A 105371-nucleotide genomic window follows, 5' to 3' on the forward strand; every position below is an offset into this window, starting at 1 on the left:
AGGAGGGTAAGTTAGTCTGCACATTTGCAAGTTTTTTTCCTACCAGTTCACGGATATAAGCAGGTATTAGACAAGCTGGTAGTTCCTGGCAGTCAGTTAATCAGGTATTTGGAGTCGACCACAAAGCAATTAGGTCCAACTTGCATATTCTAGGCCACAGCCTGCTATGAACATAAAAGTCTAATATTTGCACTGGTGCCCTTGAAGCAGGTACTGTTTGTATTCACTCCTTCTTAACCTTTTTACAAAAAAACAATCCTTTTTGCTAGAGTTCTCCCTAATGTGTCAGCATTCCATATGCTAATAGAACGTATTTCAGGTACTTGCCACATGTACTTGCATAACATTTCATAGGTTCTAAACTACTTAAACAGGACCTACTCCTTTTCTGTTTCATTTTTGGTTTATGCCATAACTGCTTCACAATTGCAGCATAATTTGTGAGTGTGTAATGCAGCACCAATGTCAAGGTTTTTTTATTTTGTGCACATGATAGTATAATAAGAATCTGCCAGGTGTTCCGTCAGATGTACGCAACATGATTCTAAAGATATTTTTGTGAGCCCTCTTGGGTAACCTTGGATGAGCAAGATTGCTTTCATTTTATATTGCATTCATGAAAATCAATAGATTGCAGCAGTCTGGTTATATATTTTTAATATAGCCTTCAGTATTGATCAATTCACTCGAAAGGATACAGTCGTTTACTTCTGTAGTCTAAAATCTACATCTCCAGAAATTAGTAAGAGTTGTGTCAATGTGCATCGTTAGTTGTGCATGTCTTAAATGTTCTAAACAGTCCATTGCTGTTGTGAGCAAAACCAATGGAAAGAGCTGGAAGATCTTAAGGTATGAGCTCCTGTAATCGCAACATCTGCCGCAACAGTTGTGTACATTCACTGTATAAATACAGATACACAGCTTGTTCTTAGCTACATGACAGAATTTAGGCATCCCGGAAGTGCCATTCATTTCAGTAGAGGCAGAACCATACACACAAAGGCCATGTGCTGATCAACTGCCTTTGTTAAAATGAGTGTTAATTCATTTCATCCCTTTTAGGGAAGTACTTTGTATAGAGGGATCAGAAAATGCTTTAAAATCGCATTTAATGGAGAGCTGGCCCAAGACATCTGGGCACCTGAGGCAAACCGCAAAATGGTGCCCCCGCCCCCCGCCTGCCAGGAAGAAGAGTGAGTGAAGATCTGGAATAGAGATCTACATTGGGATCTGCTGTCGTGTGGATTCTGCCTGAGGCAGCCTCACCTTGCCCTGTATATGAGCAGTACCCTGTTTCATATGGGGGAGTCTGCCTTGTATGGCTTATATGCACTGCTTCTGATCACTTATACCTTTGTGACTGAGCTTGTAACCAAAGGTTCATGCCTCAAAAATAAGACACTGGATGCAATGGTCTCTTTAGTACGCATTACGTATTTTAATTTGCTTGTTTTGAACATGCTGTGGTTCAATAACAAGCATTTTCCAGAACGAAACCATTCAAGTTACATTTCAGAAGAATTTTGAATATATGTGCTATTTGGAAGGGGGGAGGTAAGTAAGATTGTGCCACTTTATTAGGCAACTGTCAAAATAGGATTTCTACACTGCAACAGCCTTGGTATAAATGAAAGATTGTAGCAGTTAGGCAGAGTGTAGGAAAATAGCTTCTTGCTGCAATCCATGGTACTTAAGGTAAGTAAGTTTCATCCAATTTTGACATCTTAAATGTGCTATTCCTGCTTTGTTTACATAAACCTGTCTCAAATGCCAAATGGAAGCAAAGCAACACGACTGTATAAAGTTTTTGTCATAGCGCAAGGACCATCAATACTTGAAAACCAGCAAATGTGGGGATTAGATTCTCCCTCATGGGAAAGATAAAAAGGCAGAAATATTACCACTCTTCCCTTCTTTGGTCTAACATCTATTTTACTCTATCCCTGTAGCTGTTCAGATCAAGTTCTCTCAAATGCTAGAGACGATTAAATGCAGCCTTAGTGGTTCTGGTACTTGCTGCCTATATATTTGATAGGAAAATAATCTTCAGTTCTGTAGAGTTCTGGCAGGCTGTAAGTGTGCTGCGTAGCTGTGGCATGTTTCTGAAAAAGAAGAAAGACATTAGTTTTCCCTCAGCTGGATGCCAAATAATTAGATTTTAATTAAATTGCTCCTAACTAACATTAAATCAAATTTAAATGTATATTGTACATAATACCTAAGTGGAAGTGGTCTTCTGAGCATCAAAAATAAATTTGGGAATTCTGAATATTTCCAATTGCTGCAACAAACTAATGGTAAAAATTGTTTTAAAATGCGCCCCCCCCCCAAGCTCTAGTCCTGTTAGCAGCATGAGATCCAAACGAAAGTTGATATAAGTCTAAGCTTGAGTTGCCTGCAGATTTTACTGGTCATGGGAAGAACCAATTTTGTGACGAATTCCCTCTTGAACTTTTGTTAAATTACTGAAAATCAAGTAATCTTATGTTTGATTTGGTGCAGAAGAAGATGGCACCTATCCTGCACCTCAAATCTTGCTGCCTTTGCTTTGTATCAGCCCTACCTCTTAATCTGCGGATGTATCAAGTTATGTTGTACCATTGGAAGCTTTTCTTTTGTAAATGTATCACACTCAATAGATTTAAGCTCTCGGGCCTTTGTTCCAATTCTGTGCTAGCATTTAAACAGTAAATTAACACTGAAATCTTTCTGTGAGTGAAAGACCTTTCTGGCTTTTAGGCAAGTAACTGGGGGGAAGTGATTGCTAGAGGTGGGTGCAAGAAGAGTTTGTATTAGCTTGGCAAACATGGGTTTTTCGGATTCTAATGCCCCCACCAGCAGATTGGAAGCAGAATGAAATATTCCTCTTAATTCCCCCCCCCCCACACAAAAAAAAACCATACCCAAACTGGACCATGTGAGGCCTGGACTGACTGCTGGCAGGAAGATGCAGGTCAATGTATCCTTGTTTCAGTCTGGCCCTTTGGAATTAATAACTTTCTGAACTTGGCCTGTGGGGCATCGGCATCCTTATTCACAGTACCAAGCTTCATCAGGCTAATATAACCTAATGTTGTTTCCCCCCAAAATGTGGCTAGTCGGATACCCAGCTCACAAGCAGGGCATGAAGGCAATAGCCTTCCCCAGTGTCCCCAGCACTATCTGCCTCTGAAGGAGGAAAAACAAAACAACAAGTTTCTGTTCTGTTCTGTTGTATAATAACTCAAAACTCTTCTGCTTTCATTTACATATAAAACTGAAAAGATGGGTAAGTGTTTAGAAGGGGGCTGGTTCTGGATTGACAGGATGGGGGGTTTCCTAATTCTTGTGCACTGCTCAAATGGCAAAGGTGAGTCTGAAAGCACATTTTTAGGCATGTTTACCTGGAAATAAGTCAAACTGTGTTTTGCTGGGCTTTCTAGTAATTAGATTCAGGGTTGCAGCTTTCAGACTTTGTGAAACTTCAGTCCAAGAAAGAAGCTTAACAAGATACTTGAGGACAAGAGAACTGAGGCACCAGGTAGTGAAATCTGCTATACTGCCAGCTGTCAGTGAAAGCCTATTAGGAGGGTCTTCTATTCTTAATCTCCTCCTCCAGAAACTGGGCAGGGGGAAAGGAATGACTAGTCAACAGGCCTTTTGTATCTTTACTGTCTCCTCTTCAACTTTTAGTTACTGATGGCTTCCTCTACAAGAACCCTTAGCATTTCCCCCCATACACATATTTTAAAAATGCAATTCATTCTGAATTTCACTTCCCATCACCCTAGGTCGGTGGAGACTACCACAAATCCTAGACCTGTATAATAAAAAAATCACATTTTTTTTATCATGAAGAAAAAAATAAATGTCATTTAGCCATGCAGAAACACTCTCCTAACAACAGCCAGAGGTCCATAATGATTACACATCTCAGTGGAATTTAAGGCATTTGATTCAGCTATAAAGTTGGAACAGGTTGATATCAAACTTTACCCTCCCACCGTAGTAAGGAAATTGTAGCTGTGGCAAGGTAGGCAACTGCTTGAATAACCTTCCCTAACCTTACAAGGGAAACCGTTAACGGCCTTTTCTCCAGTGGTTCCAGAGTGGGACAGTTTTAACTTCTGGAGAAGTATCTCCATTGCAGCAAAGTGACACCAAGGACCTCACCTAAGTGCCCAGCCCAGCAGGTAGCATTATTTCATTTGTGCATCAGAGAGAGACAGACCCTTTCTGGCAGAGACACCGGCTATGTTTGGTTGCACCTGCAAAGCCTGAGTGCGTTCCTGAATTCAGATGACCGCCTTCTCCTGGTATAGTTAGTTTCTCGTGCTTGGCAAGAAACCTTCAACGCGGAGCAGGAAGGCAAGTAGCAGGCACCCGAGCCAAAAAGGCTGGTGAGCACTGCAGTTCCTTTGCAGCTCTTTGCTGATCTCCAGCTTTTGCATCCGTGGCGAGGCAAAGGTGCTCCGTCACGGCAACCTGCCTTTCACATTGCATGGCTGCACTTCCCATCATTGCACAGAGCCTCCCTGTGGGCAAAAAGCACTGAAATGCTGCAGAGGAGATTTAACTGATACAGTAGTGGCACATCTCCGTCACAGAGTTTGAGAGCCAACACCCCCACCCTGGCTCATCAGCCTCAAAATGGCATCGCGCCACAGCTCAGTGGAGGCTGTTGCACATCAGCACTGAAAACCAGCATCTAGTGGCTTCCTCCTGACGTTTTCTCTTGGTGACTCAGAGTCAGCAAGCGCACGGGAGGATTGCTGGTCTCGGCTTTTTCCCTTCCATCAGCCCTCCTTCCCACTGAGGTGCTGGATCAAAAATGTAGAAAGAGCACCTCTGCAGTACTGAGGCTTAATTAAATGCGATAAAGAACGCCAGCGCACTTCCCCTTCCCCTCTGGAGGCCCAAGTTTGGAGTGTGACCTGTGTCTGCACCCAAAGGGCAGCAGCTCAGATCAGAACAACATGGAAAGGGACAGGTAGCCCTGTGTAGCTTCTGAAGTGAAGAAAATGGAGATGAGCAGCAGCTCCTAGGCTCCCTCCTCTTCAAAGCAAGATGGCCATTCTCTCTGAAAAGCAGCAGTACTGCTACTCAGGAGCTGAGCCATAGGTTGGAATAAGTTTGTTTTCTTTATAATGCTATTTTTGTGTTCAAACAACTAAAAAGATTGGGCACTATCCCCCTTATTGCCTAAAGATCACATCGTTCTTTTCATTAAACCATTAAGGTTACCAGTTAACCATGGTTTCATTCTGCTGGTCCAGCTTCCCTATTCTTTTAGCAAGTCGAAGGGAATGGATGCATTTTGTTACCTATCCATCTTAAAGCAGCACTGGCCTACAGGTGACTCCTCTCTCTGTTGCTGGCATTTCATCAGCGCAGCCAATGGTCAGGGATGGATGATAGGAATTGTGGTCCAACATCTAGAGGGCCACTTGTTCCCACCCTCATGTAAGGTAAGGGAACTGGTAGAATGAGTGCTAAAAGGCTTTTCTGGGCCCAGGACACTGTACATGGATTGCATTTTCTGCATTCACAAATGACACAGATTTGCGTATTATTTGCCATATGCAAATTTGCGCCCTCTTCTGCTGGTGGAGCTGGGCCACACAGAAGGAATTGCTTTGGTAGACACAATATTGACAGGTGAATCCCCATAATTTGATTTCCATACCAGAAAAGGTTTCCTTTGCCTAATTTGTGCTTGCCACGTTGCTGCTAAAGGCACAGGAGCCCTGCTTTCCACCCTAAAACATGCAAAGAACAAGTAAAGAGAAAAAGCAACAAACTATTTGGGCAAACTGGTAATACATTTTTTTTTAAATAGCTGTGTATATGTGTAATATAGCATCCACAGGCAAAAAAGATGATGAGACACCAGAAATAAAAACACAACGCCAGGTAAATTAGTAGCCCCCCCCCGCCCGATTGCTACATTCCACTAGTGATACTGTACAGCAGAGCACAACTAAAAACCAGCTTGTCAACCTTGAGAAACAACAGTCTGAGCAAACGCAGTTTCACATTCTCAACTTTCTACCATGAACCAGCCACCAACTCTCATAACAGGAGGAAGCGTACAATGGCTGCAATTCTAGCCCCGCTTAACTGGGAGGAAGCTCCACTAGCTTCAACAGGATTTACTTCTGAGTAGAACTCTACACTCTGTATCACAGGCATCTAATTTTAGTCCTTTTAACCAGACAGATGCTTCTTTGTACTAGGGAGTGTTTTTTTAAGCTCCATGACTTCAAGCAAACCTAATCTGACCTGGTTATTGTGTGTTTACTAAGATGCACAAGTCCCACTTGTATTCAACTGAGCTTATTCCCAGGTTGGTGTGCACAGGAGACTGATTCCTAAGAGGAGTCACCTTAGGCCAGTCACTGGTGTTGGGAGACCAAGGAAAGCAAAACACTCTCCTTTTTAGCTTTTACTATTTGCCCTTTACTGGTAAAATAGGAAGGAAAAGCACATCTGATCACATCTTTCCTAATACCTTGCTAAAAAAATAAAAGCTATTCCTACTTTTCCAGTGTTCTGCCCCAGTGGCAAAGCCATAGGATTTTAAAAATGTTAGATTAATTTTTTTGTTAGGATTATTAATATTATATGCCTTTCTTAACAGCATAACTTTAGAACTATATTTAAGTTCTGCTTTGTAGTAATACTGAACCCTTTTGCCCCTTACAAGAAAGCCAAGACCGCAATCCTGTACCCACTTATCTGGGAGTAAGTCCTGCTAAAGGGCAAAGGAAGATGAGGGGAAATAGTAGATCTTTAAACTGCAGATATTTCAAAGGGAAGAAAATGAGCCAGAACCAGGAAATAAAAAATTGTACTTGATGGGGAAACAGCGGCTCTTTAATATCCCAGGCATTCCAACCACCTGGTGTCCAAGCGTCCATTAGCTAAAGACAATGAAAGGTGGGAGCAGCGAGCCTAACTCATCTCACACAAATCACTCAGAAGTTTGCCTGCACACTTTTCTTTGAATCTTCCCCTAAGCCTAGTGACTTCACCTTTTTAATAATAACATGAAAGCTTGCAGTCCAGGCCCCCTGCTAGTCCAGCACACCATTGTCCTCTTACCTGCCTCTCAGCAGCCATGAGGGGCAGAATTCACACTTTTACCACCAGGCATTTTCGGGGGAGAGGGAGAGAGGTACTTCTGCCTGAGATGCCAATGTTGCTGATAGCCAGCAGTCAATATTACACTATATGGGCCATTGTAAAAGCCATTCCTTGTATTATTATTATTATTATTATTAATTATTATTATTATTACTTCATAGAATTGTAGAGTTGGAAGGGACCCAAGGGGCATCTAGTCCAACCCCCTGCAATGCAGGAATCTCAGCTAAAGCTTCCATGACAGATTTATTTATAGAATAAATGAGACCCCCGGGTATAGGGCAGCATATAAATTGAATTAATAATAATAATAATAATTAATAATAATAATAAACCACCATCCCATAAATTACTATCCAAGTGTGTATAATCGAGGGTTACCTCTGCAATGCACTCCGTTGATACTGTTCAAGCAGTGGTGGGTCAGTATATATTATGCACACATTCTGGAACTGTCAACTAGGAATCCACTGTCTTCCAAGCTTGCCTACTGAAATCCTTGCCTGTTGAAATCCTTCATACCTTCTGCTATGAGACAATTTGCTTGGGACATATCAATGAAATTGTTATCTACGGGCTAAGAAGTTCAGTAAGGAAAGGCATGAGAGTGCTATTCTTGAAGACCACTCCAAAGAGAGACGCTGAGTCTTAATTAGTATTTTTTCTAAAGATACTCAGATAGGAAAGTAGTTTGTTAAACAGTACCATTGGGCAATTCAGACAGATGGGATTTTTTTATGTTGGTGTGCCAGCCATGGTGTTACCCAACTGTCTTAGGACCCCTAGACTTCTGGTGCCAGGCTAAATTAAGGCAAATAAAAGAATCATTCGCCCACAAATACTCATGTTCTCGAAGTCTGAAACATTTTCTAGGAGCCTATACACTACTTAATAGCTTTCACTTTCCATTTTGTTCATCTCTACTCCCAAACACTGCTTCTTGAGAAGCTAAGAAAACTGAGAAACGAAGATAAAATACCTACGCTGTATTCAATCACAGTGAACTGGTGCTCACTCGCTAAGACTAACAAGGGAACTGTATTTTCAAAGTTACATCCATACTGAGGTCCAAGCAGCTGGAAAGATTAGTTCCTATTTCTCCTGGGGTTCACAGTCTAATAGCTGCTCAACAGAAGCAAAGAATAAAACATACATGGGGCACCTTGGCAGAGGCAGGTCTGTTAACAGCACAAAGTGACAGCAAGCAGTGCTGGGCCAATTGTTAAAAAAAGGTGAGAGGCCACATCACAGAAGATCTGCACAAAATCAGCAGCTTTTGCTGTCCACATAACCACCATTCTAGGATTAGACAAGATTATCTGCTTCACCATATAACTCTCCTCATACTTCTGTTTTAAGACCAAAGCTCAATCAAGAAGAACAATTCCACACTTTCAATATCACAATCTGTGTTTGTGGGGCAAGTGGCTTTTTAAAACAAAAAACACCTTAATACAAAAGGAATGCATACCCAACATCTATTTCTATGTTTAGAGGGTCAGACTCCTAGCACTTTTGCGTTGGATTTCCTCTGAGTCGACAGTAGTTTGTAAGAAACACCAAAGAAGTGGGGAGAGGGGGATTCTCACAGCATCTGTCTCTGTGTCTTCATTAGTCACCGGCTTCAAAAAGGGAAAATGTGTTAATATTGAGTTAATTTTCCTTTATCAGCTGGTTTGGAAGCCTGTTGTCAGACAGAAAGGTGGGATATCAATATTTTAAATAAGGTGGCGCTAGGGACGCGGGTGGCGCTAGGGACGCGGGTGGCGCTGTGGGCTAAAGCCTCAGTGCCTAGGGCTTGCCGATCGAAAGGTCGGCAGTTCGAATCCCCGCGGCGGGGTGCGCTCCTGCTGTTCGGTCCCAGCGCCTGCCAACCTAGCAGTTCGAAAGCACCCCTGGGGGCAAGTAGATAAATAGGGACCGCTTACTAGCGGGAAGGTAAACGGCGTTTCCGTGTGCGGCTCTGGCTCGCCAGATGCAGCTTGTCACGCTGGCCACGTGACCCGGAAGTGTCTTCGGACAGCGCTGGCCCTTGGCCTCTTTGAGTGAGATGGGCGCACAACCCTAGAGTCTGTCAAGACTGGCCCGTACGGGCAGGGGTACCTTTACCTTTAACCTTGGGATTCCCAACCCTACGTGGCAGTACATTTATAGGAAAGCATCAGCAGATGGGAGATGCTTCATCTGACTTCTGCTCACGGCTAATTCTCTACAAAGGTGTCTTCCTCCCACAGCTGTTTTCAGACACACACACACACACACACCACCATTCCCTTCTCCCTTAAGTTAGGCCCAAAGAACTCAAGGGAGAGGAACTTGCAGAGAAAACATGGGCAGGCAGAGAGAAAGTTTCAATACTCTGGCCCCACATGATCTCAGAAAATGCAGGTCTGGAATCAGGCATCTGCCAAAGTAACATGTAGCTTGGTCCTTGACTAGGCATTGTTAAAATTCCTTCCTACGTTTCCAGATTCTGAAGGGCCTGTGTAACCATTGCCCATGAACTGCATTCTACAAAGAACCTCAGTGTAGGTGGAGTCAGAGACTAATGGCACAAACAGCTCGGGAGTTGGCAAACTGCCAAGAAGAGGCCTTCTGAGTACTTAGCAAAGTGAAATGCAGATTTACTTCAGCACATATAAAAAGTAGTGGCACAGATAGGCAGAAAGTGGGTGCCATGGAAGAGAATTTTGGTGCCGTGCTAAAGCCCAATGCACTGGACACAAGCTGTAACCTGAGCCCTTTCTGCCATGCAAAATCAGGAGAAACTTGTGCTTGGAGAAAAATCAACAGGTTATGAGCATCTCCATCACTCAGTAAATTTGGATATATAACCAACCACCCAACACTTTAATAGTATATAGTATTAAGGATGACAGTAAGGGTAGGCTAAACGAGTCATCCTGAATAAGCATAATGTCTTTATGAACAGTAAACAATGATATGTTCTTTAAATTATATCAATGACCCTTTTCTACTTGGAATATGAGTTTAGAAGATATAGTTTGGGATTTTAAATTCTTAAGGGTCACACCTTCCTTACGAGGCTTGAGCAGGGGGAGGAAATGGAAAAGAAAGGGTTTCCCCCCCAATAATCACAATAAATCCTCCTCCACCCATAGCAGAGAGAAAAGAAGTGGGGGGCTTCATATCTGTATTGGAGGTAGAGAATGTGAAATAGCGGCATAGAGATTGGCTGCATGGGCAGGAGACAGGTGCCATGGAAAACACCAGCCACCGCCTGACTACACAGAACTGAGCTCATCTCCATAGCAATTATGGAGCCTTCATTAAGACTTCATCTCACATAGTTCTAGACTTTGGAGGGCTGGACATTTACTCTGAAACCATAAAGGCACCAGTTGCTAGATTCTATACTTGAAATCACAAAACATATATATATAATACACACAGCCCTAAACCTGAAATTTGGAATCAATCTGGCAGTCCTTACGACATTAGGGTCCTCTGCTCAGCTCAAGATCCCTGGCTTTTCCTCTTTTCAGCCACGAACTTAGCTAAGCTTTCCTATATGACGTTGCCAGAAGCGACATGTCTATAAATGAGGGCCTCTGCTTGTTTTCTATCTGCTGTTTGTGATCAACTTGACAGTCTGTATCTGCTGGCACTCTGGGCTTCGTGCAAGGGCATTTTGCTCTAGTTTCTAACACAGACTGTGCAACGGCTGCCTCCGAACACGACACACTTGTGCTGAAAGAAAGAAGAAAAGAAAACGCGGAGGTCCAAATCAAAAAGCGCTTTAACATGCTCCATCTGCTGCATGGTCCCCCAAGTGGAGGGCTATTCTTATACCCACTGCTGCTGCGTCTGTGGTATCCACAATGGCAGACAGCTGCAGAGCTGCAGTTTCCCAGCTGATGCCAGAGGTAGTCAATTAATGAAAAGTCTCAATTAACAGCACCAGGAGGCAGGCCACTATTCTCCACATTTCCACACAAGAGGGGAAACGGAGTTCAGGGAGGCTACTATCCCCGCTCCAGTTATAGATAAGAGATTAATGCATGACCCAGAATCTGGAGTCAGATGCTGGAAAAATGCTAACTTCAAATGAAAAACAAACAAACCATGCGCTACGCCACTATGAAAAGGAGCCACTTGTGCAAACAGACTCTGCTTCTTGAACCCAAAAGGGAGGGGGGTAATACAAAAAGGTCAGTGTGTGGCCTCAAAACCATCCTGATTCCCAAGAAAGGCAGAAAACCCTGAAATAATGGAGAACTTTGCGAATTAAAGGGTTAAACAGCTGCAGCCCATACCCCAGGGGTCCATATAACTTTTTTTTGGGGGGGAGGTGATATTGGTGCACAGATCCTGGGTAGAAAAAAGCCCATTCAACATGGCAATAGCATAGCCAGCTAAGAGGGAATAAAAATAGTCTTGTGTATGACTATGTGAAAACTCTCTCTCTCTCTCTCACCATAGAACTGGCACTGCAGCATGGATGGGGGATGGGCAGCCAGAAAGAGAAGCTGCAGTAATCATGGCGACTCCTGCAGGCTGAGCTCTGCTAGGTAAACTACAGTGAAGCACTGTGTAATAGCAACCGCTGGCCACAGCAACTGCAAAGAGAAAGAGCTAGAATTTTCCCGGCAGGCCAGGAACACTTCGCTCCTACTGGCCAGGAGAGAACACACACAAGCACACAAAATGCACACACCTTTCTTGTCGAATTAGAGGCAACAGAAGCCTCGGTGTTCTGCAGGTTAAGTGGAGTTGCACGAGGGCAAAGAAGTAAAGGCGGCTTAACACTCAACCAGAGCAGAATGCGCAGCAAAGCTGCCGTGGCGGAGATGGGATCTTTGGATATTCAACTGCTTCTGTTAGCAGGAATGTTCATCTACCAACAACCCTTCTGAAATAGCCTATTAGCGCCCGATTATTTGAAATGAGCTACTTAAGAGCGACTAGTGCAAAAGCTTAGATTGCAGTGCAGTAAGGAATGGCCTGTAATCCATGCAGGAAAATGTAATGATACATGCGAACGTACGTGCGAAAGTTTTTAGACTTTCATAGTTTGCTAAAAAACAACTGTAGTTTATTCTGACCAATCTATGTTGTTGATATTGTAATAGGAATTTTATGGTCATAGATATATGGCAATGTTCATAACCGCACCTACATAGATCAGCACAGGAAGGCCAGCCTGGAACCATTTTGATTCCTAAACTGATTTCAAGGTCAAAATGGAAAAGCCTCCCCATTGTCTTTTCCTTCACAAATCCTGTCTTAAGGGTATGTCTGTGTTTGAATAAGGGCGTGAGCCTTATCATTACAAAAGACTGGCCAGCCTCCTCACACAATCCAATCAAGTAACCTGCCAGACAGGAAATAAACAAGCGACAAAAGAAAAACAACATGCAAATGCTCTGTTTTAGACCGCCTTTTCTGTGATGTATCTGAGGGGTGGTCTTAGGTTACACCCCTTCTGTGATGTATGTATAATGTTTCTGGGGGTGGTCTTGATCTAGAGGATGGGAATTTCAAAAGTCTTTCAAAAGCACAGCATTTTTGTGGGTCCTCCTCCTTTCCTGCATGTGAGGGGAGCACCCTGTTGCAACAGATCAATAAAGATCAAGCTTACTAGCTGCTTTGCTTCTCAATATTCTCTGGTTGGCCTCTGTTATTTTCTCCTACCAATAGGGAACCTATGTAAGGACTTTATATGGGCTCTTGGATACCCCATAAGGGAAAAGGGCATGTTTTTATTTACAACAGAGTTTCCATTTATATTCTGTCCTTTATCAAAAGATCTCAGGGCGGTGTACAACATTAAAAACATACAAGTTGTGCCATTTGTTTGGAAATACATAATGACAACAGTCAGCTGGTAAAGAGAACGTAAAGGGATTTTACTCTGGCGCGTCCAAACCCAGAGTTGAAAAGTGGTGGTGGGAAGTCTCTTCCCTCCCCCTTAAATCTGATCTTCCTTTGATCTTAATGTCTCCCAAAGCCTTCTTTTCCGCCCTCTTTAAGCCTGAGCAAATGGAATTTTGCCATCAACTTTGGTCCAGGAGGCAGATCCTTTTAGGGATCTGGTCCATGGAGCCAAGAAGGTTCCCTACTCCTTCCCTACATGATCCCACCTATTCACCTTGGCTAGGGAGAGCCATTCAAGATAAGCCTGCTTCAAGAAAACGGGTGGATAAATAGTACAGAAATATAAATTCTACACTTTTCTAACCCATACCAAGGTTGAAGTAACTGATAATTAACTTAAAGAAGGAGTCTGATAACTAAATACAGACATACCTTATCTCCTGAACACCTTGGTACTCAGACGTTTTGGCTTCCGAATGCCACAAATCCGGAAGTGAGTGTTTCAGTTTGTGAATGTTCTTTGGAACCCGAACATCTGACGGGGCTTCCGCAGCTTCCGATTGGCTGCAGGAGCTTCCTGCAGCCAATCAGAAGCCGCACTTTGTTTTCCAAACGTTTCGGAAGTCGAACGGACTTCTGGGGATTCCATTCAACTTCCAAGGCACAACTGTATAAAGGTAAAGGTACCCCTGCCCGTGTGGGCCAGTCGTGTCCAACTCTGGGGTTGCGCTTAAGAGGCCGGGGGCCAGCGCTGTCCGAAGACACTTCCGGGTCAACACATAATTATATTGCCTTTCTTCAAAAAGCAACAGCATACGCCCACCTCCCTTGTCTGACTTGTCTTTCAGACTGTAAGTTTCTTGAGGGCAGGCACCTGTCTCTTTTCCCCAAAAGATGCTCTGCGTTGATGGAATGGTACATATCATAGGCTTTGGGAACAATCCTATGGCAAGATTTGCTGGAATGAGCAGACTGGGATGCAGAGGATCTCCATCAGCATCAAGTCCTTGACCCTGGCTCAGCCAAAGATATATGAGCTTAATTTGCTAATCAGGACTCAGCCATCTAAGTTGAAGCTGGCTGAGCCAAGGCCAGTGTAAGTCCCCAAAGGGGGCCATTCGGGGGTGTGGCAGGCGCAGGACCAGAGAGTGGTGACTTAGGCTGCATCTCAAGCCTGCCCAGCTCAGCCATGTGACTTGGAAACCCAAAGTAGAAGACTATTTTGAAGACTCATTTGCTTTCCTTCTGCTGGGCCTGTGCCCTGCTATGGAACAGAGTTTGGGTCTGCCGTACTTTACTTTGCCTTAACTTACCCCAGCTTGCCTTTCACTAGTTGCTTGTGCATAGGATTGCTCCCCTAACCATTATTTAATTCTCAAGGAAGAAAATATGACAATCCTAAAAAGAGGTTTACATGACACACATGCCATCACGTTTATGCTGTGTTAAGTTGCACCACTGTGGTGTTATGCTGGTCACAACAAATGTGGTTTGCACATTTTCTCAATGGTAAGAAAATCAAAGAAGAGAATAAGGTTATCGACATAATCTACATATAGATATTTCTTTTAATTTATTGGTGTAGGGGGAGTATGTTTTTTGTGACTAATGTAACACTCAAGTAAAGTAAGTTTTACTCTCCCAAGTTCAGCTGATTATGCTCCTAACATAAAAAAAATCTTGTCATATTCACCACATGAGAAAGCAAAACTGTCAATACAATAAAGGGTCATTAACCTGTTCTCTATTTCATTGGAGAGATATTTAACTGAACTTTAGGAGGAGGGAACAGAGAAATTCAGAGTCATCTTGCATGTTGTGCTTCTGGTTGCTTTGCTCATGTGTAAAATGCCATTTTGAAAAAACTGTTTGCCAGATAATGAAACTTTGGAAAATTATATTGAACAAGTTAACTATATATGAAAATGAAAGATGAGTCTGTAGGTTGACATTTTCATAAAATTACCCATTCAACTATGAACAATTACTTTTTTCAGAAGGACGTATTTGTATGGTAGGCCACTGCCTGCCTGCTCTTCTAGATAATGACTAGCATGTGTTTCATATATCAACCCTCTGTTTTGCCAAAGGTTTGCCTCAGTTTAAGTATGAATATAAGAGAAACGCACCCTTTTCAAACTAGGGGCTAGGCTTCTGTTTCTACTTCTTCTTGAATAAAAACTAGCTAGAATAAGGAGCAAAGATCAAAGAAGCCCATATTTCCAAATCCCTGATATCTGAAAAGTTTGTGATGGGACCATCCATAAAATATTTCCAAAATATGACTGTCATCAGCCTGGTCAATAACAATGTACACTATTCTGTGCCTTCATGTTTAGACCTTGTCAGTTGAACATATCAAAAATAATAAAGCACATCATCAGATACAAGGCCGTGTTATGATAATAGTATTTAATCTGCATTTGCTAAGAGCCCAATCACTGCAAGATTTATGACAGCTTAGGGTACAGGAAGCCATGCACAGCTGCTCTCTATTTTTTATTGTGTTTTGGAATGCTGTGAATATTTGCAATTTCGGGGTGAACAACAAAACTGCACATCCACTTTCCCCAAATGGCAGCAGGTATTACAAATATTACCAGATCTGTAAAAAAAGAAAGAAAAAAAATAAAAGAGGCAGCTTCATCGTGCAATCTGTTGTGCATTTTTGTCAACCGCACCTGCAGTGCTAACAATGATAAAGATCTGTATTAAATTACGGTGCTGTGTTTTTGAATGGGCAACATGACAAGCATATGTGATGCACATTAATGGTTGAAATCTACTTTGTGAAAACGGCATAGCCACTTTTGTGGACAAGTGTCACAATCGCGTGATGCCATTGTGACACGAAAGCAGAAAAGGCTGTGGAAATAAAAGGAACAGGTTTTGCACACCCTTATTAATTTTCATCTCCTTATTAAATGTGGGTAATTTACACTGTGGACAAATGAATGCGTTGAGAGGAGGGGGAGGAGCTGGTTTCAAAACTTCACACTCCTCTGTTATTCCTCAAGGACTCATTGATCGCCGAACCTCAGCACATATCAAATATTTCAAGTGGAACAAATTCATTAACTTGTAAACACTACTTAACTAGCTGCAAGTCCATGACAGAAGCCTACATCATTGTTAAAATCAGCGTCTAGGGGCAAGGATTGCGTTTTGTGTGTTAATACTTGCCATCTGCTCATGTTGCATTTTCACCACAGGAAAAAAAAAATTGGAATGGCAAGAGAGTGCTTCTAGCTTATGTGGAGCTACTGTTTGTATAGATGTACAAAGTTGAATGAAGCAAAGCAGACAAACCCACACCACAGAAAGGAAAAAAAGAGAACCTGAGCAAAGTTGAGTGGCTTTTCAAGGTATTGCTTGCGCCTTACAACCACCACACTGGGAAATCCTTTGGAGGGAGAGACAGAGAAAGGGGGGGAAAGTGCCTGTGCATATTTGATACTCCAGACAGCAAGAAATTTGCCTCAGGGAAAAGCTCTGTGGAGAGAGTTGGGGGAGGTGCGGTGTGCTGAGAGTGGAGCGAAAATGCCTTGTGTTGGGAGGCAGGCGAGAGATCAGCCAAACGTTATGACTCCTATAGGCCACAGTGAAGAACAGCACCTTTGCTGCAACCACCATTACATCACAGCCAGAGAGCTGCTAGCAGCCTACAGAAAATGGCCATAATCCTACCCAGCCAAAAGCAGATGCAGCAGCACACACCCCACCTCTCGCCATGCCGCTGGAGACTTACATAAGTGCTTCTGCTCACCGGAAATCATTATTTCCTTGAAAGCAGTTGCCCTTTCAAAACGTCCATCGAAGGCCTAGGTTTTATTCATTTTTAAGCAGAAGACTGGCCTGTTGCTACTGAAAGCCTGAGCCTTGGTTTAGCCAGACCTTAATGAGTTACACTCTTCCTGCTCCCCTTGCAGAACGCTGGTTTTAAGACTGCGCAAGGGATTCCATGCGGCATGAGTCGGCTGATCTCATGATATAAAGTCCTTCAGCAAAATGCAGAACTAACAATATGGATTCTAATACTATAGCTATCCAAAGAGGCACGAAACAAGGATGCCCACTGTCTCCCTTCTTATTTATCCTGGCTCTGGAACCCTTAGCAATCCGCATCCGAGCAGCCACAGACATCAAGGGAGTGGAAATAAAAGGCAGAACCTATAAATTAGGGCTCTTTGCAGATGACCTAATGGTCACAACACCAGACCCCATAAGCACAGCAACCTCCCTAATCAGAGAACTCAACACATTTGCAATGGTGTCGGGCCTACAGGTAAATTTTACAAAGTCAGAAGCTATGTGCTTCAACACCCCTCCTCACACCCAAAAAGAACTCACGAAGGTCACCAAAATAAAACTTTGCCACACCAAGTTCAGATACCTAGGGGTACAAATAACCAGAAACCTCAATAAATTGTACCTCCACAACTACAAGCCCCTGTGGCGACAAATTAACAAAGACCTAACGAGATGGAATAAAATGAATTTCACTCTCTCAGACAAAATAGCTATGATCAAAATGATCACACTCCCAAAACTAACCTACCTATTCCAAGCCCTCCCAATCTGGATCCCCTCAACCCAACTTTGCAGTTGGCAGAGAAAACTACACTCTTTCATCTTCTCACATAAAAAACCAAGAATAAGCCCCAAATACCTGCACCTCCCCACCTCAGAAGGAGGTTGGGGAATCCCCAACATAGAAGCATATTACAATGCCAACCAAATACGCCATATAATCCCATATATACTAGAAGATGAGACAAAACAATGGGTACACCTAGAGAGGGACACAATTGAAAATACCTGCACCACAACATACCCACTCCTCCCAAACAAACTAAAGAAAATTCCCACAACACTTAACAGGTACACACAGACTATGCTCAGAACATGGAAAACACAAATAGGCAAACTATCCCCAACCCCATCCCCATTAACCCCCCTGGTGTACCACCCATTATTCCACCATGCAGCACAAAACCTCCAGATAAAAACCTGGCAAACCAAAGGCTTATATCGCCTAATAGACTTTTATAAAAATAACAAACCTTTGTCAACACAAGAAATACAAGACAAACTAGAAGACACCCAAATGCCCTGGTTAACACAACACCAACTACATGCCCTCTTAAACAACCCAACAGTAAAATCAGCAGCAACTAGGCCCCTGACAACCTTCGAAAACCTCCTCCTGACAACAAAGGGAAACGGTAAAGGGACGGTATCCGCAATATACAAAATACTACTCCAAAACCCCACAAATCCCCTAGATGCAATCAAAAAACAATGGGAGAATGACATAGGCTATGAGATTAACCCCACTCAATGGACCAGAATGTGGTCTAACCCCCCCTTTAAATCCATATCAACGAAAAGAAAAGAACTCACACTGAAACTCACCTACAGGTGGTACCTAACACCAAGGAAACTAGCGCTAATACACCCAGGAACCTCACCAAAATGCTGGAGAGGGTGCACCTCCACAGGCACATACCTCCACATGTGGTGGGAGTGTCCCAAAATCCAACTATTCTGGACAACAGCCATACAAGAAATATGTAAAATAACTAAGCAAGTAATAGACATCACCCCAGAATTGGCCCTACTAAACATCTTCCAAGACAACAATGCCCATTTACACCACAAAGAACTCATAACCCACCTACTCTCAGCAGCCAGAAGCATCATAGCCAGACACTGGAGAGACCTGTCAGGAGTAAGTATGGACCAATGGTACCAAATAGTATGGGAAACAGCCCTACTAGAAAAATTAACTAATAAACTGAAACTGACACGGGGACAAACAGAAGAAGACGCCTTCACCCCGGTATGGCTCCCCTTTATCACATACACAGCCCAACAGGACAATGACAATAACCCACCAACAGCTTACAAATCAATATGGCTAACCTGATCCAAAACACCCACCCACCTCACTCACACACGAAAACAAAGATCACCACAGTCAATCACAAGCAAACAATCACACCCTAGGCCAACCCCAACCTCTCTCACCACGAAAGGAACACAAGTGAACAACAAAAACAACGCTGACCCCAAACTCTACATACATTAAACAAAATAGAAACACCGCCACCCGACCCCATCCCCATCCATCTTCCCTCTCTCCAGCCCCTTTCTTTTTTCTTTTTTTCTTTTTAATCTTTTCTTCTCCCCCTAATGCCTCAACAAATGAAATGGATTTGTAAAAATGTTACATGGAAAAACAACGAGGCATTACACTTACTTCTGTAAAACAAGAAAATCCTTAATAAATAAATAAATAAATAAATTTCATTCACTAAAAAAACAAAAAAAAAAAAAACAAAAAAACCCCAGGGAAACGGACCTTTGGAGAAGAACACAAAACTAACATGCAGCTTTATCAACAAATTGGTTTCCTTGGGGCTTTTTTGCTACCAAACAGGTCCATAAGAATGTGTTGCTGTTTTCAGAGTTTGGGTAATAGCAGTTTTTGATTATGAATTAAGGAACATGCTGCCATTTTGTAGGTGTTCAAAAGGACCGCAGAAATATTTACATTCTGGGGTGTTAAAACCAAAGCAAGTACATCTCTGTTAGGTGTGTTAAGTTTGAGAACGTTCTCATGTTTCATCTAGTTTTTTTTAATTCATCACTTACATCTCTTCTGTACACCGCAATCTCATTTCTCCATTCAGCAAAGTATCCTTGCTTATCATTATGAAAGGCAAGGGTGCTAGACAGAAGTCTTGAAAGAAAAAAAACGAGATTGAAAATAACCCTTCTTCCCAGGAAGATAAGTTTCATAACTCTGCTCATAAATTTCTCAAGGTATTGACTATTAAAATACTTTAAACAACTGATAGAATAAAGGTTGTTTTTAAAAAAAAAAATATGAAACCTTCTGAATGGAAAACTCGGCCATGTAAACATGATTTTATTCAATACATAGCCATTTGTTCACCACTAGCCAGACTAAAGTATAACATTTTCATAGAAAACCATGGGACACAGAAATACAAACTTTGCCCTCACCAAAAGTAGTGTTATGATTCACAATATGTACAAATTTCATTAAAACCCCCAGCAAGATTAAATTCACAATTCTTCACCAGCAACAGGCAACAAATATTGTTATGTGAGATTTTAAAGAAATAGCCTCCCAAAGTGAGTTTCTCGTATCAATATGTTCCTCAAAGATAAAAGCCACGCCACCTTTTTTCTGATTTAAAATGGAAGCCATTGGCTTAAATCTTAAGATAAGCTAATTTAAGGAAGCCCAAAGAAAGGAAGTCTCCTGTCTCCTCTTCCCCTCTGCAACTACTCACTACCCCCAAAATACCTATCCATAGGGTTAGGGGTTGGTGAGATGGAGCATGGGAACCTTTCCTGTCAACTTCCTGAAGTTAAGTAATCCTGGGATCCAAACTAATAAGTAATTATCACCTCAAAGGAGCCCCCCCCCATCCTTTACGGAAAGATAATAGCTCAGTGCTAAAGCACAGAAGGTTCAAGGGCTGGGAAAGAACTCTCTCTAAAATTGTGGTGATGTGCTGTCAGCTGGTATAGATGATACAGTGGTACCTTGGAAGTCGAACAGAATCCATTCCGGAAGTCCGCTCAACTTCCAAAACGATCGGAAACCAAGGCGTGGCTTCCGATTGGCAGAAGGAAGCTCCTGTAGCCAATCGGAAGCCACGGAAGCCATTCAGGTTCCAAAGAACGTTTGCAAACCGGAACACTCACTTCCTGTTTTGTGGCATTCAGGAGCCAAAACGTTCAACTCGCAAGGCGTTCGGGATCCAAGGTACGACTGTACTGAGCTTTGGTCTCTCAATGTAAGGCAATTTTCACACTAGTATTTCTACATGGTCATACACAGCCTCCTCTGAAAGCGGTAATCCTGCTGCATTTCTGTATTGGGTGTGATTGCATACTCTAATTTCAATGCTGCAATAGGGGAAAAAATTACCTCCTCCACCCCCACCCCCCCGGTGAGGGTGTGTTAGAAATGTTCTGAGGCCAAAGCATAGGTGCAACATGCACCCTACTCCAAGGTTGATATTTTGGGCTCACCAGAGCCTTTGTTTAATTTAGTCTCATGGTGCACTACGTAGCAGTTCTCTAATGGCAGCAAACCGTTTTGGAATGACAGCTATAAATTGCTAATCAGAACTTTATTCCATCCCAAGTCTCATCAACAACAGCATGACTTTCAGAATAGGGTTGCTATTCTCGGCTTGAGAGTGAGAGGGAGGGGAAAGAGGATTAGAGTAAAATAGTGATAGTAAGCAAAATGAATGAAGGGAAAGAAATCAGCCAAAGTGTAACTGTCCAAGAATGATATTTCTATGCCCTTACTACCACATTAAGCTTTCTAGAAGCAGAACAGGGCAATCTGAATCAGCATGCCCTCTTTCATATTTAGCTTCCTGCTTCTTTGTCAAAATCCTGAAAATCCGAAGGGGGAAGCAGAGGAGAGGAAACCGATTTAGTAGTTTTTCCATTACTTCAGTCACCCTTAGTAGTAACAGATTCCAGATGTTTATAATCCTAAACAGGGACAGCTGATATATCGGAGATGTGGGGGTGCAGCAAGCCCCACCCAGACTGCCAATAAGCCGCACAACACGAAATACATAATAAAACAAAAACAAAGAAATAACCCCCCTCCCACAAACACATTTAAAAGGCCAAAGAATATTAATCAACCAAGGGCCTGGTTAAAGAGAAATATTTTTGTCCGGCGTCTAAAGATGCATAGTGAAGGCACCAGGCAAGCCTCTCTGAAGAAAGCATTTCACAAATGGAGGGGCCACTGCAGAAAAGGCCCGTTCTTGTGTTGCCACCCTGTGGACCTCTGATGGAGGAGGCACACAAAGAAGGGCTCAGATGATGATATAAAATATATAAAATATATAAAAGGATGTCACATAGAGGAGGGAGAAAGGTTGTTTTCTGCTGCTCCAGAGAAGCGGACACAGAGCAATGGATCCAAACTACAAGAAAGAAGATTCCACCTAAACATTAGGAAGAACTTCCTGACAGTAAGAGCTGTTCGACAGTGGAATTTGCTGCCAAGGAGTGTGGTGGAGTCTCCTTCTCTGGAGGTCTTTAAGCAGAGGCTTGACAACCATATGTCAGGAGTGCTCTGATGGTGTTTCCTGCTTGGCAGGGGGTTGGACTCGATGGCCCTTGTGGTCTCTTCCAACTCTGTGATTCTATGATTCTATGATCGCAGGGTCTGGATTGGTTCACATGGGAAGAGGCGTTCATGGGGGTATTGTGGTTATGAGCTTGTAAATTAACTTGTAAAGGAAGAACAGTACAATTAATTTAGTTAGAGTCCCTGTGCTAAAGAACTGTTGTTATCCAGTGCTTTACATCCCTAGATCTTAAATATATCGGTCTTAAACCCAGCTCTAATTTGATACGATGTGTGTGAAACTAGTAGTAGCAGCAGCAGCAGAGAGAGGCACATCCATCAAGTTCAATGAGGCCCAAATGACTATTTCAAGGCAGACACACATTAGATGTGTGCAAATGGAAGCAACCACCAAGAAAATAAAAGGAAACTTACATTTAGTCACCCTGATCTAATAAGGTTCAAATAGGCTGCAGTCTATGTGTGATATCCAAAGTCTTAAATAGTCCCATTAATAGCACTGGACTTGAATTCAACAGGCCTGTTCCCTAACAATCAAAATTCAAAAGGATCCTTGCATTTGGCACTGAGAGCCACACTGCAAGTGTTTCATGAGATCAGCAGAAAATTGGCAAAGTTGAGCTTCCATGCAGTTAGCACAAAATTTTCAAAAAAGTTACAGCTACCCAACAGCAGTCAAGGTGAAATATACTCGGAGTCGAGAGTGGATTTCATGCTCTTTATTCAAGCTCATAGTGGTGAGGAGGAATGGAAGTTCCCCCAGAATGTCTGCTTTATATACATCATTTACACAATGGGCCCCACGTGATTGGCTAATTCCAGGATTCTCCTGTAGGACAATCAGGTTGCGGATTCACTTCCACCTGGAGCTGGATTGGGTGGCTCCTGTGGACCAATCAGGCTGCTGCATTCTGGACCCTATTGTTCTAGGACCAATCAGACTGCTGCATTCTGAATCCTATTGTTCTAGGACCAATCAGACTGCTGCCTTTTGGATCCTATTCAACTCAGTACATATTGCCCTCCTATTCAACTCAGTACAAAACACACTGCAAATGTGGAGCAGGATGTAAAACTTGTAAATATGATGTGTCCCATATACACTTTAACTTTTACAAAGTTCCTACTCCACGTTACTTTCTCCCAATTATTTAAGTATTTCTTGCAGTGTCCCAAAAGCTACTTGAAACTGAGTTGAGGGGATGGAAATGCAGTTCTGCAGTTCCTTTGTGCTTCTTTCTGCTGTATCATCTTTGCCCTTTGCTGCCCTTGGTATTTAGAGTTCGGAAGGAGATGGGGGAGGTGTGTTTCCCCTACGTCTTTAAAAACAGACCCCTCAACAAAGCCTTCTCATTCTATCACTCTTCCCGTTCTTCTTCTGAATGGCATCACTTGAAAATTATACATCTATTTACAGGATTTAGTAACACATTAGGCTGGGTTTGTCTTTGCCCAAGTGTAAATGTTAGGTTCCAAGTTAAATTTAATGTAAATCGCCATGCCCTCCCAGGGCATTACCTAACATTACAGGCAATCTTTCCTAAAGAATATACTGATGGAATTCACATACTGGAAAACAACCATCAATATTTAAATTACGTCAAAGGCTTTCCAGTCATTGGTGTCTTGAATTTTCTCTCTAATCTCTCTCTCTCTCAAAAACAAACAAGAACAAATATTTGAAAACATCATGAGCATCCGTAGATAGAACAGCAAATTTACTATATGAGTTTGCCATTATCAATCTGTCTTGTGAACCAGAATTTGAGATGTGGGATGTTCCCCCCCCCCCATAGTTATACACGCTTTCAGAACTTGTTCTAAACTTTGAAAAACGAAGTGCCTAACATTTCAAAAAAGCAACAGAGTTCTATTTCCAGCAAGGCGGCGGCGACTGCATTGGAGAAGTGTTGCGAAAATACCTTTCTAAAAAGTGGTAGGTGTCCAAAAAAACATGACTAATCTGACCTAACCTAAAGTGGTAACACCACTCAGCCGCAGCACTGAGGAAATGGCATAGGAGGGGTCTAACCAGAGGCATGCATGGAGTTGAGTTGGGGGAGGGCGAGACAGGAAGGCAGCAATCAACTCCCCAGACCAGACTGTGAGAGGCAGGGCTAAAGTGAAATCCTAGCTAGAAGCAGAGCTGTGCAATCCATGCAGATGTGCTCCAATACACTCTGGGAGGGAATTTTAGTATTTACTATAGCGCACCACAAACGCAAAAGCTGTGCCACTGCCCTTTCCAAATGAATCACTTAAATGATTTTCAGGAGATGTATCACTTTAAGATGTGTCTGGGGTGGAGGTTTCTGGAGTTCCTCTTCGTACATATTAGCTTTCATTATGGGTGCAAGTTTCCAGCCAAAATTGGAAAATACAAAGTAATGGACAGCTAAGGGGTGTCATTATGGCTCAAAACTATGGCTCATTTAGCCACAAATTACGATTCCAACAACGTACCAGACCATACTATAAACTCCTAGAAGTAATTCTTTATTGTTATTAACACAACTCTTTGAGCACTCATGTGATTCACAGGTCTCTCATACGCTTTTGCTAGTTCTGCTGGGTGGGTCATGAAACTTGATCTATAATGCCACTGGCATGATCCTTAGCAGGCTCACTTTTTATTAAGTCTAACCATTTCCTGTTACAGCATTCACAGGTAAAACATCTTGTACCAATGAGTTCCGCAGATTAACTGTCTTTTGCATTAAAAAGTAAATTCATTTTAAATAGAGGCTTAAGCAGTCACGTTTTAAGAAGTGGTTACACCCCACCCTCACCCCAAATAACACTATCCCACCGTTGAGTGATTCTTAGTTAACGTTTCTTTAAAGAAAAATAAAACAAAACCATATTAAATTCACAAACTTCTCCCGTCTTTTGCCACAAGTCTATTCAGAAGATTTTTGAAAATTAGAAACCCCCTTGCTAGATCAGACCATATCTAACTAGAGCAGGCTTCCTCAAACTTGGCCCTCCAGAAGTTTTGAGACTACAATTCCCATCATCCCTGACCACTGGTCCTGCTAGCTAGGGATCATGGGAGTTGTAGGCCAAAAACATCTGGAGGGCCGAGTTTAAGGAAGGCTGAACTAGAGTTTAGCATCTTGTCTCCCAGAGACCTGCCAGAGGCCTTAGGACCACAAGCAGGACAAACAGCCTCTGATACTGCTGAACCCTTGCAACCAGTAACTCATACGTATACTGCCTCTGAACCTGTAGCTAGCATACAAGCATTATGATGTGTCTTATCCCCTTTCAAAGCCATCAAAGCTAGTGGTCACCACTGTAACTTGCACAGTGAATGCCATGGTTTACTTACGTGCCATTTTAAAAACTACATTTTTTTCCTTGTTTCACTAGATGGCCCCAAATTCTAGAAGAAATGATGGGAAGAAAAAGCCCACCTTTCCCCATACATAATTTGAAATCCCTCTTGAATTGACAGAAACCTCTCCTCCACCCCCACCCCCCGCCTATAAAACAAACCAAAATAGCGGTGGTGGGACTGACTTGAGATCCGTATATAATTTGGAACTGAGAAAGAAAAACGGAATTGGAGATCTAGCCTCAGAGCATAAAATGTTGACTAGCAGACAAACGGGGTGAGGGAGGGGTGGGGAAGCTAAGTAGCAGGGAATATCTTTAATGATAATGTAAACATTGTTGGCTCTGCGCTGATTTATTTCATCGAGGGCAATCGGTGCCAGAACACGACAATCCTTGCTACTGTTGTTCTAGTTAAAGTAGAACAGTAGCTTCTCCTGTATCAGCAACGAATCCATTCGTGTGACAAGGAACAGGCAACCAAATGCCAGACATTTAACTACAGCTCTGCCCCCTATGTGAATTCCACTCACACACACAACCACGTTTATGTGGGACGCTGTGAAATAAATAAATAAATTGCCCTTCCCTTACTCGGGACTGCTGTTTGAGCAAGGGAAGGTGGCCTTCGACTGATCAGTGGCGCTCCCTGCCTCTGCACGATCCTGGCCAGCTGCTGCACTCACAGCCTGCCCTCAGGCAGGCGGGCAAGCTGTGCAGCAGCCCTGAGCAATTTCCAGGATGAGTCTCTCTCTCTCTCTCTCTCTCTCTCTCTCTCTCTCTCTCTCTCTCCCCACCCACCCCCCTTCCCGCATGGCCTCCCTATTAAGTGGGGTGCTCCCCAATTTATGTGATTTCACAACCAGGCCCAGATCAAGAATGTAATGCCCTTCCTTTGTAAATTTGCCTTGTGCATGGCTGGAACATATGCAGACACTTAAGTCAATAGTGCTGCAGAAAACACTGTCATGCTGCAGTCCCAGCAGAAGGAGCAGCTACAAAGGGACACAGGAAAAGGCAGGAGACTCCCAACCACTTTCCTCTGGAACGAGTTATGCTTCCCTGTTGTAGCTCATAGATATCGATGCAGCGCGGGCCAAGCCTGACAGTGCAATTCATAAGGCACTCTCCCAGGTGGAAACATGAATGCAGGGTTGTGCTCTACCAAATCTACTGGGAGGCACAATAAATGCTAAGATAAAGTTACAATATTCACATAAAATATGTTTTATTATACTGACCTGATATCAAATTCATATGGAATGCTGCAATGCTCTTGACACCATTTATTTTTTAACTTTGAACCATTTACTTAGGAAACAAATGTACATCCCTGTAATAATAATAATAATATTTATACCCCGCCCATCTGGGTTTCCCCAGCCACTCTGGTTCCAGCAGAATATTAAAATACAATGATTCATCCCGTCTTAAAAGCTTCCCCAAATAGGGCTGCCATCAGATGTCTTCTAAAAGTCCAATAGTTGTTTATTTCTTTGACATCTGCTGGGAGGGCATTCCACAGGGAGGACGCCACTACGGAGAAGGCCCTCTGCCTGGTTCCCTGTAACTTTGCTTCTCGCAGTGAGGGAACCGCCAGAAGGCCCTCAGCGCTGGATCTCACATGTCCAGGCAGAACGATGAGGTTGGAAATGCTCCTTCAGGTATACTGGGCCGAGGCCGTTTAGGGCTTTAAAGGTCAGCACCAACATTTGGAATTGTACCTGGAAACGTACTGGGAGCCAATGTAGGTCTTTCAGGACCGGTGTTATGTGGTCTTGGCGGCCACTCCCAGTCACCAGTCTAGCTGCCGCATTCTGGATTAGTTGTAGTTTCCGAGTCACCTTCAAAGGTAGCCCCACGTAGAGCGCATTGCAGTAGTCCAAGCGGGAGATAACCAGAGCATGCACCACTCTGGCAAGACAGTCCATGGGCAGGTAGGGTCTCAGCCTGAGTACCAGATGGAGCTGGGAGACAGCTGCCCTGGACACAGAATTGACCTGCCTCCATGGACATCTGCGAGTCCAAAATAAAGAAAGCACATGCATTGTTTGATACCATATTGCAGAGATTCAGCACCAAAGAAACTGGACTGTCTTGATGTACAGTGCATCCCCACATAACAGTCTCCATCCACCAAAAAGTTATGAGGATTGGAACATTAGGTCACAAAGTCCACCTCAGTTCTTTCCTTTCAGGGATCTGAAGATCTAAATTACCCTATACTGGGGAAGAAGGACAAGCCAATGTTGTACCGATGTAGCACAAAACTGACATGGAGAAGTTCTCAAATTTCACTCTGGTGAGTTATTCCAAAGAAAAATGTGATCCAATCCAAGACTGAGTAGAGTTTCTTCTGCTTTCCACAATAGGTCAAATAGGCCAATGGAAAAGAAAAGTAGCAATATATTTGGGGGTTTATAGCATAGTGGCAGCTAGGGATGGGTGGATCTATCATTTTCGGTTAATTTTTCAATCTTAAATTGAATTCTCTATATTTCCGCATCACCCTGCATTTTTAATAACAGTCCTCATAAAAATTCATCAACATTTTAGTGCGAATTTCTCCTGATATATACATTTGCTTGCAATTTTGCCCAATATATGCATTTTTGCAAAGCAATTTCCCCTAAAATAATGCATTTTTGTGTTATTTTCAGTAATATGGAAATTAGTAGATGCATTTTTGTACTCATTACTTGGCAAGAGAAGGTTCGGAGAAGCTGCAAAATTAGAAGTGCAAATTTCAAAGAATGGCCTGTGTTTTGGTAAATGCAAATTAAGGTAAATTAATCTTAAATGCATGCTGAATCCAGTTTCTCCCCCATCCCTAGAGGCAGCTCGGCTGGTATTGCACCAAATTAGGATCTTTGAAATCTGATCGTAACATTCCTTTCTAGTGATTTCATTATGGTTCAGTCTTTGGCAGCTGAAAACATGCATTTTTATCATCTGGAGTTGGGCAGCCAGTGGTCTCATAGGATCTTGGTTTCAGAACTGTCTAGTAGTGTAGTTTTAATCAGTTCTCTCCAGTTCTCCTGAGTAAAAATGATGTCCTTCTGTCAGCCAGCGTGATCTCAAAAGCAACAGAACTATCTGTGGGGTTTTTTAAAGTGTTTCGTTATGCAGGATAATGCCCTTGCCAAAAAGACAAAGCAAAGTCCATGCATTGCACATCAGATGGATAAACAGCATATCAGATGGCTGAATCTGTATTGAAGTTTTTGAGCATTTAAAAAATGTGAACGCTGGAGCAAGACATGCACACTTCTGCACCACCCCCTTCAGCCAGTACAAGTGGATTCTCTCTCCAATATTAGGGAAGCCAGGGCAACTTCCGGTCCAGAGTTCCTGAAGAATGCTAAAAGTGGGGGGGGGGGGGGTAGCAGAGACAACAGTATACAATGCTGATGTGCTGCTCTTCATAAACAGAGAAAGAATGCTAGAAAAGTATTGCAGTTGTGCATATTGCCTCAAGGCTCTTTAAGGCCAGAATACAGCACACATAGAGAGTTTAGCTGCAACTAGCTGCTATTCCATAACACATGGAGGGGAAAAAAGCCTCACTCCAGAAAACTACAAAAAGGCTTCAAGAAGAAATGAAACTGGATGTAAAGCACTGAACACACGTCTGTTCTAACACATATGGAACAAAAGTCTACATTCTATTTTCTGATCTAGATGATCCCAAAGCTGCAGACCTGCACCAATGGGTAACAACCACTCCATCAATTTCTGGCTTATTTAAGCTCTACTCTCACCCGCAGGGCACAATAATTTCCACAAGCATCCTCTCTGACTTGTCTAGATTTTATTTCAGTCTGTTCTACTTAATCCTTCTGACCAGCTTTAAAACACATGGGTGAAGGACGGAAAAAGCAGCTCCAGATATGTAATAGAGATTAATCAGAATATTGATGACAGCCAATGGCAAATCTCAGGAAGATCTCTCCCAGGAGTTTAACTTACACATTTAAAAGCACTGGTGAAAGAACTAAACCTTGTGGAACACCATGCACCAAGTTCCATTGGGTTGAACCTGTGTCTCCAAATATATAGTTTAATTGGACAATAAAAATACCAGAGACCAACCCCCAACACCCAGACCAGAAAGGACAACCTGCCCTTTAGAATAGCATGGTCCTCTGTAGAAAAGCTGCTGAGAGGTCCAGTAAGATCAGCAGAAAAGTATTCCTCCTGTAGATATCCAGGAGCAGATAATTCACCAGGGCAATCTATGTATTCTCTACCCCAAAATGAGGTCTGATACCAGACTAAATAGTGCATCTTTCCTCAATTATTTTCAAACACATCTGAAGTCGCTCTACTACCAACTGCTCAAACAACTTCTTTAAAGACTGGGCACAGGCCTATAACTGGCTAGATCGTATTTTTAAAGAAACTGGTTTGCTTTTTTAAAGGAAGGCCAAGTCACTTTTACAAGAGAGATAGTCTTACCCTTCTTCAAAGGGGCATCTAGAATACATGATGATAATTTGCCAGTCCTGGCTGCCCAACTACTCAGTAAGTTGCAGTGGGAACCTTGGGCCCTCAAGATGTTGCTAGATTCCAACACCTATCAGCCTCAAGTCAGCAAGGTCAGTGGTCAGGGTGATGGATGTTCAACATCGGGAGAGCCACAGATTCATTCTTCCTGCTGAGCAAGTAACTGTTGTCTTCCATTTTCTGATTATTTCCTTTCAGTGAACACCAGAGCCTATGAAACACCAAGTGAGTGAAAAATCTGAATATTTACAGGAGAGGAGGCTACCTCTCTGTAGTTCCCAGCCACGCACCTCCAGTTGCCACCTCTCCAGAGCAGTTTAAATGAGAAGAGGAAGAGAAGGAAACTTAGGTCTCCCATTTGCTATCCTAGGAAACTGCAACTTACTGTTGGCTTCCTCCTTGTCCTACACAACTGCAATGGGGCAGACGTTGGGAGGGGGGGGAATCACGGGAACTGAGATATGGGTCTGGAAGGTAGCTAGCAGCAGGGCCACACAAATATGAGGTATTCCAACCCTAAAATGTTACCTGAAGTAGCATGCCAGTTACAGCTTTCAGTGAGAGTCAGCCATGATCAAGATGACTCAGAGATATCTCTTATGTATTCAACAGCAGAAGTTCTTAAAAGCTCCTCTGTAGATTGCACACAAGGACCCCTAACCCTTACTTCTCTTTCCTGGAGGTTTCCAGCATTGCTCAATATTGCTTCTGTTAGCCTCCTGTTTTTCATGCACACCAGAGGCAGCTTCTCTGACACTTTTCCAGTGACCCGATAAGAGACATCAACAAGCTTCTGTTGGCAAGTAGCCAGATCTTTGAGAGTGTCCTATGTGCAGTGACAGCAGCAGTGAGACAGCAAAAGGGGCATGGGCTCAGGTGATGCATACCTGCATTAATCAGCTACAGGGCTGCCACTTTTTAATCTAGAAAATTATGGACAGGCTAATTACATCAACTAAGGCAAAAATGGGAGTACATGCAACCACATGTAAGCAAGTGGTGGTTTTTTTTTATTATTAGCCTAAGCACAACTTCAAACTAAGGTTGGGGTTTTTTTTGGCATACAATGTTTGTGTAATTCAAAAACCTTCATATGCTGCCTTAAGAAGCCCTTCCTCCCAAGACACAAAGATATTTTTCAAACTGATGACACCAGGGATTTTGTTCAGACAGACAGTTCTTCCTTCACTGAAATATGGATAACAAGCATCTACTTATGGACAGAGCTCCAAAATATGAATAACTTAACATGGCCATAGGGCTACCAAATATCTGCAGTATACTGTAGTATTAGAGTGTCCAACCATATAGGACAGGTTGGGAACCTGAAGGCCAGGGGCCAAATGAGGCCGTCCAGGCCCTTCTATCTGGTTCTTGGGGCCTGTAGGGGGCCCTCCACTCATGAGGGAATGCAACCTTTGGGCTGGAAGAATGACAGCTCTGGTTCTGATCCACTCTTAGCCATAAGTCTTCAGACCAGTCACTATTTTTCTGTCTTGCCTACCTCCCAGGGACGTTGTGTGGGTAAAATGGGCAGTGAGATAACATTCCATTTAACCTGGGAGAATTAAGAGGATGGGCTTTAGGGAGCTGAGACTGCAAATTATTGTATGTGTGAAAACCAAAACTCAGCAGAATACAAACAAAAATTATCACTGAGTGCTTTGCTTTGTCTACTTTATTAACATTTATATTCAGCTGTTGAATAAGCTTCCAAAATAGTGTAAAAGCCATACCTGATTACATACCTGCATGGTTGATCTCTCACTGAAAAGATTAGCTAGTGAAATAATGAAGAGAAAAGGGCGGAAACATTGCACAAATAGAAAGGAACAATGTCCTACATATATGGGGGAGTGATCTTCCTCTAAATGTCAAATGCATTTAGCAATAATTCAAAAGCAAATCAAAAGCAATAATTTCCAACATAGGTGGAGCCAGTTGCAAAATACTATTGCATCTAGTGCTCTGGTGGACTGGGATAATAATAATAATAATAATAATAAATTTTATTTATATCCCGCCCTCCCCAGCCGAAGCCGGGCTCAGGGCGGCTAACAACAGTAAAACAGCACAAACAACACTTTAAAATCATTCATTATAAAATTAATTAATTCAAGCCACTGGCAACCATTGGGCCAGAGCGCTGCGAAGATTGCCAGTGGAGGGAGTCAGGCTGTGCCCTGGCCAAAGGCCTGGTGGAACAGTTCTGTCTTGCAGGCCCTGCGGGATAAATATTTTTCTTCTGTGAGCAATCAGAAAGATTAAACTGTTGTGCTGTCTTACACTGTTTTGCATGAACATATGTGGATGCTCCAAAGTCAACCTTAAATCTAGTTCCTTAAATGTTCCAATGGCTTCAACAAAACATTTTACTCATTCAGTTCCAATTCAATGCAACAGCTAGGTAAGTTTTAAAACTAACTTTCAAAGTCAACTGAACTAGGATTTCTGACCTAGCTGTTACAGCCCAGATGACCTTGTCTGTCTCTAATGTGGTTTAGCTAGTATGATATTGTGAACAAGAAACCTAATCTATCTCAAAGGATCTATCTCAAAGGACAGAAAAAGCAGAAAATATTGCACACTGCTTTGAATTCTTTAGCGGAAGGATAAAATAAAAATGCAACATTTAAATGTCGGACTTGCTTCTAATCCCACAAGTGACAGTAAACCTAAGGCACACAGACACCATACATGAACGTGGTGAGATTCATGAGTGGTAACTTTGCACAAGTTCACACATGAAAGTTCATCATTCGCTGATCAGGTGTTATCATCCAATCTGATGCTCCTGCCACCACACCTACATTGAGCTGATCTCCACTACTATCCCTCTCAGTAGTAGCAGCTATAGATTTTCCATTTGCATGGCTGCCCTATGTAAGCAAAACTCTTAGCCTAGTATGCAAAAATGGCATTCTTTCTGCATTTCCAGAGTTGGGTGCTGTACCGAAAATATGTTATGCAGCTGTATGAATGTGCCCTGAACAACATAACTTCAACTAGAAGCCCATTGTAAGTATCACTGCAGTAGCAATGTTTTTCATTAACTGATCTCTGTGTTGGCACTTCAGAAAATTATACAACAAAACAACACCATCACAAACTGGCTTATAAGTACTGTATAAACCACATTTACTAGAATAATAGCTAGAACAGACTTATAACCATTCAAACAACAAACATACTAAGGTGCCATGTGCAAGACAAAGCCTGGAAATACTGTAAACATGGAGGGGATAAATGTACAACTCTATCTTAACAAGTTACATGTACAGTAAACATTATAGACTGAATTAATGAACTGTTCAACAAGCAGCGTAAGTCCAATCACGGAACGGCAACCCCGTGCCGCCACAACGGCAAGGGTAGCACACTGGGGAATATGAAAAAGTTTTTCAGAGCTGTTTCTCAAAGATTGAACTGGATGAGATGTTCTTCAATGGGACTTGAGTTGGAAACACAAAGCTGTGTACATGGATCAATCACGGGAAGGCAAATCAAAGCCACCACCCTGGTGAGAATAACGCAAGTAGGCAAAAGGAGACGTGTTCTCCGGATATATTACAGGTTTCGCTACATGCTTCATCAGTTCGAAAAGCTGCATGATGCAAAATAACACTCCAATTACAATGTGTGGTAAGCCATAAAAATTAGAAAATATCAGTCTCATGCTGTACCTTACCCAATCATACAAAATGGTTTGCTCAGGATAAAGAAGGTATTCACAGGCACAGCTAGTGTTCAGACTCATAACAAGCAGTTAAATACAATACAGGTGTATAGAATCAATCATCACATGATTACATGGTTAAAGGTGCAGCATCACTTTTCTGTTACAACCAAACAACAGTATACATATTAACTCATACACAGCATCCTAGATCAAATTCAGTATTCAAACACTTTGGATATAAGGTTCCTGATTGAAATATTAATTTATACTCCTTTTGTAACAAGACTCTTTGAATATGTACAGTTCTAAAAGGTAGTTTTTTAAAGGTCCACAAGATAAAAAAACCTACTCAGATCATTCTCTGTATGGGCTGCTTGCTGGAAATGCTGGACTAATGCGGCGTCTAAACATATGTTACGTATTTTGGACCTATGCTCAGAAATTCTGGTCTTGCAACAGTCCACAAATTGTTCAACTAAAAACTGTGTATACTGCATCCGCTGCGCTTGTGGGCTGTTATATGTAGGCAGTACCATTCGTGCAATTAGGACCAGATTTGCCTTCCTATGTACACGGCTTTGCGTTTCCAACTCAAGACCCATTGAAGAACATCTCATCCAGTTCAATCTTTGAAAACAGCTCTGAAAAACTTTTTCATATTCTCCATTGTGGCGGCACGGGATTGCCGTTCCGTGATTGGACTACTTGTTGAACGGTTCATTTATTCAGTCTGTATAATGTTTATTGCACATGTAACTTGTTAAGATAGAGTTGTACATTTATCCCCTCCATGTTTATAGTATCTCCAGGCTTTGTCTTGCACATGGCACCTTAGTATGTTTGTTGTTTGAATGGTTATAAGTCTATCTCTATTCTAGCTATTATTCTAGTAAATTTGGTTTATACTTATAAGCCAGTTTGTGGTGTTGTTGTTTTGTTATATTATTATCACTGTCACCACATTTCATATTTTGTGTATATACTTCAGAAAATTAAACAGGATTGTAAAGAAGACATATTGCTTTAAAGTTCAAGGTGAAAATAACCCTCAAAAAGTTCACCTTTCTACAACTCTTTCAAATGTATTGGTAGGAAATAAAGGTAAAGGTACCCCTGCCCATACGGGCCAGTCGTGTCCGACTCTAGGGTTATGCGCCCATCTCACTTAAGAGGCCGGGGGCCAGCGCTGTCCGGAGACAATTCCAGGTCACGTGGCCAGCGTGACGAAGCTGCTCTGGCGAGCCAGCACCAGCGCAGCACACAGAAACGCCGTTACCTTCCCGCTATAAAGCGGAACCTATTTATCTACTTGCACTTAGGGGTGCTTTCGAACTGCTAGGTGGGCAGGAGCTGGGACCGAAAGATGGGAGCTCACCCTGTCGCGGGGATTCGAACCGCCGACCATGCGATCGGCAAGCCCTAGGCGCTGCGGTTTTACCCACAGCGCCACCTGTGTCCAATTTGTAGGAAATACATTATATTTTAAACTATAAGAGATCTGTCCACAATTCTATTCTGTTTAAAGAAGATGGCAGAGCTTTTAAGAGCATGGCAAAATGAGTCATTAGCAAGGAACAGAACAAAACCACATTCACCTGCAAACAACCTGAATATGAAGTCATCTCACCACAGAGATGACCTGGCAACAGCTTACTGTGCTCTAACAAAATCCAGGATAGACTGCTGCAATGAATTATACATGCGGCTATCTCTGAAAAGTGTTTGTACTGTCAACAAATTTGGCAGCCAACCTTTTAACCAGCACTGGCTGCTACGAAAACGTTACTCCACTGGTTAAAGATTTGTCAATGGCTTCTGTGCTGTTTCTGAACTCAAGTAAAAGAAATGGTGGCAATAATTATAGTGCTAAACAGCTTGAACCACAGTACGTAAAGACCATCTAATGCCACAAGAACCTGATTTGACTAATTATGTCAGCTTCTGGGGACCCTTCTCTTCAGAAATTAGGGAGTTGACTATTAGAGAGATGGCCTTTTATGAAACTCTACATGCTTGCTACACGCCTTCATTGCTCTCTTTTGGGAGCCAGGGAGTAGTCTGTCCTATTCTCCCGTACTTTTAGGAGTTCTTTTTTTTTTACTGCTCTTCTGATCTAATGGATTTATTAAAATTTATAAATTTTGTTTCATTTCTATTAGGTTTTATCTTCATAAGGGCTTTCTTTAGATGAAAGGTGGGATAAAAAATTGTAAATAGATAGATAATAGTTTCTTGGGTTGCCTTTGCGATGCCTGCACACAACTTGGCATGGAAAGAGACTAATTGGTGATTAAGAAATGGAGGTGTGTAAGGTACATAACTCAAGATTACTTGGGTAAGTGATATGAGCCATTCTTTTGTGGTCGAAATAGAGGTTGTATCCCAATGTCTCAGGTTCACAAACTGCTGCGGACTTGAATTCTAGCAGTGGTATGATGGACCGAATAATCATTTTGTTGGCACTTAAGATGTAAGTGGGTGGTGCATTTGAGGCCACAAATTGCAATTCTAAACAAGGCTCCATGTCTCTAAAAGTGATTCTCCACCCACTGCCAAAAAGCATCAATTCCAGGGAAGAAAGAAGCACATAGCAACATTCCACAACACCCTGTTAGCAGTTAATAATTTCATTGTTTTATTCCACTGTATGCAAACCACTCTGGGAGCCCTTTTTTGGCTGAAGACTGGGGTAAAATGCTCTAAATAAATAAATAAATAAATAATAATAATAATAAATTTTATTTATACCCCGCCCTCCCCAGCCAAAGCCGGGCTCAGGGCGGCTAACAACAATAAAAACAATCCAACATTCTAAAAACTTTTCACCATAAAATCAATCAAAACAAATTGATGGCAACCAGCAAGCAAGACCCTGTGCAGATTGCCAGAGGAGGGGGTCAGGCTGCGCCCTGACCGAAGGCCTGGTGGAACAGCTCTGTCTTACAGGCCCTGCGGAAAGATGTCAAGTCCCGCAGGGCCCTAGTCTCTTGTAACACCAGATGAATGGGATAACTGTAAGGAGGTTATTTCAACAGGCATCCCCCCTCCTCCAATGCATCACAGAACTTTGACACTTACTTTTTTAAATGAAGGTGTAGCTACTGAGCCAAACAGCTTCTGCACAGTGTAGGGAAAGATGGCATGAGCCTTCTCTGCCTCGAGGACTTGTTCTTCTAGGAAAGAGACATGGTGTCCTGCCATTTTCACAAATGCCTAGACATGCCGGAAGAGAATAATAATAATAATAATAATAATAATAATAATAATAATAATAATAATTTATTTATACCCCGCCCATCTGGCTGGGTTTCACCAGCCACTCTGGGCAGCTTCCAACAAAATATTAAAATACAATGGTCTGTTAAACATTAAAAGCTTCCCTAAACAGAAATAAAGCTAAACAGTCTCTTTTTTTAACTTGGTTTTAGTGCTGCCCCAGTTGTATATCCCAGCTTCAAGAACATCTCTCCAGGGTCCCTGCTTCCTCCAATAACTCAGAGTAGTTTTGTTGTGAGCAACGGTCATGCTAAATCAATGCACGACATGTGAAAAGAAGAGGGCTGTACCAATTCTCCTCCTAGTCCAAGCAAAGTTACTATGTATACAACAGAAAATAATATTTAGAATTTATTGGACTCCACTACATCTGTACATAAAAGGATTGTCGAAAACAGCATTTTCTTGGAGATGTAATAAGGATAATGCTCCTTTAAAATACATGTTTTTACAATGTCCTATACTTACTAGGTTTTGGGAGAAAGTAGTGGATTTTGTAAACAGGAGTGTATGAAAAAAACTAAAATCTTCAGAGGATAATATTCTTTTGAACTACATACCTACTATATGGAATTTGACAACTGGACATCAATAAAAATAAAAATATCTTACAGCATATCTAAAAGCATAATAAAAACATCAAGCATTAAAAACCTCCTGATTCTCCTTGACATCTGATGGAAGGGCATTTCACAGTGAGGGTGCCACTACCGAGAAGGCCCTCTGTCTGGCTCCAAGTAACTTCGCTTCTCACAGTGAGGGAACCAGCAGAAGACCCTTGGAGGAGGACCTCAGTGTCCGGGCTGAGCAATTAATGAATTCATCAATAAATTCCCTGTGCCCTTACTATGGCCAAAAGACTGATATTGCTGCACTAGAAAGATAAATGTGCAGATCCATTTATTCAAAGGACTGAAGACCTGACTACACTTGCCACCTATGAGTGGATTGCTTACAGATGTAGACTTTTGCATGGGCACTTTCAAATGCTTTAATTAACTATGCAATTCTAATAGAATATAATAAGAAATGCAAATAGGTTCCTTCAACTATCATACACATCAATAATGTTAACTTTCCAAACGCAATTGTGCTAGGAAGAATTTCATCAGTGCACACAGAGGTTGGGTTTGAAATTTAAGAATTTACAGTCCTGATAACACAAAGACTTCTGAGTCACTGAAAGTGATATTAAACAATGCCATATGTATATTGCCATGTTTTGCTGCAGAAGCAGACTTCCTCACAGCCTTTACAAGAATGTGGCTTGTTAAAAAGAGAACATAATTCTGTTAAGTCACACAACCTTCCCTCACATAAACATTCGGCATTCACAACACACATGCACTGTGGAAGAGAGAAGCAGGCAGATTTGCTACCTAATAGAGTAAAAGAAGATGTATGAATGTTTGTGTGTATGCAATACCTTATCTGTATTCATTTATATTCACACACACAATCCTCATAATGCATATAAGCACACATTCCCATCTCTCAACAAAACCATTCACATGCAACTACAGTGGTACCTCGGGTTAAGTACTTAATTCATTCCGGAGGTCTGTTCTTAACCTGAAGCTGTTCTTAACCTGAAGCACCAGTTTAGCTAATGGGGCCTCCTCCTGCTGCTGTGCCGCCAGAGCACGATTACTGTTCTCATCCTGAAGCAAAGTTCTTAACCCAAGGTACTATTTCTGGGTTAGCGGAGTCTGTAACCTGAAGCGTATGTAGCCTGAAGCGTATGTAACACAAGGTACCACTGTATCACATACATAGAACATTCACATTTTCAGTCTATCAGTTGACTTCAGGATTGGTTCAGCAGAGAAGGCATCAGGTAGCACAAATTAACTGTACACTCCTCGAAGTGCCCTTAGGCCCTGTATGTAAATTCTAACAGTTCTGAGTAGTTAGAATATTTATAAATGTCCCATGGATGAATCAATGGCCTAAGTGGTCTCATTTCAATCTACTGAACCCAGAGTTATTGTAGCCAATAGCTATGAAGATTTCAAAGACTGCAGATTGTATTTACCTGAGTTTTTATTACCTGGTTTGTTTGTTTTTTTGGGGGGAGAGGCTGACAAAAGCATTATATTACTGCAACTCTGCATGTTCTAGGCTTTAGTTTGATGCTTCACTGACCTCTTCACAGCATTCAAAAAACATGCAACAAGAATTAAAAGCTTCATCGTATCAGTCCTGCAGAGAGCTGAATAATGTTTTCATGCTTCTAGGCATTAGCACCAGATTTCTAGGCTCACTTTTAAATCTTCAACACAAACGGAGAAAAGAACTTTCACATGCATATTCTTTGGGACAATTACTTGATGTGATAACAAACCTCTAGCTTATCCACTTTGGTATAGATGCTGTTCATTTCTATCACCTTGGCTTTAATTAGTGGAATCGCCTCGTCCAAGAGTTGGGATGTATTGCTTCTAATCTGTATAGACAAAGGGAAAAAAATCTGTATCAGAAAGCACTAACAATAAATACCAGACATATTTCACTCACTATTTAGAAACTGAAGTACTATTACCGTGTTTTATTTATTATATCAGTACTGTGTGCTTCCTTAAGGAAGTTAGCTTATATGTATATATCTCCTTATGGCCTCCCATTCAGTCCACAGCTACATATCCTCAATGATGCTACAGTAATCAAGTGCTCCATTATGAATTGAGAACCATGAAAATATTCTCCAGATGTTGCTGCACTACATCTCCTGTTACTTGATGAGAGTACAACAACGTTGAGAGGACCACTGGCTCCCTACCTTTGCTTTTGAATCTGGGCACATGCATTTGCAACAAAAAAACACATGTTTTCACACAACAATATAGCTATTTGGCTTTCCGTTCACCCTTGTAGGAGAATGAATGCCATGTGTATCAAGTGACCATTGGGCATTCTCTAACTGACAATTAGTTGCCTTCAAAGCTATCCAGTGAAGACTCTGAATAATGTTAAGATAACATATTCTTTACTATAGCACTGCGGAACCTGAAGCGCTCCAGATGTTGTCAGACTCCAGCTTCCATCCGTTCCACCTAGCATGGCCAATGGTCAGGGACAGTGGGCGTTGTAGTTATGCAACATCTGGAAGGCCTCCCATTTCCCACCCTGCTTTACACCAACAAAAAGATGAAGCAGACAAAGGTGGTATCATCACCATTTGACATCCCTTTGAACCAGGTCTTTGATGTCCAAACATTTACAAAAGCAACAGAGCACTTCACGGACTAAACAAAGTTATGATGGCATAAAACATGGATAGGCAAACTAAGGCCCAGGGGCCGGATCCGGCCCAATCACCTTCTAAATCCGGCCCACAGACAGTCCAGGAATCAGTGTGTTTTTACATGAGTAGACTGTGCCCTTTTATTTAAAATGCATCTCTGGGTTATTTGTGGGGCCTGGCTGGTGTTTTTACATGAGTAGAATGTGTGCTTTTATTGAAAATGCACCTCTGGGTTATTTGTGGGGCATAGGAATTAGTTCATTCCCCCCCCCCCGCCAAAAAAAAATATAGTCCAGCCCCCCACAAGGTCTGAGGGACAGCGGACTGGCCCCCTGCTGAAAAAGTTTGCTGACCCCTGGCATAAACTCTAATCCATGAAATCTTATGCTATAATAAAAATGTTAGTATTTGAGGTGCTTCAGAACTCTGTTGTTTTTGCAGCAGCAAACAAGCATGGCTAACTCTCTGGAAATATTTAAAAATCATTGGTTCAAGGACAAGGAAACGGAGCAGAGGTTAGAAACTGACCCTTAATTTACCAAAGATAAGCAAGCGAAGGTTGCTTGTTAATGTTGAAAGAAGCAGCCTCAAAAGGCCTTTTGCAAAGCCAACGTAAGTACATTGAAAAGAAACAAAGTTTGAAATGTAGACAAAACAAGGAGATATTAATCTACAGAAGAACACTAAAGGTAAGCCCTATAAGGTTAAAACAGGCATCTTCCTCCAGATGCAGAAATATATAAAAATCAAAGAATGATAGAATTATACTGTTGGAAGGGACCAAGAGGATCATCTAGTTAACCCCCTGCAATGCAAAAATCTGTTCCTCAAGAAATAGAACACCTTTTTGTCAGAGATTAGCAGGTTGAATTAAGAACCATACCAACAAAGAAACCAACATAGAAATACAGTGGTGCCCCGCAAGACGAATGCCTCGCAAGACGGAAAACCCGCTAGACGAAAGGGTTTTCCATTTTGGAGGTGCTTCGCAGAACGAATTTCCTATGGGCTTGCTTCACAAGACGAAAATGTCTTGCGAGTTGCTGCGATTTTTTTTCGCTCCCCACCCCCTTTTTCTAAGGCACTAAGCTGCTAATAGCCTTTTAGCAGCTAATCCGCTAATCCCTTAAGCCTTTAATAGCCGCTAATAGCCACTAAACCGCTAATAGCGCTAATCCGCTAATGGGCTTGCTTCGCAAGACGAAAAAACCGCTAGACGAAGAGACTCACGGAACGGATTCTTTTCGTCTTGTGAGGCACCACTGTATGCAGCAAGCCCTTATTTACTCCTCACCCTTGCACCCCATTTGCTAAAAAAGAAATTCCATTCTATCCTCTCCTCTTAGATAAAGGGAGGGTGTTGTGAACTCTGATGGGATCTTTTCTTCCCTCCTCTCCTCCCTTCCCCCATGGCAGGTTCTTGAAAAATAACATAATCCTTTTTCCATGGGAGTAGCCAAAACAAACATGCGATGGTCACCTCCAGGCTTGACTACTGTAATTCACTCTACGTGGGGCTGCCCTTGAAGCTGTCCCAGAAACTCCAGCGGGTGCAGAATGCAGCAGCGAGGCTCCTCACGGGGTCTCTACCATGGGAGCATATTCACCCAGTGCTTTTCCAGCTGCACTGGCTCCTGGTGGAGTACAGGGTCAGATTTAAGGTGCTGGTTTTGACTTTTAAAGCTTTTCACGGCCTAGGACCCTCGTACCTGCGGGACCGCCTCTCCCGGTATGCCCCACGGAGGACCTTAAGGTCCATATATAGCAACACCCTAGAGGTCCCGAGCCCTAAGGAAATTAGATTAGCCTCAACCAGAGCCAGGGCCTTCTCAACACTGGCTCCGGCCTGGTGGAATGCTCTGTCTCTTGAGACCAGAGCTCTGCGGGATCTGATCTCTTTCCGCAGGGCCTGTAAGACAGAGTTGTTCCACCTGGCCTTTGGCTCAGAATCAGTTTGATTCCCTCCCCCTTTTTCTTTTTCCTTTTTCCTCCTATGATGAGATTCCTCCCTAATTGTTTTAATGTTGTATCTTTTAAATTGTATTTTAATCAACTTGTTTTTATTATTGGTTGTTAGCCGCCCTGAGCCCAGTCTTGGCTGGGGAGGGCGGGGGTATAAATATATTATTATTATTATTATTATTATTATTATTATTATTATTATTATTAAACTGAGCAAGGTAGGTCCTCCTAACTATCCCAACTGGTATTGGGTGAGTGGGTGAGAAGAGAGAGCAGAGGGTTCTGTGTTTATCAGGGAAACAACCAGCATGAAGAAGTTGCCACTGCTACATGAGGGAGAATGTCTTTGATTTTTTTTATAAAGAGGAGGCGATCTTTGACTTCAAAATACTTTTAGAAAAAACATCCCTTGATATTTTTGTTTCTTCTTGCCCACATTATTTTTGTCCCACTGATCTGACACAGGATGAGAGAAGGCAGTAAAGTCTTTGTGTGTGCTGGTGTATGTGTGTCTGCCTGTGTTGAGACAGAATGACGGTTCTATTTTCCCTTTCCTCTTTTGTGTCTACACATTTTCCGCAGTGAGCCTCAAGCTTGCACACACTGCCCTTCCCAGCCAGCATGGCTGCAACAATTACTCTGGACATTTTCACTTCTGTTTTAGACCAACCAGTTTGCTGTGATATTCACACTCAGGCAAACCGTAGTACAGTGGAACCTCGGGTTATGTACCGTCCTCCTTACGAATGCTTCAGGTAACGAGCTCCGCTAACCCAGAGGTAGATGTCCCTAGTTGCAAACTTTGCCCCGGGATGCAAGCGGAAGTCGCGCACCAGAGATGCAGCAGCGGGAGGCCCCATTAGCAAAAGCACGTCTCATGTTAAGAAGGGTTTCGGCTTAAGAATGGACCTCCGGAACAGATTAGTAAGTTCGTAACCACTGTAGTCTTAATTATGGTTGGTGGAAACAAGTCAACTTCAAAAACACAGGAACGGCTCACATGTAACACTAAACCAGCCTTCACAGATCCAGCGGCCTCCTGACGTTTTGGTCTACAACTCCCAGTTGGTGAACCCTATGCTGAACCATCAGGAGTGAACAAAAAAAAAACCAAAGCGAAGATGTAGAGATCCCAAAACATGACTGATGGATGCCAAGATGGACTTAGGTATAAAACAGCCCAGTGTGCCATTCTACCTCTAAACCCTTCTGCTTTGTAGTTTAAACAAAATAAGTCTCACCAGGTTTACTATGTTCAGCAAATCTAGCGTCCCTGGGCTAGAAATCATTACATCAGTAGGCTGTTTTTTAAAACCCTCAAAACATGAGACTTTGCTGATTAGTTCTGTTTCACAAACCCTGCTGATCAAGGCTCTCACATCTACAAATACATGAATTTGATAAAAATGTATGGCCGTGTAAAGAAAATCTGATGTCATACATGTCTAATGTGATGGATCTCATTTTATATATTTATAGAACCAGCACTCTCAGTTCAGCCACATCTTTGCCCAAAGATTGTTTGAAGTTAGGATTCTCATAAATCATAGGAACCAACAAATTTATGCAAATATATAAAGAATCATTGAGCCCAACAACTGTAACAACTAAGCATACCCAGAGAAGCAGGATACTGAAAGCAGTGAAACAAATTAATGTAGAATGTTTTATTGACTCACTAATTAAAACGATGCATCCATTTCTTCATGACAACAAACAGAAGACTATAAATTCCTTGGTTTGTTTTTATGTGCAAAAATTGGAATGAATCTGAAAGATGACATGAAATTTTATTGGATACTATTTCATACACTGCTGAAAGGAAGCTGCCACTACAGGTATTTAGCACTGCCAAGCACAAATTCAGCAGACTAAGCATAATGCTTTGATGCTGCCAGATCAGGTCAATAATTTGTATACAGCCTAATTATTCATACTTCAGATTCTCTAAAAATATTTTCATGGGTAGAGCAAAGATGAAGCAAGCAAACACCCCCATTGAAGAAAGGGATTTGGGGGTGGGTGTCTCGAGGGAGCACTCAGTTTATTGAACCAACTTAAGTGGTTTTTGAAAGTTTTAAATAGCTGAAATGCCAATAAAAAAGTAGAGACATCACCTTGCCAACAAAGGTCCGTATAGTTAAAGCTATGGTTTTCCCAGTAGTGATGTATGGAAGTGAGAGCTGGACCATCAAGAAGGCTGATCGCTGAAGAATTGATGCTTTTGAATTATGGTGCTGGAGGAGACTCTTGAGAGTCCCATGGACTGCAAGAAGAACAAACACATCCATTCTGAAGGAAATCAGCCCTGAGTGCTCACTGGAAGGACAGATCGTGAAGCTGAGGCTCCAATACTTTGGCCACCTCATGAGAAGAGAAGACTCCCTGGAAAAGACCCTGATGTTGGGAAAGATGGAGGGCACAAGGAGAAGGGGACGACAGAGGACGAGATGGTTGGATAGTGTCTTCGAAGCTACAAACATGAGTCTGACCAAACTGCGGGAGGCAGTGGAAGACAGAAGTGCCTGGTGTGCTCTGGTCCATGGGGTCACGAAGAGTCGGACACGACTAAACGACTAAACAACAACAACAAAAGTGGTTTTTGAAAGTTTTAAATAGCTGAAATGCCAATAAAATGAAGTGTACCTCAAAACTCAGTACAGGCAAAAGTTTTAATTAAACTTTCCCTATAGGGAAAATGAAAAAAGAAGTGGCTATTCCTTCAGTGGCCTTGAAACTTGCAAAAATGTTACAGAGCCACAAACTTTAACCATTTTGTTTGAACAGTTCCAAGCTTGAAACCTAAAGCACTATAATAAGATTGATCAGAATAAACCTTTGGCCACTTGCAGAGTTGAATCAATTTTCAGCATTCATTGAAATATTAAATCAGTAACGGGGGAGTAAGCAACATTGCCCCTGTTCCAGCTGTTATGAGCAACATAACTTTAAAGTCCCAAAAATAGTGGTTTGCGCAATTCCAAGCACTGGTACGTACCTTTAAAGGCAGCCCTACATGGCTTGGGACCTGGATAATGCTTTCACCTACATCAACCAGCTTGTACACTAAAATCTTCCCCAAAGGCCTTCCTCTGGGTGCTGCTGCCACCATTTGAAGCAAATGGGAGAGGGCCCTTTTAGTTGTGACAAGTTGCTTGCAGAGCCCTCTCCCTATGGCGGTTTGCCTGGCAAGAATGCAGATGTTGTTTAGATTCCCAGGCTTTTAACCTCCACTGTAATTTTCTCCTGCTGCAATAGTCAGTGTTGCCTTCTACTGTTTTTGCTTGTTGGCAGTGTAAAAATGCTGTCTGCATGTGATAGTGTTGAAAACAATGGAAAACTGCACTGGAAACCAAAAATCAGATTTAAAAAGAAGTAGGATTTTAACTTACTCACCTATGGAGAGTTGTTTTGATTCTTCAAATCACACAACTGTTTTCCAACTTACGTAAACATTTAGACTAGTATCACAACCCTATCCATGATTACTCAAAAGTATCTTCCATTCAATTCAGTGAGGCTTACTTCCAGGTAAGTGGGAAATAAGGATTTTGTGAGCTGCAGCTGGGACAGGGAATTTAGAGGTGGCAGAAGCCAGATACAGTGGTACCTCGAGTTAAGTACTTAATTCGTTCCGGAGGTCCGTTCTTAACCTGAAACTGTTCCTAACCTGAAGCACCACTTTAGCTAACGGGGCCTCCCACTGCTGCACGATTTCTGTTCTCATCCTGAAGCAAAGTTCTTAACCTGAAGCACTATTTCTGGGTTAGCGGAGTCTGTAACCTGAAGCGTGTGTAACCTGAGGTACCACTGTATCAATAGTTAAACAGAAAGCTAACTTACCGTTTCAGCATACAGTGGTACCTCTGGTTACGTACTTAATTCATTCTGGAAGTCTGTTCTTAACCTGAGGTACCACTTTAGCTAATGAGGCCTCCCGCTGCTGCCAGGTCGCCACGCGATTTCTGTTCTCATCCTGAGGTAAAGTTCTTAACCCAAGGTACTACTTCCAGGTTAGCGGAGTCTGTAACCCAAAGTGTTTGTAACCGGAGGTACCACTGTACTAATTATGTTACAAAAATATTTGATGTCTTTCTTGGGAAGATCTGCTGCAGCATTTCTGCTTTGGGTGGGTTTGAGACATTTCTTCATTTGCACTTTCCTAACTAATTCCTACTAAAAAAGGGGCCAAGTTGGGCTGCTGTGACAACATACAGCAATTCCACTTCTCCTAAGCATTTCCAACCGCACTGCATATACAGCAGTGGTGAGGAAAGATGCTGATAGCATTCTTATCAATAGCAGCTTATCACTATTTTGTTGTCTCAAATGAGTTTGCACCTTGTGGCAACCAGATGACTGCATTATTATCAAAGCTATTATTCAGCCACCCCACCCCAAGTCTTAAACCATCAACTGGGGGGACGCCAATCATCGTGACAGGTCAGCATGGAACCTCCTGAGAAATGCGCTTTGCGACCCCACCAAATAATAAGGGCAGTAGTGCTAACAAGCAACTTTTCCCAAAATGACCTTGGGGTACCTGTTGTACTGAATGCCACCAGACTTTAACCTCTCTGGAAATCTAGAAGAGGGAACATACAGAATGGGTGTGTGTGTGTGTGTAGATGAACCTGTCAGAGTGCTTAAACAACAAAAGCCAGAAAGGCATGGGGATGATCTAGGTTCCTCGATGTGCGTGTGTGTGTTGTAAGGAGCACATTAAATTTACAAGCGGAGAGCACTAGTCTAGGCCCTTAAATATTAGTGCACCAGAGTGCCACCTTGTGGCTAAACCATCGCTGTAATAAAAAACCATTTCAGGGAAGGTTGTAATCAAGATGGCTGCCTCGGGAAGAGAGAGAGAGAGAGAGAGAGAGAGAGAGAGCGTGTTCCCTCCCTCCCGTCACCACAGCTGCCTGCTGCCTTGCCTGAGCTGCCTGCATGGCTTCTGAAACACTCACAAGATGGCCTCCACAGGAGCCAAACAGAGACAACAGTTACAGTGTTCAAGGTCTACAGAGGTGGAGCTAAGTACATACCAGATCAGTCATGCCACAGAACTCATCCAGTCTTATTAACATCTCTTCTATAGACTCCTCTATTTCTTTCACCTGGAAACAAACAAACAATCTTAAGGAAGTTGCATCTATGAAAGAGCGAGGCGATTGCCTTCCAAGAATAGACATTAGCACGGTCTGCATTTCAATAAAGTTCAGCGATGCCACTCAGTTATTAAAAATAAACGCTGGTAATCAAATAAAATAATCATTTGCCATTTAGCAATTAAGTGTCATGCACAAGCACGGAGGCACAAAATCAAAGTTTTTCAAGAAACAGGCTACATTTTCAAAACGGATCGCCTCTGAAGTTTCAAGACTGCCCATGGCAATTCTCAAGCACACAATACCTTCAAATTTTGAGTATTTCCTGCTTGGACAGTCTGCACACATTATAGTTGGTATGTTGCTGAGACATAGGTCTACTGTCCGAGCACAGATCAATTTTTAAAAATGGAAATCACATTTAAGTTGATGATGCTAACTGTTAAAGAACCCAAATTGTTTCTCCATTTTACAGCGATCACTTTTGAGACCCATTTTAGACAAATACAAATCTTAGTTGAGCTTTTAAACTTGGATGTTCACTTCTTTCAGAGTGGGATCTCCAAGGAAGTATTTCTATTGTATAATTAGAAAAGCACCAAAAACTCTTGGGATAGCATGTTGTGGAAAGGAAAATAAGTGAGAGGAGGTTTGGCCACTCGCAACATCTACCTTCTCTCTTTTGTGCTGATGGAAGTTTAGAACTTCTGTGTATACTTATAGAATGGTGACATTTTCTCTAAATTTGCTGTTTGGAAGACAATTTCAGAGTTAACAATCTCAGCAGCCAATCATTCACACTCGTAAAAGTTTGACCACTTTAAAAATTGAACAGGTTACTTAGGGTATTGAAGTGAATACGGTCATACCTTGGGGGTTGAAGTTGCTTTAGGTTGAGCATTTTCGGGTTGCGCTCCGCGACGACCTGGAAGTAACGGAACGCGTTACTTCCAGGTTTCGCTGCTTGTGCATGCGCAGACGGTCAAAATGACATCACGCACATGCGCAGAAGCAGTGAATCGCAACCCGCGCATGCGCAGACACGGGTTGCGTTTGCTTCAGGATGTGAACGGGGCTCCAGAACGGATCCCGTTCGTATCCAGAGGTACCACTGTATAAAGAGAGAATCCTGGTGAAAGCTAGTTTTCTCTACCCACCTCTGCATCATCTTAGGACTGGTGAAGACAACCTGGGATACAACCTCAGATTTATAGCCCACCCCACTCAGGGTCAGTAAGTAAACCAAAACGTAATGAAAATAAAGGAAAACCATTACCAATGACTTTTTCATAGCATTTCTCAACTTAACCCATAAATAATATGGCCTGAGTCTTAACCATAGTTGACCAAGGCTGATACCTTTGTCACAAACTGCCCTCATGCCAGCATAGATACTTTAACCTTGCTTTAACCATGGCTCATGCTGAGGTTACTGTGTTAACCATAGTTCCAAATTCATACTAAGATCCACACTGACTGCCTATTAGCTTCCGAGCCAAGTTCAAAGATTTGCTGCTGACATTTCAGGCCCTAATCAAGCTGGGACCAGTTTAGCAAACTTCCTGCCCCAGTACGGACTAAGGGTGGTATCCAACTAACCTGTTCCACCAGTGCAAGGATTTAATACAGAATAAGTGAATTAGGGTTGCCCACTGTTCAAGATCAAAACCCTCTTTATAATTTCATATAGCGGTTTTGCCACAGAGATATTAACCCTTGGGATAGAAACACAATAGTTATGGTATGGGGATGAAAAACTATAAGACTAAAGGGATTTGATGGGAAAAAAATCAGTTCTGAAAAGTGGCCACCAATGTGGTATTGCAGACTTGTCTTTAAATGTGTAGGCAACACCTATCAGAACACCTTAACTATCTAGTAAACCAATAGCTTTATCTTAAAACAACGAAACAAAAGGTATTCATAGGGAAGTCTTTGAAGAAGGCACTTCCTATAATGTCTCTGTGCAAGTAATCAAATAAATATTTTGATTATTTCTATATAGAATTATTTCTATATCACCAAACATTAAAAGAAAGCAATATGGGCAGTGAACAATATAAAATGATTAATAAGATTACATCAAGAACTCAATAAATCAGAAGAATAACTCAATTTAACTGCATCACCTCTTAGGGAAAGCATGGGCAAACAAATATGTTTTAAGTAGACACCTGAATGCCCTGTGGGTTAAACCACAAAATCTAGGACTTGCCAATCAGAAGGTCGGCGGTTTGAATCCCCGTGACAGGGTGAGCTCCCGTTGCTCGGTCCCTGCTCCTGCCAACCTAGCAGTTCGAAAGCACGGCAAAGTGCAAGTAGATCAATAGGTACCGCTCCGGTGGGAAGGTAAACGGCGTTTCCATGCACTGCTCTGGTTCACCATAAGCGGCTTCCAGCCAACTTAAAGGAAAGGTGCATATAGAGTGCATTGCTGTATTTTAATGGTTGCTGACCTTCTCAGGCATAATGGCACATTTCTGAGAATGTATTCTGGATACCAAACATAAAATGGCTACAATGCAGCACAAAGTACAGTGGTGCCCCGCAAGACGAAATTAATTCGTTCTGCGAGTTTTTTTGTTCTACGAGTTTTTCCGTCTTGCGAAGCACCAATGTGTATTGACGGTTTCCCATAGTAATGCATTGGCGGTTTTTTAAAAAAAGGCGCAAGACGTTTCGTCTTGCGAAGCAAGCCCATAGGGAAATCCGTCTTGCGAAGCAGCTCAGAAAACGAAAAACTCTTTCGTCTTGCGAGTTTTTCGTCTTCCGAGGCATTCGTCTTGCGGGGTACCACTGTAGTTGCCGCATCCAAAGGCGCAGAAAAAGAGACATGGCAACACAATTGTGCAAATATGGAAAACTTTAATTTAAAAACTGCTTGAAACATGTAAACAGCCAAACACACTTTTAAAATCTCCTTTTTCAAGCATTATTCAGTCTTATCTGTTGCTGGTGAGGTGTTGAAGATTTAAAGCTAGAAGAATATAAATAAAACGTGTTTCAAAATTATTCTTGAACTCGGTTATTGAATGAATATAAATACATGCACTATCTATCACAAATGAAAAGATTTGTTTAATTCCAGCTGGCTAGTAATCATGCTATTTTTATTATTTAAATAATTTTTATTCCACTCCTCAGCCGGAAAAGGCTCCCCGAGTGGCCATACAGGTTGCTAAAAAGAAAAAGAATAAAACACAGAACCTGACCCTAGTCTTACAATCTGGAAAGGCATGGCACAAAAGGAAAATGAATTGGGAGGGAGGAGGAAATGATGAAATGCATGTAGAAGTTATTCGTTACAAAAATATGAACACACAGAACAGAGAATAACTGATGAGAATAACTGATGAGAGACAACACACCAGAGTTGTGGTTGAAAAACACTGCCCCAGCCTTGCTGACTGTATAGACTATGCTGCCTTTTACTGGTGACAAGCTTTTGAAAAGCACAGAATTCCACTTCAAGGAAGAATAAAAACAGAAAGAGTTGTAAACCAAGGAACAGACTTACTACTCTCACAAACTGGGACCACACCCATGTTAAATTATTCTGTCATCAATGCAAAGGGAGGGAAATCTTGCAAGTACTCAAAATGTGCAAGTACTCTGGATATGTGGCCTTAGGTTCTCACCTGTCTTTGGCATTGCTCATTTAGTCCCATAAACAAAAACTCATCTCAAACAGAAGAGAATCAGAAAACAGCAGCAGCAGGTTGCATTAATGTTTTAGCTTGTGCCAGCAGCTTAATATAATATAATATATTAATACCAGCACTATCATACCATTACTAAAGCCTATACAGGTGCTTACTACATTATTTCACCACTTCCTGACATTAAAATAGAGCAAGTATACTTTTGCAAGCATGAGGTTCAACTACATGATATGTCAGTTACTTCTAGTACTTACAGAGTCTATGAAAAAGAACACCAGAATGTACGTATAGGAAACAAAACCATGATTAAACCATAGCAAAATGAATACTGAGGTCCATAGCTCAGTGGTAGAGCCCCCTGCATTGCAAGCAGAAGGTCACTGCTTCAATCCCGGCATCTCCAGGTAAAGACTCCGGCGTAAAATCCTAGAGAGCTGCTGCCAGCCAGTGTAGACAATATTGAGCTAGGCAAACAAACAGTCAGACTCAGTATGAGGCAGCTTCTTATGTTCCTAATGCAAGTTCATAGCAGTTTACCCATAGCAATGTCTAAGTCAAAAGCAAGGAGTATGTGATGTTTCTTTCAGCTTCCATTTTAGCAAAAAGTTTACTGAAAAGCTGGAGCCTTGGTATTTTTAGATTAAAATCCAAGGAGTATAATCTACATCAAATCCATTGTAGGAAACCTATAGCTTCACACCTGGAGAATCTTGAGATCCAATCATATAATGAGATTGGTTCCTATGGAAACATGCCGAGTTACATATTTCAATACTTTTACCATAAGGAGTTTGTGTATCCTTCCTGTCTGAGAGTTGGATTAAAAAAGGAACACTATTAAATCATTAAGGAGACTCTGCACACATATTTTAACATCCTTGGCATCGTTCTGTACGTTGCCTTGAGCAGTATTAGACATGTGACGTACACATACAGTCATACCTCGGGAGTCAAACGGAATCCGTTCCAGAAGTCCGTTCAACTTCCAAAACGTTTGGAAACCAAAGCACTGCTTCTGATTGGCTGCAGGAAGCTCCCATCGGATGTTTGGCTTCCAAAAATAGATCGCAAACTGGAACACTCACTTCCGGGTTTGCGGCGTTTGGGAGCCTAAACTTTCGAGAACTAAGCTGTTCAAAAACCAAGGTACAACTGTATATTAAACAACATTTCAGGGGCAGGGCGGAAATTGTACACAATTCAAAAATTAGTAACTGTGCACAGTTCTATGCCAAGTGACACATTTCACTCACGTAAGACCCAAAACTGTAGCACAAAGGGCTTTAGCATCTCTATATGCGGCACCACACGAACCCTGCAATTCCCCCAACTGGAGGGGGTCAAAGGAACATTTGTATCACATTCAATTCAGGCAGAACCAAGGTGCATTTAGACTTTTTTAACCAAGATAGATCTGTAAGCTCTGTAGTTAGTAGCCATGGTACTGGAATGATATGGATTCACTTGGTCACTTCAGAGTAAAAAAAAGCAGGGTCTAAAAGGCACAAGTAACCCAACACAGCTTACATTACTCTTAGCACTGCAGCCACCATGGAATGAACCCTTAAGATACAATGAGAAGGCGGGGGGGGGGCAGCATGGACCCCAACACAGCCTTCATCCTATTCTCTCCCTGTGCCAGTCTGGGCACATTCAACAATACTGCTGCAAATCACAAAAACAGGAAAGGTACGCTGAGCCTGTAGCTCATTCATTCATCTTTCTCCTAGTGACTGCGAAGGTTTGTATTTGCCAAAGTACATTAAAAACACAAAGCATTTTCAGACATCTGTATGTGGTTATTTAACGTGAATCTGCTAAAATATGTATTAAAAATAACTATTAGGTGACAGACAAATTAACGTATCTATTCTACTGCAATATGAAAGAGAAATGAACACACACAAAAGCACAAGAAACAAACAACAAACACCAGATCTTTTGCAACCTTCAAAGCTAATGGATTTCTTTCCCCTTCTAAATTTTTTTTTTTTTTTTTTTTTGCTGTATTCTTTTTATTCTTATTCTTATTTCTTATGTATGGTTTAATAGATCTGGGGTGGCTAAGCTACAGCCCCCCAGACATTGCTGAACTACAACTGTCATCTCTGGGCCACTCGCCTATTGCAGTTTGAACCCCTTCAGATATACTGTGCAGATGTGCTCTAGTAGCACCACCATCTGCAACAGCAATTTGCTGCAGTTGCTCCCCCCAAGGAGGGATTGCTACTGTTGATTCACCTCTTCTTGCCCCATATCACAGATAAACCAAGGGTAGCACTGCCAACTCCTGGGCACTGCTCTTTGTGGTACCTGTCCCCACCTAGTTATCTAACTGTAGCAGATGGAACGCCAACACAGAAAGGAATCAGGGTGTATTACCTGTGACAGTACAACTTTGGTATTTTCTCAACTCCACTGACAGATACCTCCTGCTCTTGAACTGTTTCTATTCCAACTTGTCGTTATAAGACCTGCTATTTAATTTACCTGAGTTTGCTTTTTTCATCTTTCCTTCCCTGTCCCTTTTCCTTTTATGTCATGTCTTTAAAACTATTAAGACTAAGAACAGGGGTCGTCCTGTTTTAAATGACTGGATATAAGCCACTCTGGGAGAGTTTGTAACTCTGGCAAGTTAGAAACACTCTAAATAAATAAATAAATAAATAAAACCTTTTTTTATAGTGCAACTATACACACACTGACACAGAAGCAAGTTCGGGTGCATACAGCAGCATATTTTGCATGCAGAAGGTCCAAATTTCAATTCCTGGCATCTATATACATCTTATACTGTACTCTGCATAAGGCAGCTTCTTGTATTATTTCTAGATAAACGGGCACAGCACTGTAACCTTTGGATATAAAATTAATTTTTATAACATTAACTGACATCTGCAAGCAGATGTGTCTGTGCCTATGGAATCCTTGAGCTTTCCTATGATTCAACAAACACTGAAGGGAAGGTGGCTAACTGTTAGCTTTGATGGTGATCATAGCTTTTTTTAAAAAGAAAATGTGATTATGTTTTACTAAGTAGTTTGTTTGTTTGTTTTTACTGCATTGAGGTTTTCTTTGGATTTCAGCCACCCAGGCAGCCCAGCTTAGTAGAGGAGGTGGGAGGGACAGAAATCTTAAATAATAAAGTGGTTTGATTTCAAAAAGATAGAAGCTGCTTTCACCAATCACACATGTTCCCAGTTTATTTATCTGCTCTTCTAAGAATAGCAGTGTCAAATAAGTTTGTGTATAGCAGAACTTCTTTGCTTGATAATGCTAACTAACCATTCCTCAATTATTTTCCAGGTTGCATCCATGTATTAAGACAGACCATCAGAAAGCCAACTAGCTCAAGTTAATTAGTTTGGCTCCACACAGAATTGCTTTAACAGAATTAAGACTGCCTTTCTGGACAGCTGCTATAAGAAGCTGCCTTTGGAACAGGGTTTGTGAGTGGGTTTAAGACAGTTATATAAAATGTTGTTGACTACATTCCTTTATATAAAGATTCTTATTAAAAAATCAGGAAAAGTTGTCCCATCAAGTGGGAGTTGAGTGTATTTATTTATTTAATGACATCTTATACACTACTTGATTGTTGTAGAAGAAACCGCAAAGCAGCTTACAAAAAAGATAGCACAATAAAATGATCACCTAAAATATTACAACCCCAATTAAAAACATAAAGTTAATACCAGAATAGATTAAAATGAACTAAAACTCATACAAACATTCTAAATATCACCCTAGGCTTGTCTAAATAAGAATGTTTTCGGCAGGCACAAAAAAGAATACCGTTGCCGGACAAGGGAAATAATGCTACCTTGTATATTTTCTCTATTTGCAAGGGCTGCCAGGAAAATAAGACCCAAATTTGTGCCTCAACTCTGAATGGACCCCCACCTCCAGCTTCCCTTTGTTATGGCTTAGCTTAGAATTATAGAATCGCAGAAGGGTAGAGCTGAAAGGGACCCAGAGTCATCTAGTCCAACCCCCTGCAACGCAGGAATCGCAACCAAAACCTCCCTGACAGAGGCCTCTGCATAAAAGCCTCCAAGAGTCCACCGCGTCTCGTGGGAGTCCATCCCAAATGGCTCTTACTGTTAGTTTAGTATTCCATTATGTGCGTTTGTATCTAAATATGTGTGTCTGTGCGCGCGCACACACACACACAAAATGATAAGATACTAAACCTGGCATCTATCTCTGTGTGTGAACGTATACACCCCCCACAGACACGCGTCACCCCCCGTAGCGTGGCTTTCAAAGTCCCAATACGCCTCACACATCCGCCAGAGACAAACGAATCCAACCCCAACCCCCCCCCCCAATATTTTGGCGGGAACCCCACCCCCGCCGCCACGCCCACCTGTCCTTCCCACCGCCGTAGCTAAGCAACGCTTCCCCCCTCCCCCCTCGGGCGACCCCTCCAGCCGCGGCCGTTAACCGCCCACGCACCTCCTCGCGCCCCTCTCGCCCCGCCTTAGGGGCCAGGTAGAGGGCGAACTGCCGAGCCTCGCGCTCCTCTTCTTCCGCCGCCGCCGCCTCCTCCTCCGCCCTCAGCTGGGGCTCCCCGTGGCCGCCTCCCGCCTCAGCTGAGGGGGACAAGGTCGTCGACCAGGCCGAGGCTTCCCCCCGCTCCGAGGCCGCCGCGCCGCTCATGGCGGCCGCCGCTGCCCGCAGTCGACTGGGCCCGGAGGCCGCGGGTAACGGCTTCTCCAGCCCCGGCTCGGGAATCCCGCCGCAGCCAAGCGCCGTCGGCCGGATCCGAAGCGGCTCCCTTTTTCCTGAGGCCGCGGGGAGAGCTCGGGACGCCCCCTGGTGGCGGCGGCGCGGAACTGCTACTCCTCCGGCCCAAAGGGGGAGAGAGGCGGCGGCGGCGCCCCTCATCGCCCTCGATTTTGCCTCTTCCCCCTCGCAGGGGTGGGGAACCTGTCTCTCTCCAGATGCTGTTGGAAGACGGCTCCCGTCAGGGCCAGGGTGAAGCAGCCACCTCGGGCGGAGGAAGCACAGGTTCGCAGACTCGGAAGGGACACCGAGGGTCATCTAGTCCAACCCCCTGCAATGCAAGAATCTTTTGGCCAACGTTGGGCTCGAACCTGCGACCCTGAGATTAAGAGTCCGACCCAAGGCAGCACCTGGCAGGGAACTGTCTGCATAGATATCTTGCGCCGCCAGCGCACAAGCTAGGGGGGTAAGGGATGCTAGGGCAGGGCAGCACTCCCTGTTTCACATCAAGCAGTAATTACCTAACCTATGCAATAACCAATAGCTCATCATATGGAAAGATTATTTGACAAAATTAAACCATTGCAGTTGAGCAGAGTCAGAATGCACTGCCTTCCTTCTTCTCTATAAAGGGACCCTTGACCATTAGGTTCAGTTGTGGCCGACTCTGGGGTTGCGGCGCTCATCTCGCTTTATTGGCCAAGGGAGCCGGCGTACAGCTTTCTGGGTCATGTGGCCAGCATGACTAAGCTGCTTCTGGCGAACCAGAGCAGCACACGGGAACGTTGTTTACCTTCCCGCCAGAGCAGTACCTATTGATCTACTTGCACTTTGACGTGCTTTCGAACTGCTAGGTTGGCAGGAGCAGAGACCGAGTAACGGGAGCTCACCCTGTCGCAAAGATTCAAACCACCGACCTTCTGATTGGCAAGCCCAAGGCTCAGTGGTTTAGACCACAGTGCCACCCGCGTCCCTCCTTTATATCATTGCACAAATGTCTGGCTGTTGACCAATTACAATGCAATTTTAAATGCGTGGCTATTCAGGCATAAGCTCTGCCAAGTTTGAAGGGACTTCCAGGGAAGTGTACTTAGGTTGTTTGGTGTTATGTTGTAGAGACTGCCTAATTTGGTGAGAACAAAAATGAACATTTTTTGAAATATTTCAAATATTTTCTGTGGGTAAAGTAACTGCACACCTGATTATTTGCTCCTTTGTTCATTTAATTGTTGCATTTGTACACTACCTTTCTGCCAAGACACCTTGGGGTGGTTAAGAATTTAATTTTTTTAAAAAAAATACAGTGGTACCTCGGGTTACATACGCTTCACCAGACTCCACTAACCCAGAAATAGTGCTTCAGGTTAAGAACTTTGCTTCAGGATGAGAACAGAAATCGTGCTCTGGCGACACGGCGGCAGCGGGAGGCCCCATTAGCTAAAGTGGTGCTTCAGGTTAAGAACAGTTTCAGGTTAAGTACGGACCACCGGAACGAATTAAGTACTTAACCCGAGGTACCACTGTAATGAAAAACTTTTTCCATGCGATTGAGGATACTTTCTGGAGTTTATTATGGCATGGGTTTCCTAGCCCAGGTTATATTTCCTGCCTCCCACCCCATTCTGTTTGTTCTAGAGTTCTTGGATTTGTTTGTTTAACCCAACAGCTTTTTGTTGTGTTCCTTTGGTAGCTGCAAGACAGACAAAAACACAGCAGGTGGAGCTTTCCCTTCTCCATTATACAGTGATGGGGATGCTGTAACTGCTGTATGCTATGTAAGTGAGAAGAAAAAGAATGCAGCCTTTACATGCAACATGATGCTTTACATGCTTGCTCAGAGATTGCCCACAGAGTTCAATGAAACTTACTTCCAAATATTTGGGAACAGGATTGCAACCTACATGATATGTGTCAGTATTTAAAGGCAGAAGCTTATGTGCATTGAAACAGTAAACACAACCTGAACAACAGGCAAACACAACTGGCCAAATGCAAAAATGTCCCTTTATGCAGATAGCATACACTGAAAATCTTAAGGAGCATGAAGGTATTACCAGAATTTTTTTTACACACTCCAACATCCACCATGCTTGCCCTAGTCTAGGACCAGCAGCAAGATTCTTTACATAATGGATGTGGGTGGAGACTTGTTCATAGAACAGGCATAATTTACACTGACCTGTCACCAAAAGATATTGCACACAATTGAAGCAATAGACATTAAGACTTAGCCCCACTCATTTTATAAATTTATTGCTGACCCGTTCAGATAGTGAATATGTATATGTCTCTGTCTGGACATACAGTGATAAGTATATTATTTTAGCAAAATAAATAAATACTTAAAAAATACTGAGATGTGCCTCTAGATTTGTCTGCTGGCTTTATATATATATATTAGGCAGAGTTTTGTAGCCTTTGGTGGAACCTGAGATTATTACTGTACTTTCACCTTTTGTTCCTCCCCCCCCCCACTAGATATGCCCTAACCTACCGTATTTTTCGCCCTATAGGACGCACTTTTTCCCCTCCAAAAATGAAGGGGAAATGTGTGTGCGTCCTATGGGGCGAATGCAGGCTTCACGGACCTCTCCGCAAGCAGCGGGAGCGCTCCCGCTGCTTGCGGAGAGCTGCCTGCATGCTGAAGCCTGCGCGCGCTGAGCTCAGCGCGTCCAGGCTTCGCGGACCTCTCCGCAAGCAGCGGGAGCCAGCGCTGGGCTCCCACGGCTTGCAGAGAGCTGCCTGTTTGGGGGCTGGGGTCGAGGGAAGCTAGAGCTTCCCCAACCCCGCGCCTGGGGGGGGGGAAATATTTTTTCCCCTTTATTTCCCCCCAAAAAAACTAGGTGCGCCTTATGGGACGGTGCGTCCTATAGGGCGAAAAATACGGTAATTAAATCCGTTTAACACAGTTTCATCTTCAATTATTACAGGCTGAAGATTTTCACAGAGCACAGCAACATCATTCTCTCTGTTGTTGTGTTCTACTTTTCATCCTACCTGATGAAGAATGTTGGTCAACTGTAATTTTTGCCCATTTCTTTGTAACATTTTTGTTGGACCTGTTAAAGTTATAAAAGTCACCTACTGTTACTTTTTGGATTCCGCCCTCCACTCCAAATGGACCAACATGGCAGCCTGCCATTATATACCTTTAGGTTGTTGCACCTTTCCTGGAATGTGAATTCATTTTCTGAAAGGGCAATTTCTTTCTCTCTCAATTCTTTGACTGATGTTTGAAAGCAAAGATTACTGGCAATGTTCACTCATGTCAGTAACATGCTCACCATCTGCAAGAGGAGGAAGATCTGGCTGTTTCCTTATAGCTTGGTCTAACAAATTACTTACTGGGTATTAAGAAATAATTGGGCATCACAAGGGAGGCATCTTATGATAAGATTTAAACTGCTTTACTTCAAAGTGATTACATTCTCAGGACTTAACCAAGTTGGCACATTACCTCGCAGAACCTCTTCAAAATGAGGGGATACAGAGAGTAACTTTCTCAAAATCTATTATAGAATTTCGTAAAGTTTGACATTGCCAACATATTTTCACTGGCAGTGAAGATTTGTTTTTAAAAAGAGGCATCTAATCTTAAATACATGGGTTTTTAAAAAAAAGAGAATCAAGGCTTAAATTTCTAATTGGCCCCTTACTCAAGTCACTGGAGGCTAAAATTTCTTAATTATCAGAATAGTTGAACAATAGGACCAATTACCTGGGGGAGGGTGTCTCCCATGCTGGGGGTCTTCAATCTTTGTATCCAGTTTCCTACGATTTTCCAACTCCAAAGACTACCCATAGTGGGTACATGTAAGCCTAAGCCTCTCCTTATTTCTCCTGGGGAGTTAGGGGAGGAAAAACAGTAACCCATAAGGAAGAAAATAGAATCTTGTTTCTCTCCCACATGAAATGAAATACTCATTTCATATTCCCACTAGTATATGTTGATATTTCTCTCGTTTCTCAGCGATGCCATTCTGGCTGCAATGGAATCGCCCACCAACCGAGTTTGATATTAAGAGGAGTAATATTGTGGTAAATACCAAAAATCTAGTGAATACTTCATTGGCATTTTTAGTAATCCTTAAGATGTTAGGTGGCTAATGGAAAATGTATAAAAAAATTCACACACACAAACACAATTTACTGGTAATTTTGAAACTAAGTTGGAGTTCCTCAGTAAGTGATGAAATTCCCTCTCATTTTCACCATTTATTGGTGAAGGCAGTGGCGGATGCTGGCACCTCAAATTTCAGGGGCACCCTGTGCGACACCAAAATCTGCTCCAACAACTTGATACCAAGGCTGAAGAGGACCAGCCTAAAGCACTTGAAATAAATCTCCTGGTCAGATGAGCATTGGCATACCTGTTGAAATAACATATTGGGCATTTTCTTGTGGACATGCAATGCCAGCCATCTCTTGTGTATCACTGCCGAAACACCCTCACTGTATTATTGAACAATCCCTCCATTTCCTGATTCTCTGGAGCTACACATGTAACTTGATCCCCTCCCATCTGTACTCATCAAGCTAGACTTTGCACCCATTTCTTCGTGCAATCTCTCTCTTTACCACCAGGTGGCAACATTTTGGTGGCTACTATTGATGACAACCCCAACAACAATCACATTCAGCAGCCATGCAAATTGAATCAATACTTTTATAAGCAGTATGGAGGCATAGCCAAAAAAAGAAAAAATAGTATGCAGGGCCATCAAATCGGCATGCATGCAATTAAACGGCTGGGTTTCCCTGTAATAAGCACAAGTACATAGGAATCCATAGGAAGTTGCCTTATTATATTAAGGCAGACCATTGGTCCATTTTGCTCGGCATTGCCCACTCTCTGCACATACTGGCAGTGGCTTTCTAAGGTTGAAGACAGGACTCCTTCCCCCAGCCCTACCTGAAGATGTCAAGAATTTAATCAGGGACCTACCACTGAACTACATTTGCTTCCCTAAAGGATCCTCTCTTAATCACCTCTTCCACTTTAATGCTGGAAAATAAGGCCATTTGAGACAACCAATGAGTTGGAGGCAACCAATGGAAGAAGTGACACACAAAGTAGCAAAATTCACATTAAGGTCAGCCCTATTTAACGACTTCCCCTACCCCGCTCCGCAACTAGGATAATAATGAGAATCAAGCAAATTATGTAGTATTGCATAATTTACACAGGTTGCTTTCATTGTCTCAGTATTTGACTTTATATTACACACAATTCTGTTTTAATTCTGTGCTGGGTGGGGACACTGCTGGCCTCAGTTATGGTTGGATGGCTAGTATTCTGAATGAGATTTCACTGTTGACTTCTAGCAGCTTTCAAGGTTTGTTTGGGTGCAAACATGAAATACGGCAAATACAAATACCGTGGGGGCACATTCTGTCTAACTAGCTCCAATCACAACCCTTCCTTGCAATTTTATTCGCATCTTTCATAAATAATGTGTTCCCACACATTAATGCTTCCTGCAGGCCATGGCAAGTTTGCCAACCTAATTGGCATTACAATTTAAATGACAACTGAATGTGGGAGTTACTCCACCCTGGCTAATTTATTTTTCTCTAGGGAACAGAATGAGCTGCTTGTTAAAGCAGAAGATGGGACGCCTGGTTGCCTTGTAACCTTGTTTTGCTTGCCAATTGGCCCAAAATAGATGACTTAGGGTGTTTTCACACTTTAGCTGTTAGAACCCAGTGATATAATGTCAGCGTAAGGTGTTCATGTTTGCAGTCCTGCCCAGAGTTAAGTGAGATTTAAATATAAGTCATATTGGGCTGAATTGCAACCCATCAAAGGCAAGAGAGAGAACAATATACACTTGCCTTGAGCTTCTTGGAGGAAAGAGGAATAGAAATGTAAGAAATAAATGCTTCCACTTTTTCCTCTTCCTGTTTTACACAATGCTATATTGACTAGATTATAACAGGAAACAACCAACCATATAAGAGTCTCTGCTTACACTTGGTTGCGTTCTCTTTTCATCTAGGGTCCAAACAAATACTATTTGCTTATTTTATAGAAATACATTTTACATACGTTTCAAAAAGAAAGTATTGCATAATAAATCACTGTAATAAAAAAAATCAGCCTAAACCATGATTTAAAAGGCAGCAACAGCATCTATCTCAGTAGAAAGGTAGCTTTCCTACCAAAAAAGTAATCAGTGGGAAGAGACTGGGTAATCCCCGCTATGTAAAAACTTCCCTGGTTTCAAGTTTGACAGCTTCCCCCCACCCTCATTGACACATTCATGTCCCCACATTTCATTGTATTCCTGCATACTTTACTCTTCCAAGGCTCCAGGAATTTGAGCTGTGAGTAAAACCACGTATGTAAACACAACCAAGATTGCGGAACACCAGCTATCTGATTAGCTCAAAGAGAAAAACCTGAGGATCAAGTCATTGTGCAGTGCAGGTGAAAGGCCACCCAGCTCTCATGTGAAAAATAAGCAATGGGTGCAAGGTACACACCATTTGTTACACAAGTTGTGTATGCAACTATCAGTCATGCAGAACTGGCTTCACCAAAGGAGGAAACAGTTTCTACATCATTTTAGGGATCCAAGGCAACACTAGCAATGTTTCAGGTAGTGCCTAAGGGTATTTTTGAAAACCCAGTGTCAGGGCTGGCTCCTGGTCCCAGCTCACAGAGGACCAACGCTGGCTGGTATTTATGTACAAAAGTCTTTATTGAAGTACAGTTTCCATTTCCACGCCGCAGCGCTCCATCCCTACGTCTAAACTTTAGACCGGCGAAGCTCCCTCTGAGTCCCCGCCCCCTGTACACCAGTTTAAGACTCTAGCTTTACTCCACCTCTTCTTTCTCCTCTGGGTCCTGTTGCCCTCCGGGGCCCCTGTCTCCCTGGATTCCTCTGAGGCTGACGATGACGACCCCCCTGACTCCTCCCGCTCTCTTCTGCGGGCTTTAGGACCTGGCTCTCTTCCCGGGCTGCCCACTGTGCCTCCCTCCTGTACATTTGAACTTGGCGCGCGCGCGCGTTTAACTTTCCTGATGACCGTTTCCTCACTCCCCGACGGAGGTGTGGTCAATCCTGCCTCATGTTCTCCCGCTGGCAGCGCTCCACCTGATCCCGATGCCTGGGACTCCTCCCCCCTACTGCCCTCTGGGGGGGACGCGGGCCCTGATTTCCAACTGCTACTCTCTGAGTCTCCTCTGGCCCCTTCTTCCCGAGGTGTCCCCCTGGGCACTCCCCTTGCCCTGACCATGGGGGCCCCTTTCTGTGAATCCTCCGAGTCACTGGAGAGACTCAGAGACCTCGGACTACTGTCGTCGCTGACATTTCCTTCAGACTCCTCCCCCTCGCTCTCCGTTTCCTCCCTCTCCTGTGACTCTGCTCCTGAACCCCTGACACCCAGTAAGCTGTTGCAGGCACTAATTGCAATATATATTTCACAGAGAAGCTCTGATGGGTCAGACCTGCCCCCTAAAACATGCAAAACACCTACATGCACCCCAAAATCAAACGTGAGGAAGAATGCAAGCCTACCGATCCATACAAAATCCAAGCACCCTTAATTTTTCAAAGGGGGGTGCAGGGGCCTTGGCACGCTGGGGGGTACCATAGTGCCCATAGGTGCCTCTTTGGGGGCCCCAGATATAGTACAAAGGATCTGGATAGCATGAGGCTATGGAAGGCTGCTTTGTGAATAGCAGGCATTGGTATCCTTATCTGCATGAATTTGCCTTATCTTTTAAATCCGTCTAAATTTATGTAGCCATATCTTGCAGCAGTAAAGTCCATCGCTTCATTATATGCAATGTGAAGTACTTTTTCTTGTCTGTCTCTCCCCACCATTCAGCTACACTGGACTATGTAGTGTACTGGATACAGTACGAGAAAAAAAGAGAAACACTCCACACTATCTATCTTTACCAATCCAACAACTTCTTCCTTTCCCCTTTTCAAAACTAAAAAGCCCTGGGTAAATAAATATCTTTCTCATAGCAGAGTTATTCTCATCCAGGTGATGGGGTGGACTTTGGCCCTCCAGCTGTTGTTGAACTACAATTACCATCATCCCTGGCCATTGGCTATGCCTGCTGGGACTGATGGGAGATAGCTGTAGTTCATAGACATCTGGAGGATGAAATGTTTTCCATACTGCTCCAGCCCCTTAACTGTTTTGATGACCTTTTCTGCATCTTTTTTAGCTCTGTAATATGTTTTTTGAGACACAGCAGCCAGAACTGTGCTCAATATGCCAAACGCACTTGCATCAGTAAAAGCATTACAATATTGGCATTTTTCAAAAGAGCAAAGGAACTCCTCTTATCCCATGACTTCCACCTTTGCACTGACTGAGGTTCTGACCACACAACTCAGGGTGTACTTAGATTTAAATCAAATTTATTCACTATCTACACCACAAGCTCAAATTGGTTTTTGTTGTTACTCTTTGCCAGTGAACCCTGGATCTCACAAAACTATAATCCTCAATACCCTTTTAGGAAATCATAGACTATTAAACTTAGGTTTGCACTATAGAGGTGCTGGTGTTAATATACCACTGTTTCCATCACACTTAGTATATTTCAGCAAGGTTTTCTGCACTATTCTGCACTATTCTTTCTGCTCTTTGTAAGACATTCTCTGGGCTTTAAGGCATAAGTTGTAAAGGCCAGTGTAATGTGCACCTGCCATGCCAGTGATAAAGGGAAAAGGGGGGACAGCCTTATCTCCTCTGTCAAAACCCGCAAGTCACCAACTTAAAATGCAGTCATTTACAGCATTTAAGCGGCAGATCCAACTGAAGTCACAGAAAGTGGCACACAGTTTAATTTTGCATATAAATGCTAAAAAGGGTTGGGTTTTCAAATCCCATGGAACAGGCAAGTACTTGTGTCAAGTTTCTTCTCTAAAAGCATGAGAAATTATACAACTGGAGTCGTAATTGTCTTTCATGTTTTATAGCAGAAACCTTAGTGCCTGTTCATTTATTATTTCATCAAACTTCCCCCACATTTAATATTAAATTGGATTTAAATGCAAAATACTCTAGTCTAACTGGCTTTGTGGATCACAACCATTATCTTACAATTTGAAACACTTCTTATGTAGGAGTGAACACACCCAAAGCCAATTAATTGGTGAAACCTGAGGTAACAAGGTTTCGCAATGCATTGAATTTTCATTTTAGATTGAAACTTTTATTCACTCCTGCAGATCTGGTCTGTGCCTTACCATTTTAACTTTCTGAACATATGATAAGGGAACTTATGAATACCTATGAAGAATAATTATGTTTTTACAAATTAAGGACATAAACTGCATCTCTAAAATCCAGCATGATGAACTGACCTTTCCAAACCTGCCTTTCATGCTGTCCCCTCTTTATGAACTGAGGTGTCCAAAATGAAATAATGAAACATTTAACTGTTCCATATTCATTTCTTTTCAGAATGCTGAAAATTTATGCTAGAAAACTTAAAGTTAGGGTTTGATCACTCCTTGGATGAGAGACCACATGTTGGTGCTATTAGCTTCTTTCTTTCATGGAACAAAAGTGGGATACATATGTAATATAAATATAGACTAGTTTTGAAGTGACTTCTACAACAGAAACTATGGTGGTCATTTTGATTGAGGAGATGAGCGATTGTTTTTAGCCCTTTCAGAATACCCTAGGAAAAGGTAATGTGATCCTGGTCCTTCCTTTTTCTAGTGATTGGCCTGATTGTGGAAGGATAAGCTCTGTGTTTTAGCAATATCTGGGATAGCTCCAATGAAATGCTATATTGACCTGGGGAAGATCAGGAAGTAACTTTTGAGATCTCTTAAGTAAGTAATAAAGCATTCATGAAGGCATCTAAGTTTAAAATTAGCAATAGTTACAGTTTTTTATTATTGAGTCTGTAAAAATATGACTAACATACAACTTATGCCAATTTGATTTTTGTAAAATCAAAGTCCATTTAGTGGTATTGACGTACATCATACATTAAAGTGGTAAGAAAAATACTGACATTTGACATATTATACATGTTCATGTAAAAATCATGTTGCATAAAGGTTTTAATTAGAAAACACACAAGTCACAAAAGTACACAACAACATCCTAAATAACATAGCTGTGGAAGAACAGAGATTTCACAGTTTAGCTTGACTTCATCAGAAACTATAAAATAGTTCCAGAAAACTGTACTACTAGCCATATTCTGCTCTCTTTCAGATAAGGTGCACTTAAAAGGCAAATCAGTCTTTAAATTGCTGAGTTGTTTTTTTAAAAAATCTTTTAATTTTTGTATATTAATACAAACCTCAAAAGAATTTTGATTCTGTGAAGTTGTCCATACACATTCATTGTAAGATTCAATCAAAAATTGAGAATGCATTTATGTATGTTCGTGTATATATACACACACATACAGATCAAACAGCATATTAGAACTTGTAGTAAAATTTTAAGTATCTCTGGGTTTTGAAGTAAAAATTGTACATACACCAAGCCTTCATGTCTTCATCTAGCAGACCGACCTTGTCCCCCACAAGATGCTAGCTGTCAAAGTTTAAGAGGTAGTATATGAAAGTCTAATAGTTTCACTTATACTGAAGCCCAGTACCGTTATATATATATATAATTAAAATGTACTATTATTCTGTTTCAATTTGATTTTAAAAGGCTTAGTAAAAATAAGGTAGTGATAAACCATCATGGCAACTGCATTACTTTGCAATTAAATGCAGTGCAGCCTGTCATTTTCATAGCAAAACACACTGGGCCTTTTGCTTATCCTCTCTAGTGTTCATTGATTTCCCCCATCCCCCAATGTTTAATTTTATTAGGTATAATTACATTAATTCAAGCCAAGATTATTTTATGCATTACAAGGATATGTATAGATATATATGCTTTTTAAAGAACACACTCCATCCCGTAAAACAAGCTACCTGATTGAGGCTAGTATCATAAGGAGTAAAATTTAAACACAGTTTAATAAAATATTTTCTTAAGTTTGTAATTGCACTAATATATCCAAAGTGTTCATGCACATGATTGCAGTACAAGTATCAAAAAATCAAACTGAATGTGTTGAGCAGCACAACAACCCTATGTGTGTTTCCACAATAAATTAACATTCAACTCTTTCACTAATGTTTTGGTTTCCATGCTTCTGTGTAAGTGAAAATTTCATTTTACACCTTATCTACCATATAATGAACCACGGTAAGATCCATAGTCGTACCAAACATATGCATCCATGAAAATGGCTACCTGATTGCACACATTATCTATTTGTGGAACCCTCTTCAAGTGGACTGTACTTCAGTCATAATTATGTGAAGAAAAAGGAATAAGCACATGCCCAAAGGATAAATATTAGGATGCCTTTTGCTTAGAATTCTATAAATAGAAAGCATTTTGTCAAGGGGAAAGTAACTAAAACCAATGTTCTAAACTGCTTTATTTGTGGTTATATAATTTGCCTCCTTTTGGGAACTGTTCCACTACAAAAGAACCTTCATAAGCAGTAAGATTTATGTTAGCCAAATCTGTCATTAGCACTTGCATTTTTATATTCATTCCATAACAGTTACAGCAGTGGCGGATGCCATGAACCAAGAGAACTAATTAAGGAACAACATTTTAAGTCTTTCACATTATGGGTACAATACAACTCCCACTGACGTAAATGGAAAATCCAATTGGTTTTTGTGGAGCTTGATTGCATCATAATATTTCAAGATCACAGTTTTTCTCATAAAAAGGGTAAATGTACACATCTATATATGATATGATCATACAAGTAACTTCTTCTTTTTTAGTGAGCTATCCAATCCATACAAAATAGCAGTGATTTATCCCTCCAACACCAGTAGTAGATCACAATACAGTTTAAAAGTTTTTTTTTTTTTAAAAAGTTACACTTCACAACTATCAAATCAATAAATCCAATGGACAGTTCTCTCCCTTCTGATTTTGTGAACTGCTTCAAGAAATTTTAGAACAACTGAAGTCTATCAACTCATTGAATGCAATCCAATACTGACTTGCCTGTAGTAAGCAGAGTTCAATGATTTGAAGCTTACTTCTGAGTAAATATGAATAGGATTGCACCGATAATTAACATTCCAGATTATTTAAATTTCACATGTCTGGAGTATGGAGTAAGAAGGCCAAAAATTGTTGAAGTTTATGTTTGGTTATTTTATTAACATTCTTGTGTTGAAAAATGGTTCAGGCTGGTTCTCATATGACAATACTCAAATCCACAATTAAAACATGTTCCATGAACAATACATGGAACCAGATCACAGGACAACAAACGAAACGGTGGGGCTCCTTCTAGACACTGACATTCTGAAAAATAGACCTGCACAATTTTAGGTCATGGAAATGCTGTCCTGCCTTGAACCACAAAACCAGTCACTGTGTGTTCCAAAAACACTTGCTTCTCAGCTGGGTATCAAAATGGAACAGTTCCTGTGAATCACAGCAGAGTGCTCTAATCCGTTATGCAGATATCAAAAGTCATTGGAGTATGGTAGTTGAGAGGTACATCCTGCATGAATACAGCCAAGTAAAAAAATTCTTATGGCCTTTTTAGCAAATAAGCTGTTGTAGTTTCACAATGTTATGATTGTCCCATCTTCTTCTAAAGTCTTTGGGCCTGAGTCCTGGATTTCATACTCCATGTTAATGCTGCCAGTTGAACAATACAAGTTTACTTCTCTGGAAGAAATTAAACCATTCTGCACAGATTCATGATTGGTTTCAGTTTGTGTCAGTGACTCAATGCTGTCACTGGAAGGAGCCGCTTTTGGAATTTGTTGTGGCTCACCATTATCTTCAATAATAATATCATCTTCATCACTGTCTTCCTCTTCTTCAGGGTGGTATATGGGCACAGTATGTGGAGTGTAACTTGGAAGGCTGGTATCTGTAGACTGTCCTGAGCTACCAGAAGTCCGGCTATTCCTAACAACATTGTTTCTCTGATTCGCTGGTCTCACAGTAATTATTAAGTTTCGACTGTTAGCAATCATCATATCTGTAACCTGATCAAGGCTTTTACCTGAAACTTCAATACCGTTTACTTCCAGAACTTCATCATTTACAGCTAATAAGCCCGTGCTTTGAGCTAGTCCACCAGGAACAAGCCTAGATATGAAAATTCCTGGTACTTTCTCTAACCCATGAGGCGTTACTCTGACACTAGAGCCATCCCGTATATAAAATCCTAGAGGCTTGTCCGTTCCATATTTATAAAGCCGCACTCTGCGATGGGTTTCTGGAAGTATGTCCACATCTATAATAGAAGATACTGGTCTGAAGTCTTGCGGCATGCTAATGACAATGTGAGGCTTTTTTCTATAGTTATCTGGACGCAACACGTTTGTCAAGACATTTTTCTTCCTTGTTATGGTATCCATCCCAAAGGCACTGTAGTCTGCATCTTCTGTACAAATGGGAAGAGAAAAGGGGGGGAGTACATGTTAATTTTTGGAATACAAAATAAGCCCAGTCAGCATATATGGCACTAGCCATTAAAGAGCTCCTAAATAAATAGTTCTCAGCATTCTGTAATGTTTTGCTCCTGATCTGCTAAATGGAACTTACACAGGCTGGCCTAGTCCAAGAAAAAAGGGATTCAAGGAACAAGGTAGCTGCACGTGTCTGTATTGTGCTTTATTTTATATAGCCCACTAAATGTGACACATGGTTCTCAACCGGAACATCCTTAGCTCTAGGACTTTTAGCAAAGAAGTTAGCACTGGAAGAGCAAAACTCAGAGCTTTCCAAAGAACTGTCAATGGCTTATAAGGTATGTACTTGCAATTCTTTAGTCAATGTGTAATTCTAGGTTACATTTTTCTTCTTCTTGAGTTTCAGAATATTAGAATAAAAAGAATGAGGAAAGGCAAACAGCCAGTGGACCTAGTGCTGCCAAATATTGGGATGGTGGCCAAATGACCTGGTTTTAATCTGCTGAAAACAAATACCATTCCACAAGCTCCCTTCCTTGCCCCTCATCAAGAGTAGGTAAAATGGCTGGCAACAGACTAAATAAGTAACGTATTTAAACATTGGAAGACACTTCTAACAAGTGGTTTAACAGCAAACTAGTCCTACCAACACCTTGCAACTCAAGCTGAAGAATGTTTTTCCATGGATTTCATTCAGTTATTATAGCAAAAAGTGCTTTGAGGAGAGACAGATAAGCCTTAATGCACTGCTTAATTGAATTTAGATACTGATTTTAAATTAAGAAAATTAATTATAATAAAGCAGACACCCCCAAACTCGGTCCTTCAGCTGTTTTGGGACTACAATTCCCATCAACCCTGACCACTGGTCCTGTTAGCTAGGGGTGATGGGAGTTGTAGTCCCAAAACAGCTAGAGGGCCAGGTTTGGGGATGCCTGTAATAAAGTATTAGAATTGATTATAACTGAGATGATTATAAGTCGTTTCTTCGTATTTCCGGTAGTAGTACCACATCTGCTTAGCATACAGTCCCTAAGGACCAAGGGTAATATTAAATCAAGTTTTACTCAGAGTAGACCTATTGAAATTAATGAACACGACCAAGTTAGCTTCATTAATTTCAAAATGTCTACTCAAAGTAAATCTTAGCTGAATACAACCTCAACTGAATACTTCATCCAATGATTTGATTATATATTTGCTCCCAAAATTAATCAAGGTCCTTTCCCATATGCCACAGGACATCAATATGAATCCCATCAGTTTCAACACTTAGAAAGTTGTATTTTGGATCATGCTTTAAAGTTGCACACTCAGTTCATGAGGGGCATTTATATGACTCAATGGGTCTCACCTGCTTTTCTGCATATACTCAGAACACACCCTACTTTGTGGCTACAGATTGCAGGGGAAGCCCAGCAGTGGCAGGAAAACAGTTCTTCATGCAACCTTGTCTGCTATTACTGGCCTTTTTGAAAACTACTGTTATGAAAAAAAAATGTTTCTTATGGCTTTAGCACAAGATACCAATGCTAATTATATCTGATACACTAACAATGCAATTCTACACAAGTGAATTCAGAAGTGCTTCTCTTCGAGTTTTCTTCTCTTCCCAGGTAAGTGTATAGTACTGCAACTTGAAGCTTATTTTAATCTGCAATTATGCACAGATCTTATGGCAATTCTAAGTGAAGACCATTATATAGCTAGATGTTACATTAAGGGGAACACAGACAATGGAATGGTGGATTAGGTACTAGTGTTGAATAACTTTCTAGCTTGCGTGTGCTAGGGATTTTAATATTTAAAAGGTATGTGTTATGCATTCAATTGTATAATTAGTAGCAGTACCTAGTCCTAGTTCTAGGCCATGTGTGAAATCAAATACACTATCAAGTACTAACACATTCAAAGACTCAGGATCCAAATGCTAGACAGGAAGGGTATTCTAGGGTTGCCACAGTTTGAAGAGCAAAAAGGAGGACACATTTGCTGACTTTTAATTTTAACTGTGGATTGCTATGACGACTCTCCCCATGAAAAAGAGGACGTGTCCTGGAAAAAGAGAGTTGGGAGACCCTCTGGAGGAGATTGGGTGCACGTGAGGTGGGAGGGGGGGAGGAGGGAACTGAGAAATCTCATGTGCCACGACATGTCACCCAATATGGGAACTGGGCAGATTCCTGGGTAACTGATACTACAAATGGACTAGTATGACTCTCACAGCCACCATCACACAAAAGCATTGCCAACAGCACAACACATCTGTTGCTAGAAAGTATCTCTTCTTAGAGGTATGTTTATCCTATTTCCTGTTTGTTTTTACCAGTGCTTGGGGGAAACAGAAAACTAACATTTCCGAGCACAATTCAAAGTGTTGGTGCTGACCTTTAAAGCCCTAAACGGCCTCGGCCCAGTAAACCTGAAGGAGCATCTCCACCCCCATTGTCCAGCCCGGACACTGAGGTCCAGCTCCGAGAGGCCTTCTAGCGGTTCCTTCACTGAGGTAAGTGACATTACCGTATACGGAACTAGGCAGAGGGAAGTCAAGGAAATAACTACTGTATCTGACTTTTAGAAAACATCTGAAGGCAGCCCTGTTTAGGGAAGTTTTTAATGTTTGATAATTTATCGCATTTTTAATATTCTGTTGGGAGCTGCCCAGAGTGGCTGGGGAATAAATATATTATTATTATTATTATTTATTTTACTAGTTTTGTGAGTATAATTAGCAGTTGGTTCACATATAAAAGTGCTGTACTCATTCATTATTTTTAAAGATCAGGTTAGTACAATGACAAACCTAGACAGCATCTTAAAAAGCAGACACATCACCTTGCCAACAAAGGTCCATATAGTTAAAGCTATGGTTTTCCCAGTAGTGATATATGGAAGTGAGAGCTGGACCATAAAGAAGGCTGATTGCTGAAGAATTGATGTTTTTGAATTCTGGTGCTGGAGGAGACTCTTGAGAGTCCCATGGACTGCAAGAAGATCAAACCTATCCATTCTTAAGGAAATCAGCCGTGAGTGCTCACTGGAAGGACAGATCCTGAAGCTGAGGCTCCAATACTTTGGCCACCTCATGAGAAAAGAAGACTCCCTGGAAAAGACCCTGATGTTGGGAAGGACTGAGGGCACAAGGAGAAGGGGACGACAGAGGACGAGATGGTTGGACAGTGTTCTCAAAGCTACCAGCATGAGTCTGACCAAACTGCAGGAGGCAGTGGAAGACAGAAGTGTCTGGCGTGCTCCGGTCCATGGGGTCACGAAGAGTCAGACACGACTACAACCAGATATGTTTCTATGATTAAACTTTAAGCTTGCAGGGTGGGCAGAGAGATAGGCTTGAACCCTGAGTTGTCTTACAATCCATCAGAGGATATTGCTAGTGCAATGATGTGATTTTCACTTAGTCCTCTTTCCCCTTGTAGCCCCCCACCCACAATATGCCATCTTCCACAGTTTAGGAAGGTTCCTAGTTAGGGAAGCTATAAAAGGAAGGGAATAGTAAAAACAAAAAAACCATCTGCTTCTGCAGTAACTTAAGTTCTAAGCTTCAGCATGCCTACACCTCTGAAAAAACTGTCTGCCTTCTCCTTCTGAATTGCTTTGTCACACCAGGTACAACTACCACCTGAAAGGGGATTGGGGGCACAAGGGCTGGGGTTTCTTGAACATTTCACCTAGAACTGACCACCTAAGAATTAGGCAGTATGTAAGGAAATGGCACTGCTTTCCTTGAGAACCAGCAATGCAAAATGATGTTAATTGACATTAGACAGCATCTCAGATGTATTAGAAATTAGATCCCTAGCAACCATCTTCTTGCACTGAAGAAAGGTGTGAGGGAGGGCAATAGCTTATGAGGGCTGGAAAAGAAAAAGTCAAGAATGAATTTGGGTAGACAGAAGTCAGCAAATTATACTAACAAAACATAATGGGTTGTATTCTACATAAGGAAGTCCATGCCCCCCTCCAATACCCTGTATGCCCCCAAACCACTACTGAGGATCAGGGTACACCCAGGAAAGGCCTAAGATGTAAACAAGTATGGGAATAAAATTAATAAATAAAATTAATCTGGAAATGTGAAGTTATGCAAATGCTATCAACTCCTATATTAGAAAGAATCTCCAAGTACATCCCTCAATAGTTGAGCTGAAAGAATATTTACTTGAGGAATGAGTAGTGCATGTACCTGAAACCAAGAAATGAATGAAATGCACTTATTCCAAGATAGCACCAGTAAGAGAATTTTTAACCCAGGTTAAAGTTAAATATGCTGATATGAACACAATTTCCCCAGTGTTCAACTTCAGTCCAAGTTGAAAGTTCATTTACTGTTTGTCTTTATGAGTAGCAGTTTTCCCTTCAATAGCAATGTAACTAAAATGTTAAATTCAATAAAGTCAAAGATTCTTCTGCTTTAAAACCTTCTTTTATTCAGGTTTTAATTTAAGAATTAAGGAACAGCAACTCATGTATACACTGAGATTTTCATATTCCCAAAAAGATGCAGACGTGGTGCTTCATTTTGAAAGGACAATGCCCTTGTCAGGAAATAATTTTTAAAATGCTGTGCAGCACTGGAAACAGAGACCAAGATACCTACGTCATGCAGCTTATCTGGGTGTATATTCCATGTTTCTAAACAGAATTGGAGCAATGTAATACCTACATAGCTGAAGGAAGTCTATTGATAAACACTTTGATAGTCTTGGACATAAAAAGCCTTTTATGAAGAAAATATACTAGCTGAGCAACAGTTACTCTTACAGAAAATAAGCAGTTGAAGAATGTGCAAAATAAAGTTCTCACAACCTCTTGTGGAAACTATTATAGCAGGTTGTGTTTTAACCTTTTATCAGCAACTCCTTTCTGCATTACCAGTACTGCCTTTCAAATAAATGTTTCCTGTTTTTCCAGGTCTACCTTTCGAAACTCATTGGCATAGTTCGCATGTCATTCTGAGTCATAGCTTGAAAGAAATTATGGCTTACCATGAAAAAATGTCTTGGTATGTGCACATAGCTCAAATCAGGCTCATCCCACTCCTCCCCTTACTGAACCAGGAAGAAGCAAATCAGAATGTTGCTTTAGTGCTGCATGTGAGCCAGTACTCATGGTCTGTTTCTAAACAGTGAGTGGAAGCTAAGGTTCGTTCTTGGCTTAGTGCAAGCAAGCAAGCAAGCAAGCAAACAAACAAACAAACAACAACAGCAACAACAATATACCCCACCCATCTGGCTGGGTTTCCCCAGCAACTCTGGGCGGCTCCCAACAGAATATTAAAAACTTCCATAAACAGGGTTGCCTTCAGATGTCTACTAAAAGTCAGATAGTTGTTTATTTCCTTGACATCTGATGGTAGGGCGTTCCACAGGGTGGGTGCCACTACCGAGAAGACCCTCTGCCTGGTTCCCTGTAACCTCATTTCTCGCAGTGAGGGAACCACCAGAAGGCCCTCAGAGCTGGACCTCAGTGCCCGGGCTGAATGATGGGGGTGAAGACGTTCCTTCAGGTATACTGATTTGTTTTTTCTTTCTTACTTGGCAAAGGTAGGAGTGGGGCAGGGACAACTTGAGCAGCATGTACCAGTATGCTGCTCATTCAGGGTAAGACATGGTTTGTCTTGGACTAACTATGACCCAATGTGACATGTGAATAGATCCACTGATGTATGACGACACATTCTAAATAAAGGCAATGTAACTGCTACGTCAGGCAAAGAACTATAACTTGTTTTGAATAGGTGAATACAATAAGGAGTTTATGGCATGGCAATTCTAACACTAGTTTTGAGATAAATAAATGCAAAAAATGGGAAATAATAAAGTCTGATCTTTATAAACTTAGTCAGGCAGCATGACTGTTTAGCCTCTCAACAACTCTTGAATAAATTCTTTTAAGCAATATCCTTCAGTACAAAGGCACTATTGTTCTGACATCAACCAATCAGTTTAGAACAGTGAAAAACTTTTGGCAAGAAACCAGAAGTAAAAAGTGTTGCCATAAATAAGGTGAATGCCTATAAGGTACAAAGGTGAACTGCTTTTAATAAGCATGCTCATTGGTGTGAAACCAAATCAGCATGTTGCCAACTCAACACAAAGAATGAGACATTAGGTAAAACTTATACTAACCTAACCCACACAAGAGCCTTTATCAAGCACTGTGCAGTTGTCTATGCTTGGTTGCCAGTTACTCAGCTCTTCTGAAAGCATGTAGTACACAAATTAGAAAACTGTCACACCCATTTTAAAAAAATGACTGCCCTTGAAACTCCGCTGATGAAAATGGTTATGTATACAATCATTTACACTATTAATTGTTTAACGTGTGCTTGTTATTAGCTTATGTTTTGAAACACAAATACTATTTGCATTTGTTTAAAGTGTACTGTTAAATTTAGAATTCGGCATAACTGATTACAATGCACAAAAGCTAAGCAACCAGTACTACTATATGCAGAGTTTGAGAACCTCAGAGCTGGTTTTGCAATGAACACAATTCTAGGTCTATTCCTAATAAATTCTCAAGTTACAGCATTTGTTTATTAAAAAAAAAGACATAGAAAGATTATATTGTATTTAAGACAGAAATTTTACCCTTCTGAATATTATTTCTTCCTCCTCACCCGATCTACCTTCTAAAATACTCTACTATGTATAGTAATAGGCATATTTGTCTCCAGACATCTCTGCCAAATACATCCTGAATCAGCCAGGACATCTATTTTGCAACTAGATGAGAAAAGGCTAGAAGTTTGCAGAATTTATTTTTAATGCAGAATGTTAGATGCCTTTTATAAAATCATTAAATGTGGAATGCTTCTCAACCAGGGAATTGTACTAGTTAGCTCTTTCTTACATTGCAGTCAATGGCATGATAACTCTGTGCAGCATTGTTTCAGAAATACTTTCAGAAAGACCAATTCCATGCATTTGTATTAGATTTAAACTGCAGAAGCCTGGCCATTAGATTCTCTCTCTTTTTAACTCTTCCTCAGATATTCCAGTGTAGCAAAATAACTGAATTAAATGAGAGAACCATTTTAAATGCTTCAGTATAAAACCTAATCTATGTTGTTTTGCCCCATATATGCTGTATACTGGAAATACTGTGGTACCAGAATAGCATTCCAAATTAGGTATATTCCTATGGCAAGTCTCTCCCCACCCCCATCTTTATTTTAATGTATACAATTACAGGTAGGTAGCCGTGTTGGTCTGCCGTAGTCGAAACAAACAAAATCCTTCCAGTAGCACCTTAGAGACCAACTAAGTTTGTTATTGGTATGAGCTTTCGTGTACATGAACACTTCTTCAGATATTCTAAGGTGCTACTGAAAGGAATTTTATTATTATTATGTATACAATTGTTAATTACTACATAGTGAGTGAACACAGCATAATCATGAACAAAAAGAGCCTAAGACTGAAACTTCAGAATTGCTTTCTGATCTACAAGTTTAAAAAACTGGATACAGATTCACTTTAAACTCTGTTAAAGTAGGCAATGAATTACATACAAGATTGTGCCACTTGTAAACTAGAGAAATATATCCATATTTTTGTCATTACAGGCAAACCCCGATTTGCACAGGGTCATTGTGCGTGACAGTGGAGTGCACATAAGCCCATTCCACCCACTTTTCCAGCCACTTCTGGGTCGGAATTGGACACACATAAATCGGGTCATTGCCTGTATGCCAGTTATATTCTGGAATATATTAATTGCATATACCCTAAGTCAGAGCCTTCCAAACTGTGTGTCGCCACATGTTAGTGTGTCAGCTGCAATGTGTAGGTGTGTCACGCAAATGCTCCCCATGCTCCTCCCAGGGCTGGAAAGGGGTTAGTTTAACCTCCGGTTTGCTAGCAAAACTAAACTACTGTGTCGCGAAATGATGCCTAAAAAGTGTGTTGCCAACATGAACATTTTGGAAAGCCCTGTCCAGGTCAAGTGAGGCTTTCACTCTCTCTGGAACCATAGAAAGAAAAGAAATAGCTGTTCCTACAGATTTAAACACTAACATGAGCACCATGAATTGGATGTTAAAATGAACTGGCAACTAATGCAACTGTTTAAAAACAGAGGTTATGAAAGATCTAAATGGAACTCCAACCAGTAATCTGGCCACTGCATTTTGGACCAAACAAGTTTCTGAGTAATCTTCAAGGGTAGCCCCACAGAGTGCATTGCAATAATCAAATCTGGAAGTTATGAGAGCATGGAGTATTATGAGCTAAGTAGTTTCTGTCCAAACAGGGGTGTAGCTAGCAAACAAGCCAGAGCTGGAAATATTAAGTTACAAATGTAGAAGGTAAGGCTGGAGCACTGGTAACAGCATTCATACAGTTGCTAATGAACTGTTGACAGAAGCTAGCATTGTATGCTGAATAAATGAGAATTGTAATTCTGAATAGATCTTTTGAAGGATTCTAGAGCTTTAAAAACCACTGAAGTATGGAACAGGGTGATATGAGCTTGGTGGCACTCCTAGCCACCATGGCCACCCAAGCCTCCAGACCTGCTCCCTCCTGGGGAATACCACCCCTCCAGAGCAAGTCATCTTCCCACTTCACGAAGATGACAACTTGGGACACAGAACACCTGTCTATCCAGTATTCAGCTTTCATTTTACTATTTTAATGATACATTGCTTTCCAAACTGTACACTACTTGGAGATGTTTAAAATATTAAGCAGTTTAGAAATACTTTAAAATAAATAAATAACTGTTAAGTGAATAACTCATATAAACATACACATATGGTGCTAAAATGTTAAGTAATAATCCCAGCCCAACAAAGTAGCTTATCTGCTCTAGTCATATGGCTACTGAAACAGATTAAGCAGAACTGCTGAATATGACCTCACCAGTCCATCTACTTCTATTCCAGATTCAGCTTCTATCTTTTTGATGAATATTACAAAATATAAGGGATTAGAAAAAGGTAGCTGGAATGTGCCACTTTACATATTTTAAGGCATTCTATTTAAACAGCTACATATAACTATTTGCTCTTCTACTTACAGCAAATATGACTTGCGTCAGTATTAGGGAGGCTGTGACCATTTCCCATCTTCTCTCCAAACCAGAATAGAGCCTTTGTTTTTTACTGGAAACTCCAGGAATCACACTGCCTGGGTGTTCCCAAGCTATTCAGATTCCAGGGTACAATACAGCGACTTAGAGCCCTTATTATACATAAAAACTGCTGAATATTTTGTTTGTTTTTCATCAACGTGAGAAAAACCTAATACATAATTTGTAAGGAGTTCAGAGTAAAGCTACATTTTTTCTTTGCTTATCTATCAATGATATGCTTTTGGGGGTAAGTGGTGCTTGTGATTTTATTAAAGAATCTCTCTTTCAGTACCAACAGATTCTATATCTCTTCATGATAAGCTAGGCAACAAAGTTTTCAGTAAGAAAGGCAAGATTTGTAGCAAGGTTAAAAGGCATGAACTTGGGCATTAATCAAGGTTGAATTTCAAAAAGATTTAACTATTAGATGAATATGGCTGCCTCTCTAAATAGATCTATGCTCCCCTCCCCCAACTTCTCTCTATGAATAGCAAAGGAAATGCAGCAGGATGAAATCCCACCATATACTGCACAACTGTGCAATATTCTTTCTCAATAAATCAACAGGTATCAAACAATGCATCAGAGTGAATACATATAATGATGCATTTTCTTCCATGCCAATAAACTGCAGTTTGAGCAATGATCAGGAAAAAGACACAAATAAATTTAGCTCATAGAAGGATGTATGATGAAATATATGCTTACCTTTTCTTTGAATAAAAATTCTAAGCAGAGGATTAGCTGTAGAAACTGCTTTATGATAATTGTCATCGTTGTTGATAGGCAAGAGATCTCCATGAATGTCTATATATCCAACTAAGACATCAATGTTGGGTATTTTGTGAACATGCTGCAGTAATCCATAGAATTCCTCAAATTTTCCAGGCTTGGACCTTTCCAAAGAAAAGCGCCGGAATTCTGCACCAAACTACAAAAACAAACAAACAACAATGAAGTTGATACAGTAATAGGAAATGTTCACATATACACAAAGTCTACTTAAATTTAACACCAAGTTGTAACGTGGTGTCATGAACAGTGTTGAACCAGAATTGAGGAGAATAAAGTTAAAGTTCCCATTCATCTAAGAAGTTATTTGGATGAATTTTCACAAGTTACCAGCTCTTAGAAAGCTAAAGGGTTCCTGTGAAAGGGAGATCCAATGGATGAATGCTACAATCTAAATCTAACCAATGGAGTTCCACTTCAAATACAAATTCTAACATGAATCAAAACAGTTTTCTGCCTCACTGTATTATGGAGGAAATCCAAGAGAATGTGCTGTTGCCTCTTCTCCAGAAGCCATCAAATGAGTTGTGTGGGGAACATGCACAGAAGCATATACTTAAGGCACTGCCAGTGACAGCCAAGTGCTGCAAAGTGCATGGATTCCTCTTTCCATGGAAAGCTAATAATCATCCCATGGGAAATACAAGTGTTAACACAAGAAACCTATAAGTCACCCAACACAACTTTCATATCATTTCATGAAAACAATCCCCCGTTCACCAAGTGCAAACATTCATTCCAAAAGGACAGCTATTAAAAACAGATCTAAGTAACTGGTCCATACACAACCTATATAACTGAAGACAGATAATTACCATATTTTTCAGTGTATAAGATGCCCCCATGTATATGATGCCTCCTATTTTGGGGGACTCCAAATTAAGGAAACACCCCTCAGCACTACCCGTGTGTAAGACAAGCCCCAATTTTAAACCTCATTTTTGGGTAAAAAAAACCCCTAGTCTTACACACGGAAAAATACGGTATGTTACTTATGAGATTTGCTTGTTGTTTTATTTGTAAAATTGTTTTCATTATGAAAACAAAAAATAAAATAAATCCAAGTATTGCCCACAACTGCAACCATGGCTTAGTACTTGCAGACATAATGCATCTCTGACAATGTTCGGAGCGCATGACACCCATCAAATTAACAGAGTCCATTCCTCCTAGTCAACTCCTGTCAGACACCCACCTCCCTGCCCACAAGGTTACCCAGGCTTCTGACAGAATTTGTGAAGAGCTTTGCTCAGAAACTTGTTTTCAGTGCTAGAGCTCAACTCTTAATCATGTGACATAACTAACAGTATCTGAGTAGGTGCAGAATATTGTCTTTCATCACTAAGTAACCACCGCATGTCCCAATATGTATAGGATTAGTGGGCAGAACTTCCAGGTTACAAGGTGTGGCTTTCATTTAGGCAATTTTACACTCCAGCACCTATCTCTTTATATGTTATTTGGCATTACTTGCTTGCCCTTCACCATGCGTTCCCAGCTCAATTGTGTAATGCCTTCCACCCACAAAGGCCTGTGCAGAAAGGTGCACTTTAATCCAACATCAAGTGTATACAGCAACCCAACATCAAGTGTATAGCGTGACAAGGCCAGACACACCTCAAGAATTCCATGATCTGAGGGCCACCACAAAAAGGCCCTTATGCACTGCTGCCCAACCAACTTTATATGATGGTAGAACTACCAGCATGGCCTCCCTTACAGATCCTAATACTTGGATAGGCTTATATATCGGAGGAGACTCCCCTTCAGATATTTGGAGCCTAAGTTGTCTAGGGGTTTCTATGTCAATGTAAGTACCTTGGATTGGGCTCTGAAGCATACTAACAACCAGTGCATTTCTGTCCACAGCCAGTAGTGCCATCCAGCACCTTGGCCTCTGCATCCTTCACCAGCTACAATTTCTGAACCCCAACTCTGAGGTGACCTCTACCTTCTCAATTAGGGTGGATGATGAGCAGAAGAGTATGGAGTACATCACCAACATCCTAATTTTGTCTCTCTGGACCAACACAACGTACAAACCCTAAAACCAACCCACAGAGTGGATTAGCCTATTGGAGAGAAGGTCTAAATCTCTATGGACAACATGACGCGCCAGCCTCACCCCACTTGTCTGGACTGGTGCTCCACTGAGGACCCAAGTATCCACTTGCCCTATATTAGAATTCTCCATACCATTTAATTGCTCTTTCCACTAGCCACTGTTCACTGCCTGCCAAAACCCTTTCACTGGTATCACCACCTGCCTACTCTTCTGCAGGTCCCAGCAATCCACTACTGAAGCTCCCCCACCCCATGCAATAATTGCCTGCTTGTCCAAACTCTATTAAATGTCAAACTACCTGCCATTCTCACCATTACAAACATTCCTCCAATTAAAACACACAAATTCACAAGGCACAATCACCCCTAGGCCGTTCCTAGTCCCATTGCAGCTGCAATTTCCATACTCAGTTCTACAGCAAAATGTTCCACTGCAGTATTGCTTACTCACCACATGCCTTAAAATCCATGCTAACTGAAAGGAACGCCAAAATGATAACCTTCATCCTTCTAGAAGTTTCCTAGCTCTAAAGATTATGCAAATTATTCAACAAAGTGCAGCACATGTAGAGAGAAAGCAGACTTTCTGTTTGATGCACACATTCTAATAAAGTGGAACATCGGTTCCCGAACACCTCTGTTGTTGTATGTTTCGATTCTCAGACGCTGAAAACCCAGAGGTAAATGCTTCCATTTTTGAACGTTTTTCAGAACCCAAATTTGCGACGTGGGTTCCATGGAGGGCAAAAAACTCTTGCAACCAATGGGAAATGTGCCTCAGTTTTTGAACATTTCAGAAGCTGAATGGGCTTCCGGAATGAATTTCATTTAAGAACTGAGGTACCACTGCAAAGTAATTCGGCAAACAAACAAGCATTCAATCTATTCCATTTAACTGTGAACCTAACCACTTTATAGGGGAAGAGACGATTATAAATATAAGACAGCTACTTAGTAGTAACACCATTGGCTACTTATTTCAGTTGTGAGCACAGTAAGATGTATCAACTTTTCCTACACACCTCACTCTGCCTGTGCAAAAGCAGTAGCTGAAAATACGTAGTCTGAAAAACTGGGTTCAATTCTATAAACCATGTCCACCCAAGTTTAAAAGTAAGTCAAGGCAGTAGTATCAGTCAGCCTTTAAAATCAAAATAGCCAAAGAAAGCAAAACTTAGCCACAAAAAGATAAACGGATGATAGAAATTAGCAATGATTAAACCAACAAGAACGGCATACACCTATAAATCATGCTAGGGAATTTTTAAAAGTTGACATTCAAGCAGACATGGGATTAAAACTATCCTAACAAAGCTAAAAGGGCTGACCTGTGCTCAACAGAATTTTTCAATCATTGCTGCTTGTTATAGTAAGCTGACAGATATTAAAATTCTTACATCAGCATGCTTAAGTTTAGATATCTCTTTCTCAATTCTTTTAAGCTTAAACACAGATTGGCATCATCATAGAACCTAATGCAACTCATATTACCATTATCTTTTGTTGTTCCTCTCGTGCTATGAAGCTACCTGGCCCTTTCAGTTGTCACCTGAGGCCCTCCCACAGATGCTCCTCCTGAGTGAGGTTCAGAGGGAGGCTACTGTATTGCAATTATTATGAGCCACTTTAAGCTCAACATTTGTTGTTGGAAAAGTGGAATACAAATATTAAATCAAATCAGACTCTGTTGAACACTCTGGATGCTGTCATTAGCATATTCTAGGTGCCAGGTTAAAACTTCTCTTCTCCCAGGCATTTTATGATAAGCCAGCCAATTGCTTACTTGAATTTTGTTTGTATGCTTTCGGCTGGGTTCCCCCCTGTTCCCCTGCTGGGTCTGTTTAAGTTTTTGTTATTGCTGCTGGGTTTATGGATTGCTGAACTGGTTTTATTCAAATGTATAATTTCTTGGGTTTTGTATTACACTTTCCAACTCAACCTCAACCTTTTCAAAAGTCACTTAGAGCCTTCTTTGTAGCAAGCGCACGGTAGTTAAATAACCACCACCACAACAAAAAGTAGCAACTTGGGAGCTCAGGAATCAAGTATGAATATTTGCTTAAGGGGGCAATTTAAAATGATACACTTTTTAAAGAACACAAATACTTGGTAGAAATTAGGAGTGATTCAAATTGAAACTTTGTTGGTATACAAACCCTAGGATAAGTGCAGATTTCAAATTGCTAAAACAGTAGTACGAATTTAAGACTGAACTTGTACAATCCATTTTGGAAAATAACTATAGCTTATTGAGGAAATGGACAAAGAAACATAAAATAACTCTCATGAAGCTATTGGCATTGAACATGTACCTACCAACTACAGTACTTGTTTATATTCCATTTTGCCTTCATTTAGATCTTCTAAAAGCAATACATTGCTGCTTAATTGGGACTATTTTGGCCACTACAAGCAAAAACACATTGCCCCTTGCTCTCTAGCACTATAGTCATCCAAATGTTGTCCACACCCCAGATGGAGATAATTTAAAAATAAGGCACAAACACTGCACCTTGGCCTAGAGACATTTAAATTTAAGGAATTACGGTAATCAACTAGTTTTGTTCTCTGTATATTCTATAAAGCCTATAATAGCTGGCAGCAAGGCAGAACAGATGAGTCATTTTGTTTTATTACACCTGTGCCACATGAAGTAATTAAAAAAAACAACAACACTGTAGGAGTAACTTCCCTTACAAAGGTAATAGATTTATGGTGCCAGGTAATATTGTCTTTTCGATTTGCATTCTACTTCCTCGCAATTTTAAAATTTAAGGAAACCTACACTCTGTTACAATACAATATTACTGTAATTCTCCAGAAGATTGACATGTAGTACCAAAAAATTAACTACACACAACCCAGATCCAACAAAAGAACTAACTGAAGCCAGTAAAATATTGAGGGGGAAAGTACAATTCTAATTGCCCAGAGAAAGAAATAACATTTTTACTTTAACATGAGAAACATAACAACTTGAGAAGATGGGTTAGGGCCTTTCCAGATACTGTAAAACTAGTTTTATCTTCAGCACTATGCTTAAACTTGCCAAAGGCAATTCAAGATCCTGACCTATGTAATTGTTAAGTGTGTGTATGTATGTAATGTGTAAGTGCATGTACAGCAGATGTGAGGGATTAATCCCATGGTGCTTAAGTGATTTTAAAAAGCTATTTTAAAAATCATTTTAAATATTCAAAGTTATTTAAGGGAACAAGCCTTACAATGCAGCCAGAAGCCAGCTGAGGAGTGTCTGTAAGGACACAGGTTATGCCTCTGGAAGTACCATAGCACACTAGCCAACTACATCCTCCCCAACAGATCTTCTGCTGGTGGAGTGAGGGGAACTGGGGCATGTTGGAGGAAGGCAGTGAGATGCAAAGTCCAAAGATCCTTCATTTCTCTTACAAAGGTGGGTCTTTACACATGGCTAATTCCCTCCACTGACTAAAAGGGGAGGAACGATGATAAAGAGATGTGGTAACTGCTCTGCCAGTGGATTTCCCCAAACCACCATCATATGCTGCCAGTGAACTGTAGGATTACACTTTCCAAAATTTCTCTCTCTATTTCGGTAAGGAATTTTCCCTGTCTAATTGCACCACGCTTCACTACAGATTATATGAGGATAAAGATTTTAGGGCCCTCAACAGATTAGTTACCCCTTAACACTGCTTAATTACCCAGTTGTGTTCACAATCAAAGTGACTGAAAAGAGTGGGGCTTCCCATTATATATAAGTGAAAGACAGCTCTCATTTACACAAGTGACTGAGTACAGAATGTGGAATGGTAGGTATTTTATGTCCACGTGGAATTCAAGGGTGTGATCTTAGCTACCTGGTATAGAATTTTTCTAGGTGGCTTGTGATGATGAATACTAAATTACCCCATAGGTCAACTTAGGAACAAGCTGGGGTGGGGATGGACTTAGTGCTTTAGTAAATAGACAGGAATGCCAAGTAAAGATCTTGTTAAACAAACAAACAAACAAACAAACAAACAAACAGAAAGAGCAAGAATACAGTGTTTATTTCACATTAAATCTAAAAAAACTCCATTATGAGTAATATGTTTTAAAGTCTCACTTTGCCTAAGAAAGAAGCTCTCCTCTTCAAACATATAATTTCCCCCCTCATTAAAATGTAATTTTAAATATAAAGCATAGCAATTTGCACCCCCAAAGAAATACTCCTTCATTGTCTCCTGAGACAGATGGATGCCACCAGGAGCAAACTAGCCATCAGAAGTACTGTTTTCCACATAAGTATATGTGGAAATAGCCACGAGACCAAAGTAGTACATGAATGCTCACTTGTAATTAGGAATAAACACGAAATGAGTGATAAAACGCTTCATTACAGCCACAGTCTATAGTAAGACATATCCTGTTACTCAGAGGCTGTGGTGTTGGGATGGCTCACCAGTTTAATTTGTGGCATGACCATACAAATAATGAAAGAACACTTTAATCTTCAACAAAGTATACCAGGGTGTGTTCACTAACATAAGGAGGTTCTGAAAACACTCCAGGGTAAGTATTTTGTATGAACACAACCAGCTAAATTGCAGGCACTCTGAACATTCCAAAGGCCTAAAACAGCCTATGATGCCCCAAAATTATCCCCAGTGAAATTTGTGGGTCTCTTTAGCTTCCTTTTAAATCCAAATAGCTACTCTGTTTGTACCAGGAAGGTGTGCACAATTTGTGAAGTCCTCATGCTACCCTGGTGATCAGTGCCAAAGTTACAGCTGAACTAACATGGCTGAACAATTCAGGGGCTGCAGGAAACAAAAGGCTGTTTCATTTGCTCAAAATGGCATTCTCTGTACCCCCTTCTCCAGAAGAGATTGGCAGCAAGTGCTTAAAAATGCCATTCTGACTTGCAATCAGGTTAGAAATGTACAACACAAAAAAATAACTGTTTACACAGTCATTAAGAGATTTTAGATATCGGAGAAAAACATTTTTTTCTATGCAAACAGAATAGTGTATCACTAACAATTGTGTTGCACACCGTAGAACTTTTATGGGCATGACACTCAAACTACGTCTGAGAATGGATACTTAGCAGTCCCCATAATACTTCATAGAAACCAATCCCAAGACCACTTTTCCAGACTGCATTAAAACACAGAGCAATGGTTTTTCTCAATGGTTTTACAAGCTCATTCATCAAGCACTGGCAGAAGCACAAATGCCCAGGCCATATGGGACCCTTGTGTTTGGGTAAAAGGAAGTGTCATCAACACAAGGAGAAAAAGGAAGAAAAGTGCTGAGACTTGAGGGGTGGTGGTGACTGGCAAAGCCAAGACAAACCAGTAATGCCTACACAAAATCACACCTATTATTCATTCATGCTAATCATGGATAACCTTCACCCCCTGATTCTGTAATCACTCTCAGATTAGAACTACCTACCACTATACACAGGCTCACACCTTGAAAATATCAATGAATTGTAGAGCTGGAAGGAATCTCAAGGGTCATCTAGTCCAACCCCCTACCGCGCAGGAGACTTTTGCCCAACGTGGGGCTCCATCCCTCAACCTTAAGATTAAGTCTCATACCGAGCCTTCCCAGATGGGGTGGGGGAAGGGGGGAAAAGCTAGTGTTTTGAAAGGGCTCTTCAAAGGTAAGCACAGCCGCATTCTTAATAGGTTACTCTTGGAAAATAAGTCATCTGCAAGTGGCTCCTCAAGCGCATTTTTGGTAACTACTCGTCCTAATTACACATTATTCCAGGAGCGAAATTGCTACCTTGACTTTAGTCACCCCAAATAAATGTCACTTGGCACATTATTGGGGCCAGAGATGAAAGATGAAGCACTTAGCTGTTCCCCCGCCAAAATAATAATAAAAATTCGTGCTGACACTCTCTCCCGCCATCACTGCAAGCGAGGCAGCAGAATACGTACAGTAGTACATCGTTTCCTTCTGAGCATGACCACCGTGCCTTTCCCCCACATACAATCTTAAAAGGAAGGGGGAAAAAAACTGCTGGGGCTGAAGTTGCGGCCACTACCCAGGACGAGAGCACCTTCCCACACCCGGTTTCAGGTGCCTGGTACGGACTGGGGGCCGGGGATTGGTCAGCCCTGAAGAGAATGCCCTTTGTACGTGCTCAGAAACACTGCTGCGCTCGGAGGTTCTGGGCTGCGGGATTAAACGCGGCTACCCGCCTCCTTGGTAACCATTCCCCCTAACCCCCCCCCCACAGAGACCCCGAAAGAGCAGCCCCACCCACCCACCTCAGCGAGACGTAACAAACCCGAGTACCCCTCCCCAAAGCCGAGGCGAGGGCCGGTGTGGGGACGCCACCCACCTTGCTCTTCACTTCCATGGTGCCGAGGCCGCCGCGGCTCCCCGCTCCGCCGCCTCCGCGTTGGCCCCGGTTCATGCCGCGGGCGAGTCTGTCAGCCAGCCCGTCAGCCAGACGCTGGTCCGCTCGGCGGCGCGAAGGGAGCGGGTCTGAGGGAAATCCGGAGCACCACCACCACCACGACCGCCGCCGCCGCCGCCCCTCTCAGCCTCAACCTGCCGCCTCCCGTCTGAGGAGGAACGGCCGCCGCCAGACCGACCTCGCGAAGCCGAGGGGAGGGGAAGGGAGGGGGGAGGAGGAAGGAGAGGGGGAGGGGCCGCCGCCGCCGCCCAGCAGCCTCCTCCTGGCACCTGCAGCTCCGCGGAAGGGAGGAGGAGGAGGAGTAGGCGAGGGGAGCGGAGCGACAGAAAAAGAGCGAGGCACGAAAGACGACGCATGCGCACGCGCGCGTGGGAAGGAGGGGGGGAGCCAGGAGGAGGGAAAGCCCCGGCGCACCTGCACCTCCAGCGCGCGTGCGCAACCTGCCGCTCCGGCAGGAGGAGGAGGAGGAAGAGGAAGAAGAAAAGCACCTGCTCGTGGCAGTAGCGGCCGTGGCCCGTGAACGCGCGTGCGCACAGTTCGCGCGCGGGAGGGCAATACCTGCCGGGCTGGATTCCAGAGAGAGAGAGAGAGATGGGGGGGGCGCATGCGCGTTTAGCGGCCGTCTCTTGCCTTGGGTTTTTTTTTTCGCCTCAGGGTGGAAGGACACCTAGCCACCTTCTGAGGGATAAATATATATAGTGCTTTTTTTTCCTTTAAAAATGTTTAGGGGTACTCTCATTTTCCTACTCATATTGAAATACTGCCCATCAACGAGGCCAAACTTACATTCACAAAATGATTAGGAGTATGCGTACCCCCAGAAAAAAGCACTGAATAATATATATATATGTTTATCCCTGATATATATATATATATATATATATATATATATATATATATATGTTTATCCATATACATATATATACAGTATATATGTTTATCCCTGATAAAGACCCTGATGTTGGGAAAGATTGAGAAGGAGAAGGGGACGACAGAGGACAAGATGGTTGGACAGTGTTCTCGAGGCTACCAGCATGAGTCTGACCAAACTGTGGGAGGCAGTGGAAGACAGGAGTGCCTGGCGTGCTCTGGTCCATGGGGTCACGAAGAGTCGGACACGACTAAACGACTAAACAATGTTTATCCCACTTCTGCACCACCCAATAATAATTGCAACCAAATAATACAACACAACCCTCCCACCCCAAATAATAATAATTCAGTACTTTTTGTTTAATGTGAAACTCCTGGAGAGGGGAGGAGGGATGGGGTAATGTGGGGGGGGGGGGAACCATCAAGTATATAGTCTGTGAGTGTGGGACAGAAACAGGAGAGGTTGATAATATGGAACCTGCTGTATTTATTTACTCCATTTACAACCCCTCTTTTGACCAAGGAAAGGAGTATATTTTCATCCTCACAACAGCCCCGCAAAGTAGGGCTAGTCTGAGAAATAGTCATTAATTTGCTCTAAGGTCACCCAGTGAGCTGGGATTTGCACCAACAACTCTGAGCCCAACCTAAGACTCTATGAAATGAAATACAGTGGTGCCTCGCAAGAAGAAAAGAATCCGTTCCGCGAGTCTCTTCGTCTAGCGGGTTTTTCGTCTTGCGAAGCAACCCTATTAGCGGATTAGCGCTATTAGCGGTTTAGCGGCTATTAGCGGCTATTAAAGTCTTAAGGGATTAGCAGATTAGCTGCTAAAAGGCTATTAGCAGCTTAGTGCCTTAGAAAAAGGGGGTGGGGAGGGGGAAAAAATCGCAAGAATCGCAAGACATTTTCGTCTTGCAAAGCAAGCCCATAGAGAAATTCGTCCTGCGAAGCGCATTGAAAAATGGAAAACCCTTTCGTCTAGCGGGTTTTCCGTCTTGCGAGGCATTTGTCTTGCGGGGCACCACTGTATTGCTTTTAAAGGGGAATGGAAATGTTTGGGAATCTGCAGAGAGAGGAAGATGCAGTAAGATCAAGAGGGACATAGGAAACCGTCCATGATTGGGATTGGGATTAATTAAGATCAACTGTATAGTGTTGTGATAAAAATAGAAACCATTTGGCATTTACTCATTGTTAGTAAAACCGACTTGTCATTGTGTGGGTGGAGACTGGAAGATTGGGATTGTATTTTAAGAAGCATCTGTATGTATAGGCAAAGTGTCTCTGGGAATTATTTTCTGCTAGTAGGCCAGCAAAAACTTGCAATGGTCAACTGGGAGGGAGGCTGGGTTTGTGATGTTGGCTGATGTACCATAAAAACAGGCATCTCATTGCATAAAATGTTTCAGGTTTTGCATGACATCTAACAACCACCATGGGGTGGGGAAACATTTCCATTAGCAAATTGTGCCCTCCCAGTCCACTGAACTTTCACAGTGGGCTGTAATTATTGCTCTTGCTGCTGCTTAGAATGTAAGATAAAAGTCTGTTATAATAAGTCCTCTGGAAAAAAAGTAATGAAGTGTGTTCTAAAGTAATGTACATAGATCAAATTTAAGTGTTGTTAAAACAATTACAAGTCTTCTCATTTCACTCAGGTGGCACATTATAGGATGTCATAACATAAGCTGCAACATCAGCAACTCATTCACTGACCTGATCTATGCCATCACCAACCCAGCAAAGCTCATCTGCTTTTTTCATAGGATAAAAATAACAATTCCTACAAAAATAATAATAAAGGGACACAAATCTGACAAAATAAATTATTTTGAAACATTCAGAAACCAGTAGGAGAACATGACAGTCTCTTGGTGCATTCTACAAGTGACCTAAAAACTGCTGTTCTTCAGTAAAAAAAAAATTAAAGGAAGACTTCAGGGTACAATAGTTGAATTAGAACTTATTCAGAAGTTTGATTCAGTTAAACTTTAACAGAGACTTTTGTTTCCCTTCACACTACAGATGTCAATTAACATAACAAATCTAGGATGATAGTGTTTTTAGTAATTCGTGATAACACAACCATCCTAGATTTTCTATGTTAATTAACACTTGTAGTGGGTCAGGCAACCATTGTCCAACTGAAAGAATCAAACTTCTGGATAAGTTCTAAACTTCCTTTATAGAAGGAATTGATTACTGCAGTGAATGGTCAGTGTGCTTATCTTCCATACAGTTGAAATTCAGCACTCTAGTTCTTAGCCTTTAAGGGGTTGTAAGACTTCTTGTTCTTTTTGCTGCAACAGACTAATCTGTAGCTACCCCTCTTGTGGCATTGTGGCCCCTTGACTGAAATATGTCTTGTGGCAGGCATTATAGACCAGAGCACATTTCATCACATGCCTGAAGAAGTTAAGATTTGAAATAACGGTAATATATGCAAACATGCCTGCTTTTCCATCTTCCATTTCCATACAGAGCAGCTTTTCCATCTTGCTTTTTCAAGGACTTTTAAATTTTGTGTTATGTGAAGTAAAACAAGTGAAATTTTTGGGAACTAACTTGAACAGTGGGGTAAAAATCCATACAATGGGAAGAGAGAAAACATTTTAACCGGGATGCAGTTCAAAAGGACCATTGGAAACTGCCTTATGCTGAATCAGACTATTGGTCCATCTAACAGTCGGCACTGACTGTTATCGACTCTCCATGGTTTGCGGGGGGGGGGGGACACTCCCTGAGCCCTACGTGGAGATGATGGGGACTTTTTGCATGCAGAGCAGATGCTCAGCTACAGAGCTGGAACACTTCCCCAACTCCATAGGGCTACAGTCCTAGTCACACTCACATACTTGGGAGTAAGCCCTGAGGAACTCAGTGGAATTTTTTGTTGTTTAGTTGTTTAGTCATGTCTGACACTTCATGACCCCATGGACTAGAGCACGCCAGGCACTCCTGTCTTCCACTGCCTCCTGCAGTCTGGTCAAACTCATACTGGTAGCTTCGAGAACACTGTCCAACCATCTCGTCCTCTATCGTCCCCTTCTCCTTGTGCCCTCCATCTTTCCCATACAATTTTGTTGCAAATGTATTTAAAATCCAAATATTTTTTTGCTTAACTGGTTTGTGGGTTGGCCATTCTGGGCATGCACTTGAAGTATATAACATGTTGCTATTTAAATGATCAAGTGTTGGAGAGTATAGGGAGCAGGGAATCAGAGCTCTGTTTCCATTCATTTTTAGATTACAAGAACCTATCAGAAAAGAGCCAGGCCGATTCTGCTTTTCTTCTTCCATTTTCCTCTCTAACTTTCTGCTGGGCAGTGCAATGGAAAATGGAGGAGATCACAGGCCACACTGAGGATTTGCGTGTCAGTTGAACTGGCCCGCTTCTGAGATGCAAAAGCTGAGCTCTGGGTGCTTAAACCCATCATGTGGCTGGTTTTATCGCTAAAGATTTATTAGGTTTCTATGAAGGAAGTTTATTTCTCCCCCTGCATTCCTGGAATTGTTGGAGTGCTATAGAAGGAGGGTGTGGCAAAAGGTTTCTTGAAGTCAGCAAGGTACAGTCATATGAAACCTTTGGAGCCAGTCACATAATATTAATCGCTGCTTACGTCACATGAATGACTTGGTAGCCAATCAAGGAAGCAAACCAAGGAACAGTTCAGTTTCTGATCATAGTAAAGAAATGGGCAAGCCTTCTGCTCCTGGAGAGAAAGTACAAGATTAGAGGGCTATTTTAGTCACCCCTCTGCAGAACCTGTGAGTCAGACTTACTAGAAGGTGGTGATTTATTTATTTTTTTACTTCCCCAAAAGAAAGGAGTGTTCTATTTCTACCAACCAGTTCAGACCAAGATGGAGAGGTTTGATTTCTTCCCCTAATGCTAACATTTATCATGGTCAATCTTAAAATCCAATTTGCGACTACCAAAGTTGATAAGAATTTATTGGAGCGAAGTTGTACTGACTGCATATTAATATTAACATTTACTCAACAAGCATGAAATCCTATACCCACTTCACTGCGACTATGGCTGCATACACAAGCAGATACATTTAAGGCATCCCTCCAAAAAAATAAAGGGAACTGTAATATGTTAAATGTGCTGGAAATTATAGTTCATTGAGGGGCAAACTAGTTTCCAGGATTCTAGTGTGGAGGGGTGCACTTTAAATGTATTATGTGTACACAGCCCAAGTTACATTTAACTCAGTGTGACTGACTTCTGCATAAGTACATTGGGGGGTGAGGGTGGTTTACAATGCAGGTCAAGTCAGAATGCAATTAGATTAAATAGTTCTCAATCCCATGTTAGGGAGTTTAGGCTTGCCCCCTCAATTTTCAGAACTAGAAATTTTGGGCACTGAGAAAATCCTACACATGACCAGACTTTTCCACCTGCCAGATTAAGATCACTTGTAGCATCTTAAAGACTAACACGTTTATTAAATTTATTTAAATTCCTCAGATTCATGAAGTGTGATCCTCACTTGTCAGATTTCTATACACATGGGCATAATGGGTGGAAGGAATGTAAAGGCTACAATTAAATGGCAATAGAAAGAAAAAGTACAGGGTGGAGGTTTTTTTTTACAATTAAATTGGAGCTTAAATGTATGCAAAATGACTGCTCACAAAAGCAACAATCATTGATACTGATAACGCAATCATCTTGCCATTGAGTTGCTGAGTTTCTTTTTTATTCATTTGGCCTGAATAGGGACAACTGTTTCATTAGCAACACAGGTGTAATTTCCTCAGTGATGCTAAAATAATTCTGTTATTGCGGGTAACAACTAAGGATGGTAGCTGACTAAGTCACACCCACTGATTTGAATATCACCCAGAGAGTCTTATGGCACTTGGAGGAGTTAACATTTATTATGGGTTATGCTTTTGTGGTCTAAAGTCCACTTGCGTCAGTTGCAGGAAGGGCAAAAAGTTGGGTCTATACAGAATGAAATAAAAAAAGCACAGTCTGTGACAATGCAGTTTGAGGTTAACGGTGTAGTCTCGTGGGTGTGTACTTATAAGTAAGCCTACTGGATTGAACGGGACTTACTCTTAGGTACATGTGTATAGGATGGCAGCACTGATACGTACAAAATAGCTACAGATATATTTTGGTGAATAAAATAACACTTGTAGTTGGGCAGGAGACCACTGCTATCGGGGAAAGGATTTCATGCAGTAGCAAAGCACATGAAAAAGATGCTAAATTCAATGCCAGTACTGCCAGGTAGGAACAGGAAAGACCCTCCGTCTGAACCCCTGGAGAGGTGCTGTCAATCATAAACAATACTGAGCTGGAGGGACCAGTGGTTTGTTACCAAACTTCCTGTTCAGACTCAAACAAAGAGAATCAAACTGTTATTCATTCCAATTCAGCTATTTTGGGGTGGTGTGTCACTTCAAAATTATGAGCTCTTATGTCACAATAAATGTTTTCAAGGTGAGTCTACAAGGCTCTTGTTGTTCGTTTTTTTGCTGCAACAGGACAACACAGCTATCCCTCTGGAAGCAGATTGTTCACGGCTGCAAACATGCAGAAATGACATGTGCTCAAGTGGCATGCAAACAACTTAATCCCACCCATGGATCACTTCACACAACCAGCACCACCTCCTCACTCCTGATGCTGATGCTACACGTGCCAAGATTTCAAGATGCTACAACTTGCCCAGTGGTCATGTGAAGCAACTCTTTAAAAGATTAATAAAGCTGGTATTGTCGCTGGTTTTGTGACAAGCACACAGAGTGCAATGAGATTGAGTGTTTGGGGATGGGGGGGGAGGTTCGGTTAATTTCATTATACACAGGTTGTACGTTGACAATAAAGATACTGTGTTGTTGTTGTTGTTGTTGATACCTACTAAAATCCATGAACATAACTAAGTCCAGTCCATTAATTTTAGTGGGTGTGCTCTGACTATTATTGGATATAGTTTGCATATACACGCAGAGGGAGAGAGAACGACATAGAATCATAGAAACAATAAAAAGTTTATGACATTTGCACATTTCTTTACAACATATATAACACCCATTTATGTCTTTAATGTATAGATCTTTTCCTCTATAAGGAAGTTATAAGTTAAATGATCTTGTAAGTTAAATTATGCACTGCTCTTAAAGGGCAGAACAAACTGGCAATCAAAACTTTAACTAATTACAGATGTTTAGGAACCTCCTATGAATCACTTGCTCTCAGAGATGAGACAGATAAGATTATTTAAGACGTTCATAAATGTGAAAAATGTAGTCTCCCGCATAACCATTTGAATGTTCTTCATTCCTTTGGAGTGATGCTCCTGATATTTCAACATAAAACTGAGTATGTCCTGGATCTTAGGTTGCAATCCAGAAATAACCAGTGCTCAGATAGGCACCAATGCTGGACTGCAGCCTTAAGCAATTTGTTCCAGATGTGTTATTTGAGGATTGGGCCTGCTTCACTGTGTCCCCCCCCCCACCCCAAGCCCTACACTTCCTCTGTTGTCTGTTGAATCTAGGGCTAAGTACACACAGCATTTCATTCTAGAACCGATGGAGACCGCTGCATTGAGTGGTGAGATATGGAGACTTGTAAGCTTTTACAAACTTCCCCACAACTGCACATCTCAGGGGGAGGGAGATTGCGAGCACATGCAGGTGAATACATTTACAAGCCTCCTTCAGACCCTGCCTCTCACTGTGGCAGGACTGGGGCTAAAGGGGGCAGGGATGGCATACAGGGCCCCGTGACTCCAGCATGCTTGTGGTTTAGTGACACCTGAAGAGTGCTTGTGGCTGTGTAAACACACTTAACTATTTGTAGTGCGAAGAAGTCATGTTTCTCAATAAGGAATCATGCCCGATCAACCTCAGCGTGTTGCCTTCATTCTAGAAATTGATACAAGATTCATTTTGCCATGCACAAGGTTGGGTGTGGTTACCTGATCTGGAAAACTTCCCCTTGATTTGGTTATCCATGCCTTTCCTCCTCACCCATGCCCCAGGTGAATGAAGGAAGAAGCCGTAATTGTGATCTTGGTATAAAGGTAAAGGGACCCCTGACCATTAGGTCCAGTCGTGGCCGACTCTGGGGTTGCGGCACTCATCTCGCTTTATTGGCCGAGGGAGCCAGCGTACAGCTTCCGGATCATGTGGCCAGCATGACTAAGCCGCTTCTGGCGAACCAGAGCAGCACACGGAAATGCCGTTTACCTTCCCACCGGAGTGGTACCAATTTGTCTACTTGCACTTTGACGTGCTTTCGAACTGCTAGGTTGGCAGGAGCAGGGACTGAGCAATGGGAGCTCACCCCGTCACAGGGATTCGAACCGCTGATCTTCTGATGGGCAAGTCCTAGGCTCTGTGGTTTAACCCACAGCACCACCCGCATCCCATGATCTTGGTATAAGCCCACCCAAAGTAGGTCTTGATTGTGTGTGGATTAGGCAGAAAAAAAACAAGATCTCAGTCGTTTGTTAAGCATGCTGGGCATGGGCATAGCCAAAAGGGGGCAGCTGCCCCACAAATCAATTAATAAAAGAAAATAAAAACAACTAACTGACAAGTTGCATCACAGAAAGCTCAGTTCTGCCCCCCCCCACAACATAAAGCCCGTTTCCCTTCCCTTCCCCACAAAAATCCTGGCTACGCCCACGGGCTGGGTATTACCATATAGTTCTGTGAGGGGCAAACTACAGTTCACAGATTCTGGGGGCTTCAGATATATTACACAGCCTCAGTTTTTGTCCTCAGCAGAGAGGAGGATGGGGACAAACTAGGATCTGCCTTTCAATGTCTCTTGTCCTGCCTATTTTTGGGGCTCCCTGCCTTCTGGTTCACCAGTACCAATGGGCACAAGCCACTGCTGCCGCCCACAGTGTCTTTGGGCAGCTGTGGACCACCTACACCTGTTTTCATATTGACACACTGCAATGTAGTGCAGAATCGCTCTGCAATGAGCTTGTTTTCTGAACAAAAACACTTTCTTGAGAACCATTTTTATGGGCCAAAAATATATGTGATGGATCCATATTGTGCGTGGAACTCTGTGAAAAAAGCAAGTATTTGGTCTCAATTCTGTGCATACACAGGCTTCTTTTTCTGCCTCTGTAATCTTTCCCACTGAAGACCTCTGTTCTGCAAATGTCCCTCACCCAACTGCTCTCCAGATCAATGCATCCTAGAAAATAGGCTTCTGCTTTGGAGACTGAAGGCCGCTTTATCTCATTCTGATCCTGCAAAAACCAGCTCCTTCCATCTAGCACAGTTAGCTCCCATTGCCAGCACCATGTGTGGTCTATTGAAGTGAACTTTGCTACGGATTTCAGGTTCTATGCAGGTTGATTACATAACGTATTTATTAACACTGCAATGCTGTGTATGTTTACTCAGAAGTTAAGTCCTCAGTTGTTTTTCAGTGCAGCTTACTCCCAGAGTTAAACACGCCCAGGACTGCAGTCTAACAAGGTGTTATACAGTTCCCTGGCAGAAACCTTCAGAAGGCTTTCTCTCAGGTCTAAGGAAGAAAGAGCTGTAATGGGGAATGCGGAGGCTGGAAGTGTTTCAAAGGACAGGGCACAGCTAATTCACTGATGTCGATGAAAGCAAAGGATGTTGATGAAAGCTATGCTAGGTGCCTGCTTCCAATATTCAGACTTCTGCTGTCAAAAGCTGGGATTCCCAAGTATCCCATCAGGAAGTATACAGCAAGTGAGTTTCAGCAGGTGAAATTCTGCCCAGCTACAAGAGATGCCTTGTTCACTTTTTCATCTAGTCACCCTAGGCTCCATCCAGCCACCAAACTCACTGATTGATCTGACTAAGTCTCTCAAGCCAACCTACCTCACAGGGTTGTTGTCTGACTGGGACAAAATGCTGCTTCGAGCTCCTGAGAGCAAAGATGGAGAACCTGTGGTCCTTATGATGTTCTTGGACTTCCCATCTTCCATCAGCCTCAGTCAGCATGGCCAATGATCAGGGATGAAAGGAGTTGTCGTTGTCTTAACAACAGCTGAAGGGTCACAGTTTAGCCACTTCTGCCTTAGTGAATAGATGATGTAAAGGTAAAGGTAAAGGGACCCCTGACCATTAGGTCTAGGTGTGGACGACTCTGGAGTTGCAGCGCTCAACTTGCTTTATTGGCCGAGGGAGCCGGCGTACAACTTCCGGGTCATGTGGCCAGCATAACTAAGCCTCTTCTGGCAAACCAGAGCAGGGCACAGAAATGCTGTTTACCTTCCCACTGGAGGTTTGCTTGCATTTTGACGTGCTTTCGAACTACTAGGTTGGCAGGAGCAGGGACCAAGCAATGGGAGCTCACTCCGTTGCGGGGATTCGAACCACCGACCTTCTGATTAGCAAGCACAAGAGGCTCAGTGGTTTAGGCCACAGCGCCACCCGCATCCCTTTGGGTAGGCTTGTCTAAACACAAATGTATTTAGCAGGCACCAAAAAGAACACAGTCTTGTCAATAGGCAGGGAGTGAATAATAATCCATTTTCTTTCTCAGCTGTCTGAAAATTTACTCTCTGAAAAATTTCTATCCTTCCATTCTGTACAATGAATAGTTCCACAGAACTTAAAAGCTTGCATATTCCTATCCCAGCAGCAGTTCGCTTCATTAAAAAACCCCAACCCAGTGTATTAGCTTTCTGCCTTCTATATTTATATTTCCTTTTGTCACGGAAGAATAAATAGAGAAGTTACCCATTAGGATCCACCCTATGCAAGCCCCAAACTCCCATTTACTCGGCTTAGGGTGGAGGGGATTTTTCCATCATATTTATTTGAAAGTGACACGGTGTTGCAGCGAAATATTCCAGGCTGGGCCTTTTAAAACATTCCTCTCCCCCGACATGGGTTTTGGGGCCCACCCCAATTGACACTGGAAAACTCTAGATTTGCTTGAAAATGGAAATAATCAAGCCCTCGAAGCTTTGCTTATCACGCCCTGCCTTTCACCCTGCTTTATGTCTTAAGCAGCCTTATCTTTTTCAGGCATGGGATTTTAGTTTGAAGTTTGCAGGCAACAGAGAGCATTTAACACTTTCCATTCTCAAAAGCGCTTTTTGGCCACAGTTAACTTAAGCCTTGCGGAATTATTGCCCTGGACGCTGAGAGAAAAGCAGTGTTTAAGGCTCTTCACATATACGGTAACCTCTTTTCCTCCTGGTACAGACAGCTCCATCTGTAGGCGTGTGGGTCACAGCTTTTGCTGACATGTGTGGCTTACAGTGAATCTGGCATTTTCGTTCAAGGAAAGTGTATAAAATGGGGCACAGCTTACTTAGCAATAAATTCTGAAACACACCCACAGAAAACCCCCAAATGCAGAAATCTGTTATTGCACACATTCCTTCAAAAAAAAAAAAAAAAAAGCAGCAGTACACAGCAGAATACTGTACCAGCTTACTGAGATAAATATGACTGCAATCCTATTCATTGTTACTTTGGAGTAAGCTTCACTGGTCAGTGGTGCTTAATTCTGACTGCACAGTTTCATCCTTAAGCTTAGACAAAATATATTCAGCCTGGTAGAACACAAAATGTAGCTTTTAATGAGAAATACAAACCATCTTGCACTGCCCAATTAAATTGCTAGTATGAAGTATTTCCCCATCAAAGAAAAAGAAGTATCCAGCCTCTGCCGAATTAATTCGTTAATTCTCTGACTTGCTGTGTGCGACTCTGCCACAAACTTGAAAACCTTGTTGTCCCCTCATTAACTTGCCAGAGCAAGGAAAATCTGTCAATTACCCTGGCAATCCAGCAGATGCTTGCTTCTACTCTGGAAAAAGTCCTGGAACTGTCCTCCCCTGCACTCTCCCTCTACTAAAGAGGGAGATTGTTGTAAAGAGATTGTTGTGTTGATTTAGCATGCAGCCCAGTCTGTAACTCGGCCCAAATTTATTCCAGTACCACATCCACCCATATAATTTGTCCTAGCGCTCTTGGGACCCCAATCAACCACGTCAGTTCCTGATCGCAGATTCACACAACAATGGGGAATTCACTGTGAAAGTTGGAAAAAAGTGCTTGACAATCCTGCACATGCTGGCCTTCTAAGCCTTTGGTCAGTCATGTTCACCTCTTGCTACAAGCAGTATTTAGAAACTGATATGCAACTGTAAATTACTATTTTGTCAACATGTCCTGGAAGCTAAAACTTGCTTGCAGCAGTGTGTTTGCATATGCAATTGGCTGGCGACAGGCAGGCAGCTGCAATATAGGTGAAATTGACACACATAAAAAACGCCGTGAAAATGCTTTTTTAAAAAAGTTTGAAAAAATACATTGAATTTGGCATAACTCACTGTCACCATCTAGTGTCTCATTTGTACACTGCACTTTACAACACAAATAAGGAGAAATGCCCAATAAGCAGAGTATCTGAAAGTGTGCTGAATCTTTTGCATCTGTTTAACTTTAAAAACAAAAAATGGAAAGGTGAAATGTTCTCCTAGGTGTGATTTGCTAGCCACCCCACAGAGATATATATTTTTTTCCTGGCATCTGAAGTGATGTATGAAGCTGGACTTTCCCAGAATATACCTCTTCTTCAGAGTTAACTCTTTGTTTACTTTTGCACTTTGCTTGTGAACAAAAGTTTCCCTCACATTAAAATAAAAAGACACCTCCTGAAGTTTCTTTTGTGATAAAAGTGCTGAGATTTTCCGCTGTGGCTGAAAATCCTGGGATCTTTTTTGTAGCAAATCTATCTATCATCTCTCCCCCCCCCCCCATCTATCCATCTTAATTAATTTTGTATTCACTGATGAGCTGGAATAAACTTTGGATTTCTATCCACTGGGGTGTTGTTGTTGTTTTGTTACTTACCTGTTATATTCCTCTCTTCTACTAAAATTTAATACAATTTTTTTAAAAAAAATAGTCACTTGTTCTCCTATACTTTCCTGCTTCTTCTCATTCCTCAAACCACTCTTTAGTTCAGCAGATTGTAGGAGGACTTGGTTATTCCCACAGATCCTGGGCTGCTTGTATTTAACTTTTACTCTGTTGAAACCAGTGAGCCTAATTTGGTCATGGGACTCCTCTGAGCAAAGATTAGCTGACTACAACCCACAGCTTCCTTATTCCCAAGGCAAGATGCAATTTCTTCCATCTATCTCCTAATCCAGCCCACGATTTCCCACGATTTCTGCTTTGGATATGGGTAGGTTGTGCTGCTCTCACTGGCAAGCTACCCACATGCATCTGGGCCCATGTTACGGTTGAGAATGGGCAGGTCTCTGGTCATCATGCAGAAAGAATGCCTTTGCATTCCTTTCAACATACCTTTCAGCATTTCTGTCATCTGGCTTTTTTGTGGCTGACAGCTACTTTTGATCTGTTCTGAACTATTTGTTAGTGCTGGGGAGGGTGCAGCCTAGAAGCTAAGAGTGAGCTGGAAGGAGATTGCTTCAGATCTTGCAGCAGAGGACTGGGCTAGAGGGCCCTTTGCTCCAAATAGATGATCCTATATTAAGCCCACGCAGAGTTTAAGACAACATTCCCCATGTCCTCTCCCCCCCCCCAAGAAAAGTGAACGCTTTATACATTCCCACCAAATTTCCTTGGGCTGATTTGTCCGCAATTTGACAAGTTGAATCCATTCTGGATTGCCTGTAAACTGCATAAATTTTGGCAGGTGGTGATGTTATTTCAATCGTAGTGAATGGGGAACACAATGTGGCTTGCACCTCAAAATGCACTCTACAGTGGAGAGTGCACAGTGGTTCAGTGTTTTGTTTTTAAGTGTTGTTGTTGTTTAGTCGTTTAGTCGTGACCGACTCTTTGTGACCCCATGGACCACAGCACACCAGGCACTCCTGTCTTCCACTGCCTCCCGCAGTTTGGTCAAACACATGCTGGTAGCTTTGAGAACACTGTCCAACCATCTCGTCCTCTGTCGTCCCCTTCTCCTTGTGCCCTCCATCTTTCCCAACATCAGGGTCTTTTCCAGGGAGTCTTCTCTTCTCATGAGGTGGCCAAAATATTGGAGCCTCAGCTTCAGGCTCTGTCCTTTCAGTGAGCACTCAGGGCTGATTTCCTTCAGAATGGATAGGTTTGATCTTCTTGCAGTCCATGGGACTCTCAGGAGTCTCCTCCAGCACCATAATTCAAAAGCATCAATCTTCGGTGATCAGCCTTCTTTATGGTCCAGCTCTCACTTCCATACATCACTACTGGTGAATTTAAAGTACACAGAGGTGCATCTTGGGGCCTTTGCACATCTCTTCTAGGGGATGCTGTATGCCAACCCAGACCTGCACCTGGACGCAGGTAGCACTGTGGTCTAAACCACTGAGCCTCTTGTGATTGCCAATTGGAAGGTTGGCGGTTCGAATTCCCATGACGGGGTGAGCTCCCGTTGCTCTGTCCCAGCTCCTGCCAACCTAGCAGTTCGAAAGCTCACCAGTGCAAGTAGATAAATAGATACCACTGTGGCAGGAAGGTGACTGGCGTTTCCATGCTCTCTGGTTTCCATCACGGTGTTCCGTTGTGCCAGAAGTGGTTTAGTCATGCTGACCACATGACCTGGAAAGCTGTCTGTGGACAAACGCTGACTCCCTTGGCCTGAAAGCGAGATGAGCGCCGCATCCCCATAGTCGCCTTTGACTGGACTTAACTGTCCAGGGGTCCTTTACCTTTTTTTTTTTTACCTTTTGCACCCAGCTGATGACATACTGAACAGGAGTCGGCTACATTAGTAAAGAAAAAGCGTTTCTTTTTCTTTACTAATATAAAGACTTTACTAATATAAGACTAATATAAACACTGTGACACCAGATGGCGCTGTGGAATTTCGACTTTCAGCAACTTGATTTCCCATTATGTTTACATTGTGTTTTTCTGAATTTTTGGGGGGGATGTGTCTAGATGCAGCCTCAATCTCCATTATTCCATATTGTCATGAATGTACTCAGATTAAAATAGGGCAACCTTGCCTTAATTGAACTCTTGTGTGCCTAGCCAGTGTATCTGACGTGAACTTCCACAAGCGGTTAAAGATGGAATGTGTTTTGTCTCGTGTCAGCCACAAGATCGTGATATAAATGCCTCGCAAGCACAGCAAAGCCAGGAACTTTCTGGGAAGAACAATTCTGCTTTGAAAACTACCTTGAGATTTAATGCAAAGTTTGGAAGTCCTCCTTGCTACAGATGAAACCTGGCAGGCATTCATTAACCAAAGTAAGGAAACAGCATTGGAAATTACAGCAATAACCCAGAAGAGGGCACTATCCGTTTACACAGGCCTCCGGGATTAAGAACAGATTTACAAGGGTGAAATCATTCAAGTAATAAATTCAGTATGAATCTTAAATTCTGGATTATGTGAGTAGTTATTGTGACAGATGTTTAATGTCATCCGTTTCCTTTGCAGGAATAGCATCCAACTACACAAATGTCTTCGTATTTTCATTAATTATATAACGTCTACTGCTGAGTAATAAAGCAGAAGGTGATGCGTTTTACATCTTACATTAAAAAAAAAAAAAAAACCAGTGCAAATCCATGACATTTTAACAACAACAACAACTTATTGGCACATTTTATAAAGAGACAAGAATAGGTTACACGTAACGCTTTCAAACTGGGAATTTCAAATATTAAGACATTAAGTAAAGCATTGCTGTAACAGCATTTTTTCTGATAAGAATAGCCGATCCCCTGCATTTTTGCAAATATAAAATGCTGCTGAATGTAGAGTTCTGGAGAACTTGGAAGCTTGTGTGCTAGTTGACTATCCTAATTATTGCCCTAATATGGATTTTGGAATTTTCCATCCGTATTTGTTGATGAATGTGCCACATGTATTTTATTTTTTGATGCCCTCTTATATCTCACATATGAAATTTGCTGATGGTTTTATAATCTACCGGTTGTATTTAGTACTGTATGGTTGGTGTTGCACTCACTCAACAGGATTTCCCCTTCCCTCCTCCCTGCCTCCATCTGCTTCCAACCCTCTGGAGCACCTTGGGCTGGGGGTGTCAGAGTGAATGGAGGAGGAGAAGGAAGTTCTCTTCAAGGGGAAGTCTGTTGTGCAAGTGGAACGGCAACACTGAATATGACCCACTAGTGGAACGGTCTCCCTTGAGAGGTTGTGGACTCTTTTTCCTTGGAGGTTTTTAAGGAGAAGTTGGATGGTCATCTGTCATAGTTGAGATTCCTGCATTGAAGGAGGTTGGACTAGTTGAGTCCCTTCCAACTCTATGAATATATCTATCTATCTATCTATCTATCTATCTATCTATCTATCTATCTATCATCATCTATCTATCTGCCTGCCTACCTACCTACCTACCTACCTACCTACCTAAAGTAAAGGGGCCCCTGACCATTAAGTCCAGTTGTGACCGACTCTGGGTTGCGGCGCTCATCTTGCTTTATTGGCCAAGGGAGCCGGCGTACAGCTTTCGGGTCATGTGGCCAGCATGACTAAGCCGCTTCTGGCGAACCAGAGCAGCGCACGGAAACGCCGTTTACCTTCCCGCTGGAGCGGTACCTATTTATCTACTTGCACTTTGACGTGCTTTCAAACTGCTAGGTTGGCAGGAGCAGGGACCAAGCATCAGGAACTCACCCCGTCACGGGGATTCGAACCGCCAACCTTCTGATCGGCAAGCCCAGTGGTTTAACCCAAGCGCCACTCGCGTCCCACCTACCTACCTACCTACCTATTGCTTATTAGTGCTTCATGGTGTGTGTTTTGCAAAGTTAGCTAACCTTGGCAAAGCTTTTGATACTTGGGTGGATATTTAATCCTGTCCTACAAAGATTGCAAGCGTAGCCTGAAACATTTCAGGATTATTCTGAGTGTAAGGCTCATAAGGAGCTGTCATGATGAATTGTCCAGGGCTTGTTCGCAACTCAAGAAAACTATACATATGCAGCTTTAGAAAGCAGATTCCAAATATGCAAAATCAGCCGGGGAACAATAAATTTGCAGCCTCATGCCCTTTGTTTTCCAAAGTATTCACTGGATCATGGAATTCTTTTTCGAATGCCGTCTGAGGAACTAATTAAATGATCTGAACACCAGTTTGTATCTGGAAGATTTATAGCCAAGTATATTATTAAGAGTTTGCTGGGAGGGGATGAGGGTGGAGGAATGAACAAGCCCCCCGCCAGCAAATAATACGGGGAGACTGTTAAAATAATGCAAACCAACTACAGGCATTGCAACTATGCCAAAGGAAGATATGGTTCCAAGCAGTGCATTGTAAAAAGATATGTTGCGATGAGTCCAAGAGCACCACCCAAAGCCAGCTTCACATACATACACAGACACAGTAAGAAAATATCTATCTGTAGGTTCTGAGAACTCAGGCACATGCTATGGAGCAAAGCATCAATAGTCGCTGCTGCTTAAGGCAAGGGTGACAAACCACCAACTCACCTTATGCCAAGCTGCCTTCAACCCTGTTTAGTGGTGGCAACCATCGGTGCAACTGGAAATAAAACAGTCCCCTCCCCACAGCCACTACTGAGATGCACTGTGAGGCCGTGGCATACCGTGGGTTGCCAGCACCCGGGGCTGTGCAGAGTGGGGCTGGAAGGGAGGGAAACATATGGAGTAGTGTCTGCATCATCAGGAGATCGTAGCCACAGAGATAAGAAAAGAAGAGTTTTTCCCATGGTGTGCACTTTCTGGTTGGCATGGAGAAGCTGTTTTCCAATGACCCACAGCGATGGAGATGTGCAGCTGTGCTGAAGCATCACCAGGTGTTGAAATTTTGTGCCCCTAAAAATTTTGCGCCTGGGCCAACTGCCCTGTGCCCCCCAAGCTATGCCCCTGCTACAAAGCGATGCTCTGAAAACAGGAAGGAGATGCTTTACTTGCATACATACACTGCTCCCGTCATCCCTGCTGTTATGTACTGAGTTGAATAGGATCCAAAAGGCAGCAGTCTGATTGGTCCTGGAACAAAAGGATTCAGATTGCAGCAGTCTGATTGGTCCTAGAACAATAGGGTTCAGAATGGTCCACAGGAGGCACCCAATCCAGCTCCAGGTGGAAGTGAATCCGCAGCCTGATTGGCCTACAGG

At 42.0% G+C, this 105371-nt stretch overlaps 2 protein-coding genes and 1 long non-coding RNA gene across 8 annotated transcripts; all 3 read right to left on the minus strand.

Annotated features, from left to right (window-relative positions):
• Positions 1 to 640: 640 nt before the first annotated feature.
• Positions 641 to 56012, minus strand: BCAS4 (breast carcinoma amplified sequence 4). Of its 6 annotated transcripts, XM_083447065.1 has the most exons (6): positions 55355 to 56001; positions 47172 to 47243; positions 39268 to 39369; positions 36726 to 36860; positions 31717 to 31748; positions 641 to 2102 (listed from the first exon to the last, which is right to left on the minus strand). In XM_083447065.1, exons 1-6 carry the CDS (start codon positions 55940 to 55942, stop codon positions 2021 to 2023), a joined length of 1011 nt encoding a protein of 336 aa, XP_083303191.1. In that variant the 5' UTR covers positions 55943 to 56001; the 3' UTR covers positions 641 to 2020. The 6 variants fall into 6 exon arrangements, with proteins under 6 accessions (XP_083303191.1, XP_083303196.1, XP_083303194.1 ...); XM_083447070.1 differs by lacking the exon at positions 39268 to 39369 and having other exon boundaries at positions 55355 to 56012; XM_083447068.1 differs by lacking the exon at positions 47172 to 47243 and having other exon boundaries at positions 55355 to 56008.
• On the minus strand, positions 50080 to 52885 carry LOC310680443. Its single transcript, XR_014512762.1, has 2 exons — positions 52424 to 52885; positions 50080 to 50211 (listed from the first exon to the last, which is right to left on the minus strand). It is a non-coding gene; the product is annotated as an uncharacterized lncRNA (long non-coding RNA).
• A 9460-nt stretch (positions 56013 to 65472) lies between the features above and the next one.
• Positions 65473 to 88030, minus strand: PARD6B (par-6 family cell polarity regulator beta). Its single transcript, XM_083446164.1, has 3 exons — positions 87365 to 88030; positions 78892 to 79114; positions 65473 to 69059 (listed from the first exon to the last, which is right to left on the minus strand). The coding sequence occupies exons 1-3, from the start codon at positions 87437 to 87439 to the stop codon at positions 68227 to 68229; spliced, it is 1131 nt and encodes a 376-aa protein (XP_083302290.1). The 5' UTR covers positions 87440 to 88030; the 3' UTR covers positions 65473 to 68226.
• Between the last annotated feature and the right edge of the window lie 17341 nt (positions 88031 to 105371).

Source organism: Podarcis tiliguerta (assembly GCF_965153285.1).
Source record: "Podarcis tiliguerta genome assembly, chromosome: 6".
Classification (NCBI taxonomy): Eukaryota; Metazoa; Chordata; class Lepidosauria; order Squamata; family Lacertidae; genus Podarcis; species Podarcis tiliguerta.

Coding starts and splice junctions, on each gene's coding strand:
- PARD6B (XM_083446164.1), bottom strand. CDS start 87,439: ATGAACCGGGGCCAACGCGGAGGCGGCGGAGCGGGGAGCCGCGGCGGC. Junction 79,115..87,364: donor CCATGGAAGTGAAGAGCAAG/GTGGGTGGCGTC, acceptor TTGTTTTTGTAG/TTTGGTGCAGAATTCCGGCG. Junction 69,060..78,891: donor AATTTTTATTCAAAGAAAAG/GTAAGCATATAT, acceptor CCATTTGTACAG/AAGATGCAGACTACAGTGCC.
- BCAS4 (XM_083447065.1), bottom strand. CDS start 55,942: ATGACCCTCGGTGTCCCTTCCGAGTCTGCGAACCTGTGCTTCCTCCGC. Junction 31,749..36,725: donor CTACACCTTCATTTAAAAAA/GTAAGTGTCAAA, acceptor TTATTTCACTAG/CTAATCTTTTCAGTGAGAGA. Junction 2,103..31,716: donor GTGAGAGATCAACCATGCAG/GTATGTAATCAG, acceptor CTTCTTTTTCAG/AAACATGCCACAGCTACGCA.